At 41.9% G+C, this 124,917-nt stretch overlaps 1 protein-coding gene and 1 long non-coding RNA gene across 3 annotated transcripts; one reads left to right on the forward strand and one right to left on the reverse strand.

Moving 5' to 3' along the window:
- Positions 1–561: 561 nt before the first annotated feature.
- KLHL14 (kelch like family member 14) lies at positions 562–61,469 on the reverse strand. Its single transcript, XM_039549883.1, is given in 14 exon segments — positions 562–3,248; positions 3,700–3,857; positions 6,554–6,712; positions 6,877–7,067; positions 13,184–13,262; positions 17,710–17,799; positions 44,413–44,534; positions 58,851–58,945; positions 58,948–59,040; positions 59,042–59,158; positions 59,160–59,473; positions 59,476–59,549; positions 59,551–59,834; positions 61,391–61,469. Coding segments are annotated over 13 exon segments (1,872 nt in total). The 5' UTR covers positions 59,790–59,834; positions 61,391–61,469; the 3' UTR covers positions 562–3,107.
- Positions 59,888–64,017, forward strand: LOC104690414. 2 transcript variants are annotated; one of them, XR_005601547.1, is made up of 4 exons: positions 59,888–60,620; positions 62,091–62,549; positions 63,445–63,503; positions 63,596–64,017. It is a non-coding gene; the product is annotated as an uncharacterized LOC104690414 (long non-coding RNA). The 2 variants fall into 2 exon arrangements; XR_005601546.1 differs by having other exon boundaries at positions 59,893–60,620; positions 62,468–62,549.
- Positions 64,018–124,917: the final 60,900 nt, after the last annotated feature.

Raw genomic sequence — 124,917 nt, forward strand, 5'->3', positions numbered from 1 at the left:
AAAACAATGCATGAATAGTAACTGGCACTTATAATGCCTCTGCTTCCTGGTAGAACCTCCTGCTTTTACCTTGTCTTCTCAGCCTGGCAATACCTCTTGTCCCAACTCCTCTACTGCATGCCCATGCCAGCACTTTGCCTCCAAGAACTGAAATACCCATAGTTAGAAGGGTCAGTTGCCACAGGAGGAACATTTTTAAGAGGTATGAAGTTGCCACAACAAGCACTAAATTCCCCAGAGCAAGACTGGGCTTAACAAAGCAGTGTCCTTTTCACTTACCTTACCGTGGGACAGAGGAACAGAGGGAGCAGCGCATGGCAGAGGCATTTCACAGGCATGCAGTGGCTTCTCCAGTCAGAGCAGGCACAAGGGTGGAGCTTTCCCTGCTGGAAAAAGGTGCTGCTTTCCCAGGCAGCACCTTTCCCTTCTTTCGGGGGAAGACCAACTCACTACAGACCCGTGTTTTACTGCGGTCACTGCCCTGACAAGCACTGAGTAGTGACACTTGGAAAACAATGAGGTTGTTATATTACACCACAAAATAAAGGAAGTTCACACATCTACATGATAAAAAAAGTTCCAAAGAATTTAATGTAGATATTATTTATACATACACTTTATAAGTAGGAATATGGCAGACAGTTGAATTAGTACATAAAGTTTTATTTAAAGTTTCCCCCCTACAAGCAAGCTTCATTTACACAGTCTAGTACTGTACAAAATTTACACTCTTTGTGTGACTTATTTAGTTAGCACTTTTTCCCTGGTCATGCCTTCCTGAAAGACAGAAAGATTTAGACAGTCCTCATAAATCTTTGCATTATCTTGATAAAAAAAAGGAACCATTTAAAAGGACAAGAAGTATCCTTTAAAAATGGTACATTTTAGTAGAGACAGGTGACAGTCAGTGTTCAGTGGCAGACCTTTTAAATGTCATACAAGGTTTCTTCATTTAGTATCTTAACAGTTTCCTTCTTTATATATATTTATATTTATATACTTTCAACAGGAAAGGAAAAAAAAGTCATGATTGCACCAAATATATTTTACAAGGGATCCCTTGGATCTGAACAATATAAATAAATACAAAACCAACTAAGATTGCACTATATAGGAGAAATGGATTGAGTTTCAGGATATACACTCCACCTTTATGAGCTCCTTTGTGATGCTCACTGGAAAACTCCCCAAGGGCACATTCAAATATTAGCATCTTCAGATAATTATTTTGTTTAAACATTTTTTCCAGGCGTGCAGCCACCTCATCAACTGGATTATTGCATATGTGTGGTATAAGTCTTTACTGCATTACTCCAATTTTACAAGTTGTGTAATTCTGCTGCAAGCAAGGGAGTTGCGATAAAACTGGACTGATGCCAGAGAGAAGCAGTCCCATGGTATTTGCTCTCCTTTATTTATATTGCTCTCAAGCATCAATATATAGTGTAATTTCTGTGTACAGTTACCCTTTTTCTATTTTGCAAAGCAAATAATGAAGTCTTTCTCCCATCTATTGCCTCTGCAGCAGAACCAACCTCCAGCAGCTGCCTGCTCCTTGCTTAATGCACTAGCATTAAGTCCTGTTGTGAAAGGTATGTGCAAGGCTGAAAATGCAGGATCTGAGTGTCCTTTGCCTTTTATCTGGGGCAGCCAGCTACAGCTAGGCAGATTAAAGGCCAGATACTTAGCTGACATAAAGTACATCCATTGGCCTCAATGGAGCGATGTCAGTTTACACCAGTGAAGAGGATGGTCCTGAGAGTAATGGATGCAGCACTAGTAAACCACAGTGGAAGAATTATGCACATACTTTAATGAGCTGCAGATGATTATGTCTGGTAGTGAAGGTAGTGAAGAATCAGGCTCAGATTTTGTCACTGCTTTTGCAAAGCCAGGACAGAAAGACATAAGCTTAACATGTAGACAGTCTGATTTGTGCAAGCAACTATGACTTCATGAAGCAAGCCCTAAGTGCTACTGGTCCCGTATGGGGGCATTCTGAACTCGCTTTGCAAAGTGTAAATAATTACACAGGCTATAAGGCAGTGGAAAGTCTAGCCTTATATTACTTTGGATCAATAGTAAAACTCTCTCAGAGTGCATCTTAAGATTAACCACACAGGACTACTTTAACTACTTACCAGTGTCTCTCCAAAAATGTGCATAAGCATTTCAGAGTCCAAAGCAATAAATTTGTGATTAAATGCAGTCTTCTTGTCTTTGGAAAGAACTAGCACAGATACTGATACCTAACAGGTTAGTGAAAAGGAAGTAAGGTCTCTGGTGCTTCATTAAGTGGTCATAGAAATGACTTACTTTACAAAGCCAGATTTTAAGCTGTAGGATCCAAATTCTGTTATACTAATGCAGAAACAGTCATTCCATGTGATTTCAGTGAAATGACTCTGACTTTACACAACTGTGATTAGAAGAATTTGATCCTAATCCCTAAGCTGCTATTGCAAGAAGTGCTCTGTAAAGCATAGCTTTCATTGTAGTCTGCTTTCTGCTGCACTTGCACATGGGGACTTTGAAGGCAGAGTGTATTAGTTGCCAAGCTGTGCAAAAACTGAATGATATTTCTTTACCTTTTATAATCTTCTGATGCTGTGTTGCTTGCAGAGCATATGAAGTAGTTGTAGGTTAGGATTACAGAGGAGGAGACAATTCTGCAATGCAGTGTGAGCTTTTCACTATCTGAATTCTGAAGCATTCATGAAAACAACATCCTCATGACTTCAACACAGATCACATGCAGGTAGATACAATGCACAATACTGATCTTGTCTCTTCAGGCTGTATTTGAACAGTTAGCCATCATTTTTTTTTTTAAGTTAAATTTGACGTGAGGAGTGTCTCTGCAGCAGGAAAAGTTTAAATCAGTCTGAAATGGCAGTCTGTGCTTCGTAAGACACCGGCACCTATCTGAGATGGGACAACACTTGGTTTTTCTTTTCTTTTAGTTTGCTCCTAAAGCATAAACATGGAATGAGGGGTCAATTATGGTAGCTTTGTTTTAACAGGAATTCTGTTCTAATAAAATATTTACGTCACCCGTCATTATTTTCCCAAATGCACTCAGTGTTCGTGTCAGTGCTCCTGGCCCATCACTTGTTGTAGGGAACGCAGGCCGGCAATACCACAGTCGAACAGGCAGGTCCTGCAAGGGGCTCCGCAACGTCTCCTTCCAGTTCTGTCCAAGTCCCTTTCTCAGGACTGTAGCAAATAGTAGAAGATTTGTAGGCTCCCTGTAGTAGAACAAAATGTCATATTAAATGTGGCTTTGGTAAAATCCAAGTCACACGTCAGCGCCAAAGATATTTGAAAACGACCCATGGTGACTCTAACTTAGAAGCTCTTCAAGAGGTTTGGTTCTGTTTTTCAGCACCCAGCCTCTGAAAATCAGACTCCTCATAAGCAGAGCTCTAAGCATACAGTCCCATCAATTACTTTCCCAAAATTCCTTCTGATTTTTAAATTACTCCATATTTGTGAATACAGTCTAATAATAACTTATCTAAATAGAAAGCACAAAGGTGAAAAAACACTCCATGTTCTCCACAAGCTGAAAACCAACCCGAACCTTCCCCTGCAGCTACTTCCCCTCTCATCTCCTCTCCATCCCATCTGCATATTACATGCACTGGCCACAAGAACTCAGAAGGAATAAAAAGTTGGTTGTAGAACGCTGGTACACACCATACTCCAGCTGTAGCCTCCTACAAGGTAAATACTGTCATCCAGGACTGCACAGCCAGGGCCACTGCGACCCTCCAGAATAGGAGTCTGGAGGATATTCCACTGGTCACCTTTTGGATCGTAGCATTCCACAAGCATTACGTCGAGATGGGAGAAACCTGGATGAGGGCATTGAGAAAAGAGAATATGTGTTATGACATATTGTTTTATTACTTGGTTTACTGTTAAATTTATTAAATTACAGTTACAATACTACAATTATAATTGTTAAACATTTTTCTAGACAATATCTTCATATACATCTAACCCAACTTCTGTAACATTAATGCTTCATTACTTCAGATCAAATAAATCTGTTCAAGGCTTTTACCATTAGTCTTCTACAAATCAGGAATCCATAGAAAACCTGACCATATCAGGAAACACTCAGTAATAACTTATCAGTGATGCAAGCAGATTCAAGCAAAATTCTTCCTTGTCTCTCAGTGCTAATACAAGTTTGAACACGTAGGAAGAGACTGTCCTGGCAGTCTTCCTCAAAAGTTGGCAGATCTAATCTATTCAAAAATGAACAGGTTGAATTTTTCTCAGAAATCAATGTCTAACAAGTCCAGGGAGAGCTTAGACAACCGATACCACTTGGTTCTAGAGGGACAAAGTGCTTAGCATGATGGACATGATGTGCAGGACCAGTTGCAATTTTCCAGCTGATTTAAGGTATACCCTAAAGCACACAGCTGGGGTGAAGTCTTTAAGGCAACAAAAAATGTAACCACAAAAACGGTGGTCCCATCCTTCCCTGGTAGGCCAAAAAATGCCCAAGCAACTGCTGCTGTTTGATCACCAAAAGGCAGAGGGGTCTCAGCTCAAGATTCTCAAGCTGTGTCAATGAATATGAATTAAGTGAGCTGAACACAGACACGGAACGCAGGAATCCTAGTTCCTGCTCCAATATTTAGGCAATTCCCTACCTCAATCTACCTTCTCTATCAGAGCACTGCAGTAAAATTGTGACTTTCTTAATAATGTGAGGTGCTTTACTTAACCCTTCTGTCTTCTCTTCAAGGTATGACAGCAAACGGTATTATTTCTGCAAAAAGGGCATTTGATGATATCGGCACTTCACAAGGAAGCTGCTTGCTAGAATATTATTTATGTCTGGAATTAATATGAAATAATATGAAATAATTCATAATAATATGAAATAATTCTTTGCTGCTGTAAGGTTTTCAAGGGGCCATAAAAAGGCCACTGCTGTGCACCCAGAGCCCATCAAAAGCTCTGTAACAAACTGCAGTATGCACATGATTAGCTGTGATGTGGTAAAGGCACTGCTAACACTACTACACAGTTCCAGCTTCACAAAGGAGGGCTTTGCCATGGAGCCCTGCTATTCCCTGCCCCTGGAGAATTTGTAACGTTTCATCCACACTTCAGTCCCCTCCCTCCTCTCTGTCCTTGCAGTTCTTCCTTTTGTTTCACTGTACAGGTGAAACCATTTTTTTCCAAGAAGTCCTTTTACCAGACAGCCTGGATGTTAAACACCTCTCACAACAGTGAGCAGTTCAAATGTTACAAAGGCACCCAGGGCAACAGCTGTAGAGGCAAAAATGCAAGGCTTATTAGAAGTAGGTGAAACTGTGTGAAAAAAAAAAAAAAGGTGGCAGAATAGAAGCAACTCAAGCCTCTGCAAACCAAAGCATGTGCTTTAGCTAGAGGAGAGCTGTGCAAGGTTTTAGTTTTGTAGGAGGAAAAGCCAACACTGTGAAGCACTGAAACCTACAAAATTTTCAGGTGTTCATGTGCAAGCAGCTTTTGCCCTCTTCACCTTATAAGGTCCAGTCCATAAACACCCATCACAGAGGGGGGCAGGGGAGCAGAGGCACAGCAGCCCTGAACCTGCCTGCAGGGGTTTATGCACCAGTACTACTTATCAGGGAAAATTTACAGCTGGGACTTGGTCCCCTGCATGCTCCACAGACACTCAGACCTCCAAAAGCAGCCTGTGGCTTTACAGTAGGCCCTGGGTACCAGAGTCAGACATGACCTGGTCTTACTGGCACTTAACATATTTTTTCACTTTTTCTTCTCTATTATGATTTTCTCTTTTGTTGTTGGGAGTCTTTTATTTTTTTCATTTGAAACTTTAAAGGAGAAAGAAGAAAAAGTTAATATAAACTATTAAATATTATCATGGGACAAAGGAGCAGGAGGTGTGCTTTTTGTCTAAGTGGCTGGATTAAGAAGCATCTTTAACAGCAATGACATATAGGTATTAAGATAAAAATACCAGATGCCTAAGCAATAGTTATTTTAATATGAGACCATTTTGAAAGATGAAAACAAGAGACCTCTAAAAAGAATTATAATAAACAAGCTACATTTAATACTAAAAAGGGATTTAAAGAGCCTAGTCCTAATATTTAATGGCTGGAAGTTTCCTTTTTTTTTCTCTTCATTAAATCAGGAGCTTGTTTTTGTGTGTTGCTCTGAATAAAGCTCTCTTTAACTGCACATTTTGGAAAATGATTTAAAGAGGAAAATATTGCTGGTACTTTCGGGTCAAAGAATAATCTGTTTGTTTCATTGAATTCTTGGTAATGACAAATTGTCCATGCCTTTGAGTAATGGAAGCTCCCATTTTTATTATCTAATACATTCATTACTCATATATTTAATGTACTGTTATAATTTTAAAATAATTTGCATAAAATGTTTTTAAAATTGCTGGCTCAAGTGTCCTGTTAAATTGTGTTGCTTGGTTTTTAATGTATTTAACAGTGACTGTCTTACAAAAATATTCTTTATCAGAGATGTGGGACACTGGGTACTTTTTTGCTATTAAAAATGTGACCTTTCAGATGGTTTCCTCCAATTGCATACAGTCGGTCATTCATTACAGCCAAAGTGTGGATTGCTCGTTTTGTGTTCATGTCCTGTTTTCGGGCCCAGACGTCCATCACAGGGTCATAGCAGTACAGCCAGGGGACATATTCTCCATTGTGAACACCTCCTGCAAGGTAAACACACATCAGTTAATTAATATCCATAAAGACATTGAGCTGCAGCAGGAATTCAGCTCTCTGGTTTTGGGGTTCTGCGGATTTTTTGGGTTCTTTTATGGTGGTTTTGGGTTGGTTTTCTTGTCATATAACAGGAATTATACAAGACACTGGCCTGAAATATATATCTTGCCATTGTGAACAGCTCCTGCATGGGCTGCCAAGGGCTGTGGTAACGAAGACACGTAACGCCACTCGTTTGTCTCCAGGTTGTAGCACTCAACGCTGGACAAGTAGCCAGTTTCGTTTCTTCCACCGATGACATACAAGTTCTTGTCAAGGCGGCAGGCGTAGAAACTGGCTCTCCTGGGGGACAGGGCAGAACAGAACCCAACAAGTCAACAACAAACCAATTAGCCATGTCAAACATTTTTTTCCCCCTCTCCGGCTGACTCCCTGAACTAAGAGAGCTGCTCCTTCAAATGTTACATCAGAGAGAAGTGTCCAGGAGCTTCACACGCTTACAGCTGTCCTAGAGACTGTGGCTGCTTCACTAATCAAACACATTCCACATCAAAAAATACTTCATTTTTTTGTGTCAAAACAATTAGGCACACATAAAACTGCCAGGAAATACCCCTTTTCAAAGCTGTTTGTTGCTTTTTCACACCCGTGAAAGATAAAAAGGTGCTCATTAATGTTTGGGGCATTACCTTGTAAGGGATATAACAACTCAGTAAGACAAAGTGAAAAATGAGGTAGATAATGTAACAATAATAAATTATCTTGACATTCACTTTCTTTATGGTCCTTCAAGGGTCATTGTTCCCAATTTACTAAGAGAACCACATCATCAAAATTTTTCTTCAATTATCATTTTTTTCTTCCTTCTGCAGTACTGCAAATAGAACAACTTTCCTTACGCTAGCCACAACACTACATCTCCACCCGTTAACTCAAAAGAGGTCTGTCTCCATTCAGCTAACCCTGAGAAAACTTTTAGCCACCTGTCTGCTTTTACATGCAACTCAGGTGTGCACTTAAAGAATTAATTTTTCTGGCCAGGACTGTTGGGCATATATTAGTTTGTCTTCCTCGTGACTCCGAAATTATTGCTGAGTGTTTGTTGCTGAAGTAAAAATTGAGCAGTAGACGATTTTGAGAGACCTTGGTTGGTGTAATCCACTCTCAGGGAAAGCTCCCTGGATCATTCAACAGCAGGAAGGTTTTCTGGAGTAGAGACCTTTAATTTTAAGCTGCAATAACATGAGAAAGAAAATTGCAGAAGAGCACAGCTGGGCTAGGATGAAGATCTGTACAAAATACTGAATGGCAAGAGTTGCCAGTCCCCAACATAAAGTTTTCTCCTGGGTGAAACCAGAATGACGTGGGAGACCAGAAATAAGCAGGCAGGCCAGGTACAGCAAAGTGTAGCTCTGACAACTCCTGCGAAGCAGGCACTCTGGAGTGTGGCTGTAGCTTGCCAAACCCTGCTCTGTGGCTGATTCAATGCACTCTGGTTCCTGCCCAGGCGCTTTAATTTGAATCTGGGAGCAGCTGCATATCTCAGTCCTGAATCATGCAGTAAATCTTGGGGGCTTGATGGTCACCTGCACTATCAGGGACTTGAACCTGCAGACCACTGTAAAGCATTTGGATGAGCAGTGGTACACACAGAGCTCAGCATCCTCAATGAACAGCTTTGGTATGTCCAACTCCTCCCCAGGCTTCCCGAGAGCCATCCCATGACCAGCTGAACTAGCCAAGTCTGGTGTGCCCTGTCCCTAAACCTGACATCTGGCCAGGCATGTTCAGGAGCATTTCCTTCAGTGAAGGCAGGAATAAGTTCTTGCTCTTTTGCACAGCTACCTATTTTCACGAAGTTTGTAGCATCCTTTAACATTCTGGAGAAATCTCCCTCTTTGTTAAAAGCATCTGAGACTGGCTGGTGGTTTATAAGTTGGAAGAGAAGTGAGGCAGACACCAAGAGATACAGCCATGGAAACAGCAGGGCTGGCTGGGTGTTCAGGGAACAGATTTGATGCACCACTGCCTGTTTCTGACCTTACTTTTTGGATTTGGTGCACACCTGACAGGGCTCCTCACCAGCCAGGGTCACTGAGCACCTCCTGTTCACTTCTTTGCTATCACCTTGCCTGCACATGGGCAACTTGGACTGTGTGGGACAGCACCCCTTGCTGAGTGGGGCTGGGACTCCACCACAGGGAAGACTTCTGAAAAAAACCATGGAAACAGGAGGACAGGAATACTGGCAAGTGTCTCCAGATCAACTGATGAATTAGAAAAGACCATTTAATTTATCTGTCAGTGGGCAGATAGAAGCTGATGGCATATTTTGCTCTGCATGGTCAGGCAGCAAATTGTGCATCTATATTTTTAGCCTGATATTCTATGGAAACAGAGCTAATTTGATTACACTGTACATGTACCCATGTCTGCCTACTGTTGTCTCTTAAAAAAAAGCCTGTGACTGATTTCACTCCAATTTGACAGAGGCTATAGGTGTTACAGGCAATCAAGTGCATATAAGCTTTCTGAGAATATGTGATGGGCCTGAGGCAACACAGCCCACAGTTGCCCCAAAAGTAGGAAAAGCTGCAAAGGTCACCTCCTATTAGACATGAGAGAGCCTGCAAAGGCAGGTACACATTTTTCAACCCTCCTGTGTCCAGCAGCCACAAGGCACAAACCCACAGGGTGCCTCTTGTCAGTGCTCCCATATCCACTCGTCTGTCCTTGTGCACCTTCTCTGGTGAACCCATTAACAAACTGCTCTCAGCATGTTTTGCCTTTCTTTTTTTTTAGTTCAGGTTTAATAAACAGAGGTAGACACAACTTGCATGCATTATTCTCTTAACCAGGATTTCACTGACAGTATTCTGTACGTGTACTCCTGGTTTCATCCACACAGTGTCACTATAAGGAGCAAAAATGAAAGCATCAGCATACTTCACTCTTCTGCTCGGATGTGAACATGCACTCAGTAGCTTCTGTCAGAAATATTTTAAGCTTTTTGGGTTTTTTTCATTTTCAGTGATACAGTGAGTAAGGGCATGCTGTTACAGTGTGCAAAGGCATGCTGTCAAGTGATGACTTTTAAACTGCTGTAAAATATGATTCAGATTAAACTATAATACAGCAATCTTTGCATGACAACTTTCTCCTCAATACTGGGAAGACACTATCCATTCTAATTAGATAACTAGAATGTACCTCAGGATCTGAATATGGATAATAATTATTTTGTGATTTTCTTCAGGATTTGAAAATACTCGATGTTCACTGGTCTCTGAAATGCTTTTCCTTCACACCCCTTCACCCAACCATCAACTCAACCAACTTCTTCTTTCAAGTATACACATATAAAAGGGAAGATTTTCCTCGTGATTTTCACACATGATGAATTTATGCCCTGAAACACCAAACAGAACTACCAGTCTGAGGTTTAAAGTTACCAGAGCTGTTACTGATTGTCGCAATATCTGGACCTGATTTCAGAGTCACTTATAGAGTGCATGCTTCGCTTTTTAAAAAATAAATAATCTTAAGAGGGGCTGACATTACTATTACTAAAGTCACAGACAAAAATAAAATGTGAAATTGTTTCATCTCTTTTTCTGTGCCTTTTCTCAGCTCACTCAGCCTCAGAGAGTACACTGACCTGCTCACTTCCCACTTCCACTTGCACTTCTTCAGAACCTGGTACAATGCCATGCTTTTTGGTGGTCTTCAAACAAAAACTTTTAACTCCGAATATAAGAAAAAGCAAGTTGTTTTAAATGTTGTTTTGTTCCAAACACCTTGAAAAGCTCTGTGTTGAGCTGGAAAGATGCAACAGTTCTGACTGAGATATCCAGCTGAGGATCAGACCACAAGTTCAAATACAACTGCTACAAAGACTGCTCCTTCAGTAGCCATCATAGTCTAACTGAACTGCTCTCCAAAAACCTTCCTGTTGTTATGGCATCAGCAGGCAGATATGTTTTTCCAAAGCTTATGAGTCACTTGCTGGTTCTCTGAACAATAAAATCCTGGAATTGTACATGCTTTTCGAAAGCATCTGTTTTTGAGATGTTCTTCAAATGAAAAGAAACCAAACTTGGCTCTAAAGAAAATACACTGGTGACATTGAATCCATAATGGGATTAGACTTTTCTTTATAGCTCATACAGTAAAATCAATCAGATATGGATTTTGGCATGTGAGATAAAAGTTTACTTATCAAATATTTCATACGGATTTTCGACCTGAGAATATACTGCCTGTGAACGAGTCCCACATTTACCTGGCACTCATTTCAAAGGAGCTATTATAGTCTATCCAGCCAATTATTCTCAGACTAAAATTCCTAAGTAGGTTTTGACTTGATGGACCATAATGACTCAGAAAAACCCATTAAACAGTCTGTCTTGTCAATGGTGCCTGCATTATGCCAGCAGAGACAGGGCATGACCCTGTACTCCTAGCAGGGGGAAAATAGCCTGTTGACTTTAATGGGAACTTTATCTCACTAAAGGAGCTGGGAAAGAAAACTGCATAAAAGCTCTCTCTTGTTCGTATGATCTTCTACAAACTGGGCCAGTCCATACCTCTGAAAGCTGCAACAACTCTGAGGAAGTCATTAGGACTGAATAAACAAACCACCAAAAACATTTTAGAAAGAGATTTTAAAATCCCTGTTTTCCAACAACAGCCCTAATGCTTAGGAGCCTTTAAAGAAAAACAACGGGCAAGCCCATGAGCTATGTATCCTGAAGAAAAGAGGTGACAATTAACGTTGTCATAGCAGAGCCCCTTGCAGAAGAAACTACGTAGGAGTGGACCACTGTATTTCAGTACCTCCGTAAGGAGCTGTGGTGTTCATGCATTACAGTTTATTACGGGCCGGAGCACAAGGCACAGCTGAGTTTCTGCCTCTTGGCTGAAGGCAGCAGCTCCCACCGGAGCACAAGGCCAGTCACCTGCCACACAGTTTTCCAGGGAAACACAACTGGCCAATGTGGAGGTAGAAAAATTCCTACTGCCTCCTTTCTCCAACCCTCAGTGGCCTACTTCTGCTTTCTGTAGTTTGTCAGCCAAGTAAAGCCAACTGCTCAGCCAGCCGCCAATGCCCCTCAGGAATTTTGCTTGGAGATACCCAGAGGGCCTAATTAAGACTCAGATTAGGCTCCACAGAAGAGGTCCAGGCTCCATACAAACATCAGTCAGTCTCCTAGTCAGTCTCCCAGCTCAGCAAGGATGACTGGCACAGTGATGCCCAATCTGATGCTCACCTCCTGTCTCCCCCATGCCAACACCTAAGATGGCAGCGACTCAGTCTAGGAAGCTGAACCAGAGAGGAAGGTGTCCCTCTGTTTTAAACAATCACAGCCACGAAGGGTATTTGACAGTGCTGGTGGGAATGAGGGAGAAGGCTGGGTGCTGCCAAAGCAGCGACTTAGGTCAATCCAACTGAACCTTGAACAAAGGTCCTTCAAAAATTCTGCAGACTGACATTTTACCCCTGGAAATTTGAAAAGACAGCCGTATTTCCAAGCATCTCATAAGACACACCTTGAATCACAAGGCTGCACTGAATTAAATAAATTTATGACTGCCAGACACCTGAATACTGTAGACAGTCAACAAAAAACTGTAATACTAATATAGAATAAAGAAAGCATTTGAGGGAGACACTGTGAGATCTTTTGTACATGGGATCCATGAGAAGATGGGTGTTGAACTGAAGGATGGACACTGAATATTTTCTTCAAAGAACATTGTAACTTTGGATCTTCTGCTTTGAGATTCTTCTTACGAAACATGCATCATTCAGTTCAGGTTTATGGGATTTTTTTCCTACCAGGGTAGGATTTGGGATCCACACTTAAGTTTACGTCATCTTTACAAGTCATTGCTCAAGTCCACGTCCATCTTTGCTTTTTGGTTCACAGCAAGATTAAAACATGAGCTACTCTAATATGGATTTACTGACAGCAACTTCACTCAAAGACCACCTAGGATTAAGAGTCCTCTGACAAGTGGAGACATGTTCAGGAGAGCTTTTCATAGCTGGTGTGGTGAAACAGGATGGAGTCAACATGTGAAGATTTCAGTTCCCTCTAAGATATCTGACTATAATTACTGCTTGTTTACTGCAAACTCATCATGACACTTCAGTCAGGGAACATGACAGGACACTACGGAGACTTCAGGAAAATCCTTCAGACCGTACTCAGGCAACCAGTAATTGCATGAAGTCCATGGCTATTTTGCATGAATTAGCACTGCAGGACTTGGCATCTGAAGTTCTGAATTTGGAAAGTTTTAAAAATTAGGAGACAAATGGGACACAACTGCGTGCTGCAGTTTTATCTGTATTTTAGGTGCTTCTACAGGCCTCCTTACTCCCAGAACCAAGCCAAACCTCAGCTGCTCCTAGGATGAGAAAACAGAAATTGAAAAACATAGCAGGTTTTTACCTCTCTTGCATGGGTGGAAGTTGTATCCAGCTGTTAAACCTGGGATCGTATCGGCTAACAAAGTTTGTACTGTGCTTCCCTGTAAAGATAGATTATTTTGACACTCAGCTGTTTGTTTCATGTATTTAACATCATGATTGTAATATATATTACATATAGTTCACAAGTTGACACCTTTTATGAAGGGATCCCCATTTTACAACAATGTATGATTACGCTATGTGTACAGTAATAATTCAACAAATAGGGCACTGCAAGGTTTGAATTAGCAGTCACTAGCAGTAAAAGCAGATAGTGATTATTCTTGGTCTTTGTAATAAGATCTTGAAAATGTGTATTTAAATTTACTTATACACGCTGTGGTATTTTCACAGCCACAATAAATCACAGCACTAAATAAAATTACTGCCCAAAAGAGGCATCCCCACGGTATTTTTGTGACTCGAATATTTTGTGTCAGGTAAAAAAATTAAAGGGAGAACACGTTTTTCTTTCTCCTCACATCATCTCTGTGTGGAACATGGCAAAAACCCTTTGTGCAAATAACCAGGAACTGCATAAGCCATCAGCATGGGGTATGCAGTGTTTGCACTAGATGGTTTATTCTACCATGTACTTTCAGTGTAAGTTAGAAGGAATTACAGATGTGCATCGAAGGGGGAATACACTCTTAAGAGTTTTATTCCAAGTGTGTTAGCTAAAATATGAAGCATGAGCAACATACACCACCTAACTAGCTTCTCCCTGCTGTCAAGCCCAAGAACTGTGTTCATGTCTTCACAATATTAAGATTTCACCTTATTTTACATGCAGATTGACATCAAAGCAAGAAAACTGAAGCAAGAGAGTGCATGGCAATTTCCTGTAACACCTGAGACTTCAATAGATGAGCATTTTGAAAACAGAAACCTTTGTTTATGTATGTGTGACTAAAAAATTGAATTAGAGGCTTCACAGGCCAGCAGAATAACCTAACTGTGTATGTCACAGTTCTATAAATGGTCACTGGGCATTCTACAAGGTGAATATTTTTGCATCAGACAAGCCTCTGCAGGATGGGCTTGCTTGGCCTGCTTCATTCCACACTTACTTCAGCATGTGTAAATAGACCATCAAGACTGGAGAGAAGAATAACAACACAGCTAGAATTTGTATTTATAATAATTTAAGATCATGTTCTACAAGAAAACAGAGAAAGAAACCATGCTGACCGCTCTGGAAGTAAACTGATTTCCTCGCTATGTTATAAGCACGTTCTATATGAGGAGGGTAAAGCAGAAGACTGATGAGTAATGCAGCATTTCCTTTCTAATCCAGCAGGGTGCCTAACAAGGACCATGCTGAGCATCACTCAAAGACATGACCATCTCAGCACCATCTCCAGACAAAGGGTGAGATCCCCATACTGTAAGGGCAACTGGCCATCCTGCCACTGAGCTTAGTGAACTGAGGCTTTGCTCTTGGTTCCTATCTGGATTCCTTTAGTCTACACAGACAATTTAGAAAAAGAGGCATCAAGAGCTATAAATTCAGAGAGCAGCAAAACAGTAACAAGCTCTAGGTTTCACCATCTAAGACATTGACTAATCTACTTGTATTTTGAAAAGCAGAAAGTCAAAATAATATAAATATTGATCCTAAGTTTAAACTTCTATTTATTTTTCTTTTTTTTCTAGGTTTTAATGCTGCTGTATTCACTACATCTTTCAGAGCTACTGGCACTTCAGTGCTCATTAGTTATACAGCAGCTTCTTCACTGTTGTCATACAAACCTATAATTTGGGGACCTCGGCTGTCTAGCACAACATGTCATACACATGCTCACTACAAACACCACGTATGTAGAAGACTGTAAAGTGCAGGGTAGAAGAAGGGTTTAGTAAGCCTAGAGTGGGAATGCAGGATCCAAATCTGGGTCCTTCACAGGAAGGGAGATGAAATCAAACTAGAACAGGCACAGAGAAGAGCTACTATGGCAACAGGAAGAACAAAAAGTTTTACCTTATGGCAGGAGACAAAGAACTTGACCTGTTGCACCTAGAAATACAAAGGCTGAAAGAGGATAGGAGTGCTGTCTGTAATACTTCAGAGGAACGAATCTCCAGGAGGGGAAAAACTATTAAACTGAAGGCCAGCCTTGGCATGAGAACAAGGTGATTTAGACAGTCAAAGAATAAATTTTACTGGATACCAGAATAAGGCTCCTAGTTATTCAGAGCAATTGGATTCTGTAATAGCTTTCTAACAGGAGTAGTGGGGGCCAAAAATCCAACTGCTTTTCAAATGTAGCTTAGAAAATTTACAAAATGGGACTATATGATTCCTGTGATTGCAGGAAAAGGAACTGATGACCTACTTAATCTGCCTGGTGTAACTGTTTTGACTGCAAATCTGGACTTCAGTTTGAAAGAGAACTCTTATCTACTCCTTCGCTCACCTGTCAGGAGATTGCCCATGTTAGGATGCACCTGTCAGAATACAGAACCTGGGACAAGTGAACAAAAATCAGGATTAGCAAATCAGGATGATGGGACAAAAGGAGGCAGATGCTGTTCTCCGCTCTGCAGCCATGCCAAAGGGTGCTGGGCTCTGAAGGTTATGAAGTTGGTCTTAAATCCATGCCTGTGTTGTGCACCCTGCTTTCCTCAGTGTTTACTCATGCAAGAACCCTTGTGACTGGATAGCCATGGGAGGATGTGTAAAAGTGAGAAAAAATGTCTCCCGTACTTTCTGGGCTGTCAGGAAGTCAGCGGAGCACAAAGGAGGCATGAGCACTCCTTAGGGTCCACGCAGTTTCTCAAGAGCCAGATGGTCTGATGGCTAAAGCAATGCCTTTCCATTGCCACCATCTCCAAGATAATTCTTCACACTGGAAATTCTCATTTGAAGTAGAAGCTTTGTGAAGCCTTGGCAAGATGGTTCCAGGTAGGTCCATCTGAAGTCCCTCCTGGGCTCTGAGGATAGCAGATGAGAGCCTGAACATAAATTCAAGTGGGTATGTGTGAACTGCCCCCATGTAGCTGCACATTTAGAGCAAATTGGTTTCAAGAAAGAATATGCCCAGCAGTAGCACAGGATATAGTTTATGATTTCAGGTCCACTTTCAGTAAGATCAATTTGATAAAGAGGTTAGTATAGCAATGCTCATCTCTCTTTTATTTCTATCTTCCCTACAGAAAAAATCCCAGCACTGGTATTCACAGGACAGGGAAGTTGGTAGATGTCTTCAGCAACATCTTCAGCTCAGGAGTTGATCCAGATCTAAGCAATCTCAGAATTTAGGTACTATTCATCTCACAAACAATTGTGTTTGATTCCTGTGTCAAATGCAGGATATGTACCCCTTCTACCATCTCTCCATCACCTTCCAAGTCAGTTTCCACATCTTTAAAATGTGGGTAATTATACTTCTTTTGTTTTACCCTTCGCGTGACATGGCCATTTAATTATAAACTGTCTGGAACAAGGTCTGCCTATCCATATGCCTACCACCAAATACAACAGGGGCCCTCACTGGATGGATGTGGCCAACGATCCTAAAAGAAATTGTCATTAGTGATACTGCGCTGTCTCCTGTTTCAAATAAAGGGCATTCAACAATAGAACTAAAGGGCCCTTCTCCTAAGACATATAGTGATATTCTTAACTACACCAGAAACATGCTTATAGGGTGGCCTGGATTGTTTGTCTCAGTTTTTAGGTAGTGAACAGATGTAACAATTTTCTATAATTTGGTTTAGTGCAGATGCTGAAATGGGGCATTCACAATAAAATATATGCAGTATACGTAATTTCAGCTGGATCCTCTGGTGTTTTAAAGTAAAAATGTGTACCTGCAAGCTGTTTTATGGTTTCTCAGTCATAATTATCTCTGTTACACAGACTGCTACAACTACAACTCTTTCTTCATGTGCAAGCTTTTTAACAATGTCTTGACAATTCTGTGAATTTTGCAAGGCATGATATTCTCCTTTTGCTTTGCTCAGAAGCCTGTTAAATTGTTTAATTTCTCTTTGCGGTAAATTTATGAAGTAATCAAATCAAAGAAGGTAGCAGCAGATAATCTATATGAGAAGCTCTTGCACAAGACTGAAAAAAGGATCAGTTTAAGAATCTCAAAGTCTAGATAATTAACACATTAACAACTTGAGCTGCGAGATCTTGTTTGACAATAGAAAAGAAGCATTCATCTACTGCAATTGCATTATTACATTATGACTGGAAGGAGACTGGAAATGAAGGTTAAAATTCTTAACAGCTGCTGCCTGGTGCATGCACTTGAAAGAGTCTGTTCTGCTGCCTGTGGCATTTCTCAAGGGATGTGGGAGCTGATGAATGACAGAGATGCTAATGCTCAAGTACCAGATATTTATTATATCAATACCGAAGAGTAGCCTTTACTCAGGTTCAACAATTAGGCTGAGGGTCCTCAAAATCCCTTGCTAATCACTACATCAGCTGACCTGACAGACAGGAAGGCACAGGAAGGCAGATGCTCCCTCTGCCTTTGAGTATTCTGTACATACCATTAGGGTTCCACTGGTCTTCTCCTCCCAGCACGAACAAGAAGTTTTCCACTTCCACGACACAGTGATGGGCACTGTTGTATGGCATAACTGCAAGCAAAGCAAGAATTCTTTGTCAGCTCAGGATCCTGATTTTATCAAATACTTCCTCTTTACCATGAGAATGAGTCACCCCAAGCAGGTACATCCACTGACTTAGCAGCAGACAAAGCCACTTTTTAGTAAACTTACGCAATTCAGTTTTGAAAATAATAAAGGAAAAAATCAGGAATTCTGGTCCCTCAGTGCCCCCTCACCTGCCCAAGTGCCATACAGGCCACTCTAAAAAGAACTTGTAAAAAGGGGTGAAGTTGCATGATATTTCCCTGAAAATAAGCAGATGCTAGGAATCCTAGTATGCTAGGAAACATTAAAAAAACCTCAGCCCAGCTTTGTTCTGCTGGTAATGTTTCCACAAGAAGAGTCAGTATGTTCAGTAGCTTTCTATTACACAGCAATGAACAAGCTGCATTTCCATACAGTTTTAAGTTTTTAAATTAAGGTCCTGCTGATTTAATGCCTTTTCCAAATGTATACGCTTAATTTCCTGTACAATGTCATTAGCAGCACAATCACACATCTTCTATTCATCTAATCAGGAAGCCCTTTGTTAACAAAGATCAAAACTGTGGCATTAGGTTTGCAGTATCCCTTTTTGGGGGGGGAGGTATTGTGATTACTACGGACCAGCTACAGATGCAAACATCTATTTCTAAAAATTTACATTTTCCACTGCAAATGCTAAAATGCAAAAATAAGGATTACATGTACATAACACACACATATTATTGCACTGTGCCATACCCACTGTAATGATATTATATGGAAAATGTAAACTTACACAGCATTAGTTACCATACCACATAGAGTAGTTTTGGCCCAGTGACACCAGTAGGAAAAATTATGTCCTTGTTCAGCTCATCATATGGGCACCTTAAATCTAGGTGAGGACAAATGGGGAGGTGATGTGCATGTACAGGCAGGGAACTTATTGCTTGACACGGATCAACAGAGCACTTAGGAAACCAGTGCAGTGGGAAATCAATATGACTCAGGGCCAGCTCTTACTTTGTGCTCTTTTGCCAATGCCAAAAAAAAAAAAAAAAAAAAAAAAGAGGCAGCCTATCTCACACTTGGATTATTTTGGGTGATATATCTCTCATTTCATTTGTTTTATTATCTTTTATTTTTCTCGGAATGCAGTTGTGCAGTATAGCATATGCAAATAATAATAAGAAGAAATACGCACAGCTTTGCTATTTAGGACATATTTTCTTAAAGATCAAGTGGGCTCATTTAAGCCTCTTACTGAAGTTTTTGCCTAGGCAATGATGAATAAATAAGGCATGTTTTTAGTTTCTAGTAAAGGTCGAATATCTTTTTCATAGTCTGTGCTCTTACAAGTCACATAAGTGAAGCAGTTCTTAAATTAGGCAGCCAGGTACAGTGAAAGTTCATTAATTAAAGTTATTTGTTACTGGTTCACTTTATATGGACTGGGAACTAATCCTATACTAGACATTGCAAAAGATATTACCTAGAGATTCCTACAGTAGGATGAAAGAATGAAGTTGGTTTTTGCTATCTTTTGAGACACCACATCATCATTATCTCACTTTTTAGTCTTAGACACTTCCCTATTTTAAAATCATCTCTCTCAAAACTACAGAACTTTTCTTGATTTTGTGGATTCTTGTAGTAAATAAGGAATTTGGTCTCCCATGAGAAATTTGCTGCCTTCCTTAGATGCTTTTTGGGACCCTTCCTCTTAAGACAAGACTCCCCAGGATCAGTCTGCAAGGGCTTCAATTTTTAACTAATAGAATGCTATATTATGGTTTCCAATTAAGTCCAAGCTGGTGGTTGCACCCTCAACCTCTTCTGCTGGTCAGTCTGGAGAGCTCCAGCATTTACAGAAAAAACTGTCTGCAGGTAGCACACATGCATATTTTTCACATTGTGTTTTCACTTTTGCAAACATTTGTGTCTATTTATCCACCACATTGACACAAACAGGGTCAGTAGAGGAAGAAATTCTGCTTTAAGCTTTTCTGCTGTTCCCATGCATATAAGGTATGCAGTAAGACTCCCATAATTATTATGATAATTAAACCTTGAAAACTAATGGCTTAATCCTGGCTCCTACTGAAATTGATGGCAACATTCCTACTGATACAGGATTGGGCCCAAATGACCCCAACTACCATCCATAACTCACGGGAAAGCTAAAAGGAAGCTTGCCTTAGAAAGGAGGGTGGTATTTGGCCTTCAGAAAGAAAGGTGACTGCAATAAAACACTGCAGACCTTTACTGTGACCTTTGTTTCTCTCAGAGCTTTGGGGAAAACTCTGTTCTTAGTCTCATGAATCTGCCCATGGGGCTGAAGGGAGCTGGACAAAACAGGAAGGATAAAGCAACACTGTGGACATCTAAGAGGGAAGGGACTCTAACTGAGAAATCAACCACCTCACAGTCTTTCTCCTTGACCCCTCAGAATCATGGGTTGGTTACACATAGAAATCAAAACTATGTGAGTGAATTTTTCCACTATAAAATGTCACTTGAGAGCACAGAAGACTTGCACTGTAAACTGTGATTCTTGTGAACATACACCCAGATAGGACCTAACTTTTCATAGACAACAGTCAAAATTACATGGCAATGAGCATGCTAAATTCTAGTAGAAGCAATCTTGTCAAACTCACTGGGCTTGCCAGGGTGTAACAGGAAGAATTTGCCCCACCACATGGTCTGGCCAGGCTGCCGCTTTCATTAGTTTTACACGAGTCTTTGTCTGCTGTTTTGCTTTAATAGTGTGAAAATCCCATCTTCTCATTTTTCAGTTTCAACTCATTGGAACACCTGCCTGCCCCATGTAAAGGGTATTTGAAGAGAAGTTTGTACGCCACGCTCAAACACAGCCCGGTGTGAGTTTTTAGCGTGTCAGTCAGTGAGTTAGAGGGAAAGGGTAAGGAGAAGCTAATCAGGATGAAATGAGATTAAAGGCTGTCTAATTTTACAGCAACTGTGATCCATCAGCCACTGTGAAAGTGACAGTGGAAATGAATGATGGAGACAGACAGGTGGGGCTGTACATTTCACTGATTTATCCTCAAATGCACTGGGCCTTATTTTATTGAGTGAACATGACCGCATTTATCATGACTGTCATCTAAACCCACTTCCCTCCATTTAAAAAGGTCACTTTACTAGGAGGGAGTAGGATAGAGGCACTTTCAAAACAGATTTAAAATTTAATAACACATGTTTATAAAACCCTGTGCAAGAATTCTTAACTTTATTAAAGACTGATTTAAAAAGAAGGTGAAAACACTATTAAACAGAGGTGAAGATAAAAGCCATGGTCATCTGAGAAGCATGTTTAGATACCAAGGTGATAGGTGCCAGGGAAATATGTGAGATAGACAGATTATAAATAGAGTAGTTGAAAAACCACCTCTTCTAAGTCCCTGCCCCTCACACACATTTCCAAAATCTCAGGACGCCCATGCCCTCCTGGACCAAGAGCACAAACAGGTCCAAACACCCCTGCTGAAGACAGCACTCCCACCAGCCCCCCTCCCATGCATTTGATGTGTGATTGGTAGGACACCCTTGGTAAAGTGGAAGGCAATTTCTCAGGTACAGATATGTAACATGCAAAGCATTCTAGGTGAAAACCAAATGGAAGATTTATACTTGAGAATGATCTGGAAGGCAGTGGACACCAAGACTGCAGTGGTGTTTGCTAAGAAACACTTCACTACACAAAGATCAGTGACACTGTGCAGGAGGTGACACTCAGCTGTTCTTCAGATACAGATGCAGGTGGAAGACACAGCAGCACTGCATATCAGGACAGATATCCCAAGAAGAAATTCCTCACATATACCGAAGCTCAGCTAATAAAAAGTACCAGACAATGTTCTGGGACCTACTTTCAAAATCAGAGACTACAGGTTATAGCCAAATGCTCAGGAAATCAAACACTCTCAACTATGAAGCCTGTGAGGTCAACCAGATGCAATGATGCTTCAAAGGCACCTCCATCATACACCTCACACACCTAACAAGCAACAATGTGTGCTCTTTGTCTTACCCAGTTTTGCTTAGTTTCTGCCAATAACTGCACGTTTAGGAAACAGCATCTGGTTGTGCTCCATACATTAATCAAAGGGTCATCGGCTCCTCCTCCTCCTCCTTACACCTTCCCGTCTATCGTCCCTTCAACACTAACTACCAGGGAAGAAGGGAGAACTGGAATAGCACTTCTCAAGACAGGAGGAGAATGAGCTCTGGTCCCAGGAGATCTGAAATCTGTGATACAGCCTATAGCCATTCCCCTGCTCTGCTAAAAACTCCTTTCAGAAATTGTACTTGATTCCTCTACTCAAAAAAACCCCTCAAACCAACCAGAAAACTCCAAAACTAAACCCCAACAACAACAAAAAACGCAACCCCATAAATTTTTTACTTCCCTGAAGCATTCAGCTGCTTGAGATACAGGAGGTACTATAAGGAAAGCCAAGAAATCTCCTCCTCAACTACTGCACATCTTGAGCATGGCCCCTTCAAGACTCAGTACACACCAAGAAGTCATGCTCAGCATCTCTAATGACCTGTGCAGATGACGCAAGAGTGTGTTTCCAGAACAAGGATGTCATTATCAGAGGACATATGGAGTCAATTATGACCTTCCACAATATTAACAGTCTATCCTATTGACTACATAATATTCAAATACTGCTTCTTGAAAACTGGTTATTTCTGCAGCTCTGAAGAGGGCAGAGCGATGAGAGATGTCTCCTTCCAGTACAGAAGGCACCTACGGACTCACTTAAGGAGACTGTGATTTGGTCGTGGCAGACGCAATATTCATGCAGAGACACAATATTCACTTAATTCCCAACCCTATCAGCAAAATGCTGGGCAGACCACAGCTGGTCCAACTACTTCCTGAGAACAAAGTATCAGATACTGTTCACCTTTCTGTGTTTCATACATCATTTGCAGAAAGACTATGCATTTATTACAGAATGCTACTTGCTATTTCTGACCAAGGAGGTTATATAAATTAATACTGGGATTCCTCTGTGAATTGTTCTGTTCAGTTGTTTGTTACTTAGTAACTGTGGGGAAAGACTGACCACGACAAGTATGAAATTCTAGCCTCAGTGAATGTGGTGGTAGTTCTGCACTGGCTTTAAAGGCATCACATATTCAACCACTGGTATTTTATGCTCAAAGATAATAAAATAAAGTTAAAAGAAGAGAACAATCAACATAGATGGCAAATACCCGCTAACATTCCTGGCCAAACTACATTCTGTCACCTCAAATTCAAGCAAATACATGTGAAATGTTTTTTCTAGTAGCATAGCAGTGCCAGCCTTGAGTCTGAGCTCAATTCATTAGGGGATGCCTGGGACAATCCAACAGCAGTTACCACAAGCAGAAAGTCTTATGATGAAGCACTGTACCTCAAAGTCACCTTTGAGGAGCTGCACCACTGAGCTCAGCTGGAAACTTCACCACCTCTTCCTTCCCATGCCAGTTTTGTGGCAACTTCATTCAAGCCATCACAAGTAGGATGGGCACAGAGTTGCTGAGCTCATCTAGGACACTGTTCATACTTCAGCTGAGGCTACAGGATAACATGAGCACCAAGAAAGAGTTATCTGAGCAGATCAAAAGTCCATTCACAACACAGTGAATGATATTTTGTACTAATTAGGGTATTTCTCACTGTGAAGATGTTTCTTAATAATGAAAAAAAAAAATCTTTTTCATTCAAATGTCAAGAGTTATTCTTTTATACATTCTCTGGAGTAACACCAGCCAGGTTTTTCCAGAGGTCAGGGGGTTTCTTGGTTTAGTTGTTTTAGTGGGCTAAAATTTTCATATGTGAGCATCTAAAATAGGACACTTAAATTCATGCTGAGACACCAACCAGGCAAACATAACATCAGGAATAGCTAGCATGCTCAGCTCCCTCCTGAGATAAATTGCTTTAAAGTTACTTGGATGCAAGTTCTGAGTACAGACCTGTCTGTTTCCATGGGCGAAATTCACCCAATGGCAGAACATTCTATTGAGTTTACAGCAACATATACATTTGGCTGTTTGCATGATCAATTTTTATCCATACACTTTCAAAGCCACAAGCACCCATTTGGATTTCATTTGAGTAATAAAGATGCCTACTTGGATCAACAATGTTTAAATAAGGAAGAAAAATACTGCACTCACACCTCAAAAACTGATGTTCCTGTACCAAAACCCTGACACAATCTTCCCCAGGAAGTGCATAGAAAACCCATACACACTCTGCTGTGCTCCCCTGCTGCCTTCCCCATGGGAATGACTCCGTGCAGCTGAGCTGCTGATGCAGCTTTGAGAAGTTCATGGAAGTGAACACACCTAACATCTTGGCACGACTTGGAGCAGAGGATGTAATGCATGGTCCTGTAGAAAGACTCAAAGTGTCAATTTTTCTTGTTTTGTTACTCCCTGCTTACCCACCTACCTGCTAAAGGTTGCCCCTCACCATCCAGATGCCCCAGGGATTTCCACAGACCATTTATCAAGAGACACTTGTCCACCACCATGAGTTATGCAATGTTACCTCAGTGATGGTTGCTCCCCAGTAGAATATCTTGCGTACCTACTCAGGCCTGGGTTTACAATCACTGAAGTAGAGCCCAACATGTATTCCTGGGAAATGACATCTCGTCACATCATAACAGTCTCATGATGTGACATTTTGCACAACAAAAGCTTCTCATGGACGAAATGATGAGTAGTCCCTGATGGGAGAAAACCACTGCAGAGTTGCTAGAGAGCTCTGGAAAGAAATATTGTTTTGTCCCACAGGGGGCTTTCAGATTCTCCAAGATGTCAGCTCAAGGACATGCATTCCCTTTTCCAGCAGTGCCACGGGGCAAAAAACCATAACCAGGAATGGTGTGTTAATGCCCAACTGCTTGTGACCAGTTGTATTCATTTATGGCTCAATTTCTACCTGACCTTGAGATGCACACATTCTCCTGGTCTCCTCTGAAGGCAACCTTCCAAGCTCAGGACAATCACAGCCCCTCCTTATGTTTCCCTGGCTGGATCCTGTTGATGCTCCTCGGGGACCCATATCTTTAAAGGCATTAATCACATGCAGCAATATCTTACTTGGCCCCTACCGCCCCAAAACTCAAATCTTTCACAATCTTCTCTCTCAGTCTCACTACTTCCTACTCTGCTCTCAACTCCTGCCTAACATACTATTTTAGAGTTACCAAAAGGTTTTGTTTTCTTTCCCACTAAGTCTGGAAATGATTCCAGAAGAAGAAAATGTGATTTTCCATTTGGAAAACTCTACATAGAGGAGGGGTTTACCCATATTTCACCGTATTAAAAAGGCAGTTTCAATACACCTAAGTTCATTCATAGTAGATAAACTGAATTCACTGCTAAAATTAACTGCCACGGATTTTTCAAGTTTTCCTTTTAAATACTTCAGTATTTGCAAATGAAAGATCTTGTTTACAAGAAAGTCCAGCCCATACCTAAAGAACTAAAGCAGAAGATGATGGAAGGATCTGTCCAATGCCTACCACCTGGAAAAAAATCTTCCTTTCCCACAAGATATATACCTCATATGGGTATCTGAAGAAAAGCCTGGAACTCCAACATGTTTAACTTCCAGCATGCCCAATCACAGCATGCAGAAGCAGAAATGTCCACGTAGGAGCTAGACAAATACAAATACAGAAGGAAGCACAGGAATCAATCCACATAAATTAGGTAACACCAAAGACTGGTTTCTCCAACAAAAACCAGGCAGAAATGTTTCTCTCCTAGACCTCTCCCCACAGATGAGCTCCTAAGGAAGGGGAATGGCAGACCCATGGACAATTTTCAAATTCAGGGTAGGAAATTTGACTGGCGCAGCAAAACCACATACTTAAGTAAAATTGGCACAGATTACTTACTTTGTAAATCCATACATAGAAGACAAAATGAGAATGTATAGCTGAAAAAAAATCCATTAATAGATGTGGACTAAATTTATGCTAATTTTCTTCTGCTTTGTATAAAAACAGTACCGTTTAATATTTTCATAAAAAGCAGCTGTGAAAAATGTGTTGTGATGCCTACTCATAACAATCCAAAAAATTCACTCCATAGGAGTACTCATACCAAAAATTTTGTCCTGTGTTCTCAAAAACCTTTTGTGGATTTAGAAAGCAGTCAGGAAACAGACGGAAAACCACGTTTCTCAAAACTGAATACCAAGCTAAGTATCACAGCACAAGTAGCTGCTATTTAAATCAAGAGGTGTCAAAATTCATGGGCTGAACCACATTCACATGGAATCACAAATAATTCACAAATCACACACTAGTGCATGGTCATGGACTGCTGACAAACAGGATGAAAGGTCATATTAATTCAAATCACTGGCCATGCTGGCACTGCAGGATTCAACATAGAAAGTAGACTAAAGTAAAGCTGTTGTGGTCAATCCCAAATACTTAAAATATACATAACAAAGTATCTTTAACTGGCTTGCATCTTTTGTTGAAGACATTTATTTTGCGAAGAGTATTGTTCAGGGAAGTATAATTTTCACTTAGGGGAAGGAAAGCAAGGATTGAGACACAGAGTCTGCATGAACGAAACTGGGACTCACTGTGCTAGTAAACATGGCTTGGACCAGGTTGTGGTGAAGACTGAACTGAAGAATGGAATGAAACTGAAAATGGCAGGGATGGATCAGGACAGGTCAGAGGGGACCTGGCAAAAGCACTGGAACTGGAGGAAGAGACAGCAAAATCTGCAAACACAGCAGCACATACTGATCCAGAACTCTAAGACTTGCAGTCTTCACATTCCTCTGCTGTCAGCACATCTGGGTGGAACCCAGTCATGTGAACACCTCCTGGTTCCCAGGAGAACCTTTTTGCTGAAGGTCCAGTCCCATGCACACCAGAGGTCTGCGGAAACCGTCACTGCAAAAAGCACTTCAGCCCCTTCTTGTCTCAGGATCCATCATTCTTTGTGATGGCCGATGCACACAGGAAACCAAGAAATAAACAATCAAGAAACCACATTATTTTTTTAAGGTGCATTGAATTTAACCCTGATCTGTTCCCCACTAGGCTTCCCTGCCTGGCCTCACGAATTGGAGTGAGCAGGAGTGCAAGGCCATGAGAAGAAGGGAAGGACTGATGTATTAGCAGCAGCACCAGTTTGGATCAGCTTGTAATGGTTGTGAAACTTCAACCTCAGCACATAATACCAAGCCATTAAAATGGGTTTAACCCAGGGTTGCTGTGGCCCTGCTCCTCTTACAGCCCAGGGAATCCAGGCCAATCCTCATGCTAGCACAGTCTCTCCTCGGAACCCCCCAGTGAGTCTTTTTAAAGCAAGAATCTGGCAGAAAAATGATCCTGAAAAGAAGAAAGTATATTTTCATTTTGGTTTAAGCTGTTTTTTTTTCTACAGCTACCCATTTCTCCTGTTCTGAGAACACTAATTTACCTGTGCTTGATTTTCAGAGCCTGATTTGATCCCTGTGCCTGATATGCAGGAGTGCTCTGTGCTCACTGCTATAACAGAAGCAGGTGGGAGAGGCCATCTGGAAAGCATGGTCTGAGGGGTCTTGAAATAGGCACCCCAAAATAAAGGTTACCTTTGACTTTAACCACATTGCACCTCTGTTCCTCATCTGCAAAATGGGAACAATGATAGACCGTGCTCCTCACAAAGAGGATGGTACAAAAATACCATAATGAATGCCCATGAAGCAGTTAGCCTCTGTTGTTGTGAAGTCTGTGAAGAAAACCTTGTGAAAAAACTGTCTTCTGAAGATTTCAGAAGCATGTGACAGACAGGATATACCTGCTGAACAACAGAGCATTTCTCAATGCTGTGAGCAGAAATTCAGCGCAGTCCCTTCTGTGCACTGACGTGTGACAAAGAATAGTGTGTGATATCACTGGAGATTTTATCTTAGTGCTTATGCAAACAGAGGCCGAATTAAGGTTGCAGAGGCAGCTTAATTCTCACATTTCTTAACTCCAGAGGGCTTAGTACTGCCGTGCGTCTAACACTCTTTCCAAGCTGGGTGCGAGTCCCTCGTGTGTGATCCACCTCAGGTCTGACAGACAGCTAACACCTTCCTGCTGCTTCAGCATCTCTGAATCACCCACGGAGGTGCCGCGGAGTCCGAAGTCTCCGAAGCCCATGGCCGGAGTTGCAGGAGCCCTCCTCCTCCTCCTCCTCCTCCTCCTCCTGCTGCTGCTGCTGCTGCTGCCGCATTTCCTTGCCGCCGGCAGTGTGAGGCTAAGCCGCTAGATGGGGTGCGGTGCGCTCGGCTCCCCCCTCCCCGCGGAGAGGCGTTTCAATCATCTTTCGGCTTCAGGTTTTGAAGCCAACCGAAAAACAAAAGAGGTGAAACGCAGCACAAAAAAAGGCATAGCCAGCTTCCTCCCAAGCAGTTAACTTCTGCTTGTTCCCCGTGTTCGGCGTGAAAGGGAAGAAATCAAACGGAGTACACAGACCCCGGGGAATGCTCGGTGCATCAATCCTGGCGGATGCGGAGCTCCCGCTGCCTGCAATGGGCACGGAAGGTGCTCAGGCTTTGGCACGGGTATCAGTCATACCTGCTTTGCCTCGTCTTGTCTCAGCTCCTCGAACCCAGACTGCGCAAGGATCAGTCAGCGATTTCTCTGGCAGTCCACACACATCTGCTTTTCTACTCCACGCGCCAGTCCCAGTGAAATATAGCAGGCACAGTTCCCGTCCCCACCAATACGCCGCCAAATCTCTCTCCCTCTCTCTCTTAATAATGATCTGGAAGCTGGGTAAAAACAACATCCTCGCTTTTAACAAAGAGCATGCTTCCTCATTACAGGGGTAAGGAAGAGGAAAGAGGACGTGAGGAAACTGCGACACAAAAAGAGAACTACAGAATTAAAATACTTTCTAAAAGAGTCAGTCCTTTCCAATGGAAAGACAGTGCTTTACTCAGTTATCCCCAACTGAACTGCATAATGGTGGCCAGATTACAGCTCTCTTCTCACCTCTCTAAAGAATGATTTTTTGGGGAAGGCATGATGAAGCTGAAACATGTCTAGTCATCCGCGAAGGGACTTGTATTTACCTGCATTTCCAGTGCTGCTGAATTATGCCTTCTCTCACTCTTCCCCAACAGCTCACAAGAACTGTCCCTCTGAAGGCACTATCCATCCCAATAACACTACTTATATTAAACCTGTATATAAAATACAACCAAACACTCCTTCCCAACAACCAGCTTCTTCCAGCTTCCCACAAAAATACCAACATCCTAGATCCCCTGCACAGTACCCTCTCATGACTTCACCCAGCCTTGTAAGCTCCTACAGACTCCTTCTCCATGGCCAAGAGAAGGAGACCAAAAAGCCAGGATGATTTTGCAGTCAGTCTTTTCTTTTCCTAGTATGGTATGAATAGGGAAAGTCCTCCTGCTCAGCAGAGGAAAACTACCTGAGAGCAGCTGCTGAGAATGCTCCTAACACAGGGCAGAAGTACTGGCAGGGGTAAGCACACCCTCAGTTCTCCTCTTTACCCCAGACGTGGAATAACTTGCATTTTGCAGCCTGTCACAGACAATACTGTACAGACTGATTTCCCTGCAAGTGTCTCAAAAACCACCCCGAAAGAGCCACATGCAGGGGTATATCCAAGTGGCACTGCAGCACTTGAATTTGGCAGGATTACACTTTAGCTGTGAACTGGGAGAGGAGCACAGGCAGACAGATACGTACCTGCCCAACTGTATGTCCCATCACATACCCTGCAGGTGAAAACTCAATTTAACTTTCATTCCTGATGAATTTGGATTTTCACAAAGAGAAGCAGATGTAAAAAATGTGGCAGAAAAAGAAGAACAAAGGAAATAAAATAAGAAAGTGCATTTGAGCTGTTCTTTCTTTAATTCATGGCAAAAATGCTGATAAAATGCACAGTGCATCACTACTGGACATTAATGCAGACCAATCCTGCCTAAGGAGTTTGCAGTCTTTATATAAATTAATAAAGACAGCATATAATCCCAAGTGCAGAGCATTTGTTCATATATATTAATATGGAGACTGCTGATCCACATCTGGCTAAAATAAATGTGTTTTACACAAATTAGGTTACCACTGATACAAACAGTTTTGATTCATACTACAGAGAACAAACAGATGATCAACATTATTGCTTTGGTGTAGCACTGTGCTCGAGGAAGCCACCACTTATCAACTGGGCTGGGGTAATTGCTTGTAGTCTCTTAAAATTAGAAGAAGCCACTAGCTTAAACTACCTTAAGCACTGATTACATTGTTTAAATGAGTACATTTTACCTTACATTTGTAACCACTTAGGAACACCAGCACTAGCAGGCATTGTGGCTCAACTAGTGGGAGCTGCCTCGGGAAAAGCAGATCAGCTGGATCCCTTGCAATCCTTTGGCCACAACAGAATTACAAAAGATCCAGACTCAATAAACTTCCACAGGTGGCAAACAAAGAATAGAAACCAATTCAAATGCAATTTCAATGTAAAATGAGCTGATGAAAGCAACCTACTCTTTATGCCACTGTACCCTATTTACACAGTAATAAAACACTGAAATTTCGCACTGACTCTACATATCCCAAGAAGCAGTATGGAATATTTATTACAGAAATAACTTCATTAAAATTCTGTAGAGTCCCTAAAGTCAAACTTTAGACATTAAGTCTGCAAAGACAGCTCTGTATGATCAGCTGCATGTAGGCTTCCAAATGGTAAGTCCTCCAATTTATTTTGTTTTCTGACAAAAAGTACTCTTTGGTGTTCTGCAATATGTGGAACATCTGAACGACTGCAAAAACCTGTTTGGGACACTTGCTGAGATCCATTTCACTAGATCTTCACATAGAAATTCATTCTTATTGCAGCACCAGGGTGCATAAACAGTTTTGATAAAAATGAATACCTAGCAAGTTTGCAAAAATCTTGTCTTCAAATCATATTACCTTGAAGGCTTAGTTATTTGTTCTCTGGTCTACAGTGTAAGTGCCGATAGCCCAAAACACTTTCAAAAATTACAAGCCAGACCACTATATCCAAGACACTACATATGCTCGATGACCCTTCAATTGACTTTCCTCAATTTACTTTCAATTGACTTTTAATTTTCAACCGTAAGATCAAAACATCCCATTTGAAAAACAATCAGTTGAATCACAAAGCTTTGTCTTAATATACTAAATGTGCAAGATCAGAGATAAAGTTGTTGGCCACACAGCTAATGTAGCTCTGCAGCAAGTTCCCTGAAGTAATCAGAATTAGGTACTCAGTCATGCTTTATTTGGGCACATGACAAAGGGCAGTATTATTGTTGTGCTCTGAGGGGACAGTCCCAGGGTAGAACTGTGAGTACCAAAATTGTTATGGTGTGGCGTAGTGGTAACTGAACTGACTTCATGTTACTGACCTAGCCCCAACTGGTGTGCTCTCAAGTTCTCCTTTGTTTTAAAGGTCCCAGTTGGTCAAGGGCCTGAGTTCAGCAGGTTCTGTATCCACCAGTGGCAGGAAACAATGTATTAAAAAGGTGTATATAAATGATCAAAAATTGGTAAATTGAATATTTCTTCCCAGTCCCAGTTTTTAGTATCTGTCTGTGGGTTGCTCTACTGGACAACCCCAAATCATTTATAAGCAGAACAGACATTAAATTCTTAGTACAATTCACCTACAGATTTCACAGAGTGATATGAATTTGGTCCACACCATTCTCTTTTCTTACCTCTAATAGCCCAGACTCTCCTTTGCTTGTGTGGGATATTTTTCCTGCTACACTTGCCTGACATTTTTGCACCAGCCTCTGGAGGCCACGCAAGATGGATTCAAGCTGTGGACTCATGAACAGCTCTGGTGTCTGCCCCTCATTGTCCAACCCAACCAACCAAAACCGGCTACTCCTCAACCCCACCTGCACCCTCTGTGGGGCTCCTGACACCCAAAATTGGTGTGCAATCATTCGCTTCCCACTTTAGTGCTATTTTTGAAGCCTTGCTTCTGTGAAGAGGAAGAGGATCCCCACCCCCGGCTTTGCACCCCTGGGCCACTCCAGCAGCCACTGAAGACTAACCCTGCAGCATCCTGCAAAGCCTCTGAGCCTCAGGGGAAACACAGAGCCCTCAAGAACATTTTTTGCACAATGCAAAAAGGTAGTTAGGGACTTCAAGAAAGAAGAGGTAAAAAAACATGATATCAAGAGGTAGATTCATTCCCACTGAACAGCACTGCTTTGTGCCATGTAAAGCCAGCACACTTTTCCCTCATTATTTTCTCTGATGACAATGAATTATTTTCCAATACTGAAAGTTTCAAATGAAAGCCCTGAAGTGACTGCAACTACTTCAGGTGGGCACCAATGCTTTACCTGGGGGGGGAACCCCTTTCCATGGCAGCCCTGCCTCTCTGAGGAGAAGCCAGGCTGCTAAAATAAAGCTGCTGGAGTGAAGCCAACTCATGGCTTCAGGAAAAAGGATGCTATGTCAGGGCTTTATTGATGTTGTAAATCTTTGCAGTTAAGAAAAATCAAATTTCTGAGTGCTGAAGTGATCATTTCTTGGAGCAGTGCTAGAGACAGCCTGGGAGCTGACAGGACAGTGGCTCCAGTCTTGCTGGGTGAAATATGCCCCGGTGCAGAAAGCCCCTGAAACATCCTGCACATTAACAGGACTTAAGTTGGAAGCCTGAGTATTGTATAAACCCTTACATGGGACATCTCGGCCTTGAACATGGCTTTCTTTCCTGGAGCTGAAGTTAATGGGAGCCAGTAAATGCCCAGCTGATTCCAGCAGTCGTGATTCTGCTGAATAAAACAAAGTTAAAACGAGCTTGTGCACACATTAGTGGTAATGCAGCTGGGAGACAAGGGCTGCATGGGGACTAGCCAGAAGGCTGGGATTTGGACACCACAGATCATCCAGCTCTGTGCTACTGGCTGCCACGGTACTTAAAATAATTGCAGTCCTCTGGAGAGAGTATATAGATAAACTCTGTACTATGTTAATGCACCATCATATAGAGTTGTTTACAGGCAGTACTTAGTAAAGTACTTAAGCGTGTATTTAAACAGGCTGCTGAACATCAGCGTGATTAATATTTTCCTGAATTAGAGATATAATATGAATACATTTTTCTGCTGTTGCAGTTTTTCATTATATACACTTATAAGCTGGACATAAGGATTTTCTTTCCGTTTTGCATCCAGCAAATGAGTTAATTTGGGAGTCAAATTCTGCCTTAGTTATGCCTGCACAATGCCTTTCATATGCATGAGGGCAGAAGACTTCTCTTTAATTGGACTTATTTTTTTGTTAGTCTATAATCAAGAAAAAAAACCAATCTGGTTCTTTCTTTCTGATCCTGCAGCTCTTTGACATTCCTTTCATGTAATTTCAATCAGAAAAGTATCTTTTACATATGGTGTGTATGTTTGTTAAGGCTGTGCACATACAGAAGCTGCAATTCTTGACCAGCAAGCAAGCAGCTGCTGTTGGGTACCGACTGGAGCCACACACTTTGTTATTCTGCATGTAAAACTGGGGGGGGGGAGGGAGGAGAAGAGAAGAAACATGGCTCTTACATCACTCATCATGGTAATTCTATTTAAATATATTTTAATGATTTCTAACAACATAATTTGCCAAGCCTCCCCACCTCAAAGTGATGCAAGCACATCTCTCTCTCAATTTTTCCTTTGCTGCTTAGCCTAGGAGGAACATTTACCATCTTCTAGTTCAAGTTTTGGAGTCAAACCTTGTTTTTAAACCTTTTATATATATATATATATTTTTTTTTTTAAATAATCAGAACTCAAAGCTTGGCCTACTTGTATACCTTAATGTCATCACTGCAGAACCATCACTTTACTTGCATTTACTTGCAGTTTCTGCTCACAAGGAAATAAGCTTGATTTAATAGTTTTAGCTACAGCCATCTCAAGAGTTGAAGACTTCCACCCCCCCCCCCCCCAATTAAAGGTAAATCGTGTGCATTAAATACATTATCTACTTGTAATAAAATGGGAATATTTAAAATGATTCAGTCACAGATAATTTGTTGCTGCAAACGACAGGCTCGCATCAGCCACTGGCCGCTCAGGGTGTTTGCTGAGCTCAGGGAACACTCGGGTAGGCTTACCCACCTCATGGAAAACAGATGTTCACACTGTGGAAAAGATTCCTATTCCCTTTCCTGGTCTTAAGGATCCTGAGTGGGATCTCTTATGCCCAGCAGCTGGAGTGCTGGTCTTGCTCACACACCTAAGCCCTCACATGCAGGTTAGTCCAGGGCACTGCAGCTGGAAACCAGCCACTCCTCCATGCCAAAAAGACAGCCCAGTTTATTTCACAGTTGGCCTCCAAGAAGCCAGCAGAGTGATTCTCCAGAACAGCTCTGGAGGGGCTCAAAGGCACCCCTTTTTTTCAGCCCTGGTGGTGATCTCTTCACAAGCAGAGGCAGCACAGCCATGGGGCAAGGTAGGGCAGCTCATACTACAGCTGCCGTTGTTGCTCCTGCCTGGCAAAAAGCAGAAGACACCACTTGTCTAGACTGATGGGAAGGCATATGTTAAAGCAATTAATTAATTTGCCCTAAAAGATTGAGGCCAGGACAGGATTTGTCCCTTTCCTAGTGATCAGTCTGATCTTAAGCAATGGGATTTCCACTATTTCCCATGGGAGATTATTCCACAACCTAATAGATCTCAATGTCAGGAAGTTTTTTCCTGATATCCAGCCATAATTCATATCCATGAATTATGAGCTACTGTCGACATCACATCCATTGAGGCATTCCTAGAGCCTGCTTCATTTAAAATTATATGCTCTAGTTATGCAGGGTTTCTGTGTACTAGGGCAAAATGCTTTTTCTGCAGGTTAATTCATTACTATTCAATTTGTTAACACTTTTTTTCTCAGTGTGAAGTCATTCTGCAGTTGCATACCCTGTATAGTAGCACAATCCCCATTTGGGAGTAGAATCACAATATATAAATATGACAAAACAACATACCAGAACCCATCCCTGTAAAGACGTATTAGTCTGTTCCTGCAGATAGTCCAGCATTCGGTTAAATCAAAGCAGTAGCTCATACAACACCTGGTATGAGACAGAAAGCTTAGAAAAAACCCTCCTCAAGTACGTAATAAATTTCATTTCTGTCTTAAACAGAGGGGAGGTAGGGAAGTAGGGGGGCCAGTATAGGGAAGGGGAAAGGGATGGGGAAGGGAAGGGAGAAAGGAATTTAAGCTGTGAGAAAATAGAGGAAAACTGAAAGGAGAATGACTTCCTATAAACAATAAGCCTCTACAACACAGTAAGAACATACAACAGCAAATGAAGTCGAGGATGCAAAATGTTTACTTCTCACCACTAAAGCACTTAGAAAAATAGAGAAAGCTAAGGCAGGCTTCAGAAACCTGTATTGCAAATAATTGTGTACAAAACACTTCTAAGAAGGAAACTGCCTTTTAAGAACATTTGAGAGGAGAAAATTCATAAAACTTACCAATTTCTCAAAGAAATCTGAGGATTTCAATGGGTTTTTTATTGTTACACTTTACCCAGCTAGCAGTGTTCTGCCATCCTGTTTGCAACCCATTTGTACATAAATGCCACATTTGCCACTGGAAAAGGGAATGCTTCCCAAAGTAAGAAACTAGAAACACACCTGAGTTCATTTTCATCTCTGTATGTGGCTAGCTCCCATTAATGCTACATAAATCCCAGAGCAAGTAGGTAAGAATAAACACACAAATTTTACCTGGAAGCATCTGAAAAGAAGAAAGCGATGTTTGCGAGGAGCACTGAACTTGCACAGTAACATATAATTTTGTGTTAAAGTTATTCCAGATGGCTGATTTTTTTAGAGACAGTGGCCAAATAGTATTGAGGGACCTACACAAACAGATCTGCTGAGAACATTTTGGTGATACTTCCATTCACTAGAAATTATGTGAATTTATTGAAATCTGTATCCAGCCAGGTGGGACACTTTCTTTGGACAGAAGACAGGACAACACAGCTCCCAGTTCCTACTGGACCAGACGTGTGTACATAGCAGACAGACAATGCCCATAGGCTGAGATGGACTCAAAATGTTGCAGAGCCTCCAGGTCAGCATTATGCCCATGTATCTGTATTCTGGTGATCACCTGGTGAAGTCATAGCAACTTGTCATTTGTAGGTAGGCAATTTCTGGTTTGCAGTTAGCCTTGCACAGCTTGACAAAACTTTCTTTGGTGGAGCTGTAAAATACCCATTGGGACATATATGAAGAATTCACAAGCTAAAAAATTGTGCTCTAACAGCAACCCTCTTCCACAAGAGATGTTGAGAAGAGAAGGGGCATTCTGATATGACTATTATTTTGCCAAAACATTTGAAATAATTTTTTTTCATTTTGCTTTGGAACTAAGAAGTAGAGGTTGCTGCAAGATTGAACTGTCATCCTCAAGACATCTGTAAAGATATGTAACTCAAGTTGAAAGATGACTTGGAAAAAGGTAAGCTCTGTGAGCCAGAAGGAAGGCTTTGAGTCAAAGGTTCTGATGCACTGGCAAGGATACAGCAAGGAGTGGAATCTCCAGGAGCCAGCACCTTTCTTTGTAAGGTGTCCCCACAGAAGCCTGACATCAGCATCTGCTGTGAAAATGGCACCAGTCACAGGGTAACTCATCTGTCTTCCACCTGCTGCCTTCTTACTCAGCTCTCCACTGCCTCAGTGCCCTGCCTGGGGAAGGTACGCTCCTCAGTGTTTTGGAAGGAGGTTGTGTCCTGTTCTCTCATCCCACTCAGGTTTCCAACCACAAAGGGTCCTTGGCTGAGCACATGCAGGGAACAGGACATTTAGGTAACACTTCTGGACTCTCCCTGGAAGTAACTGTTTGAATGGCGTTTCTGAGGATGAAGATGAGTAGGCAAATTCAGACATTTTTGTACATGCAAGAGGAAATGAACATCCTGGTTTCCACAGAGGTGGGTGTTCACAAGTTCATAACAAAGGGCAGAAAGTAGCCAAGAGAAGCTGAAAGACTGTTGAGGGCTTTAGTCCAAACAGTGCAGTGATAAGAGTCGTTGTTTCAAAGATACACCATAGCAAGATGTGTAGGGAGCAGGAACACTGGAATAGAAAGCTATTCAGAATCTACAACACACCACATTTACAAGTAAGGCACAGGGAAAAGAGGAAACAATCAAGTAACACTTGTGTAAAAGGAGAAGCTGACAAGATTGCAATCAAAAATAAAAATGTGCACAAAGAAGGCTGACATTTCTTGAAAGTTATCTCAAATGGCAGTGCAGAAGAAAATAGAATTTAACACATAAATAAAGCAATCATTGTGAGAACCCGCTACGTTTTCACCCGCTATGTTTCACTCATTCTCAGACTTCTGTCTTGCTCTTAGACACGCAGGCGTGCGCCATTAATGGCACTTGCACAGTTGAACTCCCACGCATCATCCTCAGAACGGGAGCTGTGGTTAACCTCTGGTATGTCACAGGTAAAAAAATACTCTTCACTGTATTTCTGTTTCTCACTTATATATTCTTAGTTCCTTGTAGGTGTAAAACATGTGGCTTGTTGGCAGTGTGTATGACCACCTTGAATTAACCTCCTAAATCCAGGCTTAAAGCTGGATAGTCATACCAATCAGTCAAGTTTTCTGTGCGTGAATCTTTTCTTCCTTTGTGACCGTATTTTCCTGCTTTTGAACCCTTTAAAAGTGTCTAAATATAAGGATGGAAAAACATAGATGGAATTTATGTTTAAAATTAGTTTTCAGTGCAATCCATGTGTTTCTTTAAGGAGGATACATATAAGCATGTGCATATGTGTACATGTACAACTTCTACATACATGTACCACATTTATTAAATCTCTCTAGTGGGTAATATAAAGACTACTGGCTTAGCAATATGCTAATGCTTGCTCAAGCTTTTCAGTGCAGTGCTGAAACCATCCTTGACACAGCACTGAAGCAGAAGCTGCATCATCCCCAACTGCTGGATAAATGGAGAAAGAGAGATGAAATTTATCAGGGCTGCCAAGAACTGCTCATCAAGACACATTCTTTGACTACCTTAAGTGTGCACTATTCTCACAAGTACAAAAAAATAAAAAAGGAGGAGGAGGAAGAAATTAGAACAAGCATTTATCAAGACAACCTGCCCATCTGATTTGACACATTTTTTTTGCAAACATCATTTCTTTTATTCAGTTACAATTGACTTGGGGCAAATTGAAAGGAGGAAACCTTTGCTTCTAATGCACTATCATTCTCCAAAAAAGTAAAAGCTTTACAGTGAATGAATGTATTTATTTGAAAGACACCTAATTTCCAAAGGGACAATGTGTGCTAGGCATCTAGTAGTACTCAAGCTGACACTTAAGTCTTTGAAAATTTCTTCCAAGAACCTCTGATGTGAGCTATAATCATACTGTTAGTCTTATAAGTAGCCAACCTGGAAAATAGAAAACTAGATAAAACACTCCAACACATGAAGGATTGAGAAGTTCTCAGAGACTCCGAAGACATTTCAGAAAAAGTGAAACATGGGGTTTGTTATTAATTTTCTCAGGAAGGACAAAGTATCATTCAGTGTAGGAAAGTCTGATACAACTGAGCACCACAGAACTGCCAAAGAAAACATGGATGGAAGAAAGAAATATAACCTATTCCAGCAGAAACAATGCAGGCTGGGGAGTGGAGTGACCTGGGTTCTCTGATGCTGACTTTGAAGCAAACCACTCTACCTTCCTTTTACTTGACTTCCCTTTGGATAAAATACATAAATAATGATGTTCAAAGGGTATTGTGAACCATCAGTATGCCTAAATGCAGGCTGACATTCAAAATATTGTTACTGAAGATGGAGGACTGCTGCACTGTCACAGAACATATTCAAGGGAAATTTAAAAAGTCAAAATGACAGAAATAAAACATGTTGTATGCAGACTGGAATACCTGCAGGAGACTGCTTCATGTAGAAATGAAAGCACAGCCAACCTGGGGAAGGAAGGAAAAGGTGGACTGCCTTTATCAGAGCATCTAGGATGGAAAGGTTTCTGGCTGCTCGTCATGATCAGGGAGTCAGAGGAAGATGAGTAAATGACAACTCTTTAACACTGTGTGATTGCTGCTGGCAGGAAGGAGAGGGATTGGGAAGGAAATCAAAGTGCCTGATTCATTGTTTGTCTTTACACATTGACCAAACACAGCAGACTTAAATACACCTAGCAAAGGGCAGGAAGGCCAAGATAAACAGAAAAAAAGACTAAGGATTAGGAAGTAACCCGAGGAGAAAAAGTAACCTGAAAAGAGATGCTGGTCACCCTGAATAAACTCTCCACTCTGGCAACTTTCTGGACATTTCCCTGTCTTTCCTATACAAATATGAGACAGTTCTCACTGGACAACGATGTTGGCTTTTACGCTGGATTAAAATCCAAACCTAGTGCAATCCCTAAGCATAAATGCATTATGCCCCATACATATATTTCCCATTATTGTGATGTTCACTGAATTCTCTCTGTGGTTCACCCAGATGATGTGATGAACTAGGGAGGTTAAGGAATGTTAACTATTAACATCTTATTGAATAACAAAGTACTGATATGAAAACTGTATCTGCTGCAGCTGCAGCTTCACATGGATGAAACATGCCATGTAAGACTTCAGTAATGCTTCCAACATTTTACATTTCGTGCTTTATAGAAAAGGGTATTTTAGATTGAAACAAGGAATTGTTGTATATCTAGAAACCCATAAGACACAATTTCTCTTCTAGTCATCACTTCTAATCAGACAGATGGATAAATTGGTATGGAAAAAAACCACAAAAAATCCTCACCTAAAACAATGACTGCATCATTTTTATTTATTTCTTGCGTTCTCTGTTCACATAGCAAAAAATTTAATTCCAGTTAGATCATTCTCTTGTGATACTTTTTTCTTTCATTTAATATATTTTTAAATGCTTAGAAGCATTATGACAGAAAGGCTTGTATTTTTTTGCCCTGGTTTATACCCATCATCCTTACCATTACAACAAGACAAAAGCATTAAAGTAAAATTAATCATGTCAAAAGATTTTAGCAAAAAACAAGGGAGACCATGCATAAAGCATCGCTTTGTCTACTATGAAGTCACGCTCTGATTAAAAACATATAATGAAAGTGAAAGTAATACATCATTGCCTTAGCAGTAGGGTTTTTGGGAAAGCTACGCAATTCTGAACACAAAAAATCTTTATAGGCTCTGGATTTTGCAATGATTATAAAATAATTCTAACAAATAAAACATTGTTTCACTTCCTTAAAGTTTAATTAATCTTAAACGTTGCAGTTAAAACAACCAACCAAAGGAGTTCTAGAATTAAACACAGACTCCTGGCAGGACCATAACTGGTAATTAAAACCCAAGCAGCAGTGCCTGGTTCTGAGCAGTGAGGCATGAGGGGTGACACAGAAATCCCCTCACTGCCCCACATCCAGCAAGTAGTTATGAAGACTGCAAAATATCATAGAATAATGAAACCCCATTAACTGAGCAGAACTTTTGCAGTTACTGAGGACTGTCATACACCCGTCAGCTGTTCCATTTCTGTCACTGGGCAGTGGTAGCCTGTTGCTGCTACGTGACCTATGTAGTACCCAGTTAAAAAGTGAACTGGTGTTTGTGCACACGTAGGCAAACCTGAAAAGAAACCATGCAGTGAGGATATTCGCTGTACTTTGCCATAAGCCTAGAAAAGCCTCTACTTTGCTCAGGCACAACTGTGCAATAAGTGATTCAAATTAAACACCAACGTGCACATTATGGTGTGCATATTATTATTTATGATCTCAGATTAGGATTGTGCCTGTATGAAGCAAAATTATGTGGTAAAAATGTTTGTAGAATGCCCCTTACTTTCTCCTTTTTTTTCCTCTTTATTCTGCCTCTATGTTGTCAACATAGAAACAATAACTCTCTGAGAAATACCAGATAGAAAAAATACACAGTAATACTAGACTGTGAAAAATCTACCGATCCCCTGAGCCATAGCATTCTTGCCTATAGATGATGACATTAAAAAATTGGAAATGGGTGCATGCTTCCCCTCCTCTCCTGGGTCTATGAACAAGGCAAGTTGTTTTCCTGATACCTTTAGAATTACTCCCATTAGTACTGATGCATTTGGTGCTTTGGCTATCCAGGCAGAGAGAGGTGGGCAGGATCCCCTGCCAATAGATCTAGTCTTGTCTAGGGAACAAAATGAGATTGCTCCTCTGTTGAGCTGTCATACTTGATAGCTTGTGCTGTTCCACCTGCACCTGTCCTCGCAGCTCCAGCTGCAGTGCCACGGCTTGCATGGAGTCAGCAGCTCCTGATGGTTGATCTTCTCCTGTTCCTTATGCATCACACAAGGCAGGACACAGAGCCCTAAGCTACTGACTGCTGAGAAGTGAGCCACTCTCTGTGCTGAGGAGGAAAAAGGAAACAGGCAAGCAGCTCCCTCTCAAATGGGTCCGCAGGCCCCGATGAGTAAATTCTGGGGCTACTCTCAGTGGAGAGTGACAAGAGGAGATTCAGGCTCCTCTCATCCACCTCCTCTTCAATGGCCCTGCCACTGCACCCAGGATTAAGTGTTTCCAAGCTTCTTTCCCAGCCTCCCTATCCCCAAATGCCACTGGCACAGAGAGCAGAAAACGAGGAATGTAAATGGGTTTGGAAGAAGGGAGGTGGAATTTCTGTGCACATTTACATTGGATCAGTAAGCCTCTAAGTGCAAAATGTGGCATTTTGTTGGTGTGTGGGGGAGCCTATTGGCGAGCAGAAGGTTAAAGAAAAAATCTTTGTTAATAGGAGGAAATCAAAAACACCTAAGGCGATAATAAAATAGAACATCTTACAATATCAGACTACAAGAAGTGAAATTCTTCCCATCACAGAATCTCATGAGCAGGACATAGCTTTTACTCTGTCCCTACTCACTTAGGAGCAAACTCCTCATTTGCACTGACAAGTTGAGAGTGAACTGCAACCTAAGGACTGACAGCACTATCTATAAGTAAGTGAAAAAAAAAAACAAAAAACAAACCCAAACAAAAAACCTCCCAAAAAATCTTCTGCCTTTGCTGCTGATTGTGTATCTCTGATAAGACAACTGTGGATTGAGAGAGAGGTAAATGGGTAAAGAAAGAAAACTTCTTCCTAAATTGCAAAAAGTACATGATAAATAAAGATAGAACTATGCTCTTAAATTCACACACCCCCTAAATGTCACAGTATGTTATTACCACACCATGGCTGCACTGAACTACCACTATGCTGTAAGCTTGCACAGTTTGTTGTCTTCCTTAAGACTTCTCAGTCATAGTTCTTCAAGTCCCTGCACTCCTGTGCTGTAGAGTTCTCCAGTGTTTCATGGAAAGGACAGAAGTTCTACTTGGACTTGTCTCCCATTCCCTCTTAAGGTAGAAAAAAAAAGGGGACACTTGAAACTCTTATTTCAATTGGGTTTTTTTAAAAATAGTTATTGCTACCATTTTGTGAGTAGTAAAATATTTACTAAGAAATAATGCTTGTTAACATTTTGTCTTTTTCAGTGCGAAAAGACAGGCATTCTCCTCTGCGTTCTTCAAACTTTAGCCCAGGCCAAGAGGGCACTCTTTTCTGGCAGGATTTGCAAGAACAGGATTACCCATGTCAAGAGAGGGCTGTGTATTTGACAGCTGTTGTCTCAGCTGGCACTGAGACAGATCCTGGGACCTTCAGGACTTCCAGTGCTGAGCAGTGAGCGCTTGAACCCGAGCTAGTCAGGACCGTAACAAATGCTTTGTTTTTTAACCACAGCATAGAATGTTATGTGCACTAACTATAACAGAAAGATAACTTTTCTTCTCTATTTCTTAGAGGTAACATAGAAAAGACAAAATTCTCTACATAAAATTGTTCTGAAACGTCTCTCAACACTACCACAGACAGTGGTGTTACTCCAACACTAGAGATGGACATTTAACCAGAGCATTTAGCTATCCCGCCTCGGGATAGTTTCCCACAGTCTTGGACACAGCAACACAATATAAATAACCAAGAGCTGAGTAAATTCCATTCTTACAAAATCTGACAATCCGCAGCTAGTTAAGATTCAGTTAAAAGCTTTCTACTTTAATTCAGTTGACAGTTCAGATCTTGAAGCAAGAGATCCATTCCTCCTGCCTCTCCTGTTGAGCCACTGGATTATACACAGAAAACAAAAAAAACCACCTAGACAATTCTGCCTTAGACAGTATCATTGATTTTTCACTGACTTACCATCTTCAGTATTTTCTTAGAAGTAGTGTATCGTAACTCATTATTCTGAAAAATGTGAAGCGTAATATGTTCCCTGGCACAGATGCTGTAGACTTTTATAATGTACCATTCATACAACCTTTTGTGATTGTCATTCTTACACAACACCCTCAACTAGGCCCAGGTCATCTATAACTAAACAGTCTTTATGTGGCACCACTTTGTGAAAGGCTCCTAAATCTTCCATGGGAAAAAAACAATCTGCAAAGGCATTATTTCAAGTCCTGCATCATAGCAATTTTTAAATTTTTTTCATCCTAACCTGTGCATGTAATATTAACGCGGAGGTACACCATTACAGGGCTTTGGATAAGGGAGAAGAACAGAATTCTGTAAAATGTATTTTACTAGGGGGAAAAAAAAATCAGGTCTAATAGGAAATCCAGGTTTTACCAGTTGTCCAGTTTTAGAAGTATGGCTTTGATTTATGGATCAAAATTGCTCATTTATTATTTTATCTATACTGCTTTGGGCAATTTTGACAGTTAAAATTTAGTTTTATTGACCAATGCAGCCAGTTTAGCCACAAGGGGACTAATGCACACACAGCCTGCTGCACTCAAGAAGCTATGATTTGATTCCATGACCAAGTCAGACTGGGAATCGCAACCAACATAACAATAAGTTCCAAATCTCGATGCTCGAGGCAAAATACTTACTCTAAAACACAATCCACTATTAAAAGAAGGTGGGAAAGAATTTTGTGATAGCAGCCTCCATGCACTGTTTATTGTAGCTGATATATTCCACCAATGCTTCTGTCAGCAATGGACGCAGGGTAGTACAGAGGAAACCTTTCTTTAATGATTGTGGACAACAGATAAAGCTGGAAGAAGGAAATGAAAATGCAAAAGAGAATCAAAGGTGTGCTCTAGTACTATGGCTTACCAGGGATCTGACTCTGAAAAAAAAGTCTTGAAAAAACTGCCTTCCTTTTTTCCTAAACCAGATTTTATTCATATATACATAAATATGCATGGGTTCATGTTGCAGCTTGAAAGACTTACAAGTTTACTTAAAAAAAACTTACTGGAATGATTTTAAGCCAATGTTAATTTAGGCCTATCCTATTATAAAATTAGCATCTTCTGCAATCTCAATTTATTGCTCCATTGTGAAGCCCCTTGTGATACATAAACAAATCTCTGAAGAGAAACAAATCAATAAAGTGTCTAATTTGATTAACCATGTTTTTAAATTCATCAAGACAACTGTACAAAAATAAACCACTTACTTGTCAGTATTTTCCACGTCTTCTTTTCATCATCATAATACTGAACCAAATTGCTGGGTAGCCGGTCAGGTCCGGGAGGCAATCCTCCAACCAATAACAGCATTTTCTTATTGGAACGAATTCTTCACCCAAAACAAGAGGAAAGATGAACAACCACATTACTGAGGAGTATTTTTAGTGGCAACAAAATCATAACCATCAAAAGAATGTTCACTGCTTGCAGTTTTCTATTTCATTTTTTGTGTTTCTTTTCCCAATCATGTCTCAACAATCTCTTGAACCAAGCAGAAAAATGATCAGAAAAGCTGTGTATCTCTCTACTCATGGAATAATAAGCTTCCTTTATGCAATTTGTTAGAGGTTCATTCTAGAACGACCTTTTTCTTATATTATCCCTTTAAATCATCACTCTTTACAGCTGAATACACATGAAATGCTCTGGAGTTGTACTAAGGTTAAGCATTAAAGTTGCATGTCAAAAATCGTATTAGTCAAAATCATTATTATAAGCCATTCTACACTCAAAGAACCTTGAAAAAATTAAGGTTATGCAGAGAGTTTGTGAGCCAACTCTTTAATCACACACTGAACTTCAGATATATAGTTTAGTACAATTAGCAGCACTGGGCTAATGGTTATGGGTTAAATGCTACTTACAAGCACTTTTGTTTGTTTAATTTAGTCCAGACTCTTGCTTTCATTCTCCCCCTCAGCTCCCCCCTTCTCTTTGCTCTCCCCCTGTGCACCACTGGCTATAGCAACACCAATTGGTAAAAATGAGACTGTGATGTTGTTGTGAGCCTCCCCAGAGTGGAGCCCTGCCAATGCTTGCCACTGATCCAGCGGCATGAACCTGCTCAACTGTGCAAAGTCACTCTAATTCCCTCCCTCTGTTTTTCTACCTTCTCCCCCAGGGGGCAACCACTGAAAGGAGTGACTACCCACCCATCAAGAGCTGGCAATTCGCTGCTATTAACCGTGACCGTGATTCCCAATCTGCCTGGCAGTTCTTAAGAACAGGACTGCAATGTCTCATCTGCAGTAAAAGTGGTTATCTGCACCCTGGCCTCCAATGCTCCACCTGATGAACGTACAATTTCTCTGCAGCATTAAGGGATTTAGCACAATTGTAAGTGAAAACTGGAGGGGAGGCCCAGACCCCCAGACAAGCCCTGATGCTTTAATAGTCACTTCGCATATAATTGAACTTTCACCAGTTATACTTAGCTTGGGTGAGATAACACTGAAATAAAGGTCTAGGCTCAAAATGTTAAGTAGGAAGGTGACATAGCCTGGAAAACATCCATCCATATGAATGACTGTGCAGAGGGACCATGCATTTGATGGAAAGCACCCTGGTCAAACACCATTTTTACAGGCACGACAACACCCGTGTAGTGCTCTGTGTGTCAGTCTGCAGCAAACAGCCCTGGCCAAGAAAGGCACAGAACACCACGAACCAAAGCCTACCACCAGAGCTGCACATGGAGGGGTCAAAGCACCACCCAGGAGCTCCAACCTCAGCAGTGCACTCTGGCAGTGGGAGATCTATGACTGAGGCACACCCATGGCTGCTCCAGCTGCTACATAGAATGTGTGTTGGTGACCCAAGGATTTACATTTGTAGCAGGACTGCATCCTCTCTTGAGAAGAATGGACAAAATGAACTAGGTTGTGCTGTAGGCATGCACCAACCACGAGGAACATCCTTCCAGAAGGGAACACACAGCTGAAGGCTTGATCCACACAATGCTCCAGAATAAAATTTGTCAAATGGCTGTCCAAAAGGCAACTACAGACTACAGATTCATCTATGACAAGGACGGCCAGGGAACTACCTGGCATATAGCCTTGTCTGTTTTCAAAACAGATTTAGGGCTCAGGGAAGGTCATGAATTGAGAGTGGATTAAACGAAACCCTCAGTGCAGGAGCAGGAGTTAAGCCATGGGGGCAGTGACACTGTCCCATGCTGTCCTACCCCTTGACTCTCTCCCAACTTGGGGAGAGCCCCTGCAGCCCATCAGTCTTTCTGACAAGCCAGCCTTTGATGCCTGCACTGCACCTGCAATGTGCTGTCAAATGATGACTGTTACCTGCCCAGCAGACTGTGGCTGTGTAGGATATCAGGAACTGTCTCATGATCACTGTCGGCACAGACTCCGTTAGCGAGAGGAAGCTCTGGGGAAAGCTTACTAAAGCACTGCCAGCATCTTTTAACATTCAGTCTCCCCAGTAAAGTTTTTAATGAGAGAACATTTGATAAAAACTATGCAACATGGGAGTATGATAAACTGGTTTTGGTATGAGTTAGGGATGACTGCACACGTAACAAGTGGCAGAGCAAACCAGAGCCATAAGTCAGTTATGCATGGCCATCCCTAACGATAGAGAATAAATTGTTTATTTCAACCCTCCTGTGTTGTATGTTATATCACAATCAACTCCCTGTGTATTGTAAAATTCAGAATGCCCTTGCAGGTTTACTTGATAAAGGAGTTTATTTTGATTTTCATCTTTCATCTGTAAAACTCCCTTCTAACTCCAAAGCACTGTGAAAATCCAATGAATGGCCAAGGCTCAATAGTTAAGGTGAAGAATGAAATGTCAGATATAACTCTGAGTTTCCAGACTTTGGCAGTTGCAACTATCCTTAACATTACTTTTTCAGCTAAACTGTCTGAGAAGCTGCTGTTTCTTGAGAAGGAGCAGTGCTGCTATATTAGTATGCTTAAAAAATACTAATTTTTTTAATATGTTTAAAATGGGAAGTAGCAAGAACAGAGACTTTTAGTAGAAGTTTAATGAGAACTTAATAGTCAGCAAAATCTCTGCCAAAAGCACAGGGAAATCTCATGTGGCAAAGAAGATATGGATACTTATACTCAAAATATCTAATTCATCTATATTGAGAGCTCTCCCAATGAACCAAGTAAAGATAATACAGTGGCTAAAGATAAGCAGGTTTTAAACTGGTAAGTTTGCTTGGAGCCAGTTCTGGTTATTAAGCTTTGATGTGAAATGCTGGAATTTAGGTTTTGAAAAATTATTTTCTTTATTATTTCATATTTATGTTTCATGTTGCACTAAGCAGTACTGTTAGAATCTTACAATATATTCTATAATATGAAAAACATGTAAGTGACCACTGCTTATACACAGAAGATTTTCCCAAATACTAATAAAAATGTAATTCAGTGAAACCCTGTGATGAAGACAGGATTTAAAAATATATGTAATACATTGAGCAAGATAAAGCTTTCTCCTTTCTTGTATTATTATATGTTTGCTATTTGGATAACTCAAGATTATAATGTGAAATGTTCTACATTATATCTGACACACTCTTATTTTTTCACAGTCCTTATTTCACAGTGTAATATACTATTCAGTTATATGCTGGGGTTCACAGAGTCCCCAGCAAGGATTTTATGATCGTCTTGTGTTCCAATTAACAGCAGTGTGTCTTGGTCAGGGAAGGCTAAACCCTGGACAGGCAGGCTGATGTCATGGCAAAAAAGTTAAGATAAATTTATCCACATGTTATCTTGAAAGCATTACTTAGATGCCAAAACTCTAGTTCTCACTGATGAACATGCACGTGTTGTTATTATTCTGCACACACTTTGCAGTTTCTGTTCTGCTAAGATTTTAAAACACTTAATTCACCTTAATTAAGTTCCTGGGTACCTCATGTGGTGTGAAATTTATTTTGTCTACTTACAGGACTGGAAACCAAAGTGTATTTCAAAGGCAACATTTTCAAACTTGTGTAGCTTCCCTCAGGCACATAAACCAGGAATTTGAGTGCTCACAGAAGTGGCTTCATTTTCAGAGATACCCATCAACAAAACTAAATCCTACTCACTTCAAAGGTAGCAGCAGATGCCCATCAGCTCAAAAACTCAGATTGCTAGCCCATGGTCTAAACTAACCATGAATATTCATGGCAAGAGGCTGAGCCCAAGAGAGTTTATAAACTCACAAGAAATCAGCAGAAAAGGCTGTAAGAGACCTCAATACTCCTGACAACCACTCCTACTCTTTTGCAACCTTGATAGCCTCATGTTAATAGAAAATGCATGAATGGGAAATACTCTTCTTGTACATTGTTTTTCTTTATTAACATATCCATCAATCTTCTACTGGTGGGTTTTCCTTATCTGGGCAATTAGTATAAGTTCATTCTACAAAAGCCGGCAAGAAAACAAGCCTCAACAACAGGTTTGCTCCAGACTCTTCCAGTTCTTAAACAATGCACTAAGGCTCTGCTCTCTGCATTAGGGAACGCAAAGAAAAGAATACAAGCATGAAGTGGCAATCCTGTGGTTCTTAATGCATCCAGTGTAGTGTTACACATCAGAAAGAAAAATGCAGAGACATACAGGTGATCACGGTAATCAGCGAAAAAAATAAGAAAAAGAGTATTCAACTATATTTTATTCTTAACTTAGGGCTATAGTAAACCCAGAATTCTGGATCATTAATTATCTTTTCATATAGGCTATCACCATGGCTTTGAGTATGGAGAGAGCCGTGTAGCTCTTCAGAGCAGGGACTTGACTGCTATGATGGCATCCTTGCTCCTGCTTCAGTGGTGAACTTAAACACAGCAGAGCCAAACTGAACTTCAGGTGTTTGCCCACTGAACTCAGGCACAAACAAAACCAACCATAAGACCAGCACAGACCCAGCAAGGGCAGGTGAATGCATGGTGAGTTTTACTCACATCCTCATATCTCACAACATCAAAGGATTTGAGAAACTGGAGTCTGACAGTGATACTGTCAAAGCAAGTAGCAAGAATCTCAGAAAAGGGGGCTGTTTTAACCTGCAGCAGAAACAAATTATTTCAGAGAGGTTTAGATACCAACCTCAAGGCAGTAGACAAAGAGATATGCACTATCCCAATCCGCATTTCAGTTGCAGACCTTTTGTTTGTTAGCACCAAAAACTTAATTTCATCTTCAGAAACCAGGATGGTCTTTAGCAACCCTTTTCTTCTCAAAAGGCATCTGAAAGGGCGCTATGTTCAACAAAAACATAGTGGACAATCTAGCTGCAGCCTGCAAAACTGAACAAACGTTGCAAGCATCCATTAGCCCATGACTGCAAAAAATGTTTTGCCATTGAGAACATGGGATGTGATCTTCAACAATTACCTTCCCAGCTCCTGGATGGGCATTTCAGTGCAACAAAAGTGTCGTATGAAAACTGCTTATTTCAATGGATTTTGGCTTCCATAGTTGACTGCAAAGATAGCCATGATTAGTAACACATGTTTAATAGAGAGGAAATCTAATTATCCAAGATTTTAACTATGAACTCAATGAAAGCCATAAGGTACAATGTAAAATTTATTTTGGACAAAGGAATTATATCAAGTTTTGTTATCACATAAAACAAATTAACAAACATCATAACCTATAGGTGAATAGGCATCCAGAATCTCTTCCTAACCCTACAGCACTGCTAGAGGAAGGACCTGAGTTCTCACAGTCAACAGACCAAGTCCTGCAAAATGTCTTTCTCCTTATGGATAAAGTACAGACAAAGAATATCTTGATTTTGTCAAAACCTAAAACACAATAAAGTCTCTTGCAAATTATGAACAATAAATTATTTTGTTCTTCAGTTCAAAGAATGTTCAAAAATTTGCTGAATGTCTGAAAGTTGCTTTATGAATGGATTTTTTTTGCCTCTTCTAATTTGCACCTATTGCCCCAGGCACACGTGAAAGAACGTGAAGAACTTTCTAGAAATACTAAAAACCCAGAAACCAGTCTTATCATGAAGATTTTGGTTTTCATCTTTTAATTCTCAATGTAGGCATGCTTGGCAGAAGGCCTCAGTTTTCACTGCAGCAGGGCTCACAGTAATGTTCACTGAAGATGATGCTCGTTTAATACATGTTGCTGACCACTGACAGAATGAAGTTTAGGAACATAAATCCTAAGCTGAGAAGGATTTGCTGCAGACATTGATTGTTGTTTTTGTCCTCTGAATCTACTAGATTTTTTTTAAAATTTTGTCCAATACTTTAAAAAAAGAAAAAAGCATAGAAAAAAATTAGTTAATGTTTGCTTTAACAATAATTGTTCCTTTTCCTTCTAAAAGCAGACGTCTAAGGGTAAGTGAATGTTTTATCTGACAGGCCACACTTAACTGTTACAAAGTTACCTTATAAGTCAAAGGTTCCTTTATTTCTAAAGCTGTCAGGCAATTTTCCATCCCCTGCATTACAGTAACTTAGAATCTGCTTGAAGCTCTGAAAATCCAATTTTTCTTTATGAATCCAATCCCACTACTATTAGTCTCTAAGTAAATCTTTAAGAGTTAGCTTCCAGCTTTTAGCTGGAAGATTTTTTAAAGTTAATGTCCCTTCCTTTTGGGGCAAAAGCCTCTGACGTAATAGGTAGCTTAGGGGTGGGCAGCTATCCTGAAGGAGTGACATCTATCAGCAGTGCTCCTTTGGGAAGAACACAGAGGAGAGTCCTTCTCATCTGTGCCTCCTTGTATTACCAGACACGAATGCTAAAGATATCCTTACTAGCCCCACACTGAGTATCTGGAGCATTTTAAGGGATGTGAATTCAAAGGAATGTTATTAGCAAAGCAAATTGGTGAGAGAGACACAAAACCTCCTGTGGCATGAATCTTATTGGCAAAACTATGCAGATAACTGATATTCCTCACTGATGGAAACTCTAAAAAACCTTTAACTAATTCCCATTTTTTGGGGTTTTTTGTTTTGATTTTTCCAACAGAGGCTGTAAAATGGAAATGCTTTATAGAATGCCTCAAAGTGGTCAAATCCTCTTTTATTTCCTTTCCCTAGGAAATTTCAACCAACTCTTGTTTTTTGATTTTCAGACTGCAGAAAGTCAAGAAAGTCCTTTTTTGTTTGATTCTGTATCTGATGTCCATGTCAACAGAAGGTGTCTTCATCAGAGGCTGTGTTCTCTCCAGCTGAGACTCCTTTTCCTTAGGAAGCCAAAGGAAAGAAACACACCTTGCTGCCAGCTCACCCAAGGTATGACTTGTTACCTTTTCCACTGGTTTGTTTGTTTGTTTTTCCTGAAAGAAGGCATCAGTTGGGGAATGCAGGAAGAACCAACTGTGGCACCAACTTCTATTTACTTCCAGCTTCACTGCAAACCGTCTGCTTGCATTGAACTTGGCAGCTGACAATATTTGCTCAGTTTATTGTCTGCTTTCCAAGAATACAGCAAGTGTTGACTACCAAGTACTAGGCATGACAGTCTTTAAAGAAAACTTCAGGGAGGCAGCAAATATGAAAAATTATGCCAGGAAGGATCTACTAATAGTTTTCAACTTTCCATCTTCTTCAATTTCTTTAGATGGTCCTTTGGTAAAGCTGTAATACCAGATAGAATCTGTTTCAAAAAAACCAACATAAGAGATGTTTACAGAGCAGGGGAGTCCAGCTCAAACCCTTCTTTTAGGATTCCTATTAACTTCCCTGCTCAATCTTTTCGGCCATGCTGAGCAAAGGATAATAACAAACCTTGCTCTGACTTACAACACAGCTTGGATTTTTAAAATACAGTAGTTGTTTGAAAAGATGAAACAGTGTTTTTACAGATTATATGGATTTTTTCATAACATGAGTTTAACAGAACCAAAGCTTTCTCCTGGCAAACTATTTTCTGTTGATTTTGTGTTCTACGTTAGCTTTCCTCACTCCCCTTGCCCCCAAGGCTCACTGTGCTTTATCTTCAAGTACAAATCCAAACAATTACACCATCACAGCTCTGTTCCATTTACTGCTCAGCAGTTACAGACTCAGAACCTCCATATTCTTCTGCTATAAAGAAAAAGCTATAGTGACCCCAGGCCACAACATGCCCCCTAAGACCCTCTCCTTTCTATCTCCTCTCTCCACATGAAGGGGATGCACATCAGGCAAAGAGTGAATAGAAAAGTCTCAGACCAGTAGCTAAGACAGATATGTCTGATGCTCACTATCATCCTACAGCACTTTGTTCGTAAAAGGTATACCCTAAGTATAAATCATTCCAGGAGGATTTTGTCTGAAATGGGACTTCCTTGTCTAGGAGGCTCTGCACCACTCATGAGCTACGTACTTCCCAACAGGACAGAGGAGGATTGTGTTGCCAAAGGACGAGCAAGAACAGCACAGGAACTCATGGAGGACAGCTCTGCTTCTAGGGACTTGCATGACTCGCAAAGCTGCTGCATAGACTGTTGCAGGTGGTGGAAAGGTGCATTTTTGCTACAGCATTTGAGGAAGAAGTTCCCATTTTCATAATAGGTACTTTATCATCAGTTTGAGTGGCTTTGTAAGATTACTTGTTTTTAAGCTTAGTTTAATTTTCCCTCTAGAACAAGGCATTTTGAAACCCACTGAAATATCTCCCCTTGGAAAAAGAGTTTGGAGATGCAGATGCAGATATTTGACGCTGCTTCAAGTGCTAAAAGGGGCAGGGTGACAAAGCCAAGGAGGAGCACAGTTCAGCGAACTGCAGCCAGCCTCTAGAGATCCAAGCAGAGAGGTCTGGAGCAGTGGGGATTGGGGTGTGTGAGGTCAGGAGCCTGGTGGGAGGGGCACTCGGGAGTCCGCGTAACAGCGGATTCAAGAGAGGGGACAGACGGAGGTAAAGTTCAGTAGATTGGATCTGGGGAAGAGCCCTGTCCTCTAAGGACATAAATCAGGAGGGACTGCCAGTTCACAAAGGACACTACTCCAAGTCGTGCCTCTGACTGGGAAACTGGAAGGGCAAGTACCTGCACAAGGCACCTGGCAACCCTTCTTCAACCCTGCAGCTGTTGGAAAGATGGTTGTCCATAAAAAAGGCCATTAAATGCTCTTCATAAATTATGTTTCTCCTAACAAATACTATAACTGAGCCAAAAAAAAAAGGCTATCACCTGTGCCTATGCAGCTCTCAAGAGTTTTACCAGCCAGGACATACATGTCTTCAAAAAGGCTCCCAACGGCTTTCCTGACCCACAGCAGTCTTTTTAGGACAACGGTGCTGCCTCTGTCCATAATGTGAGCTCCAGGCCTCCCATCCTTTTGGAAACTCCACATCTCTCCACTTAGACTTCAGCACGAGTTTGTCTCCAATGGCAAATGAATGCACATGATGCAAGTAAGGAAAGCAGGTGAGACTACCTAGGATTAAACTGACTACAGGTCTGTGGTTCACCATCCCACAGCCTCTAATGTGTCAGTCTCCCTTCTGCCTCCCTTCTCTTCTCAGCTGAGAGTGTCCTGGCACACACACAATTTCCTGATGTTAATTCAGGCACATAAAAACTGATCCAAAGCCCACTAAAATAAACCAGAGCCTCACATCCACCTCCTCCATATTGTAATGCAAAACTTAATAATTCACATACATTTTAAGATATGTTTTTCTTATCAGGATGTTAATTTGGGATCTGTAGTATTTCTCAGTTGCAATTAATCATGAATAATATTAGTTAAAAATTCAAATATTGGTGTTATGATCACAAAGGGACAGGTAGGTGGTTGTAACAAGAACACAGAGTGCATTTCAATGAAAAACACACACATTTTTTTACAACCGCCAAACATGTCCTACCGAGATTCTACAAAAATCTCAGTAGAAAAAGAAGTCAAATTGAACTGCGGTCTGTGAAATTTGGAGACAAATAGTGTATGCAAGAAGGAAATTATTTAATTGCCAAGGGATGTAACTGGTTTCTTCAAATTTTTAATCTCCTCTGTAGAAAGTAAAACAGACCAGGTATATATGTCTTCCACATAAATGCCACTGTCTCATGCTGTTCAACACCTTACATTTTTCCTTCTTCATCAACACTTATCATCTTCCTACTGTTTCATTACAGAATGAAAACTGTTCATATCATCTTCATCACCTGCCATTGTTTAATTTGCTATCACTTTCACTAATATTGCCTAACACCAAACAGTCTGGATGACACCCTCTCCACTGAAATGAAAAAAACCCCAACAAAACAAACAGCAAACGAAACCACCTCTACAATAAGTTTTAGCAGATCAGAATTTGCACTTCTAATCTCCCTAAGGTCTAGCAGTCCAGGGAACAAAAGTATAAAAAAACCAGCTGGGTCTGTACATGCTGGGACTTCGCTGAACCCATAAAACAGCATGGGCAGGCTTAGCCTCCTTATCTCTTTGTCTCCTTATTTCCCTCTTTTCTCTTGTGCTCTTTAATTCTGTATTTTCTGCCTACGACTATTCCTATCTCATGTCAGTTGGTTGATCCCCATCCATTTTCCCCCAAATCTGAAAGAGCTTTTCCAAAAACTGGAATACTCAGCTGTTACTGACAACAGATGCTGTTTCTGTCAAGAATTAGTTTCCCCCCTTTTGCTTCATTCCCTATCTTCTTTTTATCTGCCAGGGTCTTTTTTTTGTTTTGCTAGTTTCCTTTCCTGTCTGGTGTTCTATTCTTACATTTTTCTCCCTTCAAAACTATCCTTCTCTCACCTCTTCCCTCATTTCTACTTTCCTGCTTCCGCTACATATATCCCATTTCTCCCCTGGGGTATCTCAACTTTTTTTATTTTTCTGCATTTCCATCTCTCTCCCAGTTTTACTTCCCTCACTCCCCTCTGCCTTCAGGTCTGCAGCTGCATTTGCTGCTCTGCCGGCAGATCCTGGGAGGGGCGGACCAGCCCAAACGCCCATTGCTGGCCAGAGGAGCTGCAGGTGTCCTGCAGCCCACAAACAACTCCCAGGCCATCAGGGGCTGCCCCTTCCCACCCAGCCCACCTTCTCCTGCCTGTATGGAACGAAGGGCATTGTAAATAGTCACAGGCGAGTGAAACCATAAAATCATGGCAGTGCTCTATAAAAAGGCTGCAATCTTTAGGTAAAACACTTAATAAGCCAAATAAATTAATTATTTTTTTCTATAATGCTCTGTTGTCTGTCTACAGCTGTATTGTGCAGTAGCACAAACAAAATTGGAGTTAAAAGCTAGGTGATGTGTTTTTTAACCATTTTCATTGTTGAAAGTAGACACGGAAGCAATAGTAATTCTCAATAGCTCACTCATCTTTAAAAGTGGATTTCTTCCCAGAAACATGGTAATGCTCTACCCCTGAACTTTTTAAAAATTGAAAATACATACCATGTATTATATAAAATATATTATATTACACAATAAAGCAGAGACACATTTTAATCAACTCAATACTCAGGTGAAGATCCGAGAGTCAAATAAATGTCTGGAATATGAACTTTCCTCTACCTAAATGCATTTTCTTCCCAGAACTACAGAAAGCATGATACAGCACAGAGCTACGTGTCTCTTTCAGGGACAGACAAACATAATTTAAGCCTAATGTTCAGGGTCACTCACCCCACTCCAAGTCGAAATCAACTACGATTTTTCCTAGTGACATCAAAACTGACTGTGCCTCCAGAGGCTTTAACAGCAGCTTGTATGCTGAGGCCCTGGTGAAGATCACTGAGCCAACAGAATTACTAACTTTGCTTAGAGTTGAGCACCTGATTAAATGTCAAATCAAACCCAAAACACCCATCCCCTGTGGTGAAGTCCTAAACCTCAGAGTACACAACAAGGCTCACAAGTCAGGAACATAAGTCCTCAACTTTTTAAATTCTGATCATTTAGTTGTTGTAACTTGAAAATTAATTTTACAAAAATACATCAGGACATTCAAGCATCACCTTCTCTTACAAAATTTCGTGGGGAAAAAAAACCCTACTCTCTCTGCAGGTAAACAGTGTTTTTCACTGCAGCACAAAAGACAACTCAGGTATGTACTAGCCCCAGCATCACTCTCACTGCAGGATCTGCATTTGTGGCACAAACTTCATAACTACCTCTGCTCACAGAGCACAGACTGGCTCTTATGAGCCCAAATCTCTTTCCCCCAGCCCTGACCTCAAGACTAACTTTATAGTTTCATTTCAGAGGAGAGTCAGCATATTTTGAGCTTCCCGTTACCTTCATTTCCATTAAGAAATATAAGTGGCCCTGAGGCCTATGTACTCCAAAGTGTGCATATGGATATGTATGTAACATAGATGCTTTTTTAAAAATAGCTCGTTACGAAAAAAAAAGGTTTTTTTTAAAAATGCAGAAAAGTTACTGGCAAGTTGTAATACTGAGTGCAATCCTCATCTCTTCAGCATGCTGGAAGCAGGTGGCTATGGCACTGGGCTGCTTGCTTTTCTCACCAACCTGTACTGTACTGTGCAGGAGCTATTACACTGCACAAGAGGAACTGTTAATCTCTTTCTAAAGACATGTGAATCTTTGGCGAATGACCTTTCATTAAATTCCAAATTACCAAAGTCACCATTACTCACAGAAGAAAGTAATCAGAGTTTTGAACTCTTTTTCTGTGTAATAATTTTTATGTATTTGCACATGTACTTCACTGTTAGTTTTTCAAGATTTCCTTCTGCAAATTAATCACTTAAGGAACTCTTTGCAGATTTTCTTCCTTCAAATAAAATTCTACTGAATGAATGTTAACCTGTTAAAATTGCTACTTTAGAAAAACTGTGAGTAAGAGAAAGGACAAATCTGGAAATCTCTGTAGTCTTGAATGTTTCTTTTTTTTCCTCATTCATGTTTAAGCAGGCTTTTGTACACTTAGGCAGTCTGACAAAATCTTGAAGTGATTAAGATTCAAAGATGGGCCTTCATGACCTTTATGAATTTCCAGGAATATCGTCCAAGACCAAAAATGAAAATATAACAATTGCATTCGGCACTACTAAGCATTTCAGCATCTCCAACACTAACATTTGGAGTAAGTTCTAATGCCTGCTTATAAATAAATCTGAATGGTTTTGCTCCCATTTCATTGCCACTAAAGAACCCAATCAAGAGAAGCTAGTTAGTAGGCTGTTATTAGGCACACATTAAAGTTGGGAAGGTGACAGCATGTTTTCATCCACTGTGGTTAAGGGTCTCTGAAATACCACTGTCTGCACAGACATGCAGACCTATTACAAATAAAAAAAGTATTTATGGTATTTCTTCTGTAAGTCCTTAAGTGGAACTTAGACTCTCATCTAGGGCTATTTAAAGCGCAATCCCTTTGTGTACGCTCCCATTTACGGGGAAAGCCAGCTCCCAGCACCAGCAGTATCAGATTCTTGCAGCATCCATGACACTTGTAAGCATTCACTGGTCAGAACACCACTACATATCCTTCAAATGACATGGACCACTGAAGCTGGAAAGGTATCTTCACTGAACCAAGCCAGCTGGTATCTCAGCAATCCACCAGGACACGAGCATCAGCTTGCCCCCGGTGGTGTGCAGAATCTCGCCTGAGGAGTTGGTGGGGTTTGCATTTTTGAAAGTCATCACTTTTGAGTATTGAAATGCAAAGGGTAGGCACCAACTTATAACAGTGGCTTCTCAAATATACTTTACACTGCAAAATACTTGTATTCGATTTTTTTGATTTCAGAGTAAGAATCAGTTAGACAACAAGGTGATAAGCATGAGAGAACACTAACATAGTGAGCTAGCCAGAAATAATAAAAGAGGGCACACCATCTCCAAAGTTAAACCATCTGAGTACCCATTGCATAGAGATATAAAGAATCCTCTGCATTAATGCTAATAGGGTGTACTACCTAAAATATTTATTAATGTACTAGTTTTTTTCTTGCTGCTGTCAATTCATTAGTAATATGCACCTGTTAGTTAAAAAGCTTATAATAAGCTGAATAATACAAAGTGTGGTTTGATTTCTGTGCTACCACGCCACTGTATTATACCAGCACTAGAAGAGGGTATTATCTTTCCATTTGTGAATGAATTACAAACATATTTTAAAAGAAGATAAATAAGTTTTGGATATGTTTACTGCTTGTTAAACTGCGAGCTGTGCGTTCAGTTCCTAACACCAACCTCGTATTGTCAATCTTTGACATCATGATTCATCACCTTATTAAATGAAAATAACTGACATGTCACAGCTGTAAGGACTATGAAGTCACAAGTTTCCACTAACAAACAGGGGCATCACCCCACCATCAGCAACATCAGGGTGTGCACAGATGATGCAGTTATTTATGAAAATAACAGATTTAGGACTTGGCTATTACAGCTTAAAACGCCCTGAAGACGCAACTCCTTGTTAAGGAGAAACATTGCGGGAGAAAAAGAAAAAAAATTAATTATGGCCTAAAAAAAACCCCAACCAAATCCCCAAAGCGCGCGCGGCCAGAGGGCCGAGGGGAGGGGACGAAAAGTTTGGTGGTGCAGGGGGCGGGCGGCTCGGCCCCGCCGCCGCCCCCTCCAGCCGCTCCGGCCGCCGCGCCGCCCCGGCCCCCGGCCCGCGGGGTCTGTGCCCGCCGGGACTCCCCGCTCCCGCAGCCCCCGCGGGCAGCCCGCCGCCGAGGGGGCGGGCCGTGAGGGCAGCCCCCCCGCCCGCCGCCCCTCACCTGCTGGCCAGGCTCTGCCGGCAGTGCTGCCTGAAGGGCATCAGGTGGTAGTTCATGGCGTCCAGCAGCAGCTTCTGGCAGACCGGGGTCGGTGCGGCATGAAATCCACCGACTGGACCCGCTCCACCAGCTCCGGCGCCGGGATGAGGGCGAAGCGGAGGCGCTTCATCAGGTCTGGGGCGTACTGCATTGCGGGTCTCCCGGTCGTGCTCCAGCCAGAGCACGGACATCTGGAAAAGAGCCAGCTCCGACTCGACGGGGGGGGCAGCGAGTCGAGGAGGGCGCGCATTCTCCTCGAAGTTGAGCAGGCAGCACGTCCTCCACCAGGTACTTGTTGGCCAGCTTCTTGGTCTCCTCCAGGCCGTGCAGGGCGGCGATCTTGCACACCTGCTTGTAGTTCTGCACCGAGATCTGGTCGTTGAGGAACTGCACGCACAGCTTGGTGACCTGCGGGATGTGCAGGATCTTGCTGACCGACAGCACCTCCTCCACCGTGTCCAGCGAGAGGGTCACGTTGGCCGTGTACAGGTACTCCAGCACCAGCCGCAGCCCGATGGACGAGCAGCCCTGCAGCACCAGGTTGTTGATGGCCCGCGGGCTGGCCAGCAGCTTGTCCTCCGGGAGGAGGATGGGGTGCCGGGCTCCTCCTGCGTCTGCGGCGGCGGCGGCTCCTTCGGCGGACCTCCCAGCCCGTCCTGGCGCCGGCCCCAGCCCCAGGGCGTGGGGGTGCCCGCCGCTCCCGCCGCCGCTGGAGAACAGGGATCGGAAGTACTGGGAGCAGGAGGCCAGCACGGCCTTGTGGCAGTGGAACTGCTGGCCCTGGGCCGTCAGGGTCACGTCGCAGAAGAGCTGCTTCCTCCACAGCAGGTTGAGGCCGTGCAGCAGGTTGTCGCTGTGGCTGGGGTCGAAGGTGGAGGTCCTGTCCCCGGATCTGGACATGGCGAGCGGCCTCCGGCACACCTGCCTTTTAAACCCTCCTCCAACCTGGGCAGAGGGGTGGGGAGGAGAGCGGGGTGGGGGGACACACGGGACGACACAACAATAAACACAGAGCTTTAGAGGCCCGGAGGGCGCATCCCGGCTGTGTGCGCAAGGGTGGCGGGGGGCGCAGCCGGGGGACGGGCTCCCCTCTGCCCGCTGAGCCGAGCCGCCCCCCCGCCCTGGACACGGACGGGCTCGCTCGAAGGGGCTGCAACTTGGGAGGGCTGGTGGAGATTTATTTTTTTTTGCCTCTCTCCTCTTCACCCCCTCCCGCCTTTCTCCTCCCTCCTCGGTGCAAACCGGGCAGTTCACCAGGGGAGGAGCAAGGAAGCTGGGGACATTTTCAAAGCTGAGCAACCCCCCCAGCCCCCCCTCCCAAACACCCAAGAAATCAAACACACCCCAGATAACACCCCCCCGCCCCCCAACTCCGCGATACCCAGAGAAGCTACCAAGTGACTGAAACTCTGCCGGGCAGGCGAGCCAGCCCTGCCCGTCCCGCTCGCCGCCAGCCCCCTGTCCCCGCCGGCCGCTTTGGCAACTCGGCGGCGCCAGGAGCCGCTTCCTCCCCGGGGGGGCGGCGTGCCCGGAGCCGGGGACCCGGCGCTGGCCGGCACCGAAGTTGAGCCCTACTCCTCAGCCCAGCGCAGGGATTGCAATACTTCGCACCCCGGCGCGGGGACAGGGGGGGATGGAAGCGGCAGCCCCGGGCCCGGCGAGGGGCCGCCCAGCGCTGTCCTGCCCGGCTCGCTTCTCCTCGCAGCAAACGGCGCCGCGGCCGTAACTCCGGTAACTACGTGAAGTTCAAGTTGGGGGAAGGACGGGGGAGGCGGGAGTGGGCGGTGGGGAGCAGGGCCATGCCCGGCGGCCCCCCAGTCCGGCCGGGCCCCGCCACGCCCCCCAGCCCTGGCCCCGTGCCCGGCCCGGGGAGGGGGTTCGGCGAGGCTGCCCCGCGCTGCTGCCGCACCTGCGGAGGCTGCGCAGCCACCGACCCGCGCTGACCGCATCCCGCCCCGCGGAGCGCCGCCGCCGCTCTTCCTCCTCCTCCTCCTCAGCGGGATCCCGCCGAGACCTGCTCCTGCCATTGCAGCGCGCTCAGTCGCTTCTCGCCAATACTGGGCTTCCTCTGCCTCCCTTCACCCCCGCCTCGCCCCATTTATCGGCACAGCGAGGGGCTCCCTCCAGCCGCTTCCCCTGCCCCGGCGCCGGCTCAGCCCCGCTCCGCGCCCCGCCGGCGGCTACAGGAACCTCCCGGAGCCTCTCCCTTTAAGTGGACCCGGTCAATCCCCCCCTCCCCACCGCACACACACACACACGCATACATACATGCACACACATACACAGACACACACACACTCCTCCTCTTCTCCCTCCCCTTCTTTCTTTCTCGTTTTGCCCATTTCTTGCAATCGGAGTTTATTCTGCAAACGCGTTCGTTACACAACTGCCCCCCCCACCCCCGCACACACAAACACCCCTTTCCTCTCCCCCAGCAACAAACAAATCAGGAGGCACTAGAAAATGCACGGAGACGGTTAGACACAAGGCCAGAAACTTACCTGCTCCACAACCAGCTGCCAAAGTAAAGGTTCACTTAAGCTCCCCCCCAAAAAAATCAATTGTCCTTCCTTTTTAAAGGTTTGCTCGCTCCTTCCAAAAAAAAAAAAAAAAAAAAAAAAAAGGAGAGAAGAGAAAGAAAGAAAAAAAAAAACCTTCTGGTTCCCAACTCGGAGCAGTCACTCTTTACAATTTATTTTGTCGTACATCATTTGATCACCGTGAATTAGCAACAGCAAGAAAATGTACGAGAGAGAGAGAAGGAGAGAGAGAGAAAGAGAGAGAGAGAGAGAGCGCAGAGCTTTCTGCAAGAGAAGAAGAAGAAAAAATGTACGTGTGACAAATTATGCTACCAAGAAACAACACATCATTATCCTTGGGCCTGGGGCTCAGTGAGTCGTAACGAGAGTAATAGGAAATCCACGGTTGGGGAGAGAAACGGTCGTGCATGGCCAGTGGAGAGAGACCATACAGGGGGATGGATGCTGGAGAGACTCGCAAAATTATGGCTCAAGGCTATTGTAAAAATTGTCGAGCGTAAATGACTGCGATTTCAAACATCTTTGGAAGAAAGAAGGGGAAAAAGCGAGCCCCCCCCCGCCTCCCTCCCTCTCGCTCTCCCTCTCTCTTCTCTCTCTCTATAAAGAACCGTCAAGTTTTAGTGCGCATTGCTAATTAGTCAATTTCTCTCTGCCTTCACAGGCTGGCGACTTTGCTGCTGAGCTGAAACTGCTAATTTCTGTGACCAGCTTTTTTCTTAGCTGTGATCTGGATGAATGAGTAGCTGTCTCACAGAGATGACAAAAATAAACTCTAATCCCCCCAAAAATTTCCACTACGTCTTTCTCATGCATAGATTTATGATCTTCAAGGGCCTTGTGCAATATGCAAACTTTTTGTGTGTGTGTATTGCTGGGGGCCGGGGGGGGGTTAAGTCTGTTGTATTCAGGGTGCACAGTATTTGTTTTGTATTTCTGCTCTCCCCCCACACCCCAGGAGTGATGGAAATAATGTCTGGTTTCAGTAGCCAATATATTGTCACCCCCCATCCTCTTGTATTCATATTATTGCCTTCACAGGATACATCCTCCTTCCTTGCAAGTATGATGAGGCTGGAGGGGTGGAAGGGAGAGAAAGTGAGGCTACTAAATGGTGTTAGTGGTAAGACGTTCCTTTTACATTTGTTCCCCTGCACTGTTCAAGATTTATGATCTTGTTTGAAGGCATATTTTCTCTATCGTTTTTTCTGGTTAGACAACCGTCTCTGAACTTCACTGTCAGCTCTTCAACAGATAAGGGTTCAGAAGTCACATTTTTTTATTGGAAGATTAGCATATTGTCAGATTTGTCTTTCGGTTTCGAGACTTTGCAAAGCAGAAGCCTGAATCAAATGGCAGGAAAGCAGCTGCTATTTCACAAACATAACCTTTCAACTTTCTGCCAGAGCTGATACCCTAGAAACGTGCATAGCACAGCCCATGGGCTGGGGCTTTGTTTTGGTTTTTGCTCCTTTACAGTTGTAAGAAGCAGAGGGAATTCTTATTCTAGGCATTTTGGGCTTTTTCTTTCCACCAAGGGGCATTTTGGTAGAGGACATGTTCTCCACACTTTATCTCATGATATATTGCACCCTCACATTTATAGCTCTGTTCTTCTGTTGTCAAACCTCCAATTGTGGAAAAAAAAAAAGCAAGAAAAGGAAAAAAAGGTGGAATGTATGCCCTTGAATGAAATGCACATGAAAGGAGACTGGAACAAGCACTCACGGAAAGTTTTACCTGGTGTGAAAGCCACGAGCCCCATCCCCTTTCACAGATGATGCTCAGGCTCCCGTTAATTAAAACACACACCAGGAGTGGGACTTTGAATGCCAGGTCTCATGGTCTTTCTCTTTGACTTGGCCAAGGATGCCAATGCATTTACAGAGCTGGAGTCAGATTGCTCAGGAATGCAAAGGACTGGAACTGAAAGGCATCAAGGCAGTTTTTGCTTTTATTTATTTTCTGGTGACCTTAATAAAGAAGTTCTGCCATACCTTTCTCTTTTTGCTTGCCAGATAGGTCCCTTCCCCCTCCCTTGGATGTCAATTATTTCTGCAAAGAATTTCCAAGAGAGGTAAGGCAGCCGGTGTTGTGGGGCATGGAATTCTTCCCAAAATCACACCATCCTATGCTGTTTCTAAAACCATATTCTTTGATTTGCTCTAGCTGTGGTTCCCTCACTGGTGTATCCTGTCGGCCACAGAGATTTTGACCCTGTTGAGATGAAGAGAAATGTGAATTACAAAATGCCTCCATTTTGATAGTATCTGGTGTCTTCAGTGATGTGAGTTGTCTCCCAACTGTAGTAGATGGGAAGAACAATTTTTATATCATGCTTGTAGTGCTGAACTTTACTGTTGTAGTGGCTGTAAATAATCTCCGTGGGGTTTTGTATCAGTTTGCACTGACTGATGTGTCACACACGCTTATACCATTGTAAGCTGCCAAAATACATCCTGGTAGCAACTTTCTTGGAGTAGCATATTGGTATGTTTTGCTCTTTAGTGAAAAGGGTGAAAAGACCTGGTTAATTTTTATTTAACTTTGCTACACTAACTTCGGTTGAAATAAAGTTCAGTCTTAACTTACATGTATGTTTTGTGGTCACTTATGAATTGCATTGAACAAATATTTCCAAAAGTCCTGGGTATGGTATTTTCTAAATGGTCTTGAATGTTTTGAAGTGAAACTTCAAAGTTTCTAAGTTGGGTGCTTGATTTCAAAGTGGAAAATTAAAGTCCATCTCTTACAGATGGCAGCTGCTGGCAGAAAATACTATGTGCTTGCTTGTTTCTTCTGTTACTCCCAGACCTGCACCATGTAAAATTATCCATTATTTTTCTTTGGAGCTAAAGTGGATGTACTTGACACTTGGTTTAAGCGGGGACTTCATATCTCTAATTGATATACCTAAAAGAACCACAGTCTTCAGGGAAACCACTGGGAGCAAAGACTGTCTCCCCTGAGGCACTGAATACATAAGAACTCAGAAGCCTTCCCTATCATAGCTATGGGGCTCTATCCCTAAACAGGATTTCCAAAGAGCAGTGGGCAGTGGCCCATGCTTTCATCTTTTCAAAGCCAGAGGTTTGGAGGTATTGTCCTTTTAATCATCATCCTTTCGCTCAGCTCTTTCCATCCCTGCAGATTCCTCAGCTTATCAAAGTGATTGCAGAGGCTTCTTGTGGGGAGGTCAATACTACAAGCTCCAAATCACATCTTGAAATTCGAGGAAGAGGTCCTGGTGCAGAAGAGGCTTTTATCAAGACAGGATGAGACAGGGTCATTAAAATCCCATGGAACAAACTCAGTAAATAAACAACGTAAATACATTTCAGTAAGATTTATTTTATAAAAAAGAGAAATTTCGAATGCCTTTATTATCTGTGCTTGTAATATAAAATATATCTCTGCACAATGGATATTTTATGGGATATTTTTTGCAGATTTTATTGCAACATATACAGGTATCCTGGCACATCTCAGAAATCAAGTTACATGCCCAGTATCTTTATTATAAGATTATATTATTATTGTTATTATTATAAAATAAGTGTCAATTCTGAATGCCTGCCCTTTTGTCATTGAGATTGCTGTCAGAAACAGAGCTTCAGCTGCCTCCCCTCTCTGGGGTACAGAATTTGCCTTTTGTGCAAGTCATCTGGCCTGCTGAACTCTCTCAACAGTCTGCATTTCAAATGGTAGAACAGAGGTGATGGCACTCTCAGAGCCACCTGGATGTGGGTGGGATCTGCCACCACAAGAAAAGAAAGTTCTTTCGAGGGGCCGTGAAACAGGTGGGCTGGATTGTTTTTGTTGGGCAACATCCTATGCTAATTGATTGGACAGATCTGAGCACACAAGTCCATTTTGAGGTACAAGTGCTGTACAAGCAGATGAACAAGAGCAGTACTGGCTGTTACCAATGACATTGCTACTCTTGCTGAACGTTGTTGTATAATCCACTCTGAAGCTTCTGACGTGGAAGTCTGTAAGCTCACACCTCTGAAGGAAGACCTGGTATCCCAGTGCACTGTTCCTGGAGTACAGATTAACTACTCACTTCATCACTGGTAGTGTCAGTCTAGGATAGGGCAGGAGTGGAAGATTTCAGGAGGCTGTGGTAATGGTTGTTAAACCCAGAAGTCTGGATATCTGGATTCCCACCACTGGCACACAGTGATTGTACCTACGTGGGCTTGTACACTTTGGTTTAGCACCTGGGAACCACCCAAAGCTCCTAAGTGCCTTGTTGTTCTATGAGGAAACCCTTTCCCTGGAAACCAAGGAGATGTGAGGCATTGCAAGGAGCTGGGAGGGCAAGAGAACAAAAAGTTGTCTTGGGTCTAGTAATATAGATGTTAACAACCTTGACCCAGGTGTGTTCTTTAATTTCTCTGTGCTTAGTTAACAAATGCTAAAAAGGGTTTTCATTAGTGCAGTCCGAGGCTCTCCCGGCTTGTGATCTCTTGGCCCTGCTGAGCACATCTGCCCAGCTTCACACCCAGCTGGGTATTTCTGAATGTTTACTATTAGGATTGTAGCCGGTGGGTACATTGTGACTGTAATGACTGGCACAACTGGGCCCCGAGGTGTCGCAGGTATCCTGATTGCATGTGTGGTGTTCTGGTTAATCCATGCTTGCCTAGTGCTTTGAGATTCCTCCAGGAGTACTGACTGGTTTTATTTACACTCACAGATATATTGTGAAGTATTGTTTCTGTGCCTGAATGTATACAAAACAGAAATTATACTGTAAAAAAGAGTCATAATAACCATTAAGTGTTCATACTTTTGCCCTGTTTACCCAAAACTGTGATGAGGGTGGACTGGGTGCTGCTACATAGGACCCTAAATGAGTGATCCTAAGAGCACTGAAAGGCAAGTTGTTCCTCCTTTCACAGTCCACAAAAAGGCAATAGAGTAAACTACATTAAAAAAAAAGTCATTTAATGCAATGCTGTGCAATCAAGATGACATGAATAAAGTTTGTAGAAAACCAGTAGCTTCTGAAATATCAAAATATAAGGTATTTCCTCTGAAAGAGTTATTAAAATAACTTAGGGGGGAGGCAGAACTCAGAACTGTTAAAAGAAGCAGCTAAGCTTGGGGAAATTGTAATCTAAAAGCAAGGTGGATTAAGCAAATCCTTCTGTACAGAACCATGCTACAACTAGGAACCCTCTAACCATCACTCGGAAAAGCTTACGCTCTGGGACTCGATTTTCAGGCACATAATACGAGCTTTAGTGATTGTGTCGGCACTGTACTCCCAATTAAGGGATACTCTCTTGTGCTTAAGTCCATTTCTGTTCAGGAAAGCATTTAAGCATTTCTTAAACCATATTCTTAAGTACTCTCTTGAAAGGGAATGCCTTCCTGTTGTGGGATATGTGTCTGCATTTGCCAGTCAGTTTGGCTGAGTTTTCCCAGCCTGGTGCACACAGGACTCATTGCAAAACTAAGAGGAGGACACATTGGTGGCAAGTGACATTGTGATTGCTCTAAAGTCACAGTCAGGCTTTGTAAGGAGCCATCCCCATGTGAGACAGTGTTCCATCCCAGTTACCTGGTTTCTTCAGGCAGCATTTTGAGACACAGGGGGGAAAGGGTAAGGTTCAGAGCAACAGGAACTGACTGGATTGCAGTCGCTAGAGTACATTTTTGTACTGAAGAAATACATAATCCATAGGTTTAATGTGGCTCTCATAAACCCCAAGAGAGCACTTTCAGTTTTTAAGGGAGAGAGGAGTTGCAATTTTTTAAAATCCCTTTCAAGCAAAATCTGCTGACAAAGAGTTTTCTTCTCCATCAGTCTAAGTGCTCTGGGGACAGAAATCTTTCCCAAAGGGCTCCATTTTAACTGCCCCAGGATTGTCTTCTCCCTTTGGATGTGGCAGAGAGGACTCACTGGACGTCCAGTCCCTCGTGAGGAAATAACGATGTAAAATAAAATGTGCCGTTATTGTTGACTACCAAGATGCTTATTCATTAGCAGTTTTGGGGGTATATGTATAAAAAAGCAAAGGAAATGTGAGTTAAGATTTATGGTTTCCACTTGCTTTACTCCATCTTTCTAAGACAGCACAGAGTACCTTCTGACCTGGCTGCTTGAAGACTAGGGCTGTACTTAAATTGTACAGTCTTGTTCTGCTGCAGAGGGGAAGAAGGTGATCTCTTGATATCTCTGTGGAGATCAGGTATCATTGCGTTCTCAGTAGCCAGACTTATCACCATTGTGAACCAGTAAATGTGCTGCTTCTCCCCTTTTCCAAACTGTATTTTTAAAGTCAGGACCTCAGAATTCGAATTAGGTAGTTTGCTGAGAGAAAAAACACAAACACAAAACACAGAGACAGGGCTTCATGAGATTAAAACCAGGTAATCTTTAACTTTATGTAGTCAGCAAAGGTCAGGCATTATTCCCTAGCTGCTCTTGACCCTCACTAGTCGGTGAGGGTGATTTTGGTGAAATCCAGCTGTGGCTCCAACTTAACCCAACTAACTATCCAGATAAACAAGTCCTCTGTCTTGTTTCTACCAAAATATACCAACCCGAGGTTGGTATAGCATTGTAAAAATACCACTTTTTTTTTTTTTTTTTTTTTTTTTTTTTTTTTTTTTTTTGGTCAAGGATTATATAAATTTGTTAGCAGATAATCTGGGTAGAAAATATGAGAAAGAAAAGAATCTCTTGCCTTTGCTGAATTGTTTCTCTGCTTCTCCACAAAGTGGGAAATTGTGTCCAGCTTTCTGGTTCAAATCTTGCCCAGGCAGTAGAAACAAAAAAAAGAAGTCATCATTGAAAGGTTGGCCGGGCTCTGTGTGTCACCAGCCAGCTGTTTCAGCCCAGCATCTAGTTCACATAGTGAAAATATCCTTGTATTTGGCTCTGAGTGACATTGCCTTGGAATACAAGCAGATCATCTATGGTCTGCTTTTTCAGGAAGGATATGCCAGCCATTCACAGCTGGAAATGGTTCCCCTGCACCTTTTCAAAGATTCCCATAGTGTCAAATGGGAAAAGTGAGGAAATCAATAGTAGCTCTATTTCCGTTGTACCAAAGGATTAAGAGGAGACTTTAGTTTTCTCAGATACCAACAAACTCATTCATGATCCCAGTATCAAAGGTAAAAGAAGCGTGTGTGAAGGTAGATACCATTAATTCTTAAAAATGGTGATGAAATAGAATAAAGTAATACTTGATGTTGGAGCCCAGTCACGAGAATTGAATCTCTTTTTTTTTCCTAAGGCACAAGTTGCCTGGGTGATTTTCAGGTACCTATTGCTCACAGGATAACATCTTTCTGTCTGCCCAATGCCTCATATTCATTTACACCAAGATATAAACATCCGAATATTCTAGAGGTGAGAAATAACACTGGAGAAAAATGAAAAAAGGCTTCCATTTTAACTTCATTTGGATACAGCTCATCAGATCATTGCTGATATAAAGGGACAGTCCTAGTGGGCCCAGAGACTGCTCACACAAGCTGTGAATCTGGCCCACTAGTATTTTAGTGATGATAAAACTGGGAGACAGGCAAAATGAAGAACATCCCTCTGCTGAGATTTTTTTTTTTCCAAATTAGACATATTTTAGTTTCAAAAGATTGCAAAATTGTTCAAAACAATAGAAACTTAGGATTTCTGTTGTGCTTGTCTCAAGAATAGCCATGATGATTAAAAAAGAATAAGATTAAAAGGAAATTTATATATTTCTCATTGGCTTTGGTTTCAGACCTGGATGGATTTTAACTGCTGAGTGACGAACCCTTTAAAATGGGGTTAACAATGGAAATTCTGTCTTTTTTAAGCCACTATGGCACTATTATAACATCCAGGCTTTTTCACAGCCTCAGGTCCACTGTCAAGAACTCCCAGTGACAGACACCCAGACTAAAACTAGGGCAGTGACCCGAGTTATTTTGGAAGTTACAGCTCAACATACAAGATTTCATGCAGTAGCTCCGATGACAAAAATGAATTTACCACATGGAATCTCACAACATATTGTGCGGTAACTCAGAAAATAACTTGGGTTACCATTGCAAATATATATATAATGCACATTAACAGCATTTATAGACACTGATCTATTAAGTCATTTTCCTACACTACCTTCAGACCTTTTGTCTGAAGCAGAAAACCCATCATTAAAGCTATGGTTTGCCAGACAATTACTTTGTCAAATCTCAAGAAATTGCATAATAAATTGTATACATGCATCAAACATGAACAGCAGAGGGGTATAACAAGCTGTGTATTTCCAGTCCACTTGTTCTTTCATCTAAACAGTAGCTGTTGTTTTGAAGAGTAATCCTATGTTCTTTTCAAGGCACAAAATGTACATATACATTTATCTATCAAACTAAGTAGAAATAATTGAAACACTTAATATGCACAGTAATAAAGAAATGCATGAACAACTTCATTATTAATGTCTATTGATTATTTATGTTTTCAAATAGGCAAATGTAGCTACTAATATTTTATCATGTTAGTCTATATGTGCATTTTGGCTTTACCTGTTTATTGGCAAGTTTACTATCCACATTATGGGTATTTTTATTGCTGTACTCTCATTTGCTATGCGCATAACTGAGGTCAGTTTACGAACTGACTAGTGTTTACTCAATTTGATTACTATGTAACATTGCTGAGACTATTCTCCCTTTGGAAAATTAGCTGTACAAGGAAGCCCACTAAATCTTTACTTAAAAATTCCAAACTTTAGATTGATTTCAGCAGTGGGTCTGTATTGATCTAAAAAGCTTTGCGTTCCTAACTAAAAACTAATCTTTATTTCACCCTTTAGTGACTGCAGCCATAAATATGTTCACTCATACTGGAGTTTAGTGGATTAATGGTTATTGGAGATTGTGGCTTCCAACTGGGGTTGGTAAACCTTAACCTTTGGAGGACAACATGAAGGCATTTACCCCTTGTCATCTCTAATACCTGGGTCCCTTTCTGACAGTTACCTGGGTGTAAAAGAGGAGGCAGAGCAGTGGATAGGAAATAAAGTACTAGTGGCTCACTTTATCTATCCAATTACTTGTTATACTGACCACTGTATCCAGACCTGGCTCTTTTTCCAATGCAAAGGCATTGAAATGAAACAATTTATTTCATCTGTGATAACAGAACTCCGAAATTTCCAAGCACCAGAATTAGTTGTTCCTCAAAATTAATAGACGGAAGTCTTGTGTCTCCTTTCATTTCACCACATTTGTGGGAGATGTTTTGTGTGACTCAGGACAGATCTTTCTCACCGTCTCTGACAGAAGATTTTCAAAGGCAGCTGGTAGGAGACATTGCCTTACATTCCACTGCAATGACTTATTAGTTACTATCTCAAACATAATTACACTAATTGTTATAAAAACTGTAATTGCAATAATGTCTTAAAGTAGGGTTTATTCCAGAATCTCATGTTCTGAAATAGATGTCAATTAGCACTTAAGTTATGAACAAGCCATCCCTACAAAAGTTTAATTCACTCAAGTCAGTTTAAGTAACTCAAGAAAGGAATGTGAGGGTAAAAATTATTCCCACATGTAAGGACTGAAAGAGCTGCCCTAACTTTTCATTAAAGAGAATAATGATTATTGAGAACATAAAAAAATTATTTCATTAGCAATACAGAGAAGGTTTCACTGGAACACGAAATATACAAAATGGTAGATGTCAAGTGATTATATTAACAGACACAATTCAATATCCATTGTTCCAGAAAATATACTGAGCTTAAAAGAGAGATTTCTTCTGCAGGAAATATTGACTCGAGCCTGCCTAAATTCAAGGGAGAGATTTATTTTTCATAAGCAGGTACCATCTTCTGACAGTCATTTCTATAATTATTCCCATCTGAGAGCATAAGGGATACTTGTGTCAAAAAGGGTGCCTGGTTTTTGGAAACTGATCTTATTTTAAAACCTTTCTTTCTATTTCTATTAATTCTTCTATTTTTGCAAATCAAATTCCCAGGAAGGGAGATTGCTTTTGTAATAACATAGAATTGCAGTTGCTGGCAGCTGTTGCAAACGATTCCAGGCAATTTACGTCCCTTGAGACATTTTCCCAACATCAAGGTAATCAGGGCCAGTGGGATATAATCTGGGAACAACTCTAACAACAAGTTTCCCATCCTGGACGAAAAAAACACAGTCCCAGTGGAGATTGCCTCTTGTGCCTTGACATACACTCCTAACACTTAGCTGCAGATTTTGCATCTGTTTTGTTTATTAAACTAAGAGTGTTGATTCAAACATTTAAACAAAGGTAACAAGACTGTGGGAACACCAGACATCTGCTAGGCAGAATGTTGCCCTTACTCTAACATTTCATTTGTCTTGCCTTTTCCATCTTCCTTCAGTATTCTCTGACCTGTCTCCCAGCTTCAGACTGCTTCAGATTTCACTCAAGAAGGTCAAAACACCCAGGGGTGCATTGGATGGGACCCCACTTTTTGCTGTCCTCATATCAGATGGAAACAGGATTTCTGGGCGTCTTTTACAAGCTTTGGCTATCAGCAACAACCATTGGGGCTTTATACAGATAATCTCAGTTTTAATAACAAAGCATTGGCTTTCTGAAGTGTGTAGGTTTCTAGAAATCTTTGATGATCTGGGCTGAAGTTTGTTATCCCTTTGTTGGCAAAACAAGCCTTAAACTGGAGACAGTGGAAGGAACAGAGTCCATCTGCTGCAGGAGGCTGAGGATGGAAACAGGAAGCAATGGTCGAATGCTAAAGCTGATCTCTCTGGTTTACGAAGACAACAGCAGCAAGAAGAATGAAATTGGTCTTTTTGGCCCAGCATGAGGCAAGAAAAGCATGTAGTGCTGTGCACCAGCTAGAAGAGATTGTCCCTTCTTTCCGCACCAGCTGTAGAGATTTTTCAGCATGTGGGAGATACCTTCATCTGCCTGCCTGGGAAGAACAGAAGGAAAATGGGTGTGCCTCTTGACTGCCTATTCCCCTGGTAGTGCAGACCCAGTGGTTGTCTGAGCCACTGCTGTAGAGTCAGTGTTGGCAGGAGCACTAAGTGCCCCAGGGAGCAGTGGTGACAGGAAAACACCAAGCTCATTTCTACTGAATCAGTTTCGCAAAACAGTTGCAGGGCAAGGAGACCAGCTCTAAGTGCTACCAGGCTATTCGGGTGAACAAGGCTGGTGGATCAGTGGGATAATGGCACAAAACAAGGGAAATGAGAGTAGACAGTTGATGTTTTCTGGCTGGGAAAGGAGTATATGGAGTGGGCGTGGTTTGTTTTTTTTTTTGTGGGGAGGACATGCTCACAGAACATCACAGGCATCATCGAGTGAGGGGGAAAGTATTTCTAGGAATCTTTGTTAAACCTATGGGAGCTCATCGTTAATGGTCATCTAGCTGAGATCGAAGTAGGGCCACCTGGAGTAAGACTGCTGTTCTCCTCCGTGAATGCCAAGCTGCTTAGAATATTATAGGAAAAAGCAAAGAAATTAAAAATGACCACATCATTTCACACAGCAGTAAATATGTCATAAGGGTTTTTTATAACATGGACTTGATGCACATTGGGCAGTAAGAAAATAGATTTGATCAAGAGGAATAACTGCTCTACAGCTAATATGATCTACTGAGTCACAAATCCTCTTTTTCATAATACTTAAATACGGATTTACATGATGGACTACAACAACTCCAAATGCACCGTTTATATTTATCATGTAAATAATGATGAGCTTTCAAATTAGAATGCAGATCAAAATAGCACACTAGTTATTCAAATGGCTTCTTGGTTCAGAAACTCACTTTTTTGAATAGTTCAAAAGTACCAACTATTTAGACTGTGAGTATGCATTACTGAAACCGTGTGAGTAATGTGTACATGAAAGTGTCCTGCTGAACTCGGTAGGTTTACTCAGCTATTTAAAGTTGCTTATGGCTGAATTTACCTCCAGAAGAGACGTCAAAGTCACTGAGGATACTTTATTTTTTCTTGTCAACTTCCAAAGATTCTGTGAGCTGAGCACAAAGACCGTGTTAGCACTCACTGTTTGCTGCCAGGGGAATAATTTCTGTGTCCAAAGCATATATGATCACTAGTTTGCTGGTTTTTCTACCCTTTTATTCTTCCACAATTCAGTACTTTATGAAATGCAAGAAACTTTGCCAGGCTCCTCTTTATGTGCATGCACCTTCAGAAATCCTGTGCTACCCTCTCTCAACCTGCCTTTGCACCCATCAGCTGCATATGAGCCCTTCAGCTTGTGTGTGCCTACACATACGTGGGGATCTATGGGAGTAGTGTAGGTCCTGCATTTGGTGTTTAAATCTTTAGTAGTTAAGCAGTAAATTGGTCTCCAGACTGTCCAGTGTTGCTGGAAAACAGACACATTTTCCCCTTTGATACTAAGATCTCAGCCAGGGGTGGCTTCTGTACTTCTCCAACACTAAAAACTAGTCTTGTGCAAAAGGCCAGTACAAAGGTCTTACAAGTCAAGTTATTCGAGTCCTCCCTCAGCCCTGAAAATCAGTCCTGATTGCTGCACTTTGCAGCGGACAACAGGCTTTTGGCTGCCTCTCAGTAGAAAGGTGAGGTCTAAAAATAGTCAAGGTTCAGGGGATACTAGAAAGCACAAAGGTTATTTGGCATTATCTTTTCCCAATCTGTGCCCATCTCCCCCTAAACAGAGTCCATCCCCTTCTACTTTCTCTGAGTTAATTATAACTTGCATTGAGTAGTGTCATGGAGAGAGACATAAAAAGCAGCAACACTAATAGTACTCAAGGGGAATTTAGCAGCTCTACAGCAGAACAAAAATCTCCCAGCAAAGAGTTGTGGCAATAAATGAGCCAGTTTGATACCAGTCAAAGTCCACATGCAGATAGATTTATTTGCTCTATATTGCCCATGCTTTTCCAATTTCACGAGACAGGGATATTTCTGCAGGAAGGATTCCCTGTTTAGTTTGAGAGGCAGCATGTCCCTGCAAAATAAAGCATTCACTGGCCATTGCACCAACACAGGGACATTGGAGTTCAAATGAGCTTTTGCAAATCCCCAAGAGGGGAAGAAAACAAAGACTTGGCACCTTCTTGAAAAGAAATATCTGAAATTACATTTCAGCACAGTTGAGGGAGGGTAGATGGGGGTGTCTTGCTACCTCTGTGCCCTCTTGAGACAAATCAGAGACAGCCAGAGGTTATGAGCCATGCTGTGTAGGGGCTTCCCCAGCCTAGATGCTCCTGAGCTGTGTGGTTGATCTCAGATCATGGGCAAAGGACAGCACGGAGGTGATGGTGGGAGCAATACAAAACAGACCTGTGGTACCAACATTTAGCTTATTGATTCTGTTGAATGTGTTTGTGCTGTTTCAGATATCAGGCAATTTCTCAAGGTCACTAGTATATTACCCAAGTCAGCAGCTAGAGGGGACAATATTAAGACACTCATAGCTGGAATCCCAGCCAGCCCATCTACTTCCTTCCTTTTCGTTACTACCAGCTTATCCAAAGTATCATATTCTTCCACCTGAAATTCGGCTGCAGCCCTTCCTTGCTTCTCCTTCTCCCTCTCTGGTGACCCCTCTTTGTCTCTTCTCAGCAAGTAGTTATCAGGCTTTTCATTAATGGTCTGACCATCCTTTTGCTTTTCTGGCAGATTCCCCCTTGTAGGAGGAAAATGGGCATTTTTCATTAAGAGGGTCAACAAAGTAGCAGAGATATAGCAAGAATTCACTGGGTTCATTTAACTATATTTTGCCGCAGAATTTTCCCTTGTGATGGCCAAATTCCTACTTGCAAAGTGTGCTGACAACAGTGCTCCTTGGTAAAATGTGAACAGAAGGAAGTTAGTGTTGTGAACACCATCCCAGGTCAGAACTCATATCTCTGAGCTATCTACTTCCTATGAAATATCTTCACATAGTGGATGGCTTGAATTCATGCTGTGAACTCGTGCCCAAGGCTTGGATCAGACACAACTGACAAAAGCAAAAAAGTGTTTCTGAACCTGTGCATAGTTGTCCCCAACACTAAAACAGTCTTTAATATTTAATTCTTGAAAGTCTGAAAACATAAGAATGATCTCTAAGGTCTGGAATTTGTAGCTTATATTTGTTTTTCAGGCTGCCTGTTTTTGAGACATGCTGCCTATGCAATGTAGTTAATGGGGGAGTCTTATCTGTCTGAAGAAGCTGTGAATCTTTTCCTTTGACTAGGGCAAAGGCAGCAGAGAGCTTTGTGAGCCATGGATCTGTGGGGAGCCTGACTTCATTTGTACTTGTTTCCCTTCTTTGCAGAAAGATAAAGATTTTCTCTTGGTGCTTCTTGACAATTTCTACAGCAGTGAAGACATCCAAATGGCTCCTCCAAGTCTTCTAGGAACTCCATAGACTTTTCTCCAGATGGAAAAGACCAATAAAGTGCTGAAAACTCTGATGGAGAGGAGAAAATGTAAGGAGAAAAAAAAGTCCTAAATGCTGATTAAGCACAGAAGAGTACAAGCATTTACCATGAGTTCCTGTCCCAGTGTTCAAGTCAAACCGAGTCTGTTGACTACCACTTGGTCTTCTTCTAAGGTTTATGGAAAATAAACAGTCCTCCTGTGAAATTACATTGGACAAACACCAGATACAGGGCTCCCTTCCCCCATCACCTTTCTGCACTGTTTCAAAGCCTTACTTAATGATTTACATTGTTCACAGAGTCACTCAAGCAGGCAAATGGAATTCCACCTGATTGGTAACATTGGGTACTTCCTATCTGAGCTGGAGTGCGAGCTGTTTGTCAGCTCTCCTAATGTGCCGAGAGCTATATGGGAACTGCGGAGGTGACTATAGATTATAAGGGCAAAAGTCTGCTTTTTTTTTTGCAATGGCACAAAAAAAAAACCCCATAGAGAATGTCATTAGGAGAGGGGGCAAAGTGAACGTATGCGCATCAACACATTATCCAGCCTCAATAGCACATGGTACATTGTCTCCATTATCAGACAAAAAAACCTCACAAGAGACAGAGATCAAAGGGTTAGCTTTTCAGTGATCTTGTCATGCGGCTTCTTAAATGATAATGTAAAGGTTTTAAAAAACATTTACCGTAATTTCTGCTAAGTGTCACAGCCTAGTGAACCATTAAAAGTGAAGCAGCTCACTGAACCGCGCGGAAGTGAACAGATGGAATTCCACCCTCCCTCTGCTCCAGAGCCTCCTCGAACAATGCAAAGTCTTCTTTCAAATCTCCTCCTCTGAGCTCATTACCCAGGGCAAATATGTGGCAGGTTCTACTGCCACAAAGGCTGGGGCTTGCTCTTCTTCGTGGCCAGGCTGTGTGGTAGAGTTTTTTAAAAATAAAAATAAAAATTTCGTCTGGTTTCAGTAGTTATGCAATCCTTTCTTTGTTCCTCATTTATACGGTTGCTTTGAGAAAAGGAGAACATCCTTATTTGAGCTTTCCAGGGTCTCATGGATCACTGCCAGTCTTGTTTTCTCCGGACTTTACTTATAAAAAAAGGTATCCATTTTTTTGAGGGAACAGTTGTTTGCACCTCCATAGTTCTGAATTTTCTAGAGAGAGAAATGTAGCCCTGCTGTTGCACTTACCTCCTCCTTTTACATCCTCCTCTCTGCTTCCCTGACTAGGTGACAAGTAATTCTGCACAGGTATGCATGATCTTACACTCTCCCTGCTAATTTTTTAGAATGCTTTATGGGCTCATGGAAATTTGGATCATTATCTCAGGGCTGAAATTTCCACTGAGTTTTGTGGGTTTTGTGAGCACAGTGTGAACCATCTCCTTAGGCCAGCTTAGAGTAGAGGCTAGTAGGGGTCCTGCAAGCTCCAGTGAGGCATTTGAATCAGTGGTGCAGCAGCTGCAGGGAGAGGAGGCTGTGGGGAGAGGTGGGGGATGCTCAATGCTTGATAGGTGCCAAGGGGCTTCGGGGGAGAGGATTCATGCAATAAACTCTAGTTCCACACTGTGCCATCCTCTCTCTCCAAAGAGATGGGTGAAGGATATCACACAAAGGAGTGATCTTTGCTCATATCTGGACACATTTAACACCCCAACACAAAACTAAAAGGTCCCCGTCTACTTGGGGACTTGGTAAGCTTAATTTGTGCTGGGTTCATTACCACAACATGTAGCTGGACAAAATCAACAACTTTTCATCTTTATCTTTGAAACAACATGACAGTCTTTTGTTCTGAAGGTACTTGGAGAGCCTGGAGGTCAAAACTTGTAGGTGAAGGGAAAACCCCACAATTAAATTGGTCTTTTTTTAGATTCTTAGTCTGTTTGATAGTCATCAGTGCAGCAGAGGAAAAGTCACCATTTTGTCCTCAGCTTAAGCACGCTGTAAAATCGGAAGAGTTGCTTGGAGCTTGGGTGCTAGCCATGAGGCCTGCTTTGAAATCTGGGATATAATATGCACCCTGGCATCTTGAGCTCTCTACTTTTCAAGTTTGAACTAAGTAATTCCAGCCTTTCTGGATCCTGGAGGAGGTTGGATTTCAACTTCATGGTGTAGCTGGCTGGTGATGTGTGCTGAGAAATGTGGCTGAGAAATGTGGGCTGAGATGTGGACTGTGGGGAAGGAAGAAAGAAGGCTCTGGTATCTCCTTCCCAGGGAGAAGCAGCAGCCTCTGTCACAGGCTGTGTATAGCAGCAGGAGATGCTGCCAGCTGAACAACACATCTCTACAGGGGCACGAAGTGCTGCTTAGCCAGGCATGACCAGCCTGGGCTCTGCCTGGCCAGGCTCTCTGCTGACTGCAGCATGCTCTCACCAAGGGCACTCTGTTTCTCCTCGGGAAGACTCAAAGTACCTCCCTCAGCACATTCCCCTTCACCCACCACACAGCCTTCTGTTTTCACAAGTGCCTGCTCTCTGTCCATCTCTCTGCTGTGTCTCTTATCAGGCAATACCTTCCTGGTCCTTCCCAGATTAAGATTTAGCCAGATGGCTCTGGCCCTCCCACCACTAGTTGAGCAGAAGGAAAAGGGACCTCTCTAGTATGAGAAACTGTGGTGTTCAGAAGAAGATCCAGTTTGCTCAGAAATGGCAGCTGAAAGCATAGGTAAATTGGAAAGGGCTGAGTTGGATTACTGGGAAATGTTATAGCACCCATCACCTGGATGCAGCAGCCACCCAAGGAGAGGCAGAGTACCTGGCTGCGTCTCTGTGAAATGAAATGTGTGTGCTTGAACCACATCTCTGATCATATGATCATTCAGAGTAATTTGTATGGATCAAGATACACTTCTTCCTCTTGAATCTTCCATGTTGTCATGGCAAGTGAGAATAGCCCCCATTTTGCCAGGGTAGACCCTGTGCCAGCTCTTATGCATCCACTTCTAAGTGGTCTTGAGCACCACAAGAGTGGGATCAGACCCTTCTGTATGAAAGTAGTTATCCTGGTTTCCCACTGCCAGCAGCTTCCTTAAGGGTGCACTCCCTAAATAGCCCCATCTCCTGTCCTTGCTCTGCCATAGCCACAGGAGCTGCTCTCAGAATAAAAGGCTGAGCGCTGGTCCTTTTATTTGTGGAAATAGATACAAATGAGTGCTCCATGTTTCACTATCATCTTTCTTTTTTTTCTTCTTCTTCTTTGCCATTTACATTGCATGCATACACTTGAGCAACTTGGCTTCAGTCTTGATTGAAATATTTAATGGATATTATTCATTGTTGGTATTCTCTCGATGTTGTTCTCATTCATTTTAAAACTGCCAAACCTTCCCATTTTTCAAGGATGCCTGGCCTTTTAAATAAGAAAAGCATTTTGATACCTTTATTACATTTTTTTAGGCCACATTAGCTTGTTTCTGCTATCATTTTGACTTTGATTTTAATAAACTGAATAGAAATAGCAGTCTCTCCATTTCTTAAATACTGCATGCTTTTCCATTATTGTCCACAAACAGTTGATTCCAATCAACTTTCTACAACTCATTCTGTCCTCAGAATTATTGTACTTTTATAACCATTCACAAATATTTTCAGAAGTGCTTCCAATGTGATAATATTATTACCTAGCCCTAAGGGTTTATTATCTTCCATATTATTCATTTCACCTAGTCTCATTTCCTTGGACTAAGTCCAAAATAGCCCCTGGTCTTGTTGATTGCTCCTCAAACCGAAAAAACTGTTTGGTACTGCACTCAGAAACACACATCCATCCTTAATGACTCCGCTACTGCTATGCCCATCAATGTCAGTATAATTGAAATTCCACTGTAGTCACTGCCTCTGCCTTTTTACAGCTTACCCCTTATCTATGTAACTGTTTCCTGATCTACTACTTTGTTTTAACCACTTCTCATGTGCATGCCAGTTTTCTTTCTGGATTGTGTCATACCTTTAAGAGGTCCTTATTCATGCTTCAGATTTGTCAATTATTTGACAAGCTGAATGGAAAAGAAATACCATTATAAGGAGCACATTACCTATTTTTGGATTTCCCCTCAATGTGGGAATAGGGCTTGTCTTAGAGAATTTGCCAACTATGGTTACTCAGGTGCAAAAGAAAGTTGTGAATGTAAATAGAGGAAAAGCACTTCCATGTTTAAGCCACATATATTCTTTTCGACAGGCAGTTTTTCTTGGAAAATTCTGGCGGTAAAATAAAGCAGAACATTTAGGATGCTTCAAATAATACAACCCTCCTCCTGGTGAGCAAACCATGTGGGGGCTTCCTGACCCTAGCAGTGTTGCAGTGCCAGCAGAGAGAAACCACTCTTCCATTGCTTAGGCATACACTCAGCCTTTGAGAGCCTAATTTGGCTTTTTATATAAGCAGATCTTCCTTAAACAGAATTTCAAGTTAGCAATCAGCCCTTTACACTGTAATTCTGAGAAAGAGAGAGCCTCTCCCCTCATTTATTAAAAAAAAGTAAGTTTTACTCTTACATGGCATGCTGAGATCTTAGATTATTGAGGTGGGTGGGTAGAATAGTTTACTTCCAAAACTGCATAATCTCACTGCTGATATTGCTAAACTGGGTGAGATTTTAGATGGAACCTGGTGCTGCTGAGACTCGCTGAAATGAAACCTTCACAGGTCTCGAGGTCCCCTGAGCAGTGGCCTTACTGGGGGGGCCTAAGGGGCCTGTGCTTAAAACAGTTGAGCCTCGCTGGTGAGGATACTGGTAAAATAAAACCAAATAAAGCTTAAGGGCTTGAGAACCCTTGCTACCAGTTACTGCCTGTGAGCAGAAAGACTCTGGTGTATTGCTAAGATGCCCAGCTGATTGCCATGCTAACATCCTAACACATCCAACCCGCAGCCATGGAGGAACTCATCCGTGTTTCCGAGCGAGGATCCTGCTTCCTCCAGGGGCTAAATCTGCCAAGTGCCTCACTCAGTCCCTTCAACGTGGAGCCAGCAGCGGCTTGCAGGGCCAAGCTGACACAGATAATGGCATTCCTTTTGTCCAGGCACCCCTACTCACACAGGGATGCTGCACCTGACGGGTGTTTCCAGTGAGCAGCTCACACCAGGGTGCTGCCTTCTCACTGTCTCAGTACCTCGGGAAGTTGTTGGTGAAAGGATTACAGTGTCCCTTCATTTTTCATATGCCTGCCAGTGTAATATTGTGCCTAACCTCACATTTGGGCATCGCCCATTCTGCAGTGCATGTCTAGTGTTTATTTCAGTGTCTGTCAGAGACCCAGGGTTAAAACTATTGGAGGTCCAGATGACATCTGGCTTCTCAGCTCCTCCAGAATATTGGCTGCAGTGTTTATCAGTGCATTATTCATCAAAACTGATGATGCAAAGTACAACATGCTGTCTGCAGCTCAGCGTAAGAGTGGAAAGAAGTTGGCAGAAATGCCTAGTGTTCTGTGAGCAGCATGTAATCAATAGTCTGGGTGCTTGTTCACTTTATGTTGATGACTATTCCCTCTGGTACATCTTTGTATATTTTTGGGTTCTCTGTATTACCAGCTGTGCGATTTTTCTCTCTCTTTTCTTGATACCAGCTTAGATAGAACAGAAGGGGCAACCTTTTGTGCAGTAGGTGTCAAATCAAATAAACTATTTGCACAAAGCCTGGAAATGAGAGTCAGAGAAAAAAAAATTTAGTTGAGATTTTCCATGACAGATGGGTATTTTTTCCTTCTTACTTTTTTTTCTTTTTTCTAAGGAAAAGGGGAGAATGAAATGTAGTAGAGATGAAATGGTTTAACCATCATAAAAATTTTGGAACTGAATTCTGCTTTTTGGGTAAGGCACCTCTTGCAAGACTCGAGTCTTCAGTGAAGTTACTCCCATTTACACCAGTGTAACAGAGCAGAGTGTGAATGCTTATCTTTAATGCAAGAACTTGCAAAACAATAATCAGATTCTCAGCTGGGGTAAGTTGGCAAGTTTCCATTAAAGTCAATGGACCTAGGCTGATTTACACCAGCTGACGATCTGCCCCAGTATCTGCTGCACTGCACACACCACACGCACACACAAGCCACTGCTTATTTGTTTTCAGTGTTAGACCTGCATGTAAATTTGGCACTACAACAACCAAAGAACAGTAGTAGGTGAGTCTTTTTAAAAAGCCCTATCGCAGATAAGGACAGCATTATTCTTCTTACAGATTTCTCCTTAGCATGTGGGTATCAGTATGCAAAGTCTTACTATTCCTGTCCAGTGCAAAAATTGTAAAGAAGGGTGGAACTAAAAATGGCTGTTTCACTTGTGACCCAAAGCAAAACAGCAATCTTCAAAATTCTGAAATGGAGACTTAGCACTAATTCTCCTAAGCAAAACATAAGAGAAGCAAAGCAAAACAAGATCCTGCTATGTCATTTAATGGATCTTCTTAGAAGGGCTGTGTAATTTTTGTTTTTCCAAAGGGGTTCACAAATCTGTTAACCAGCAGTACATGGATCAGTATGCACCACAACAGAGGGGGGCTGCTATTCATCAGTTCTTTGCCATTTTCCCAAAGCCCCACAAGGCCAGACCATGCACGGAATGGATATGACTGCAGCTAGGTGTGAACAGTGGGTCAGTCCCAGAGCACCGATTAGCCAATATGATGTATTTTTTATATTTGAACAGGACTACTGATAAACAGTAAGCGTTATATGGTTGTCTAGGTAAGACGAGCTCAGATTAGAAAACATGGGAGTGTAAATCAGCAGTTTATTTGCTCTTTCAACAGAGATCTTCTGTTGTGCTTTCACGACTGAGAAATGTGCCACAGGGTGATTAAGAAAAAAAATAGAGAGAAGAACGATGAGTTTCAGGCTTGAGAATGTTTGTCTAGGTAATGTTACTGGGATTGAAGTTGAAATGATGTTCATGAAGCTGTACAGACTGAATAGGTGCCGTCTGCAGCTCTTCTGTCACAGCATGTGCTCTTCCTGCCTCAGACAGGGAAGTAATAACTTCAGTTCTATTGCCATAGCTAAGTAACCTTCTAAGACTCAGTAGGGTCACAAATACAGGCTTTCTGGGCTCACATGGAGAACTGAGGAATATCAGAGGGCCTGTCTTGTACCTACTTTGTCTCAGGCACTTGGAGACATTTTTTTAGTAGCTGCAGAGTCCCCAGTGTTGGGACCAGAGAAAAGGATGGGATGAGAAACACTCCCCCACTGAGAAGGAAGGGAAGATATTTTATACTTCTAAAGGTTTGTAGTGTTAGGTCAAAAGACAAACTGTCCTTGAGGATGCGCAAGACTGAGGGAACGTGGGTTATGCTGGAGTTGGTATCTCTGCCTTGGCACTATTCCACATGCTTTCTGCAATATGTGGAGTATGTCCTGGAAGCATAATCTTTCCTAGAGGAGAGTTCTGATTAGCTCGTCAGACTGACCTGCTCATCTTATTTGTCTCAGTTCAGTAGGCATGCTGCTAAGCTCAGGCTTTTTGGATCTCTCTGAGTCATGGGGTGCTCTGGCACAGCAGATCTTCTAGGCTGGGAGTTAAAGAAGTGACAATGCTAGAGGCAAGTGATTTTTGAGAACCACAGAGGAGAGGAGAAAATAAAGAGTGAAAGTGGGTCACCACTGCTATACACTGGTGTTAGATCTGATTTTGATCACAGCCTGTTGCCAAATCATGGCACATTTAGCCTTGTCCCTCAGGGGACTGTGGTACCAGAAGATCTTGCTATGGGCGAGAGGAAGACAACAGTGTTGTTGTGGTTACCCATAAAACATCCAGCAAGACAGAATTTTATTGCAAGGACTGTTTTGCCTGGATGCAGACTGCAGGATTTGGACTGGAACAGTAAAAGAATTTGCTTACAGTTGTGTAACAGGTCAGGAGTTGGGGTCAGACCAAGGACCAAGAACATGTGATGTGGTGGTACTGCCCTGTAATCGTTAAACCAGTTGTCACCCACTGCTCCTGTACTTTTCAGGCTTTCAAAGGCTGAGCACATCTTCAACAAAATCAGACGGCAGGACCCCGTCATGAATGTTGCAGCCTGTAACTAATGGTGTATGTTTGTATAGTCCTGTGGCTCTCTCCTCTCCGCAGTGTTGTCTGCCCTTCAGTGAGCCCCTAGATCTGTGTGATGTGATACTCCTCTTCATACCCACTCCTCTTCCTAAGAACACATACATGATGGAAATATTAAGAATAAAAACATCTGAAATATCTTTGTTTGCCTCCTTACATATTTCAGAATATTTCTTATTACAAATAAAAATGAAAATTTCCAAACGGTTGCTGGCTGGGGTGTAGGATTGTTGTTTCATTTCACACAGAAGAAAAATTTGTTAAAAATTCTGGTTTAGCAAAGTGATTTGCCAATGTTTTGCTTGGTAGACTGAGGGAACATGGGCAAATGGGTAGCTTTGGGAGGATCTGGGTTCACACATTCAGAAAATAAAGTGGGAAAGCTAGTGAAGACCCCTGGGACAATTTTTGTAGGAAGATATCAAATCATGGAAGTAATATATTCCAGTGGAAACCTTTTCTGGCATATGTTCTGGTCAGGTTTATTTCAATATAACTGTTTTCAGGGCTCTTCAGGGGAGGAATAAGACTCCAGCTGACTGGAACATCCTACTCCAGTGTTAAGTTGACTGGATAGCCACACCAGCCCAATGTGGAGAGCCAAGATTTATTTTCATTCTCTTTTTGTGTGTGTCTTGAGTAGCTCACCAGTGCAACACCTTATGCCTGGCATTGCTCTCTCACTCAGTGGGATGCTGGAGCCTCCTCAGCATCACAGAACACCACGGTTTCCCAAGTCATCTTGCATCCCAGCATGGATGCCCTGGTATGCACCGGTATGCCCTGCTTGGCTGCTGAGCCTGATTGATTGGTAGGAGAAAAAGACACCACACTGAAGCCTGCATGGACTATTTGCACCTCCCAGCAGCTGCTCCAGCCTGCTTCATTGAAGGTTTTACTTTGCAAGAGTACAAGTAGACACCCACTTAAATTACTGGAAACATGCTCATAAGGACAACAGAAACATCTGTCTTCATACCTGTGACATCCTGCCTAAACCTTTCTACTTCCCAAAAGGCTCTCTCTGCACCATGCCCAACGAAGTATTTCCTCTACTTCACAGATTTCAGAATCTGTCAGCTTAGAAATCTTGGGCTCATGCTTTGTTCTAGGGATGGGAGTACAGACTATCTCACATACCTTCTCTCACAGACGCACATTTTTATGGACACGCAGATCCTCCAAGTCAGTAATATCTGGAATGACTAGTAGGGTCATAGCCATTGTTGTATCAGGATTAGTGAATGGTAGTCAGAAAATGCATATTCCTTTTCATACAGGTCTGGTTTCTAATCAAATCTGAGATAAATTTAGAGTAAAGACCAGAGGAAAGGAAATGTTTAGCTTTCTGGGACTCTTACTGTCAACTTCCATCTCAGATTCCCCAACAGAGATAGCTTTTACTGTAGCATATCACTTAAGCAAAATCCCAGTGTTGGCATTTCCCAATTTTCACTTGTTGTCCCTTGCAGTGGGACTCCATTTCACGCTGTGCTTTAGCCAAAGCTGTTCCCCACCTCCCTAGTAATTCCTGCCACTTGCTAGGAAATGCTGCTCCACCTGACATCTGTCCTGCAGGTGAAGGACCCCCTTCTCCCCTCACAAAGCTGAGCACCACACAGCAACAGAGGTGCACAGCACCACCCACAGCCACATCCCTTTCCTGTCACACGTGGCACTTTCCACCACGCCTGGCCCAGAAGTGCACACCTGCAGCTTGCAGTCTGGACCAGGCTTTCTGCTCAGGTGGGGACTCCAGCAGCTCCCCAGCAGCTCTCCCACCCCATCCCTGCCCTCCCAGCCTCCACAACATAAACCCCTCCATGCCATCTTGGCTCCCCTTGTTGTGTTTTATGACAGCTGGGCCACCTCCAGATTGAAAATGTCTGAATTAAAATGAAAGGGAAAAGTCATTTGGTTCTTTTACACCTGTAAAATCGTATATGATGTCCAGTTTTGAAGTTCAGAGCATCCCCCACGTGGTATAATCCAATTGCTTTGCCACTAAAAATAGACCCCAATCCAGTTCCAGGTGAGCTGAGAATTGGTTTCCAAAGGTGTCTTTATCACATGTGCTCTAAAAAGAAAATGTGGCTAGTATTCTTGCTAGACATAAACAAGATATTTAACATTATAACCAGGAGTCATTCACGGGACAAATATTCACAAGGACTTTATTTGTGAGAATAAAGCTGGCAAAATTTTTCATCAGTATTGTGGCATCCACGACCTTAGGTCAAATCCTGTGGTGCTGTAGGTAAAGAGACTCCCATTAACTTCAAAGTGGGAATGTGACTTAATGAATTGAACATACATGAAACAAGGCCCTTAGAAATCGACCTATTTGGATATTCTGTGTCTAATTATTTTCTAATTATCTAAAAGATCAGCTAAGCTTCTTTTTAAGCTTCTTATAAAGCAACCAAAGTTCATGATGCTACTATTAGCATTAGTATGACTTACTCTAAATAATAACATGAATATTTTGGAGCGTAAAGTAAACTCATCTATCTTGGTGATATATTAAAAATAACCTCAGGGAACCGAGGTCATACAGAGCATTTTGCTGCAGGACCAATATTTTTGAGGGGAATACTGATTTTGAGTGACATAGGTTTAAAAATTTCAGGGCACATTTCAGTTAAAATATTGACTAATTTAAGACTAACTAACCTAATTACTACTTAGTCCAGAAAATATTAGTCTATTTCTCACAAGAAGGGAGGACATAGATTCCACACCTACCTTTTCAGGAACTTTCTCTATGATTAAATAGTCTTATAAGAATATTTCTTATGTAGGAGTGAAATTGTGTAAAAACAATTCACTCAACCAAAACAAGCAAACAAACAAGACCCCAAAGCCATTTGAAAGGCTTCTGTTCTTAGTGGCATAGCTATGGAATGAATCAGCATGAAAAACAAAGAAAACTGAGCTTCTTTCCTTTCTTTTCCTTTGTAAACCATTCAGTTTGGATAATCCACTTTTTTAAAAAAAGCATCTGCCCATCAATTACCCAAGCACTTTAGAATGCCATAATCTCATTTTGTGACCAGGATGTGAAATTCAAATGTCATCCAATTCTATCAAGTAAATGACATTTTGGTGTCTTGTGCTAGATATTGCACTATATCAAAAACTCACCAGCTTTTTTGGCTGTTTTAAACACAAAAATATGTAAGAGAAAACAGGTATAATATTTATTTTGTGGATTCATCAGACAGATAGGTATGATTGGTTTTATCAGAGACTGGGTACAGACAAAGGGATTTTTGATTCACTTTATGAATCCACAGTATAAACTCAGTGCTGGGCTGTAAGTGTTGCAGGTGTAATATTTCCCATGTACATTTTTGACACGTGCACTCAGATATTTCACCAGCACATCTGTAGACACAGTTCTGTATGGGCAAAAATGGAGTCTACTAAAGGCATGGTAGAAAATTTATCCCTAAAATATTGATTACTTTCCTGGTTGTTAAATCATTATTAGAGCAGGTTGGAAACTCATTTGCAGTCTCTTCTAATACTACTACTGTCACAAATGACATCACTTTTTAACAAGATGGATGCTTTCAATGCTGGGCTCAGAAATGCCAAGCAGAATTAAGCAACTTTAAAAAAACCCCACATTTCACTGTTTATTCATGGTGACAAGTGCTTCTCCACTGTACCTCCACATTGTTGGCCCCCATAATACGGCTGCAGTTTTGTTTTAACTCAGCAGCACAGGGCAGCTCCAAGGAGGCAAGGCAGGAGAAAGCTTGGCAGGGCACAGCCTGGTGATGTGTGCGGGGGGCTGAATTCCGCCCTCCCCATCGCTCCAGTCCAGTGAGCTGCGTCCTTCTGAATGCTCCCTATGCTGTGGCCACCAGAATTACAATAAAAATATTTGCAAAGTATTCTTGAGTTGTCTGAAGAAAGGGACTTCACACAGAGAAAACGTCGAGCATAAAACTTAAAGCCTTTAAAATATATTGGTGTGGGGCAGACATGCACATTCAGAAGCATCTTTTCTGCTGCTGAGAAAGGAACAACAAACAGACACAAGCTTTGCATAGAAGATGATTTCTTGAAATGGAATTAGGTGGTCATACGACCCTTTCAGACACTGGAATGAAGTGGTGAGCTGTAATTCCCCAGCTCTAGCGTGCTACCACTGCTGTCGCTGCGTTTCTGTCTTTTCTGGCATGGGCAAAGTGATTCCTTTGGAAAATACTTCAGAACCTTTTCAAATCCTTTATCCCTTTCTCAGGACCAAAGTTGTCAGCAATGCATTGTCTGTTTCATTTTTAGCATCATTATTGTCTCTCATCACAATAAGTGAGATGGCCACAGCTCCAAAGAGGGGGATTTTCCTCTTAAGCCATGCCTGGACCTGTGCTTGTTTTGTCCTGCCTGCTCCATAAGTAACCAGCAAGAGGTGCAGGCAATAATGTGTCCTCTCAATTTACAAGTGTAAGGGATATGAAATTCCAATTGCTTGCCCTTGATTTAAGAAGTCGAGAGGGACAGGGAAGAGCCTCTGAGGAACTGGTGAAAAATATACACCACCACATGCACATGAGATACTGCTGTATGATTAAAGCACTGTGAAATTCTGAGGAATACTGTGACACGTGAAATATAAAAGGATCCTTCGGGAATTATTCTGCGTTCAGGACTCCAATGATCTCTCCATGCTGACTGTTGGTCTGACTCTCCTTAGCCAGCACTGCCCTTAAAATGCCTTCCAACATGCTTCCAGCAGGAGAAGTGTTTGTAGGACATGGCAACCAGCTGCTAGGCAGACATCTCTACTGCAGACTCCCGTGCTGCCCCTGAAATGAACAAGGTTTTATAGGTCTACCTGGAAGTCATGTTTTCTCCTTCATCTGACCCTTAGCTTTTATTGTCCTGGGAAGTAACTGCAAGTCTGTTTAGTGTTCTGTGGTTTATCTAAGGTCTTGGGGAAAAAAATCATAGGAAAATGCAATGAAAATGTTAAAAAATATAAAAGAGCAGAAGGCAGATGAATGCAAGTAAAGTGCTTTTAAAAGGGACTCTTTCTCATGGCTGAGGACAAAGAGGTGTGAGATGATGCCTCGGAGCATGTATTGTTGCTCTTTATGTGTTGCAGTGGGAAATCAAATTTACCAGAACAGTAGGAAGGGTGGAAACAGTGAAACCCCAAGCAACATTAGTATATACAGCTGAGCCACAGCACCCAAGAGAACAGAATCTGGGTCACAGTCTTGTCTTACCTTACAACATGATGAAATGGCCTCCAAAGAGCACAACCAATGACCAAAAAGCAAGGAGAGAGGAGTTTGGCTACTTTAAAACCTCAGGAACAGGACTGCAGTTTCTGTCTCTATAAGGAGCATTTGAAACCTAAACCAAATTCCTAAAAGAGGAAAACTGTGCCAGGAAGCAAACATTCAGAGCCCTCCTGCTATTTTTCTTTCTTCTCACTGTTTTTGGGCTTTTCAGAGTGTCTTGCATCAGGTATGAAGTTTTATGCCTTATCTTACTTGTCTGTGTGTAAAAGGTACCTGCATTTTGCCAAAGCATGAGCTGAGACACAGGCCATAGTAAGTCTGTCTTTGGTGGTTATGTTTAATTCAGCTTGCATTTCAGAATCAAGAGCCATAGGGCAGTTGTGTTCGAGCAGCGTTTTAAGGACGGAGCTCATGTGGTGTGTACGATACAATATAATTTTCAAAGCAGCTGAATGTCTGCACCTGCCTCAAACTTCCAGAAGAACTAGAATTGCTCAGCACATCAGGAAGAGGAAAGGTGTTGCTGCTGTAATAAAAATCTCTGAAAGAGACAGGTTACTAGCTCTGACTAAGTACGTTTTCCTCATTAATACTTTCCTCCCTTACCAGTGCAGGCAGATTCTCAGGCACAGCTAGCACTCCTGTTTGCCCCAAACAAAGCCAACAAGAAAGCAACAAAGTCTGTAATCCTTTGTGTATTGCTGTGCACATAAGCTCAAAGCTGACCTGTTCATTCAGTTTACCTTTACAGCTATTTTGGTTAGCAACAATAAAACATTAAGTTTGCACAAGGTTTTCTGCCTCCCAGTTTGCCAGTTTTCCTTTGCCTCTGTTATTTCCTGACCTCAGGGTGACACAAACTACTTCTACTGCAGTATGGGAGAGGCTCTGTGATTTTCCAGTGCAGTTTCCAGATGAAGCTCTTGCCAGAGCTCCATGTCCATCTCTAGCAAGAGGTGTGAGACAGCAGAGGAATCTTTCCTCAGCGTGCCTGGGCTGCTGCCATCTCCTTGTTCTTCCCCATCATAGACACCTACAGTGTCTTCTCTGCTCTCCCAGGCCAAGGAAAGGAGTAGTTCTACCCTTTTACCCACTCTAACACTCCTAAAATCCACTTATTTTCTTGTGGGTTTTTTCTCCTGCTGTTGCCATTACAAAAAGTTCTCATCTGCCTCATTACTCCAAAATTCATTTTGCTTTTTGCCTCTCCTGCCTCCCTCTGTATTTGGACCTCACTTTGAGCACCATTGTACCTGTCACCTGCTGTTTCCCCTTGCAGAGATGCCTTCAGCTCTCTCCACTTAGACATCTCCACTGTCTCTTACAACTGGATCTTCAGGTCCCATTTCCTCCAAGGCCTTTTGACATGCTTCTTTGCAGGGGAAGTGTTAGTGCTTTACTACCACTTATATATTCCTCCCATCTTGCCACTTGCTGGCTCACTCAGCTCTGGCTACCCACTCCCTGCTCCTGCATATCCCCTGCTTCAGGACTTTTTCAGTCATGGTAGTGATATGATATGCACTGTAGACCTAATGCTCAACACAGTCAGGACCTTTAACAGAAGGATCCAATTTCCTTCTTTTTTGCTGTCTGCCTTTATGTCCCTAGACCACCACCCGTGCTGTTAATGAGCATTCAGAGGGTTAAATGGCAAAATATATCTCAAGTTTTGCACTTAAACTTTGTCCAGCTTTGTATCACACCTAACGTGTCCTATAGAAGCTGAGAGACCTGGACACCATGTATGTAATGGCAAAGATGATCTTGGAAGACAACTGTGATTTTGGTTCAAACTCACATTAAGGAAATCTGCACAAATTGTTACATTGCCCTCATCAGGTGTGTCTGGAAAACTCTGCCCAGGACAACTCAAAAGAAACTCATACCTTGTTCAGTTTGTCACACAGAGCATGGCCAGCTTCACATGGTCTCTGCTGACCCTCCACATGGGTCTTTGGCAATTCTTCCATACCACCTTCCTTCTTTTCTGCCAGCCTGATTCTTACAGAAGGAAACAACAGCTTTGTTTTACCCTGAGAGCAGTGCTGGAAAGGGTTAATTTTGCACTGTCTGACTTCTGTGTAAACACTGCTGACATTTCATCACTGGGATTTGTCACTAGCCAAAATAAGATCACATTCACCAGTTTAAAGGCACTGAAGAAGTGTCACTGGCATCTCTGTGCTTAGGGCTGCATTACTGTCTCTGCTGCAGATCTTGTTTTCACAGATTAAGAACATCCACGGAAAGTTCTGTATGCACGGCTGAAGCTATTTAAGAACTGTGTTTTAGAGGAAATGTGAGGGCAGACAGGAAAATGCAAAGCAACACATGAGACAGAAGAACAACACTCAGAAGGAATACATTAATTGAAGTACTCTCCTAAAAAAAGGAATGGTCTTCCTTAGGCTTAGATGGGAACTCAGAAAAACCTATTGCCAAAGACAAGGTGGAGCTTTTTGTTCCCTTATCTACTTTTGCATCACTGCACCCAAATAGAAGTCAAGGATTTAGGGTGGGGGTAAATGAAAGGAAATGCATATTTCTAAGGCACTTTGCCTGGTTTGGTACCTGGGTTTACAAAGTGAAATCTTGTCCAGAAGTGAAACAGCTCCAGGCTGTGTTACAACTCTCTGGACACTCTCTCTGACTTCTATGGCATGACTAAAATGAGATGAGGACAACTGTGAAGCAGCTTCTCTTATGAGCTGCTGGGGAGAGGGGCTGTAAACTGAGGGCAAACCTTGCCCTAATAATTTTAATGGGTGACATTTAAAGCACAATATAAATTTAAGGCAAACAATATGAGCTAAACCAATACAATATAATCTATGATTTGTAAGTGCTGTTGCTAGTTACTCTTTTTGTGCAAGTACTGTAAAATGACAGCCAGCCCAGGATAAGTTAATGCCAAAAGATGGGTTTGTGCTCTGAGCTTTGCTATGCCTGAGCTAATCTTCTGGGTAGGAAAAACATAAAAATTACAAGTATCCAAGAATAAGTAACGCTTGTAAGTTTTCGGCAAGGAGATAATGAGACAAGTTCACCAGTTGGCTCAGCCTTACTGATCCAGACACAGTGATGACTCCTGGCAGGCACAAGGATGAGATATAAGAAGCAGGTCACAACTTTTAATCTAATAGGTCAGAAAAGTGGGATTCAAGGTGGAAAAGTCCGGGGTTTGGGTATTCAACCATCTGCCCCAAAATGTAGGCTGTCCTGAGCCACAGGGAGGACTTGGCTCCCATTCTGAGTATCCCCAGGCCTCCCCCTGCAGGCAGTACTACCACTGGAGAGGAGAGATTATTCTGGAAAGTCATCAGATTTTTTTCTTCCTGTGATGGACATTAGGAACACCACTTGATCTTTGCTTTTGGGAAGAAAGCCTGAGGCCTGTAATCCTCACAAGGCAACAGTCACAGTCTGTGGTGATCTATATAGATGCCTATAAGCTGTTAAAATGAGAGGTTTAAGTCTGTATTCTGCTTAAATAGTCCCAGGAGGGAGACACTTCAGGATCAGACATTTTTAGCTCCAAGGGGAAGAATTTTGTCTTGGTGCCCAAAGTGAACCAGTCTGCAACACCCTAAAACAGCAACCCCTGTTCTCCACGAGGTGAACAAGGCAGTCTGTGACCACATGGGTAGATGGAGCAGCTCATTGTGGGGCCAGGAGGCACCAGCACATCCAGCAAGGCTGTTGGTGGAAGGGGCAGGAGGGGCCTCTGTGTAGCCAAACACCACACAGGGGCACCCACCTGAAAGGGAGCACAGAGACACGCTGGCACTGGCCACGATGGCGTGCACATCCACGCTGGGGGCTGGAGGAGGAGGGAGGCAGCTGCACATCTCCCTCATGCCCACCTTGGCTGTTTGTCATGCTTCCTTGTCCTCCCAGCTTCCATGCACAGTGCTTCCCTCGCCTGTAGATCCTGGTGCAGATGTGCTAACTGCACACTGCATGCAACCCCAGCACTAGAGGAGCAGCACACATCGCTTTGCCCAGGAGGGAGCTCACCTTCTTCTACCAGGAGAGAGGCAGTGGGTAACACCGTGCCCAGAAGTCCTGTGTGCCTTGTGAAAGCAGCAGAGTCTTCACACAGCTGCAGCATAGCAAGGAAGACCTTGCAGGAGAGGATGCTGTGGGAAGGAGGAAGTCTGTGGAGGCTTGGGCTGGCAAGTACAAGACAGGAGCTTGGAGAATTTAATGTCTCAAAGAGCCAGTTCAGGGCTTGGGGCATTGAAAAGATCATAGAATCATAGAACCATGAAGGTTGGAAAAGATCTCCAACTTTGATTAAACACAACCATGCCAACTAAACCACAGCACTAAGAGCCACATCCAGTCATTTCTTAACAGCTTCCAGGGATGGTGACTCCAACTTCCTACACTGCCCATTCCAGAGCTTAACTACCTTTTCCTGATGTCCAACCTGATCCCACCCGGTCCAGTGTGAGGCTATGTCCTTTCATCCTGTTGCTGGTTGTCAGTGGAAAGACACCAACCCCCACCTGGATACCTGGATGCCACCTTTCAGGCAGTTGTAGATAGTGATAAGGTCTCCCCTGAGCCTCCTTTTCTCCAGACTAAACAACCCCATCTCTCTTACATGGCGCTCTCTAGACCCTTCCCCAGCTCCACTGCCCTCCTCTGGACACGCTCCAGCACCTCAATGTCTTTCCTGTAGTGAGTGCCCAGATCTGGACAGAGCCCTCAAGCTGCAACCTCATCAATGTCCAGGTGTGGCCTCACCAGTGCTTCCGGCACTTCTTCTAGATGTGTTGGAAGACAGAAAAGGAGATAGAGCCTTTCCTCTCTGGTCCCTGAGTTCACACCTGGCCCATGGTGGCAGACACTAATTGCTATTTCTGCATGGTGGGTGTTTGCAACACCCATATTTCTCCATGGGGGGTTCAGGATGGCCCAAACAGCCAGAAATCTGCAGTGACACAAAACTGCCAATAAAACTGCTGGAGGCTGGCAGAGTCCCTGCTAGGTTGTTGGATGGAGACATGCCCTTGGTCCTGATTTAGACCTGCTAGGTGGATGTGAGAGGTCCTTGCAGGGCTTTGCTGTGGCTCACATAACATTCACAGCAGCCAGAGCAGCATATCCCTGTACAAAACGAGATGAGATGTTTGCCCTTCCATCAATTTGGTAAATGCCACCAGTACAGCAACCAACCAGTGCCCCACCCTCTAGGAAAACACCCACATTCTAACAGCTAAACAGGTGCCTCCTTTTCATGGATCTCAATGGCACTCAGAGACTGAAATGGTGGTGAGGGAAGGAAGACACTGCAGAAATTAAGTACTTGGCTGGCGTGGGGCACATCTGCTAGGCAGATGAATAGGAAAGCATGGTCAAGTCTTAAAGATTACACTCTTCAGGTAGAACAGAAGGAGCTGCCTCCTGTTTCAGGTCACGCCAAGCTACAGTTGATACTAACATGGGTTAACATATATGTTCCTAGTCAGCCTTGTAATTTGGGCAGAAAGAATGAGTGTTGGTTAATTTTTATTCTCGATTTTTTATTGGGACATAGTAACAAAGAGGACACAATAGGCTAGTGTGAGATGTCACCCTTTAAATTCACATGGCTTTGTCCTTAAACAGTAAATATTTTTTTTTATCACTACTGACACCTCAATATATAGCAAAGGACACCCTGAAATGGTCATTGCTATTTCAAATGAATGAGCATCAGTACACCACATTGTCAAAAGGAATTATTCACAAAACCAGGGCATTTGAAAGCTTAACTTACACATAGTTATGGGATTTTATGCAGCTGAGAAACTGGTAGCAATAGGAAATAACTCCATGCATTGTTTTACATGGGCATGTTTGAATTACACATACAACAAGAGCCTTCCATTGTTCACTCTGCTAGTGTGAGTACATAATTTTCCTGCTGTCTTTTCCCCCCTTTTGTTCTTTTCATCTATTTTGTGATTAACACCGTCTGGGGAAGAATTTCAGTATTTTCTCTGGTTTAGCAGGATGTGAGTGAGGTGGTGCTGCTGCATGAATCTTTTAAAAGCAGCCTAAGAAATATTTAAGACCTTAGTCTAGGAGGAACAGCTCTCCCAGGCATAATTTTTGGTGCTGGTTGCAGCAGGGAGCGTATGCTGTGAGGAAAGTATTATTTTTCTAAATGGAAGGTGTCAGATGGTCACGCAATGTGACTGCATGTTCGAGATCACTGCCTCCCATCTGCAATTTGTGACGTGTGAAAGATTCTGCCCAAATGTGCTCACCAACTGGAAACCCTCGGCACTTTTTTTTTCTTATCAGGAGAGACCAAGATAACCAATGGTTTTACAGATCAGGGATCCTATCAAATTAATATCATTCTAGGATAAAATCTGCTTTAAATACAACCACTAAACTCCAGCAAAGTTAACTAGTACATACAAGTTCATTCAACTGATTAAAAATCCCTACTAGTAAAACAAGAAAATATACATGGAATTTTTTTCAAGAAAAGTACTCTGTTCCTATCTTTAAGCCAAAGATTTGGTATAAAACATGACAGTCTTTTCCAGCACTAATTAATGCCACCTAATTATAACACTTACTAGGCTCAAGCGAGGCATTAATATGCTGTGAATAGTTTCTCCTTGTCCAGCTTCCCGCTGGATCACACAAGATGATTGCTATTTGCCTCTCTCTATTGGTTAAATGGATGCCACTGTGGCTAGGGCAGAGGCTTAACAAAGATTATTTGCCTTCAGCAGAGAACATGCATCCTACTAAGAGGGGAAGGTGCTCTAGACCAGGGTGGTTGGCAGTGCCTGCCCCACCCTCTGCCCAGTGAGGGCAGCCCATCAAAGGGGTTATGAGCCAGCGAGTCAAACCCCACCTGTGCTGGTGGTGGGGGCCAGGGGATGGCTGTCCCTGGACTCCAGGGTGCCTGCTACAAGGTTCAGGGGCTGCATGGAGCCATGTAGCCAGGAGAGCCTGCTGGCAATTGTCCCAGCTGAGACAGGACAGAAAATGGTTCTGTGAGGCAGGAGTCATCTGGTCAGTGTATGGTGACAAACCTGTGTGATCTTTGCCTGCCACAAGGTTATGGTGTGGCTCACCTAGCATTAGTAAATCCCAAACAGGAGTACTTGCTGAATTCAGGGGATGGATACAAACCTCACCCAGCCACTGGAGCATCCTCCAGTGCTTTATAGTCTGAGCTGACAGCTACCAGAGGAGAACTCCTCTCATGTGAGTTGCTATTTTTGATGATCAGTAAGTTTTTGCATTTTATTTCCTTTCTTGGTTCACCCAGGAGGTAAGGTACCTGTGACAGCTCTCTGGAAAGCAGCAGGTGTGCTCATGACTCAGCACTGGGTGCCTCTGAGGAAGGGCTGCTGACCAAGTCTGTGTGATGAACAGGGCCATTACAGATGTGGCTGCAGCCACCTGCATGCAGCAGAGCTGTCTGTAACCCAACTGGTGTATGCACACAGAGAAACAGAAGAAGGAGGCACTTGTACAAGTTGGTTAAAACCTTTCCAGGAAGATAGGGAATGTGCCCACATGCCAAGGACGCTGTTATCACCACTGTTATTGGTGCTGTGGTTAATAGATTACAGGTACCCCTACTGTCCCCCATTACCACACAGAGAGGCTTCAGGGATCTGTTCTTAAAGAAAAGTCAGTGAAAAAGGTGCAGGTGAAAAGAATTTGAGTAACAGGCCTTCATTTGCTAAATGGCTATAGCAAAGGTAGATGAGAGACCTGGCTGCACTGCCTTGGGAGAGGGCCATCACACCAACCTGGAAAAGAGGAAAGATTTTGTCTCTATTCATAGATGTCTCTCCTAGGATAAATACTAAGTACTAGTTTCAGGTGCAGGCACCTTTACCTGAGAAATGACCCCATGGTCAGGGAGCCCCTCCTTATGTGAGCTTCCTTATGTGAAGCCATGCCAGATATACCCACTGAGCTCTGCTTGGTCTGGCTTACCCCAATTTAGCAGGAAGGTAGTGAGCCTTCTTCAAATGTTTCAGAGCCACCTTCTAGTTGAGTAGAAGCCTCCTATTCAGCCTATACCCAAGTGTGCTTCTGCCTACGCTATCCTGTAGACTCTTCTCCATCGCTGTGTTTATCTTTTTACTTGCCTTATGGATGCACACATCTAGATGGGAAGTATCTCTTCAGAGCCTTTGTTTTTTACAAAAAATGAATACTGTTTGGTCTCACATACAAAAAGATCTTCATTCCCCCAACCAGCCTTACAGCCTTTCTCTGTGCCTGCCCAGACCATGCTATTTTTCTTGCGTTTTAGTCACCTTTCTATTACAGATGATGCCTTTTCCTTGCACAGTGGGTGAGTATTTCCCTATTCATGCCACAGCTATGTGATCTGATACAGTCCAGGCTGAATGGCTTCAGCAGGCTGTTTTTTCTTAGTTCCCTTTTGATGTACTAGTATGGGTCCTTCTTCTCCCAAGTGTCACAGTTTAACCCCAACTGGCAACTAAGTACTCAAGGTAAGCACTACTTAGCAACAACTAAAACATCAGCGTGTTATCAACATTATTCTTATTCTGAATTCAAAACAGAGCACTGTACCAGCTGCTGAGAAAAAAGAAAGTCTATCCCAGGCAAAATCAGGACACCAAAATCTGTTCAATCAACCCTTAGTTTACTAAAAAAGAAACAAACACTGAGACTCTATTACTTTTCTAAGCAGGAGGAGTGGGGAGCTTGCTACAGGCACTTCAAAATGAATCTGAAATGGAGATCGTTTTCCAAGGTGTTCAGGCATGGTGGAAGATTTATACCCTACAGTACTTCTGAGCACATCTTCCTGCGCTTAGCTTGAAGCCCACCTCACTCAGGCTTGCTTATTGCTGTCAGTCCGTGAGCACCAGAGCCCTGGACAGTTTGCTCTTTAGGAGAACATACAATACTGCAGCTCCAGGAATAGCAAATCAGTACCTTACCCTAAGCCTTCCATCCATCACCCTTCTCTGCTCTTGCCCCATAGAAAGTGATAGCAGCCTTCTGATTGTATTTATTTCTTACTTTTTCCAAAATTACTTCCTTACCTCTCATTTCCCTGGTGCAGCAGCCAGCTCACAGGTAGTACTGGTGTTTTCTGTTTGGTGGCCACAGGGCCACCATGTCCTTTAGAGCTGCTGAGCAAGGGGCTTGCTGTAAATCACAAAAGTGCAGTATGTTTTGTCAGCATTCAGTGGTAGGAAACTCAAATGAAAAAAAGGCAAAATAGCCACTGCATTTCAGGGACCAGAGCCTGGTGAGACATTTTCCAACAAAGACCATACTATAGGATCCTTTCTAAAACTTTGGCTTTTTTGTTTCAGGCTTTAAAAAACAAACAGAATCTCTAATGAAAAAACCCAAACAATAGGCCAATAAATTGTCACCTACTCTATCCCAAAACATGGTGAGCTGAACTGACAAGCGACCAAAACGTACAAAAATATTATGTGCTTGAGGCAGGAAGTTTGGGGGAGACAGATTTGAAGGAAGATTTTGTATTGTTCAGAGAGTCACCCAAGCATAGCGAGGCTGGAATTCCATCTGTTCAGCTCTGCTCAATGAACTGGGTCACTTTCAATGGTTCACTAAGTTCTGACTATCTAAAAAGTAGAGTTATTATGCTTTTAAAATCTTAGCTGCAAGGCAAGTTCACCTTACTGTTTTTCACCATCATCCATGAGTTTAGCATCTCTGAAAGAGGGTTAAAATGTAGTTCACAATCAAGACGATGAGTCGTGTGTCATACACAACACCTGGGTTTCTGGAAAAGAGATGTGAGCAAATTTACTCACATAATAAACACACTTGTGTCAGAGAAATCCTTGACAGGAGTTTGCTTCCTGAAGAACTAATCTCTAACATTGGGAAAAGCTGACTTCCAAGACCGATCTTTCTGGTTTAGACCTCATGAAGGTCTCTGCACTCTTGAGGCTGATCTCTGGATGCAATGAAAGACAGCAAGCATTTGGATGGCCCTTTTTGCACTGTTGTTCCTGCTTATTGTAACAACAGCTACAAAAGCACAGTCAGAAGACATGGAAAGATAATGTCTTTGGGGGCAAAAAACCCCAACTTGCTCAAGGGTGGAAAGAAGGATGAGAGAAAGAAATATATCTACCTTTTGCAAAATATGGCATACCAGGTCTAAAGAAGGTGATCTTTACTTCAAAATATGGAATTCAGTTCTCATTTCTATATTTAGTTATACGTTAGCCCTACAGAGATTGCACTGGGGCAGATGTATATTACATTTTTTAGTGTCATAACTTGTTTTTCCTCTGTACAAAGCGGTTAGCAGTATTTAGCCTCATTCCAAAGGTGATTTATAGCGTTATAAAGAATATAATGTCAACAAAACCAAGAGAGTTAAAGAATGAGTACAGTTCACCAACAAAACTATATGGACCTCTAAACAGAATCCACTGAAATCAGCACTTTGGAATTTAATGTGAAGAACACATTATGGAGCCTGCAATTAAAGACTTTTTCCCCCTAGATGGTCACATAAATAAATGAACCATTCAGAGTGAATCAGTTCACTGAGGAGCAGGAAAGTGCACAGCATCAGCTTTCTGATCACCTCCTGACATGAGTACTATAACTTCCACACCCTGACCTCCTCCATGCCCAAGTTCCTCCTCTTTAGTCCATCTGGGTCACTGATGGATAAGTACCCAGGATGAAATTCCTTATGGGGATATTTAAGCTGCTGAGCACTAAATGTACCTATTGAGTCACTGCAGATGCTGTATATTTAATCTTCTTCCTACCTGGCAGACAAAACTGAGGTTCAGTTTTGGTGCAAAGCAGCAGCTCAAAATAGTGGTACCTCCCACCCAGGCATGGGCAGCTTGGTGGAGAAGCTGTGGTCTCACATGTTGGTCAGGAAGAGGAGGTCTCTCTGAAGCTGAGAGAGTCCTGCTGTTGAGGTGCAGTGGACAGACGGTGAAGTGAGATGGTTTGGGTTTTTCGACACAGGAAAAAATCTGCCATTTATGTTTTGAGGAAAGAATGCAGGCTGCAAACTGCTTGAGTTCTTGCAGGTTTGGGGGTTTTTTTTAGTAAAAAAGAGTGTCAAAGGCAGTAAAATATTCACCAACGGCAGTTATTCAGTTTAGAAATTAAAGTGATTGTAAGCATTATTGGCTGATTCTCATGCGATTCTCTTTGAAATCTTCATTTCCATTTTGTGACTAATTGCATTCAGTTTTGCCTCTTACTTTCTTGCATACATTTCTTCAGTCTCTGACCCACATAATCAAGAAAACAAAAAGAAAGGAAAGAGCTTTTCAGTTGTTTTGAAGTTTACCTCCAAAACGAACCTTCAGATACATCTCAAGAAGTGACCACTACCTCTGTTTGTTGATACTATTCTGTTTTCTCTCAAGAGAAAACAGAATCTGATCTTGTATCACTGCCCTGCCATTTCATTGTTTTTCCTCATTCTCTACTTCTGCTGTGGTTTCTGGTGAGGTGATGAGCCCTGTGGCGCAGCATACTGCATCAGCCCATCAACCTGCTCGTTAGCCTCTCATTAAGCAAAACTGTAGTAGGGATGCAAGTCTCAGATCGGGGTAGTGAGCAAGTGTCACAAATTTGTTCTAACCCAAGGTATGATGCCTTGCAGAGTAATTTCTCCAACCCTTATTTAAAGATATGTGCATTATTTCTCTGATTGAAGAGGTGCAGGTTATTTGCCTTTGCCCATACAGTCAACCAGGTCATTATGCTGCCCTACCCCTGCTATCTGCTTAGCTGTGGGGATTTTTGAAAATCCTGAGGCTGCCCAACTGAACTCCAAGATTCAGGCAACTAGAAACGCGGCAGAGGAAGGAGAGATTTTCTTCAGAGCTGCACTAAGAAACAAACATAACTCATTTGCAAGGTAAGGGGAAGCAAACAAACCAATGAACAAAAAGTAATATTTGACAATAGGTCAGTGTCTACAAGATGCTAAGTTTTGTCAGTGCTCCTGACCCTCACAGCAGGCAACACAGTACATTTTTCAGAAGGTGCCACTGGAGCTGCAGGAGTATGTCCCACAATGGTATTTTTACAGCACGTGTCCCATAGGATGTCAGAGCCCTCACAGAATTCTCTCTCCGCACCCACTATTCTCACCACTTTCATAGAAGCAGGTGTGTTGAGGTGTAGGGAAGGAAATAGCCACACTAGCAAAACCAGCCTCTAATTTGGGCTCATGAGTAGGGACTGGAGGTGCAGCCCACATGGCCAATGCTTGACTTCTACCTCAGAGGCACCTAAGGCTGAGAGAGGAGGGAGTGAATTCCAGCCTAAGAGATCTTTGTAAGTTACAGTGGGAATGGGATGTGCAGTGCCTCTGATAGTGCAGATGCTCTCATACTGCTCAGATGCCAGGGACTGAGACACTTGGAGAGGGAGCCACCTTTGAAAACAACAGTGGTTGTAATTTACCCTCATTTTAGCCTGATTCTGCACTGTCTTGCATTTTGCTATTGTTTATGTCTTTCTGCACTGAGATGAAAGCACATGTTGGACAGTCCTCCTGGTCTGGGAATGTCAAGTCTATAAGTAATGCTATGTAGGAAATGTTTCTGTGAATTAGTATAGCAACTGTGATTTTCAAACCCAGTCCCCTTACCAAATAACTTGTTTCACTGAATGATTATTATGAAATAGAAAGAATTTCATGCCTTGTATGTTAAGGTTTGTTTGCAGGTTTTTTTGTTTGAGTTTTTTGGGGTATTTTTAGTGGGGTTTTTGGTTGACTGGTTGGGGGTTTTTTTTGTTTGTTTTTTTTGTTTAGGAAGAGCCAGATGAGCAAAGGAGCAGGAATAAAAGCACTCTGCATCTACTACACCAGTACTTGCTTCTGAGTCACTGGCAGCTCTGAAGGAAATGATCTCAAATGTTTCTGAGTAAGAAATAAGATGAAGTGACAATTGGCAACTTCTCTGGACTACTAAATCACACAAGAGAATGGGATGGTCATTCCTTTAGACATCTTTCTTCATATAAGATGTAGGATGAAAAAAGCTATATTGCATGAACAGATTTCAATGTGATTGACGTGTGCGGGAAGTATCTGGCTGGTAGAACTAAAAGGGCCTTATAATTTTTCAAAAGCATGGATGACAGCTTCATGACTTCCAAAACAACAAAAAAGCTCATATTGGTTGTATCCAACATGGTGAAAGTTATACAGGAATTCATCTAATAGAAGAAGAGAAATTTATGTCTGAAATAAAATCTGACAACTGCTCAGGATTGTAAATTGGCCGTGTTTGTTATGTGAAAACAGAATACAGCCCAACCCCCCCAATACATCTGTTTGTTGCTTTAGAAAAGGTGTATTTTACACAGCCTAAAATATCTGAGCTGTGTAATTAAAGCAGAAAAATATGAATGATTGCTGCAAACTGTTTGAGTAATTGTTATCTCACCAAATTCACGTAAGTCCAGAAAAAAAGGCTATATGAGTTAAGAAAGCATGGAAATATAAGCACTATTAATACTGAAACAAAAAGGAAAAAGTTAGAAAATGAGATGCCAATAGTAATGAACATACATTAAGCAGAAAATGAAAAAAAACCCCTGAATCCAAGCCAGTGAACAAGAGGAAATTTATGGATAAAAGAGTTAAAAGAAAAATAAAAGAATAATCTTTCTAGACTTAAAAGAATAAAAAGAATTTGATTTGCAGGGTGTTTATAAAGAAGAAGATGAAGCTCTTAGAATAAAAATTTATAATACAAAATGGTGGAAGCATTCAAAAGTTGTCTTTTTTTCATTTAGGGGAAAAAATGTAGATCTATATCCAAATGATAGGAAACTGTTGCTGAACAGTTTCTCAGCATTCCCAGCAATATGTAATGCTGATGATAGACAGCCATTGTGAAAGCTAAATATTTAAAATCATAGGGTGTTTCATGTAGATCATTTAGATGTTTTATTTAGATTTGTCTCTTTGGATTGATTTTCAGTAGTTTTTGAAGCAAGCAGGGTGTTGCAGAGGAGAAACAGAAAGGCAGCATTGTGCCAGTGGTTAAAGCAGAGAAAATACTGTGGTCCCATTAGCTCCAAGCCTCTCAGTCTGAAGTTAGTCCTGAGGCCTGAGATGGGACTATTGACAGAGAATTTGATTGATAGATAACGTAGTTTAACTAGTGACAATTAACATGGTTTTAGAGAAAACAGTTCTTGTAAAACTAACTTTCCAAGATGTTTATGAGATTGCTAATTTAACTGATAATTATATTGAGGTAGTATACATAGGTTTTGTAAAGTATTCTACTTGGTTATTCAAAATATTTTGATTAACACAGTACAGCAATAGAAAATCAGTGTTGCTTATGTTAAATGCATTAAAACTGGTTAGAAGATATGTCTTGAGATGTAGTTATAAGGAACAATCCCCACTGCCTGTGTTTGTGGTTGCTATAAGGGTTCTGCAGGTATTGGTTCTTGGCTGTCTATCATTCAACATTATCAGTGACATGGAAGAAAAGATAAAATCATTACGAAAGAGTTTGCAGATGGCGTGACATTTGTGGCCATGTTAAATAATGACCTGCAGAGATCTCTGCTGCAGGAGGGTCTGATTGATGGGGCAATGGGTGCAAAACCCCAGTAATTTCAGCAAAGCCATATGTGCAGTATCTGGGGGGAAAATTCTTAAAAGAGAGGGAACATCTTCATAACAGAGCCAGGGAAAAAGTTGGGAACTGTGATGACTGGTCAGCTGGGGCTGATCCTGATCCCCATGTGGTGTCTGAGTGTATAAACGGGGAACTGCAGTGTCAGCCATAAGGCTGTCAGTGTTCTTTGCCCTGTCTATGTGCCCACAACTCACACAGGTTGAGGCCAAGCTGTGGGTGGAACGAGGAAGAGTGTCAAAGATAATTACATCAGAATTATATGAGAAAACTTCTGCTTACCTTGTCAGGATGGAGGATAAAGATGTTTCTGAATGATGGAACATTGATGCTAAATGGGTCTTCAGATTTCTAGTCAGAAATGCAACAGCTGCCGGGGCCGAAGCAGGAACCTTAACGTTCATGAAGCTAAACTGTGAATGAATGACTTTGCACTAATGAGCAAATGATCAGTCTGTCCCAAATTAAACCCACCTTTTTCTGTCTTCCTGATGTTGAATGCTGTTGATTTTGCTGTTTAGAACAAGAGAATCATTGGAAAGCTAGGTCCAGAGCTAAAGGTAGAATGTTCAGGAATTGAAAGTTTAACAAGTGCTACTAATAAGTCCATTATTTCCATTTCCTAAGCAGGGTACTGTAGATCTTACTCTGCCTGGGAGCTGGGTAAAAACAGCCAGTTAATGTACTAAAGGTCAGAATTTCAGAAGTGCTCTACAAATGCATTACAACCAACTACTAATAATTCTCTCCTTTTTTTTTAAGGGGTCTGGTCATGTCCAAGGGAATGCCAGCTACATTTTTCTTAATGTATGAGCACAAGTTACACACAACAACCTAACAACACAATACTGCCTCTTTAATGCTAATCTATTCCTTGCAATCTACTAGATACATGTAGAATCATTGGTGTGTATCAAGAGAGCAAAATCAGATTCTGAAAATATCTGAAAGGATGCACTAGAGTGTACATAATAATGTATTTTAATCTGCCAGGCCTTAAAATTAATCATGAATTCCCACAGAGATTTTAATAATTTTGAGATGATGTTTTTTTTTCATATAGTGATACTCTTGGACAGAGTTCTTGAAATGCTACATGGAAATGGGTGGGGGAGGGAAAAATGGGGGCCATTTTTCAATTACCAGGTTAGCTAAGATACAGATACAAGAACTACTGTTTAATTGGTTGTTTTATTCTTTTTCTTCCACCTAATAGATAATCAGTAAGGTACCTCAAACACAAACTTTTATCACATCATAAAGTTGGCATACAGCATAAAGTTTATCTCTTTGGGCATATACTTATGGGAACAATTCTCGTCAGCAAATGCCATAGTGAATGACTTGAAACTTCCTGGGGAAGATTGCAGTTTTTAGGATCTCATCTGTGTTTCGTCCCAAACATTTTGTCTCTTTATGGAAAACAGTATGTCGTGGTTCCTCACAGCTTCAAGCCACACAGGGCCATAATTTTTGTCCAAATACCTGCAGCTCCCACCACTAAGTATATTTTACCAGAGTGATTTTGTACAGTTACAACAGAGGCATTATAACTACCTCAAATCCAAGCTATCTTATTTCTTTTGTTAAATGCTCTGTCTTTGATGTGTGACCATGCATGTTGTGCAGTAAACAGCACCAGTATTGCTGAAGGTATATGATTTTCAGGGCCAAAACAAAGGTATTGTTCCAAAAATTACTGCTGAATCCACCAAACAAAAGTATTTTTAATACACATGGAATTAAACCAAGAGGTAAGTAATTGTTGTGCATCCTGTTACTGGTCCCTGTGAGACAATAATGTCAAAAGGGATCAAGCACAATAAGCGAAATGCATTTAACTCATTGAAAAAAAACCTTGTAATTTTTTTTAATTAAAGAGTATTACTTATGTTCCACCACTTATATGAATTTTGCACAGCTGCTTGCACTAATATGTGTTAAAATGGGTAATTACCATAGCAATCATTGTGTGATACAACACTCTTGCTCCATTTTAAATATATAGCCCTGCTTTTATCTCTCTCTTGCCCACAGACACACCTGATTTTATGCTATTTGCTTGCTTGTTTCTTCCTTCCTACTAGTTGGAGCCAAGAAATATTTCAGACACCAAATATTTGACACATTTCTGGATCTTATGTTAACAGCCTATGGGCTGTGGTTTTGGTTCCCTGTTTTAATGGTTAGAAGAAGCAAGAGGCAAACAGAATGGTGATGTTTATGATGAGAGGGTAGATGAAGGGGTGAGGAAAGCTGGGAATAGCTGAAGTGTGTCTGACACAGCAGTTTCTCTTCTGTATCACTATTTTATTTTTATGAGGCTGCAGCAAATTGATAGCTTCTGATACCATAGTCAATAAAACGTTGTGTAAATTCCAGCGATGGGCTGGAAAAAGATTGAATTAAAAGGGAGGTATTGGGTCACATCCATATTTCAAGTCATTTGTGTGCTGCCTTATCTCAGTACCTGAGGGAAACAGTTTCTTCACAACTAACCACCCAATTAGTACCTGCTGAGCACCCGATGTTTGATTTTCTTCTAGCCATCCCCCTCTTTCGATGCAAACCAATTTTCTAACAGTTTCTTTTTCATCCCATAGGAAAACTTTTTTTCTTAGCAAGTTTGGACAAATTGCAAAAAGGGATTTTAGAAAGAAAATTATTCAGAAACCTTCCCAATCCCAGAAAACATTTTTTTGTAAACATGATGTGGCAGTCTGTTTAGCCGTAATTATTGATGCAGTTGAGTTACTGCTTCTGCCAGGAAGATCTCTATAGAGTCATAGGATAATTCAGGTTAGAAGGGACCTCAGCATGGTCCTCACCCAACTGTCTTCAAGCAGGATCAGCCACGAGCTCCGATCAGCTGGTTGGGGATTTCTCTTGTCGAGTCTTGCAGAGCTCCAGGGATGGGCACTGCACAAGCCCCCTGGTGCTGCCTCCGTGTGCTCCTGGGGAAATTTTCCTCCTTGTATCAGTGTGACGATATCGTATTTTCAGCTTGTCCCTGTCGTCTCCTGTCCTCTCACTATGAAGTAAGAGACCAGCTCCATCTTCTTCATGAATGGATGATGAGGTCTTTTTTTCTCCAAATCTCACAGATTTGAATACATCCAATTTACAAACCCCACCCTCCTCCCCCAAACCCAACACCACGTCTCCACCTTTGAAAATTGTACTGAAGAATTCCTGAGGTGACTTTTTCTGCCATCAACCTGGCCAGAGTGTAAACCTAGTACTGCTACCTGTCTTTTCATACTTCATAAGGAAAAGAACAAGAGCAACAAAAATCTTAGAGAAAGATCTTAGGGAGACTAAGATGGGGCTTTTTGGACTATCTCTGCATATGGATTTATTCCATTCTCTATGAATTTGAGAAAAAAAATTACATCCTTCAGCTGATTTCTGAAAGGCCTTAATGTTCATCATTACATTAATTTGATAGGCTACAACGAGTGTGAAATATATTTAGAGCTTCCCCTGCAAGTGATGGTGCTCATAATACTAAAATATAGTTTACACTTTATGCAGCACCTTTTATGGAGAAGGACTTCCAACCATTTACAAAAAAAAAGAAACACAAACCAATATGACTCTGCTTACCACTGAAATGCAACCTGGAGCTGGAGGTAAGTATTCAGCAGTGCAGAACAGAAGAGGAGTTTATGACAGAACATAAAGAAAAATTTTGCACCTACCAGAAACTGCAAGGGGAATTTAGCTAAGCGAGATAAAATTCCCTAACTCAGCATCTAGAAAGGACATCCTGCTTATGTACTTTTCCTCCTGGAAAAATGTCTCATTTCTGGCTCTTCGCACTCAACCTTTTAGACCATGCTGACTCACCATGAGCAGTGGAACTTGGAGAAGATAATAGGGGTGAAACCAATGGGATTCAAAGAAATTGCGCTGAATAACAGATGGGATTTACTACAGAATTATTTAAATTTTGGAGAACTGAAGAGCTAACCTATTGAACCAAGCAGCATTTATAGCTCACACTTCTAGGATGTGATAGGGTGATGTAAACACCCTGTGGAAAGAGGCATCACTATGTCAGATTTTTCCAGAAGACCAGCATTAAGAAACCCATACATAAGTGCCTCACTCTCATGATGATGCCACTGTAGTACCTTCGGGATCCTCTCCTCACCTGCAGGCGTTACCACTGCTCACAACAGCGGCTCCACACAGCACTGCTGGGAGCACTGGGAGCGTGGCTGGCGCGCTCGGAAGGGTCCTGCAGGCAGCCTGGGGAATGCTGCAGGCAGCACAGCAGTGCCAAGGTGTAAATGGCAGCCAGAGTGCAGGGGCTGCTGTACCCCAGATGCTGCAGTGTGATGGCTGCTGATGAACAGGGAAGCTGCTGCAAAATAAGACAAACTGGAACCACTGCATAATCATTCATAAGAGCTAAGCAATCTTTAAAATAACGACTATGAGTGCAATTTATGAATCTTTCATTAGTGCACATTTAGTAATTACACTATTTTAAATTGATGTGATATTTACTGAATTGCTAACATTTTGTCCTTTTAATTAAACAACTCCTTAACCAAAGCGAGGTTGGATCCAACATATCCAAATGAAGCACATAGCACTGCACAGCTCAAAAAATCTCAGATGTTTATTAGTGAGCATTGGTATCTAAAGCTGGGAGACTGTTTTGCTTTTGCACCTTGTATGGATGATGTGTCACTATTGCCGAGAAAAAGACAAGTATAAATGACATCAGAATAAAAGCAGATAGAGCAATGGTGAAAGAAGAAGAAATTTTAACAAAGATCTCCAAGTGATTCTCTTTCTGGCCCCGACTATGTGCACCGAAGTAATCCATGAACAGAGGTGATGTCAGACAGAGTATTTTATATAGCCACTTTACAACTTAATACATTATGTATTGCTTGTTTAAAATTGCTTGCTCACCTGCCCTTTTGCATTCACACCTTCAGTGTCACTTTCATGTAGTTTTGTGTACTGTCCTTTTTAATAGACAATACCAGTTATCCTTCTCCATTTCATGCCTGGTTTTTTCCCCCAAACTTTACCCCTTTCTCACAGGGGATGTTAGCATCCGCCTATGGAAAGCTAGGATGGCATATTGCTGAGGGAGATGGAGGCAGCCGTCATGGCCATCTCATCATTGAAAGCCATGGATAAAAGCAAGATAGTAAATGTCAGGGTAGGATAGGACATCTGCCTGGCAGGCACTGCAAGGGACATTCCCATGGGGTTGGCATTGCTGCGGAGCAGACAGGACAGGCATTTTCAGTGCTGCTGGGGGCAGTGCTTTCCTGGAGGGGGGACAGTGCCACGGCTTCTGTTGTACTTGGTGGCCCCCATGGCATTTGTGCATCCTGTGCGATTTTGTGCAGTGATTGTGATGGAAAGGCAGAGTCCTGCAGACAAGCTGGTGAGCTGGGAGGTGCTGGCAGACCCACTCCCCACTGGCAGACAGCTCATGGAAGGACGTGGGGTCTACCAAATCCTGTGCAAGACATCGTGTTATTTCACTCTTTCAGCCTTGTAAGTACATGGAGGATCTTTGCCTGTGGTTCTACTGAGTCCAGAGGGGAACCTGAGATGCTGCACCCTCCAAGGGATGCCTTTTCCTGGTCTTAAAATCAAGAGTCAAACACGGTTAGAAGGGAAAAAGGGATTTTACCTTGGTATTTATTTTAAGGATCCTTAGGTGCACCATGTCCAGGTCGAAGCACCTCAATGCACACCGCAATGCACATCCCCAAAAGATCTGGTATAACATTATAGGTCTTACTAATTAGCATATCTATCAAAGATTCCCCAATGAGAGGCTCGAGTGAGTCCCCCCTCCCCGAGGAACCTTCCCCTGGATGGTTCTGTCTTAGTTTACAAAATGTGTTCTGGAGAGGACCTTGGGGTCTGGGGCACACTGATCCCCAACTATGAAGCTTCTAAAATATTTGACAAACAAATCCAAGAATGTAGGCAAAAAACCCCCCCTAAGAATATAAAAGCTATAAAAAGGTATAAAAGGGGTATAAAAGAAAAGGCAAAAAATATCACAGCATCACAAGTAGTACCTGAGACTTATGAGAGCAAAGTCATTTGTGGCCAGAACAAGAGCATTTGCTGCTAAGGTGGTACAGAAGCAAATATGGTCTTTGTTTGGTATTTTACATGGGTAGATCAACTGGGCAGGGCAGTATCCCCTCCTGCCTGACAGTGGTGGAAAGTCCCAGAGTACCTGTGGGGCAGAGAAGGGCCCTAGAGAAAGGGCATTTTCTCCCTCTCACCCCAGCTCTTTCCTGCGGTGAGGTAATCAGGGGAGCAGATGATCAGCTTAGTATGGTTTCCAGTCTAATTGTCAGGAAAGTGAAGAGCTCAGCCCAAGCTACTCTGCAGCAGATTCAGCGTGTCCTGCTGCCACCATCCGTGCTGCACAAAGAGGAGGGCAGCAGTCAGTCCTTCTAATTCCTTAGCCTGAGTGACATGCTTAACACCGTTCAAGGCAAAGGGCTGTAGCATTTTTGCCTGATGGAAGCATCCTGGAACTGCAGGAGAGTAGTGAGGTGCTTTTGTGCCATGAGACTTCTGTGCCTTGAGGCTCTGAGTGACTAATAGCATAGTCTGTTCGTGTGCTTTCTAAAGCTTAGCACAAGCACAGGCACACACACCTCAGTGCACCAACAGAGATACATCCTGAAACTCAAGGCAATGCACATTGTCTTTTGCCTGGTGCCCTTGGCTGCCTGGGAGCTGAGGCTGAGCAGAACGGAGCAGTTCCCCAGCAAAAGCAGTTCCCCAGCAGCTGCCCATCCTTAATGTGCAGAAAACAACACTGCCCATGTGCTCTCATCTCCCAGACCTGAGGAGGTTAGGAGAGATCTGGCTCCTTGCTTCTTGCTGTGGTGGTGTCCCTCCTTGCTGGCAAGGGTTTCACCTGCATTTGAAACCAGAGAAGTAAAAAGCAGCAGAAACACAAGTTCTTGCAGCTTCTTGTGCGTGCTGGCAGACACTTTCTCTGCATTGAAACCTCTGAGTTATATCCCAAGCCCTGCATAAGCCAGCCTTTAGATCAACAGTTCTTTAACCTTTCTAGCAATTTTCCAATCCCAGGGTATACATTTTCTGAGGAGTCACTGAGCCCCCTCCAAGGATAATCAGGGCTGTTTTCAGGTACATCCCTGCTGTTCTCCGGGATTTTATTTTCCCCTGTGGAGTTTAACTCTCATATCCTCATGCTGGGAGCAAGGGATCTGTACCTCATCTAATCTTGTAAGCATTTGTAGCATCTGTCACAAAATTATGAATTGAACAAATTTCACCAGCATTAAGAACCCAGGATTCTCGAGAAATTCAAAATTTCAGATCAGATTTTAACAAAAGACAATAAATAGATCATTCAGCTAGTGCAATTTCATTATAGAACTGTAGTCTTCACTCAAACAGCAACAGAATGGGTTTTTAATAACTTTTTAATAACTTCTCTCAGCAACACCCCTAAATAGTCTGAATATTTCTTAACTAAAACCATGGAATGGGCAAAATAATGCAGATTTCAAAGTCAAACACTTTGCTAATTTGAGGTTATAACCTAATAATATTTGTGTCTTGGTCAAACCAGTCTTTACTAATATATTTATTTTCAAAAATTTTTACTGTAATTTGAAACTGCTATGAAACAATATTTAAAATCTCTAGTAGATAATATTTATAAAAATGTTTTAGGGGTACAAATACTTTGTAAGTTATTTTTGCATACACTATCCTGGATATAACAATACAGTCTGTCAAGACAGTATCGCCACTAAAATAATTTTGGTGTAGCCATAAACCAGTTACTTACTTCTAAAGGTAGTGAATGTCAATGACTTTTCAGCACTTCTAGTTTTAAGGACTACCTATGACCTGAGATAACTGAATTCCAGGACTGAAATTAGAGGATTTTAATGGAACAACATGGTTAATACCACATCCTGACTCTGCAAAACTGTAAGTACATGCTCAGCTGTAAATCCACAAGTGTCATTGTCTTTAATGGGACCATTTGTGTGTCTAAAAATCAATCATGTATACACATGCAGAATTGGAATCACAATAACAGAAAACAGAGGCAATGATTAATTATCCAATTGGAAGTTGTTCACTAATACCGTGTCTGACAACTCTATAAATCCATTTAAATCTGTGTTAACAATAAATGATCAAAGCCTAATACTAAGGGTATAACCTAATTAGTAGGACGGGAAATGCTAAGTTCAACAGGTATTAACGAAGATGACATTTTGATGTTGGGGAAAATCTTTCTGGAAACAAGAGCAGTGAAATGTGGTTGCAAAATGTTCAAGTAAATTATGGAGTTGCCACCACTGAGGAATTTTAAAGAAGAGGTCAGGAAAATTTTCCAGTGGTTTTTTTTTCTGGTTTTACTCCTCTGTCTTGTGGCAGAGGAGCAGGCAAGGTGATCTCTGGAGATGTGCTCCTACAGACCTGGTCTGTGTGTAGAAGAGGATTAGACCTTGATCTAGCAGATTGGGAGGGAGCTGGACATCATCAGCACAAGGATAGCACCAGAGCCTGAGGGGGACTGTGCAGCCTTCTGCTGCTGATGCGGTACTCACCTAGTATATACCCAGTATATATATTTACCCAATATATACTAGGAAAAGTATTTCTAGCCTGTGAGGCCAAGACCTCCAGCATGCCTAAATCCTGCACAAGTGAAAAGATCTGAGCACTTTGTCTTGGGCCTTCAATTAGGCTAGAAAAGAAACACACTGTCCTTTCTGCATGTTGCTTCTGAAGATCTGCATGGAGTAACAAAGGTCTCATGCCGTGTTTTTAATATGTTTATGTAAGACTTTGCTGGACTGTTGGATTTCTATCCTTGGGAATCAGTGCAGATGGTGGAAATTGGTTTTTTCTGTATCTTCATCCCATGCAAAGCCATTCTATAAGGCAGAATGTAAGATATGGGCCTTGGTGAGGAAGCTTGCAAGACAATGAGAGGGGACATCGAAAGGGTGGTTGGCTAAGCAGGAGCACACTGGAGCAACTTCAGACACACCTGGAAATGGCACATTCAGTCTGCTGTGTATTTATATTGCTTACTCTTCTCTTGTGCAATCTAGTCTTACTGACAGCTGCTGAAAGAACTTGATTAATCTGCTAAAGGCCTGTTCTTTCCCCACTCTTTTGCTCTCTAGCCCCACACCTCACCCTAATGAATCGGCATAGCCCAGGTGCCATGGTGAGGGCAGCAGGAGTGCACAAAGAGTAAAAGCTCACACCGTTTTCCAGCCAGCATGACAGTCTTTTGGAAGTGGGGACAGAAGACTATTTTGGCTAAGGAGTAACTAGATTTCGGGCCCATTTTCTGGCACTGTCAATGGCAGCAGTTTTAACTGCACTATCCCAAAATCTCCTGCAGCTCCTCTGCTTTCATTGCAGTCTCCTTTGCCTTTGACCTCTTTCTTCTTCTTTCAGATATCCTCTAAAAGTTCCTTGTCTCCCTCAGATGATCTCTTGTTCATCTTTCCTGGCCAAACAAATTTGTCTTTCAGTCCTTCACACGTTTCTAAGACAGATCCTTCATACTGTCTGCTTTTCTGGTATCTCCTTAAGGATAACTAGCCAGCAGTTCAAGGCTCAGATGACAAAATCAGAGATCTTATTTTTTCCTTCAAATGTCTCCCTGCTTGCTCTGGTTTTTATCTACACCATCATCATGATGTTGGTCACTGTGGCCTGGGCCAGCTTTGACATTTCTCTTTTTACATGGGCCAATGCCATCTCTAAACCTGTATCCATGTAATTTTCTCAAAATTTCTGCCTTCCAAACAAATCCATGATGTCCTGTATGTCCTTGGCCCTGTGAGATGTTGACTGCTCCCTGGCCCATCCAATGAGCTCCCACACACCCAGCTGCCACATCCAAGCAAGCACTACCTCATTTTCTCTATTGCTATCTTCAGGTGTGGGAAGAGCACTACACAAACATCAGCAGATTCACTTCTTCATTTTCTTTAAGTTGTTCTGGTTTTTTTTCCTCTCAGGTACCTATAAAAATTGGCACAGGTTCTACAGCTGCTGTGCTGAGTGCTCTGCCTTGCCTTCACCTGGAAGTCCCCCTCCATGCACCCTCCAGCCATGTGCTGCCTCTCTCTTCCCAGCTTGCAGGTTCTCTGGGCTGTGATTCACTCAGCTCTGTGTTGGGGCCGCATCTAACACAGTGTATTCAGGACATTTGTAGCCTGTAGGGCTGCCAGCACTGCAAAGATCTGATGGAAGTGTACGAAGTAAGTAGCAATGTGTGCTTCTGCAGTGTAATGTCTCCGACACTACCATCTGGATCATCTTAAGGTTTATATAAGCTGTGTTAAGTGCCTTGTAACAGCTACTTGTAGCAAAACCAAAAATTCTTTAGCGCCGTGTGTTAGGGATTAAAACCAGTGAAGAGGGTGTTCAACAGATACTGTTACTACCTTCTTTTACATTGGTTTTGTTCTCTTACCAGAGAAATCCTGAAGTCATGGAAGAACTGAGGACATCACCATGCAGGTTCGTATGAGGTTTCTGACTGTGCTGTGCATGATATTTCTTCTGTAACAGTGCCATTGTTTGCTGATACAGAGTTTTGGATATCCCTGTCTGCACAGGGATTTCACAGTCAAATTACCCCAGGAGACAGAAATGTGTGTAAACAGGAATGTGACCTCTAAAGTTTTTGCAACTAAAGTTTATGGATGGTCTTCAAATCTTTAATAATTTTGTAAGGAGGAAGCAGAAAGCATTTTTCTCACTAGTCGGAAATGTGCCAGATTGCTGTTTATCCATGATCTTCCCAGCAATCTATGAAATTTGAAGCCTGGATTGATGCATATTTAGGTCTTGGAATCAGAAATTTCAGTTTGATGCCACTTTCTCATCAAGTGTAGAGTATGGTGTACATCTCCAGATGGCCTATACAAATGCTTTGCCGTACTTCACTCACTTTTTGAATGTCAAGCATCTCTGGGATTCAGCACATCACCAATTAGCATCTTATATCCATTTGACAGAAATGATTCCTCATTATTTCATACATTTCTCCTTTAATAATATTTGCACACTGAATTCCCCTTCTGTTAAGAGAAAAGAAGATAACTCTAAGGTCAGGGACTGTTTGTAAAATATATTTCTTCTGTGCTGTCCTGAGTTTTCACTTGTTTAAGCTGGTGTCCATCTCTGTGTTGAAGCTCCCTTAGTGAAGGACAGTCATACTTTGGTCTTACACAGTACTGAGCAAACACTCAGCACTTTTTATTTCATTATTAACATAGGACATTCTTAACGGTATTCTACATCCAGAGCCTCTCACCCAAGAAGCAAAGAAGTGCAGGGTAACAAGAAACTGCCTTTCCACTTAAAACTGCCCCAAACTGTCACCGATTGCTTCTCTGAAATCCACATTTACCCACAGCCTCTGAAACACCTAGAGCTGCTGTTGCTATCCAGGCTGTTCTGAAATACACCTTTGTACATGTTTGAAGAGATGCTTTTACCAGCCTGCTTTGCCCACAGTATACACTTGGCTTCCACCTGCACTTGCACCCCTCCACATGATGCCTGATAAAACAACCACAACTACAGACACAACTAAGCCGATCTGACTCTTAATACTGCAGTGCCAGAGCCTCTCAGCTACATGTTCTCAAACCACAGATGCATGTGACAGAAACCAGCTTTTGTTTAGAAGCCCAAACTGCTCACATCACCACCCAAATCCGGGAACGAGTGCTTTCAGGGAAAATCTATGAGTAAGATTTGCCACAGAGCTGGCAATGTTGGTGACATTGCAGTCCAAATCCTCGCTATGCAGGCAAGCTATATTTAGCCTCAAAACTACATCCATCTCCATGGATGAATAGGGGTAATTAATAAGGTGTGCTCTTCTACAGATTGCACTACTTAGTTCTTCATGCACGTGTGTGTGAATGTCAGAGCTCTGTAAAGGTGTCAAGGAGGAAGCCAAAGAGGGCTGCAAGGGTGAGAGGGAGGAATGCTTCCTGGGGACAAAGAGTGCCTGAAAGTCCCCAGGAATTCTCAGAGTTAAGTCAGTCATGTTCTGCATTAGTCTGGTGAGAGTATGGGGACACCTATGCATGCAGATACAGGTGGGAAAGGGAACGAGGCTGCTTGCTTGTATTTCTAATATGTAAATATTTGCATGGTGGTGATAAAGCAAAGGTAGCTTTTCCAAAATACAAATATGTGTCTTTTCTCTTTACCCCTTCTTTCCACTCAGTGTCTCATGGTGAGGATGGCTGAACTTTTGTGTCTTCTGCTCTCAACACAAAAACCAGGTCAGGCAGGCCAGCAGGTGCAGGGGAGAAATGCAACATGTTCAGTGCCTCCCACAAGCAGTGTCTGCAAAGCTGAGGGGAAACCGCCAGTGGCCCTGTGCTCAAACCCAGACCCCAGCCTAGAGAAACTTGTGGCATCCCAAAATCAGCTCCCCAGATGAAGCTGCCTCTGTGCCATGAATGCAGGGTCACAGCAGCATTTGCTCTGTCTGCAAAACAAAGAGGTATGATCTCATTTGAGAGAGAGATGTATCTACCAGGATTTTACAGCTGAGGTCCCCTCCCTTTCACCCTCTCCCTGTGCAGCTCAGGTGGCCTGTGAGTGCTGTGGCCCCTCAACACCCTCTGCTTTCTGTGCACATGTACGTAGGTGCATGCAGCACATGCAGCTCACCCTGGGCATGTGCGGCTGGTGGCACAGCCCTCAGCTGCAGTGGTGTAAAACAGCAGAGGCTCAGTGATGCTCTGCTGAGATGCTCACTCCTCACACCTGCTCAAACAGCAAAGGTACCCACAGGGACGTGGAGCAAAAGCTGCTGGAGAGAGGTGCAAAGGGAATGGGGACACTGGAGGTGGCACTATGAGGCAACAGACCCCAGTCTTCGTCAGCTTTTCCACTTAGTTTTGTTTTGAAACAAACATGTCATGGGCAGACACAGAAAATAAAATACGTCCCTGCATTCAGCTTCTCAGGTAAAAATGTAAAATGTATGCAAGCAGTTTTTTAAAATGCATTTTATGTTTCTGATAGACCAGAACTGCTGGAGCAGATCAGATCTCTCAGTTAAATATGCATTCATACATTTTTTAAAAATGTATAATATTGACTACATCAGATGTAATGGCTCCTGTAGAGTCATTACGGTGCACAGTGCAGGCTCTTTATTTGGTATTGTATCAATTTGTAGGGTGGACTGTCATGGTGCTAATACAGATGTATGTTAATAACAGTATGGAAGCAGAGAAAATGCTGCAGGCCAGCTGCTGGATTTTAATTCCAACATTTTAGCCTGTTAAAATTATATGCAAGCTTAAATCCTCCCTTCCCCTCTGCCTGGTGAGCAGGGTCTGAAGCACGGTCCTGTGTTGGTGTTACGTGTGGGTCACCAGCTCACAGCTGGGGGCAGCTGCACACTGGATGTACAACAGGGAGCTGCAGTGCAGGGTGGAAGAGAGGGAATTTGGCCTGAAAGATCAGATGGTTCATGTCTTCATTGGCAAATGAAACTGCTTTGAGGTTACAACACAGGATGTGTGAAAAGATCAGAAAATGGTTTGATTTGTGTTTGCTTTGACATGAGATAAAAATGTCTAATATAATTTCAGTTAAAGTATGAAAGGAAAAATACGTTTGCTGAGCTGGGATACAATATTGCATGTCTTGAGCATGTGAACAATTTTTACAATCAATTTATAAATACTTTAAAAAACTGGTTTTCTGTAGAAAAACAAACAGCTAAAGAGAAATAAACAGCATCCCTGCAATAATTCTGTAACTTCATACTGATGTAACCCAACAGCTCACAGAAGAAGCCCTCCACGTAAAGGAAACCAGAGAAACTATAATGATTTTCAGATACAGTTGACAAGAGACCATTTAGTAAACTTTTATTTTTTTTAACTAACAGTATGCAGGGATGTTGTATTCTAGCCTGCTACTAATAATCTCATCAGAATGCAAAAGCAGTGACTGTGTTATAAAATCAATGATCTGTTATATTCTGCAAGAATTTACAAAAGCCTAATGTCATTTACTACACCATGAGAACCATACTTGGATTAAAAAAACAAAAAACCCCAACAAAAAACAGAATTAAAAAAAAATTATTACAGCTGATGAAAAAAACCCCTGTTTGCTAATGCCAAGTTTTAAAGATATGATGCTTCTTAGGGTTAAAAAAGCATATATTCTGAGTGCAGGAAAGGGAAAGGCATTCATGTTTGGGAAAGTGTCAGACAACAAGTCCATCTCGACCACATTCACATCACAGCTTTGCTGTGGCTGGTCAGTCTCCATCACCCTGCAGTGGCAACTGGATTTGTGCAATAGACTCAAGCTCTGGGGAGCTTTGCAGAAGAAGATTTTTTTTGGGGGGGGGGGTTGATTTGTCCCCTAACAGTTCTGACTGAAGAATGAATGCACCATTGCTAGAAATAGGTTTTCGAATAGTTGCAAAGGATGGACTTTTTTTTTAAATTTTATTTTTTTAAATCTTATTTTATACAGAATAAATGAAGCAAAACCTAGACAGACCCAAGACCTTGCCATGCACTGAACACATCATCATCATCATAATGGTTATTTCTTTTCACCAGCAATAAGATGTGTTTTGCAAACATAAACTAATTAAGCCCCACAACCTTGGAAATGAGTCTGTAATTTCCTATAAAAGGGGAAACTTAAGCGAAGGCCAGATTGTGACACACTTACTAAGTGCAAGCGCTCCACAAGTAGCTCCATTGACTTCCTCGAGCCCCTTTTTGGTGTAATGTGTAGTGCAATGAGAGGTATCACAGCCTGGTGTTAAATGTCTTGCCTGGAGGTGCACAGTGAGTCAGAGCGGGGTGGCACCAGGCTCTGGGACCCAATTCCATCACTCCCAGGGTTGTAAATTGTACCAAAGCTGATTGGAGCTGTGTGCCTACACCCAACGGGACCTAAAGACTCCTCACGACTCCTGCCTGTGAGCCTTGGTCTCAATCCCTCTGTCCAGGCTGGGGAAGAAAGGAAACTGCAAAGAGCTTCTTGGAAACAGCCTGTGATGAGTTGTGCCACTTTGGAAAAACTGGAGGTGCCTCTCACCCAGATGACTATCTGTGTTAAAGGTTTAAGTCAGTCTTGCCATAAAAAACAAGTCCTTATTTTGGCAAATGGGAAAGCAGAGGATATTTGCCTGGAAAAAGGTTGGAGAGGGGAGGCAGCCAGGCTGCTCAGGGGGGCTCAGCCTCAGAGCAGCAGGGGCCAGGGCAGGTGATGGGGTGACCCTCCTGCAGAGCCCCCAGGTACCTTGGGGGAAGCCATCTCCACTCAGGCTCAGGCTGCAGGTGCTGCAAATAGTGCAAGGTTGGGATGAAGTGTCTGTAGAAGGGAGAGTGCACTCCCCATGGCAAAGAGACAGGTCCTGCAATTACAGGACATAGAAAAATGGGAAATGAATGGCTTATCTATTCTTGAATCATGGTGTGAATCACATGCTTTGAAAATAGGAAAGACAGGCCCATGTAGCACAGTAAGGACTTAATATCACACTAAGGAATTGCTCCTTGGGAGTAGTAAACACTGCCTGCCACAGGTCTTCTCTTAGAAATGGCTCCCAGGCAAGACATTGGAGTTCAAGAAAAGGAACGCAGTCCTGGAATTCCCAAGCTTCTGTGTTTGATGTTGGCTCTTCAAGACTGTTCTCCTAAGCATCATTTTCCATGTAGCAATATACAGAGGTTGGTATTTCAGGTGAGGCATCTTTATGCCTGGGTCTATGGTATAAAGATGGAATAAAGCTGTTACGCTTTCAGACTTGCACATTCTGGACATGCTGAGGTGCTGTACACCTCTGCTAGCAATCCTTTGAGGTCCTCATTAATTTTGCTAAATTTCAGATGGATTCTTAAGACCAAGCAAAGAAAGGAATATTTACTTATTATCCTAAGCTTTCAATGCAACCATGTCATGTGTATGGGGATGCATTTAATATTGGTTAGATTCTCTGTGGTGGTAATAAGCAGAGAATAGATTCAGACTTCATACAAGTGGACTAACAAAACCAAGGGAAAATACGTTTGCATATAAAAAATCAAAGGGAGAAGTCCACATACATTATTCAAGAGATCTTACTTCAGTCTAGAATTTTGGGTTCATTTTGAGTTTTCTTTTACAGAACACTGTGTAAGTTTGGTTTGCATTTCTTTCCACGTTGGAGGCCGATATGACAATAAGTGAAAAGATCAGAAAACCAGAAGCTCTGAAAGGCTGCATTTTCTCCAAGCCTTCTGAGACATGCTTGTCCTAATGTCCCTTTTCTCCCTCCTCCGTTATTGCTATTTTCATTTGCTGACAAGCCCAACATTAAACATTTGCTGGAGTTTTCATATCGATAGTACGTTATATTGCCATTACTGAACAGTTTGGGGCTTTGTGGCTAGCTACCATGACAATAGATGCACAGCCTGGAACCAGTTTTAGTTAATTAGAGTCAATCAATCCAAACTTTGCTAACTTACTCATGTGAAACAATAGTATAATGAACCAAAGTCTGCAAGATGATTGGGAAACACAAATTATTGCACCCTGATAAATTAAATGTGACTATTGCAAAATCTTCCTTCTAAATGAATACTCAGAGAGAGAATGTATGGGTGAATAAGCATAATTTAAAATAAAGAAAAAAAATTAAAGAAGTTGCTATAACCCCACTTCAATGTTTTCATTTTTCTTTAAAAGAAATAGAAAATCAGATTGCCGTATATACAAGACCAAATGGGTATAACATTTTTAAGATTAAAATTTTTACACCAAGTATTCCTATAAAATTGACTCCTCATTGTTTGCAAGGTGTCTAAAGAAGTGCAATCATTCTGTTTCTTGTGTCCTTCCCAACTGCTTATTTTTCAAAGCTATTTGCTAAATGTTTGTCTGACCTTGACAAGGCAAAGCCCTGAACCTTTACAAACTGGGATACTGCTTTCAGACAGCTTCTCCTCATAGACAAAAGGACTTTTTGCTCCTCTTTTAGGGTGATAAATATTTTCCCAATGCTCGGAATTCAACTTATGTGCCCAAACAGAACTCACCTTCCCCAGATGTTTTCTCTTCATTTTCTAAAAGCGGTATTTTTAGAATAAAAGGATCCAGTTGATAAAAAGTGTACCAGGATGGCATTTAAGCTTTTGCATTAAAATGGCATTTTGATTAGTGAACTGGCCTATAACAAGCTACTCAAATGGTTTATGGCTTTCTCAGGGTCTTAATTTTGTCCAATACGCTTCTTATATTTTTTATTCGTAATATGTCGTTCACATGTGCCACAGTGTACAAAAGGAGCCCTATGGCAAAGGAGTGAGGCCCTGTGCGAAAGACATCAGTGTGTAGACATGCAGTACATGAAATACGGTGCACACATGGACCAGATGAGCCACAAACGATAATCAAAATTAAGGCTCGTGGGATTTGACAAGTGGGATTTGATGAAAAGGAGAGGAACTCTTGTATCATGGTTTCACAAACAAGCATGAGATTTGAAAAGCTGAATGCATTAACCAATGGGTTTTCTGTAAATATTTTAAATTATTTGTTTGATCAAACAGCACTTTCCAGAAGGAACAAACTCTTTCTAGATGTTGATGTAGTGACACAGGTTTGCAGGGGGAGACATTTATGTAGGGCATAATTTTATCTATTCTAAAGAAAAATTTAAGATCTTGAAGCTTACAGGATGGGAAAATTTGTGCTTGATACAGCAGTTCTTTCCCAGATGCTTCCCAAACAGTCAGTACTGAGGGTTATGGATGTGCATTGCTAAATCACAGGTGTATTAGGTAAGAAAATCTGGGATCTTTTCTGTCCCCTTCAGAAGTAATCACATTTTGCCTTCCATGTGTATTTGTGTTTTATTTTCCATTAACTATGCTAAAGTTTCATGTTGTTTCAACCATACCAGGGCATATTAGGAGCTGTTACAGAGTAATAAAGCTGATGGATATTTCCCCTCCTACCTAACATTTCAATGTTACATGGATTCTGCTTTCCATTCAGAGGTTAATATGAATTTGGTTTTGAAAGAAGATAAAAATCTGGGTGCAGTGTACATATTGCTCATGTCCAGGCTGCACTTATACCAGCAGTTCTAGACAGGTTTGGGGAAAAAAAACAAAACAAAACCAAACAAAAACTGAATCATTTAGGACTTTGCAAACTGGTCATTTGGCTAAAAGAAAAATTCTGAGTGACCACTTTTACATATCACAGTTGGATTCCTAAAGCTAAGGCTGTGAGCTGTTAGCAGCAAATTCAATCAAAACCATCTGACAGACATTTCTAAAGAAGTTCAAAAGATCCAAAATGATAGCTTTCTCTGCCATTCAGTGAAAGAGTCAAGAAAACTAGAAAAATAAAAATGTGAAGGGTAATAGGGAAAGTTTATTAGCACCTGAAAAAATTTACAGTACAGATTTTTCAGAAATTTTCCTAGAAGAACTTTTCTACAGTAATTCCACTCTCCTTCAGCTGTTTCTTCTGTGTTCTGAATTTTCCTTCCTACATTTGATTGCAAACACACCTGAAATACAGCTATGTTTTAAATAAAGGAATTTTAAAAAGTTCTCATCCAGTATGTTCAGTAGATGCATAGGCCTGGTTTCATGTTTGTTTTACCACGACTATGTATTAGTGAGCCATGGGAATTTTATAAAGCAAACTTCTGCTGTTACAAGTATTGGTAGAGAATTTAAAAAGGAACAAAAGAATAAAGTACACGGAAGTCATAGCAAATGAAATACAGTGTTATCTCATTAAGTAAATCTGGGAAGGTGGATCTCAGAGCTCAGGTTAGATTTTCTGCTAAGGACCTAAAATAAGGTCCTTTAACTCCTGGAATTCAAGGTTTGATTTAATATGCAACATGAGTCTAGACAACGCTGTTTTGTACATATATTTAGGGAACTCACTTTAAATATCTCTTGGATGGGAACTCATCTGAATCCGGTTACCTTCACTGATATGCCTCTGACTGAATAAGGCGCAACATGACCTTGCAAATTTAATTCTTCAGTAGAATAATGATGAGAAATTAAACCATGAATTTTGCTCTAACTTTTCTGTATTCTTCATCATCAAATTACTGCTTGGCATTCAGATTCTTTTTCCTTCCCTCCACAACCCTTTCTGTTTTGTTTTAAAACACAGAAATCATGATATAGAGAGAGAATTATTGCAGTTTTCCCAGATGGGGACAACCACAAGTGCCTATCAATATCCCAACACTGCTGTGCTCTTTATATATGGCTTTTTCCTTACCCATCATTGACCTGACCATGTCCTTTCGCAGTTACTTAATAACTGTGAAGTCTTTGCTGATAGCATGCTGTTCACAAAATAGGTTTCTCAACCTTAAATATAAAATAGAAATACCCTTTGTTTACTTTACACTCGTCATACCAGTGAACACAATTCATATTTGCATCTAAATTTCTATGCAGATGTGAAGTTTAGTTAGCCTCTAGCAATGTACACTGGGAATGGGACCAATGATTATGCACAATTATACCACTGTTAATGACCGTAACTAGGAAATGGGTGAACCTGTTTTATTTTCTATAAATCACACTGGTTCCTCTCTTACCTTCCTCTCTTCCCTGTCAAAAATCCCTGTATAATGCAGTTTAGATCCAAGTGACTGCAACAGGGAGTCAAACTGATAAGTAATTCTTCCACCTTGTGATAGCTATGTCCTTTCCTAAATAATTATCACTCAGTGAAATAAAGGGACCTTAATGTATTTCCTAAAGTTCACTGAGGGTCTGATCTAGGTTCATTTTAAGTAATAACCATTGTCTGAGGATACCTATCATCCTGGTAACTTCAACCAAAAAATTTCTCCATTGAAAATTCTGCCATAGGCTTCTCAGAAATCCATGGAGAATTGAGACAGTTTTTTTCATGTTTGAAATGAACCCTTGGGAATAAGCTGTGCCCATTTTCATTTGGTCTTTACCTAATACAGACTGGAAATTTTATCAAAATTACAACCAGCATTCTTGGATTGATGAACTGTTGCATCAAAGGAAAAATGCTCCGCATTTTCAAAGCTTTTGTTTCTTTCTTCAGTCTTTGCTAGCAGTTTTCTAGCATGAATATGGCAGTTCAGATCAGTAGTATTCATAGCCAGAATGAGGAAGAGGCTGGACGATGAAACTACAGTTCCTCTCACAGGTTCTGGTAAGCTACATTAGCTGGAATCTGTCCACGTGAGTCACTGCACTCAATTCCCACTGATACTGCTGTGTGAACCCTGTGGTTCTTTTACCCCTGGCAATGACTCCTGGTTTTTCCAGTGTTTGTTTCTTACAGTGCAGCTCTTAACTTCATCCTCACCAGTGCTGAGGTCGTGATCACCTGCTTGGTGTATAAAGCCCTATTCACAAGCCGTGCTGCTGGGTTTCCTCCTGCTAATATGCAGGACCTACGGAGGAGGGCTCCAAAAATGTTCAGGTCAGAGCACTGCCCAGGGGCTGGACACACCATATCCTCACCTCCTTTCAAAGGAGGGAATGTGAGTATGTTCGTGGATACCATGGTATGTTGTAGTGGGAAACCCTGAGGGCTGAATGCACCTTGATGGGGCATTTGGAAAAAGCAGCATGATGAGAGAAAATATTTATAGTCTCTCAGTGCTTCTTTACTGATTTTTACACATCTCCAGTGCCAAAGTTCCCAAATCTTCTAGCTGTTAACTAATAAATTCTCTAAGAAATCTATGTATATGGTAAACAGTCCTAAGAAAGGATGTATACTGAATAAAACTCAGAACATTTTAGTTACTTATTTACATACCTAACGAAAAGTATTTTAATGCATGTGTTTTATCTCTGAAGAATTGCAGCTATCATATATTTTCAGAAGTTAGGGAGCCTTTTTCATACAGAATATTGTTGCAATACATCACAAAATATAAAGAATATTTACAAAAACATTGAACCAAAAATTGTTAGATGAGTATCCATAGATATAAGAGCACAAAGTAGTAATTTCATGCTCTTAAATTGATTACTTTTTCAAAAATGAGACCACAGTATCAAA

The sequence above is a fragment of the Corvus cornix genome, chromosome 2 (assembly GCF_000738735.6).
Source record: "Corvus cornix cornix isolate S_Up_H32 chromosome 2, ASM73873v5, whole genome shotgun sequence".
Taxonomy (NCBI): Eukaryota; Metazoa; Chordata; class Aves; order Passeriformes; family Corvidae; genus Corvus; species Corvus cornix.